The 144,179-nt window shown below is 43.0% G+C and overlaps 1 protein-coding gene and 2 long non-coding RNA genes across 3 annotated transcripts in view; 1 reads left to right on the top strand and 2 right to left on the bottom strand.

Annotated features, from left to right (window-relative positions):
• Window positions 1–29,545: 29,545 nt before the first annotated feature.
• Window positions 29,546–138,079, top strand: LOC130683065 (uncharacterized). The gene is made up of 3 exons (XR_008996698.1): window positions 29,546–29,621; window positions 30,689–30,800; window positions 134,422–138,079. It is a non-coding gene; the product is annotated as an uncharacterized LOC130683065 (long non-coding RNA).
• On the bottom strand, window positions 49,295–69,557 carry LOC130683064 (immunoglobulin superfamily member 10-like). Its single transcript, XM_057499209.1, has 4 exons — window positions 69,508–69,557; window positions 60,476–60,612; window positions 59,102–60,002; window positions 49,295–54,999 (listed from the first exon to the last, which is right to left on the bottom strand). The coding sequence occupies exons 3-4, from the start codon at window positions 59,737–59,739 to the stop codon at window positions 53,091–53,093; spliced, it is 2,547 nt and encodes an 848-aa protein (XP_057355192.1). The 5' UTR covers window positions 59,740–60,002; window positions 60,476–60,612; window positions 69,508–69,557; the 3' UTR covers window positions 49,295–53,090.
• A 5,391-nt stretch (window positions 138,080–143,470) lies between the features above and the next one.
• LOC130683063 (uncharacterized) overlaps window positions 143,471–144,179 on the bottom strand; it is a 17,848-nt gene continuing 17,139 nt past the window's right edge. Inside the window, exon 3 of the long non-coding RNA XR_008996689.1 lies at window positions 143,471–143,993. This is a non-coding gene — a long non-coding RNA (uncharacterized LOC130683063). The remainder of the gene's footprint in view (window positions 143,994–144,179) is intronic.

Below are 144,179 nucleotides of genomic sequence, written 5' to 3'. Positions count from 1 at the left end.
ATGTTGAGATCCCTTTCACGAAGATTGCTCGAGTCCAGTTACCAGGTTCCTTTGACTTTGACGTTTCCTATTTGTAGGTGGCACCCTCTAGCGCCCAGAAGCTTTTCTCTCTGGAGCTGCTCAGCCCTTGGGGTGATGGCAGGCAGGGGTCACAGAGGAGCGGTGCTGGTGCCCGCAGGAGGAAAGAGGTCTTTCCTGCTTCCCGGCCGCAGTGCCTGTCTCCACTGCCGGGGCCAGTTTGCGGAGCACGCAGGGAGAAGCCTCTGTGCTTTGCACCTGTAGCTGCCGTAGGTGGGGCCGTCCCGTCACTGGCCCGGTGCGATGGAGGGGGCAGCCGGTTTGCGAGCCGGTGCTGTTGGGGAGGAAGGTGCAGCTGGCCGTGTTGTGTATCAGTCATATCATGGTGGGGGCGCCTTGGAGCTGCGTAGCCAGCCAGGGGTCTGGAGCGCCCGGAGCTCCTAAAAGTTCCCCCACCTGCTGGGCAGAGTGCACCGGGACAGTTTTGCGCACCTGTGCTTTCTTCTGAGCGGCAAGCAAGCTCTGTGCAACCCTTGCCCCTTTAGCGGCTCTCTCGCTGTTACGAAGCCTCTCAGACTGCCCGCCTTTCTTTTGTCCCACAGCGGCCGGATGTGGATCCCTGTGTTCCGCAAGTGGCAGCAATGTCAAGTCTCTCGAAGTATTCCGCCCGTCTTCGCTTTCCGACCCCACCGATCCTCCAGAGCATCCTGTAAGGTAGGTTCGTGCTCCCAGAGCAGATCTGCAGGGCTGGGTGTTCAGCAGTCCTGGGCCTCCACCCGCCTCCCCGGCTCCGTTTCTCTTCCTCCCTCCGCTGAGCTCGGGTGCAGGAAGAAGTAAGTGCTTGCGGGGTCCCTCTGGATCACGGCCTTGGTACATCACCCTCCACCTTGAGGTGACGGCCTGCCGCGGCAGCCTTCTTTCCTGCTTCTCTTCCAGGATCTGGTGTAGTGGTCATATTCCCATACTGTATGTATGTATGTGGTTTTCGGAGGAGGTTTCTGCCTCCCCTCGCATGCTGCCTGCCGTCTTTAATCCTACCAAGCCATCTTTAAAGTTTTTTTCTTTTTCTTTTTCAGTTTCACTTCTGACTTCTGTAGGGTACGTTTTCCCACCCCTTCAACTTGTAGTTTGTCTGTGTGCTTGGATCTCAAGTGAGCCTCCTGTAAGGGAGCACGTAGGTGGTCTTGAGTATTCATCCATTCATTCAACCCTGTGTCTTTTCGATTGGAGCATTTAAAGTCTTTCCCTTTAGTGTGATAATTGATAGCTGTGTCCTTAGTGCACTTCCTAAACTTGATTTCTTTCTTCTTTGTGTTTGTAGTTCTTCTCTGTGCTTTCACCGTTGCTCTCCTGGTTATGAGCTATAGCTTTGTTTAGTATTATGCTTTCCTATCTGTCTGTCTGTCTGTCTGTCTGTGTATCTATCTATCTATCTATCTATCTAATCTATCTACTGTCATCTATGTGTCTGTCTATCCAAACTACCTAATCTATCACCTATCTGTCTATTATCTATCATCTGTATGTATCTGTATCAATGAGTCTAGCTAATCTATATGAATCTATATCATCTATCTAATCTATCTAATGCATCTATCATCTACCTAGTCTATCATCTTATCAATCTGTCTACCTATCATCTATCTGTATGTGTCTGTAGGTGTCTCTGTCATCTGTCCACCTAATCTATCATCTGTCTAATCTGTCTGTCTAATCTATCATTCTATCTATCAGTCTCATCTAATGTATCCATCTACCTAATGCATCTACTTATTTACTTATTTTGCCCATTTTTATCAACATACCGTCACTAGGCGCACAGTGATTCCTCTGTCTCCTTCTCATTCTTGATTCCTTGTGTTTGTTTCTGTGAGTTAGCTGTGTCTTTGGGTCTTGAGAGGAGTGGCCATGGGTTGGAACATCAGGGTAGGTGGCACAAGTCCGCTGGGGGTAGGTGGCCACCTGGACTCTCTAACCGGTGCGGGCGGGGACCCTCCGGGTGCTCTGCCCCGGGGCTGGCCCTGCTGGGGTGGCTGCGTGAGCTGCGGGGCAGATCCGAGGCCCCACACGGGGCACCCCGGCTGGCCTGCTGGCGCTGAGGCAGGTGCATGCCCAGTAGGTGGTCTTTGTGCCTGCGCGCCGATGTCACCTCGGTGGCCCTGCTTGGCGGCCCGTCTCCCAAGAGAGCACGTGTAGTCACAGGTTAAGTGAGCCACCTTTCGGGGACACGCAGGGCTGCTGTGGGCTAGTGGCCCATGGGCTCGCTGAGGTGGCAGGCCAGCTAGCTCCTGGGGAAACTGCTCCCCTCTGCTATCAAGGTGTAGGTGGAGTGTCAGTGCATTTAGGCATTTAGATGGGAGTGAGGTCTATCTGAAATGGAATAGTATAGCATTTAGAGCTATGTTTCTCTTGGATTGAAAAGGATGCTGAGCGTAAAGTGTTGGGTGGTGGTGGCCGGAATTCTAGGAATGTTTGTGTCCTTGCATTTATTTACTTTCGGTTAAGGGAAGTGATTCTGAGGTAACATTTTGCTCATGGATGAAGGTGGTGCGTAAGGTCATCCCACGTCAGTCATGGTGAGATGAAGTGAGGTGGTAGAAGTAAAGCCTGTACCCCTTGGCCTGATACATAGGAGACACACTGTGGGTGCTCTTTGCTGCTCTCCCGTCCTGGCTTATTACCTTAACTACCGTGATGGTTCAGAGTGGTCCCAGTGACATTTCCAGCAAAATCTTTCTAAAATTGTATAGAAACACTTGCCAAGGAAATCCCCAGAGGCTAGTGGAAAAGTTTACCCTTTCTCGTCACTGTTTGCAACCTGTTCGCTCTATCACATGTCCCTTTGTTACTTTTAGACCGATAGGGACAGTGGTACACGCTCACTTGCGCGCGCGCGCACACACACACACACAACACACACACACACACACACAGAACTAAACATGTTTCGAAACCAGAATGAACAGAGAGGTTCTGTGTGTCACAGCAGGAATTCCCTAGCCTGTGGCGAGCTCAGAGCAGTAGCAGAGAAGAGGGAAGGGGCCTCGTAAGCCAACCCCATCTCCCTCCTCTGGACTTGCCTCCCCCTGGGTTGTCATCCCTTAAACGCTCAGCACGCAGACCTCGCGTTGAGCATGCACAGCTACTTCCACGTCCCAGTCACTGGGGCATGGGACACGTTGCATCTTTAGGTGTGGCACAAAACATCGTCACTCATGTCTGTGAGTCCTTCCTCTGCAGCTGAGTGAAAGAGTAAACAGAGCAGAGGCATATTAGCAAGAACAGGGTTTAGTGGGAATATATAATACACACACACACACCAAATTTGGGAAAGATTTTAATGGATAGTAGAATATGAACATAGGCCTTGTCTGGGGCAGGGGGAGGGGGGCTCTAGATGGCCTCGAGGGGGGTGGTGTGCCCAGCCCTTCACCATGGTCGGGGGTAGGGCTGACTCCGGCAGTGGTGCCACGTGCGGCATCGTTTGGGGCCCGTGAGGATGTTATGGGAGGGGGGCAGGAGGCCGGCGGCGGTGATGAAGCCCACGGCTTGGCGTGGGGCAGGTGGGGACCGGAAGACGATGGCCCGGGCGGGTGGTGTTGTGTCCATAGGTTCGTCCTCCGCGTCAGATTCCGGCCTCAGGCCGGCAGATGTGATGATGTCCACGGCCCTGCGTTTGGCCGGTGGGGACCGGAAGACGACGGCCCGGGCGCGTGGTGTTGTGTCCATAGGTTGGTCCTCCACGTCCGAGTCCGGCTCCAGGCCGGCGGTCGTGATGATACCCAGGGCCCGGTCGGGTGGTGTTGTGTCCATAGGTTCGTCCTCCCCGTCGGAGTCCGGCCCCAGGCCGGAGGATGTGATGATGCGCACGGCCTGGCTTGGGGCCGGTGGGGACCGGAAGACGATGGCCCGGGCAGGTGGTGTTGTGTCCATAGGTTCGTCCTCCGCGTCAGATTCCGGCCCCAGGCCTGCGGGAGTGATGATGCCCACGGCGCGTCGTTTGGCCGGTGGGGACCGGAAGACGATGGCCCGGGCGGGTGGTGGTGTGTCCATAGGATCGTCCTCCGCGTCAGATTCCGGCCCCAGGCCGGCAGATATGATGAAGTCCACGGCCCTGCGTTTGGCCGGTGGGGACCGTAAGACGACGGCCCGGTCGGGTGGTGTTGTGTCCATAGGTTCGTCCTCCCCGTCAGAGTCCAGCCCCAGGCCAGAGGATGTGATGATGCCCACGGCCTGGCGTGGGGCCGGTGGGGACCGGAAGACGATGGCCCGGGCGGGTGGTGGTGTGTCCACAGGTTCGTCCTCCGTGTGAGATTCCGGCCCCAGGCCGGCAGATGTGATGATGTCCACGGCCCTGCGTTTGGCCGGTGGGGACCGGAAGACGATGGCCCGGGCGCGTGGTGTTGTGTCCATAGGTTGGTCCTCCACGTCCGAGTCCGGCTCCAGGCCGGCGGTTGTGATGATACCCAGGGCCTGCTGTGGGGCCGGTGGGGACCGGAAGACGATGGCCCGGGCTGGTGGTGGTGTGTCCATAGGTTCGTCCTCCGCGTCAGAGTCCGGCCCCAGGCCGGAGGATGTGATGATGCCCACGGCCCGGCTTTTGGCCGATGGGGGGGACCGGAACACGATGGCCCGGGATGGTGGTGTAGTGTCCATACGTTCGTTCTCCGCATCACTGTCCGGCCCCAGGCCGGCGGATGTGATGTTGCCCACGGCCCGGCGTTTGGCCGGTGGGGACCGGAAGACGATGGCCCTGGATGGTGGTGTAGTGTCCGTAGGTTCATCCTCCGAATCATTGTCTGGCCCCAGGCCGGCGGACGTGATGATGCCCACGGCCTGACGTGGGGCCTGTGGGTACTGGAAGACGATGGCCCGGGCGGGTGGTGTTGTGTCCATAGGTTCGTCCTCCGCGTCAGATTCCGGCCCCAGGCCTGCGAGAGTGATGATGCCCACGGCGCGTCGTTTGGCCGGTGGGGACCGGAAGACGATGGCCCGGGCGGGTGGTGGTGTGTCCATAGGATCGTCCTCCACGTCAGATTCCAGCCCCAGGCCGGCAGATGTGATGATGTCCACGGCCCTGCGTTTGACCGGTGGGGACCGGAAGACGACGGCCCGGGCGCGTGGTGTTGTGTCCATAGGTTGGTCCTCCACGTCCGAGTCCGGCTCCAGGCCGGCGGTTGTGATGATACCCAGGGCCTGCTGTGGGGCCGGTGGGGACCGGAAGACGATGGCCAGGTCGGGTGGTGTTGTGTCCATAGGTTCGTCCTCCGCGTCAGATTCCGGCCCCAGGCCCGCGGGTGTGTTGATGCCCACGGCCCGGCGTTTGGCCGGTGGGGACCGGAAGACGATGGCCCGGGCGGGTGGTGTTGTGTCCATAGGTTCGTCCTCCGCGTCCGAGTCCGGCTCCGGGCCGGCGGTTGTGATGATACCCAGGGCCTGCTGTGGGGCCGGTGGGGACCGGAAGACGATGGCCCGGGCTGGTGGTGGTGTGTCCATAGGTTCGTCCTCCGCGTCAGAGTCCGGCCCGAGCCCAGCGGTTGTGAAGATCTCCACGGCCGTGCGTCGGGCCGGTGGGGGCCGTACGATAGCGGCCCACGAGGGCGGTTTCGTGTCAGTAAGTCCTTCGTTTGAGGCAGGCATGAGAATAGCGTATGAAGCTAGGGAGAGCTTCTAACTCCTTCTCTGGCCAAGCTCGCACTGATCTGCCCAGCTAGGGTAACCTCTGATTGGTCAGCCAGGGGACGCATCACATAGGAGCCTGGGCAACCGTGATGTCACCCAGGGGGAACGCATCACGGGGCCCCCACCCCCATGAGCACACCAGCCCCGCCCACAGGAGACCCTGGCCAAAGGTCACAGGGCGTGGCCGCAATGCCCACCCCAGTAGAATCCCTTGCCCCCAGGACTGCCAGCCGCGGGCCGTGCAGCTGTTTGGGCCAGCGAGACCGCCATGCAGACCGTTCAGGGCCGCAGTGCCCGCGTCTGTCATAGCTCAGCCCGCCCGGGTGCCGGCTCTGCCCGCGCTCAGCATCCGGGGTGCGGTGGCCAATGCTGTGCCCTCCGCGGTCCCGGAGGCCAGCTCTGCCGTGGCACACGGCCCGCCCTCGCCCCGGGCCTTCCCATCTTCTCTGGGAGGCCTGGAGCCAGACATGCTTTCTCCGCCATGGCCAGCCAGGCAGGTGACAGATTCTGAGGAAGGGTCCGGCCGCATGACTTCCCTTTCTAGGTAGCAGGCAGGTTCATTCTTTGCTTCCCAGAAAGCGTAGGCGAGGGACCACCAGGTTTCAGCATAGGAACATCCCACATTCGGACCGGGCCTAACAGCCCAGATTTTCTCTTTGGTCTCGTTTTGGGTCCTGTGTCTGGTATATAAAGAACACAACACGGTAAACTGGGAAACCATTTTTATTTTCTCACTTTTATTTTTTTATTTTTATTCATTTTGTTATCATTAATCTACAATTACACGAAGAACATTATGTTTACTAGACTCCCCCCTTCACCAAGCCCCCCCCACAAACCCGATGACAGTCACTGTACATCAGCGTAGTGAGATGCTGTAGAATCACTACGTGTCTTCTCTGTGTCGCACAGCTCTCCCTATGCCCCCCCCCCCCCATTATAAAACCTAATCGTAAGGCCCCCGTTCTTTTCCCCACCCTTATCCCTCCCTTTGCACGCATCCTCCCCAGGCCCTTTCCCTTTGTTAACTGTTAGTCCATTCTTGGGTTCTGTGATTCTGCTGCTGTTTTGTTCCTTCAGTTTTTCTTTGATCTTATACTCCACACATGAGTGAAATCATTTGGAGCTTGTCTTTCTCCGCCTGGCTTATTTCACTGAGCACAATACCCTCTAGCTCCATCCATGTTGTGGCAAATGGTAGGATGTGTTTTTTTATTTTGGCTGAGTAATATTCCATTATGTATATGTACCACGTCTTCTTCATGCATTCCTCTACTGACGGACATTGCCATTTCTTGTCTACTGTGGATCGTGCTGCCATTAACATAGGGGTGCATCTGTCTTTTTCCAACCGGGCTGCTGCGTTCTTAGGGTACATTCCCAGAAGTGGAATTCCTGGGTCAAATGGTATTCCCATTTTGAGCTCTTCGAGGAACCTCCACACTGCTTTCCACAACGGACGAACTGACTTCGGTTCCCACCAGCAGCGCAGGAGGGTTCCCCTCTCTCCCTCACCTTGCCAACGTCTGTTGTGGGTCTCCCGGATGGCGGCCATCCTGACCGGTGTGAGGTGATATCCCGTGGTGGTTTTAATTTGCATTTCTCCGACGATGAGCCACGTGGAGCATCTTTTCATGTGCCTGTCGGCCACTTGGCTTTCTTCTTTGGAGAAGTGTCTGCTCAGGTCCTCTGCCCATTTCTGGATTGGAGTATCTGCTTTCTGTCTGCTGAGGTATGTGGGCTCTTTATGTAGTTTTGGATGTCAATCCTTGAGCGGATCTCTCACTGATGGGTATATTCTCCCTTACTGCAGGAGAACTCTTTGTTCTATCGATGGTGTCCTTTGCTGTACAGAGGCTTTTCAGCTTGGTGTAGTCCCCCTCGTTCATTTTTGCTTTTGTTTCCCTTGCCCGGGGAGATATGTCCATGAAGAGGTCGCTTGTGTTTATGTCCAAGAGATTGCTGCCTGTGTTTTTCTCTAAGAGGCTTATGGTTTCATGACTGACAGTCAGGCCTTTGGTCCATTTCAGACTTGCAGTTGTGTGTGGGGTTAGACAGTGATCCAGTTTCATTCTCTTACATGTAGCTGCCCTGTTTTTGCCAGCACCATCTGTTGAAGAGACGGTCTTTTCCCCATTGTATGTCCACGGTCCCTTTATCGTGCATTGATTGACCATATATGTTTGGGTTACTGCCTGGAGTCTCTGTTCAGTTCCACTGGTCTGTGGCTCCCTCTTGTGCCAGTGCCAAACTGTCTTGATGACTGTGGCTTTGTAGTAGAGCTTGAGGTTGGGGACCGAGATCCACCCCCCCCCACCCCCCCACCCCCCACTTGATTCTTCCTTCTCAGGACCGCTTTGGCTATTCATTTGGGGTCTTTGGTGTTTCCATGTGAATTTTTGAACTACTTGTTCCAGTTCGTTGAAGAATGCAGTTGGTTATTTGATCGGGATTGCATCAAATCTGTATATTGCTTTGGGCAGGATGGCCATTTTGATGATATTAATTGTTCCTAGCCCAGAGCACGGGGTGAGTTTCCATTTGTTAGTGTCCCCTTTAACTCCCGTGAAGGGTGTCGTATAGGTGTCAGGGTTTCGGTGTTTCACTGCCTTGGTTCGGTTTATGCCTAGGTGTTTTATTCTTTTTGATGCAGTTGTGAATGGAGTGGTGTTCCTGATTTCCCTTTCTATTCAGTTCACCGTTAGTGTATGGGAAAGCCACAGATTTCTGTGTGTTCACTTTGTGTCCTGCAGCTCTGCTGTGTTCCGGTATCAGTTCTAGCAGTTCTGGAGTGGAGTCTTTCGGGGTTGTTGTTTTTTTGTCTTTTGTTTTTTTTTTTTTACGGTCCAGCATCATGTCATCTGCAAATAGTGACAGTTTGACTTCTTCTTTACCAATCTGGATTCCTTGTATTTCTTTGTTTCGTCTACTCACTGTGGCCAGTGCCTCCAGTACTGTGTTGAAGAAGAGTGGTGAGAGTGGGCATCCCTGCCTTGTTCCTGATCTCAGAGGAAAAGCTTTCAGCTTCTCACTGTTCAGTGTGATGTTGGCTGTGGGTTTATCACATGTGGCCTTTTTACTATGTTGAGGTACTTGCCCTCCTGACCCGTTTTGCTGAGGGTTTTTACCGTGAGTGGATGTTGAGTTTTGTCAGACGCTTTTTCAGCGTCTGTGGAGATGAGCATGTGGTTTCTGTCCTCCTTTTTCTTTATGTACCACGTCTTCTTCATGCATTCCTCTACTGACGGACATTGCCATTTCTTGTCTACTGTGGATCGTGCTGCCATTAACATAGGGGTGCATCTGTCTTTTTCCAACCGGGCTGCTGCGTTCTTAGGGTACATTCCCAGAAGTGGAATTCCTGGGTCAAATGGTATTCCCATTTTGAGCTCTTCGAGGAATCTCCACACTGCTTTCCACAACGGACGAACTGACTTCGGTTCCCACCAGCAGCGCAGGAGGGTTCCCCTCTCTCCCTCACCTTGCCAACGTCTGTTGTGGGTCTCCCGGATGGCGGCCATCCTGACCGGTGTGAGGTGATATCCCGTGGTGGTTTTAATTTGCATTTCTCCGACGATGAGCCACGTGGAGCATCTTTTCATGTGCCTGTCGGCCACTTGGCTTTCTTCTTTGGAGAAGTGTCTGCTCAGGTCCTCTGCCCATTTTGGATTGGTTTTATTTGCTTTTTGCGTGTGGAGGCGCCTGAGCACTTAAGACGTATTTTAGTTGGCAGCCCCTGATCGGATATGTCATCTATGGATATATCCTCCCGTTCTATAGGGTGTCTTTGTTGTTCTTCTGATGTTTTAAACAGAATGGTATGCCCCTCCCATTTCATTCAAATTCTTACTCAAATTTTTCTTTTTTTTTCCCAGGACACCAACCCGTCGAGAAAACTGGAATGCAGAGGAGAAGATGTGATGCAGGAACATCGGGCCTAAGCTGAGAAGTGAGATGGTGGAGACTGATAGTATCTTTCCATGTGCTGCTTTCAAGGTTCATAGGGAGAAAAGGTTGCCACGGAGATAAGGCCCGGGATGTGGACATCACCTGGTATCGGTGGTGCCACCTAGCCACTAGCCATTCATGGGAAGGCTTAGCATGCGGCACTGTTTATCTCCTGTGGATTTACACGTGCGGCGTCCCCCCATTGCAGTTCGGTCAGACCCCGTGTGGGACTGCCCTGACAGCGGCCGGGGTGGATCTGAGCGCTCTGCCCGTTCCTGCTGGGCTGTCCCAGCATCCTTCTCAGAACAAGGCCTCAAAAGTGCTGCTGGTAAAGAGAGAGGTGGGGGGGCGGGAGAGAGAGAGAGAGGGAGAGAGAGAGAGAGGTAATTATGCTCAAGAGACAGGGGCAATTTTTTGCTGTAGCTCCATGAGCATGTTTCTGATTTTTATGTTGAGATCCCTTTCACGAAGATTGCTCGAGTCCAGTTACCAGGTTCCTTTGACTTTGACGTTTCCTATTTGTAGGTGGCACCCTCTAGCGCCCAGAAGCTTTTCTCTCTGGAGCTGCTCAGCCCTTGGGGTGATGGCAGGCAGGGGTCACAGAGGAGCGGTGCTGGTGCCCGCAGGAGGAAAGAGGTCTTTCCTGCTTCCCGGCCGCAGTGCCTGTCTCCACTGCCGGGGCCAGTTTGCGGAGCACGCAGGGAGAAGCCTCTGTGCTTTGCACCTGTAGCTGCCGTAGGTGGGGCCGTCCCGTCACTGGCCCGGTGCGATGGAGGGGGCAGCCGGTTTGCGAGCCGGTGCTGTTGGGGAGGAAGGTGCAGCTGGCCGTGTTGTGTATCAGTCATATCATGGTGGGGGCGCCTTGGAGCTGCGTAGCCAGCCAGGGGTCTGGAGCGCCCGGAGCTCCTAAAAGTTCCCCCACCTGCTGGGCAGAGTGCACCGGGACAGTTTTGCGCACCTGTGCTTTCTTCTGAGCGGCAAGCAAGCTCTGTGCAACCCTTGCCCCTTTAGCGGCTCTCTCGCTGTTACGAAGCCTCTCAGACTGCCCGCCTTTCTTTTGTCCCACAGCGGCCGGATGTGGATCCCTGTGTTCCGCAAGTGGCAGCAATGTCAAGTCTCTCGAAGTATTCCGCCCGTCTTCGCTTTCCGACCCCACCGATCCTCCAGAGCATCCTGTAAGGTAGGTTCGTGCTCCCAGAGCAGATCTGCAGGGCTGGGTGTTCAGCAGTCCTGGGCCTCCACCCGCCTCCCCGGCTCCGTTTCTCTTCCTCCCTCCGCTGAGCTCGGGTGCAGGAAGAAGTAAGTGCTTGCGGGGTCCCTCTGGATCACGGCCTTGGTACATCACCCTCCACCTTGAGGTGACGGCCTGCCGCGGCAGCCTTCTTTCCTGCTTCTCTTCCAGGATCTGGTGTAGTGGTCATATTCCCATACTGTATGTATGTATGTGGTTTTCGGAGGAGGTTTCTGCCTCCCCTCGCATGCTGCCTGCCGTCTTTAATCCTACCAAGCCATCTTTAAAGTTTTTTTCTTTTTCTTTTTCAGTTTCACTTCTGACTTCTGTAGGGTACGTTTTCCCACCCCTTCAACTTGTAGTTTGTCTGTGTGCTTGGATCTCAAGTGAGCCTCCTGTAAGGGAGCACGTAGGTGGTCTTGAGTATTCATCCATTCATTCAACCCTGTGTCTTTTCGATTGGAGCATTTAAAGTCTTTCCCTTTAGTGTGATAATTGATAGCTGTGTCCTTAGTGCACTTCCTAAACTTGATTTCTTTCTTCTTTGTGTTTGTAGTTCTTCTCTGTGCTTTCACCGTTGCTCTCCTGGTTATGAGCTATAGCTTTGTTTAGTATTATGCTTTCCTATCTGTCTGTCTGTCTGTCTGTCTGTGTATCTATCTATCTATCTATCTATCTATCTATCTATCTAATCTATCTACTGTCATCTATGTGTCTGTCTATCCAAACTACCTAATCTATCACCTATCTGTCTATTATCTATCATCTGTATGTATCTGTATCAATGAGTCTAGCTAATCTATATGAATCTATATCATCTATCTAATCTATCTAATGCATCTATCATCTACCTAGTCTATCATCTTATCAATCTGTCTACCTATCATCTATCTGTATGTGTCTGTAGGTGTCTCTGTCATCTGTCCACCTAATCTATCATCTGTCTAATCTGTCTGTCTAATCTATCATTCTATCTATCAGTCTCATCTAATGTATCCATCTACCTAATGCATCTACTTATTTACTTATTTTGCCCATTTTTATCAACATACCGTCACTAGGCGCACAGTGATTCCTCTGTCTCCTTCTCATTCTTGATTCCTTGTGTTTGTTTCTGTGAGTTAGCTGTGTCTTTGGGTCTTGAGAGGAGTGGCCATGGGTTGGAACATCAGGGTAGGTGGCACAAGTCCGCTGGGGGTAGGTGGCCACCTGGACTCTCTAACCGGTGCGGGCGGGGACCCTCCGGGTGCTCTGCCCCGGGGCTGGCCCTGCTGGGGTGGCTGCGTGAGCTGCGGGGCAGATCCGAGGCCCCACACGGGGCACCCCGGCTGGCCTGCTGGCGCTGAGGCAGGTGCATGCCCAGTAGGTGGTCTTTGTGCCTGCGCGCCGATGTCACCTCGGTGGCCCTGCTTGGCGGCCCGTCTCCCAAGAGAGCACGTGTAGTCACAGGTTAAGTGAGCCACCTTTCGGGGACACGCAGGGCTGCTGTGGGCTAGTGGCCCATGGGCTCGCTGAGGTGGCAGGCCAGCTAGCTCCTGGGGAAACTGCTCCCCTCTGCTATCAAGGTGTAGGTGGAGTGTCAGTGCATTTAGGCATTTAGATGGGAGTGAGGTCTATCTGAAATGGAATAGTATAGCATTTAGAGCTATGTTTCTCTTGGATTGAAAAGGATGCTGAGCGTAAAGTGTTGGGTGGTGGTGGCCGGAATTCTAGGAATGTTTGTGTCCTTGCATTTATTTACTTTCGGTTAAGGGAAGTGATTCTGAGGTAACATTTTGCTCATGGATGAAGGTGGTGCGTAAGGTCATCCCACGTCAGTCATGGTGAGATGAAGTGAGGTGGTAGAAGTAAAGCCTGTACCCCTTGGCCTGATACATAGGAGACACACTGTGGGTGCTCTTTGCTGCTCTCCCGTCCTGGCTTATTACCTTAACTACCGTGATGGTTCAGAGTGGTCCCAGTGACATTTCCAGCAAAATCTTTCTAAAATTGTATAGAAACACTTGCCAAGGAAATCCCCAGAGGCTAGTGGAAAAGTTTACCCTTTCTCGTCACTGTTTGCAACCTGTTCGCTCTATCACATGTCCCTTTGTTACTTTTAGACCGATAGGGACAGTGGTACACGCTCACTTGCGCGCGCGCGCACACACACACACACAACACACACACACACACACACAGAACTAAACATGTTTCGAAACCAGAATGAACAGAGAGGTTCTGTGTGTCACAGCAGGAATTCCCTAGCCTGTGGCGAGCTCAGAGCAGTAGCAGAGAAGAGGGAAGGGGCCTCGTAAGCCAACCCCATCTCCCTCCTCTGGACTTGCCTCCCCCTGGGTTGTCATCCCTTAAACGCTCAGCACGCAGACCTCGCGTTGAGCATGCACAGCTACTTCCACGTCCCAGTCACTGGGGCATGGGACACGTTGCATCTTTAGGTGTGGCACAAAACATCGTCACTCATGTCTGTGAGTCCTTCCTCTGCAGCTGAGTGAAAGAGTAAACAGAGCAGAGGCATATTAGCAAGAACAGGGTTTAGTGGGAATATATAATACACACACACACACCAAATTTGGGAAAGATTTTAATGGATAGTAGAATATGAACATAGGCCTTGTCTGGGGCAGGGGGAGGGGGGCTCTAGATGGCCTCGAGGGGGGTGGTGTGCCCAGCCCTTCACCATGGTCGGGGGTAGGGCTGACTCCGGCAGTGGTGCCACGTGCGGCATCGTTTGGGGCCCGTGAGGATGTTATGGGAGGGGGGCAGGAGGCCGGCGGCGGTGATGAAGCCCACGGCTTGGCGTGGGGCAGGTGGGGACCGGAAGACGATGGCCCGGGCGGGTGGTGTTGTGTCCATAGGTTCGTCCTCCGCGTCAGATTCCGGCCTCAGGCCGGCAGATGTGATGATGTCCACGGCCCTGCGTTTGGCCGGTGGGGACCGGAAGACGACGGCCCGGGCGCGTGGTGTTGTGTCCATAGGTTGGTCCTCCACGTCCGAGTCCGGCTCCAGGCCGGCGGTCGTGATGATACCCAGGGCCCGGTCGGGTGGTGTTGTGTCCATAGGTTCGTCCTCCCCGTCGGAGTCCGGCCCCAGGCCGGAGGATGTGATGATGCGCACGGCCTGGCTTGGGGCCGGTGGGGACCGGAAGACGATGGCCCGGGCAGGTGGTGTTGTGTCCATAGGTTCGTCCTCCGCGTCAGATTCCGGCCCCAGGCCTGCGGGAGTGATGATGCCCACGGCGCGTCGTTTGGCCGGTGGGGACCGGAAGACGATGGCCCGGGCGGGTGGTGGTGTGTCCACAGGTTCGTCCTCCGTGTGAGATTCCGGCCCCAGGCCGGCAGATGTGATGATGTCCACGGCCCTGCGTTTGGCCGGTGGGGACCGGAAGACGATGGCCCGGGCGCGTGGTGTTGTGTCCATAGGTTGGTCCTCCACGTCCGAGTCCGGCTCCAGGCCGGCGGTTGTGATGATACCCAGGGCCTGCTGTGGGGCCGGTGGGGACCGGAAGACGATGGCCCGGGCTGGTGGTGGTGTGTCCATAGGTTCGTCCTCCGCGTCAGAGTCCGGCCCCAGGCCGGAGGATGTGATGATGCCCACGGCCCGGCTTTTGGCCGATGGGGGGGACCGGAACACGATGGCCCGGGATGGTGGTGTAGTGTCCATACGTTCGTTCTCCGCATCACTGTCCGGCCCCAGGCCGGCGGATGTGATGTTGCCCACGGCCCGGCGTTTGGCCGGTGGGGACCGGAAGACGATGGCCCTGGATGGTGGTGTAGTGTCCGTAGGTTCATCCTCCGAATCATTGTCTGGCCCCAGGCCGGCGGACGTGATGATGCCCACGGCCTGACGTGGGGCCTGTGGGTACTGGAAGACGATGGCCCGGGCGGGTGGTGTTGTGTCCATAGGTTCGTCCTCCGCGTCAGATTCCGGCCCCAGGCCTGCGAGAGTGATGATGCCCACGGCGCGTCGTTTGGCCGGTGGGGACCGGAAGACGATGGCCCGGGCGGGTGGTGGTGTGTCCATAGGATCGTCCTCCACGTCAGATTCCAGCCCCAGGCCGGCAGATGTGATGATGTCCACGGCCCTGCGTTTGACCGGTGGGGACCGGAAGACGACGGCCCGGGCGCGTGGTGTTGTGTCCATAGGTTGGTCCTCCACGTCCGAGTCCGGCTCCAGGCCGGCGGTTGTGATGATACCCAGGGCCTGCTGTGGGGCCGGTGGGGACCGGAAGACGATGGCCAGGTCGGGTGGTGTTGTGTCCATAGGTTCGTCCTCCGCGTCAGATTCCGGCCCCAGGCCCGCGGGTGTGTTGATGCCCACGGCCCGGCGTTTGGCCGGTGGGGACCGGAAGACGATGGCCCGGGCGGGTGGTGTTGTGTCCATAGGTTCGTCCTCCGCGTCCGAGTCCGGCTCCGGGCCGGCGGTTGTGATGATACCCAGGGCCTGCTGTGGGGCCGGTGGGGACCGGAAGACGATGGCCCGGGCTGGTGGTGGTGTGTCCATAGGTTCGTCCTCCGCGTCAGAGTCCGGCCCGAGCCCAGCGGTTGTGAAGATCTCCACGGCCGTGCGTCGGGCCGGTGGGGGCCGTACGATAGCGGCCCACGAGGGCGGTTTCGTGTCAGTAAGTCCTTCGTTTGAGGCAGGCATGAGAATAGCGTATGAAGCTAGGGAGAGCTTCTAACTCCTTCTCTGGCCAAGCTCGCACTGATCTGCCCAGCTAGGGTAACCTCTGATTGGTCAGCCAGGGGACGCATCACATAGGAGCCTGGGCAACCGTGATGTCACCCAGGGGGAACGCATCACGGGGCCCCCACCCCCATGAGCACACCAGCCCCGCCCACAGGAGACCCTGGCCAAAGGTCACAGGGCGTGGCCGCAATGCCCACCCCAGTAGAATCCCTTGCCCCCAGGACTGCCAGCCGCGGGCCGTGCAGCTGTTTGGGCCAGCGAGACCGCCATGCAGACCGTTCAGGGCCGCAGTGCCCGCGTCTGTCATAGCTCAGCCCGCCCGGGTGCCGGCTCTGCCCGCGCTCAGCATCCGGGGTGCGGTGGCCAATGCTGTGCCCTCCGCGGTCCCGGAGGCCAGCTCTGCCGTGGCACACGGCCCGCCCTCGCCCCGGGCCTTCCCATCTTCTCTGGGAGGCCTGGAGCCAGACATGCTTTCTCCGCCATGGCCAGCCAGGCAGGTGACAGATTCTGAGGAAGGGTCCGGCCGCATGACTTCCCTTTCTAGGTAGCAGGCAGGTTCATTCTTTGCTTCCCAGAAAGCGTAGGCGAGGGACCACCAGGTTTCAGCATAGGAACATCCCACATTCGGACCGGGCCTAACAGCCCAGATTTTCTCTTTGGTCTCGTTTTGGGTCCTGTGTCTGGTATATAAAGAACACAACACGGTAAACTGGGAAACCATTTTTATTTTCTCACTTTTATTTTTTTATTTTTATTCATTTTGTTATCATTAATCTACAATTACACGAAGAACATTATGTTTACTAGACTCCCCCCTTCACCAAGCCCCCCCCACAAACCCGATGACAGTCACTGTACATCAGCGTAGTGAGATGCTGTAGAATCACTACGTGTCTTCTCTGTGTCGCACAGCTCTCCCTATGCCCCCCCCCCCCATTATAAAACCTAATCGTAAGGCCCCCGTTCTTTTCCCCACCCTTATCCCTCCCTTTGCACGCATCCTCCCCAGGCCCTTTCCCTTTGTTAACTGTTAGTCCATTCTTGGGTTCTGTGATTCTGCTGCTGTTTTGTTCCTTCAGTTTTTCTTTGATCTTATACTCCACACATGAGTGAAATCATTTGGAGCTTGTCTTTCTCCGCCTGGCTTATTTCACTGAGCACAATACCCTCTAGCTCCATCCATGTTGTGGCAAATGGTAGGATGTGTTTTTTTATTTTGGCTGAGTAATATTCCATTATGTATATGTACCACGTCTTCTTCATGCATTCCTCTACTGACGGACATTGCCATTTCTTGTCTACTGTGGATCGTGCTGCCATTAACATAGGGGTGCATCTGTCTTTTTCCAACCGGGCTGCTGCGTTCTTAGGGTACATTCCCAGAAGTGGAATTCCTGGGTCAAATGGTATTCCCATTTTGAGCTCTTCGAGGAACCTCCACACTGCTTTCCACAACGGACGAACTGACTTCGGTTCCCACCAGCAGCGCAGGAGGGTTCCCCTCTCTCCCTCACCTTGCCAACGTCTGTTGTGGGTCTCCCGGATGGCGGCCATCCTGACCGGTGTGAGGTGATATCCCGTGGTGGTTTTAATTTGCATTTCTCCGACGATGAGCCACGTGGAGCATCTTTTCATGTGCCTGTCGGCCACTTGGCTTTCTTCTTTGGAGAAGTGTCTGCTCAGGTCCTCTGCCCATTTCTGGATTGGAGTATCTGCTTTCTGTCTGCTGAGGTATGTGGGCTCTTTATGTAGTTTTGGATGTCAATCCTTGAGCGGATCTCTCACTGATGGGTATATTCTCCCTTACTGCAGGAGAACTCTTTGTTCTATCGATGGTGTCCTTTGCTGTACAGAGGCTTTTCAGCTTGGTGTAGTCCCCCTCGTTCATTTTTGCTTTTGTTTCCCTTGCCCGGGGAGATATGTCCATGAAGAGGTCGCTTGTGTTTATGTCCAAGAGATTGCTGCCTGTGTTTTTCTCTAAGAGGCTTATGGTTTCATGACTGACAGTCAGGCCTTTGGTCCATTTCAGACTTGCAGTTGTGTGTGGGGTTAGACAGTGATCCAGTTTCATTCTCTTACATGTAGCTGCCCTGTTTTTGCCAGCACCATCTGTTGAAGAGACGGTCTTTTCCCCATTGTATGTCCACGGTCCCTTTATCGTGCATTGATTGACCATATATGTTTGGGTTACTGCCTGGAGTCTCTGTTCAGTTCCACTGGTCTGTGGCTCCCTCTTGTGCCAGTGCCAAACTGTCTTGATGACTGTGGCTTTGTAGTAGAGCTTGAGGTTGGGGACCGAGATCCACCCCCCCCCACCCCCCCACCCCCCACTTGATTCTTCCTTCTCAGGACCGCTTTGGCTATTCATTTGGGGTCTTTGGTGTTTCCATGTGAATTTTTGAACTACTTGTTCCAGTTCGTTGAAGAATGCAGTTGGTTATTTGATCGGGATTGCATCCAAATCTGTATATTGCTTTGGGCAGGATGGCCATTTTGATGATATTAATTGTTCCTAGCCCAGAGCACGGGGTGAGTTTCCATTTGTTAGTGTCCCCTTTAACTCCCGTGAAGGGTGTCGTATAGGTGTCAGGGTTTCGGTGTTTCACTGCCTTGGTTCGGTTTATGCCTAGGTGTTTTATTCTTTTTGATGCAGTTGTGAATGGAGTGGTGTTCCTGATTTCCCTTTCTATTCAGTTCACCGTTAGTGTATGGGAAAGCCACAGATTTCTGTGTGTTCACTTTGTGTCCTGCAGCTCTGCTGTGTTCCGGTATCAGTTCTAGCAGTTCTGGAGTGGAGTCTTTCGGGGTTGTTGTTTTTTTGTCTTTTGTTTTTTTTTTTTTACGGTCCAGCATCATGTCATCTGCAAATAGTGACAGTTTGACTTCTTCTTTACCAATCTGGATTCCTTGTATTTCTTTGTTTCGTCTACTCACTGTGGCCAGTGCCTCCAGTACTGTGTTGAAGAAGAGTGGTGAGAGTGGGCATCCCTGCCTTGTTCCTGATCTCAGAGGAAAAGCTTTCAGCTTCTCACTGTTCAGTGTGATGTTGGCTGTGGGTTTATCACATGTGGCCTTTTTACTATGTTGAGGTACTTGCCCTCCTGACCCGTTTTGCTGAGGGTTTTTACCGTGAGTGGATGTTGAGTTTTGTCAGACGCTTTTTCAGCGTCTGTGGAGATGAGCATGTGGTTTCTGTCCTCCTTTTTCTTTATGTACCACGTCTTCTTCATGCATTCCTCTACTGACGGACATTGCCATTTCTTGTCTACTGTGGATCGTGCTGCCATTAACATAGGGGTGCATCTGTCTTTTTCCAACCGGGCTGCTGCGTTCTTAGGGTACATTCCCAGAAGTGGAATTCCTGGGTCAAATGGTATTCCCATTTTGAGCTCTTCGAGGAATCTCCACACTGCTTTCCACAACGGACGAACTGACTTCGGTTCCCACCAGCAGCGCAGGAGGGTTCCCCTCTCTCCCTCACCTTGCCAACGTCTGTTGTGGGTCTCCCGGATGGCGGCCATCCTGACCGGTGTGAGGTGATATCCCGTGGTGGTTTTAATTTGCATTTCTCCGACGATGAGCCACGTGGAGCATCTTTTCATGTGCCTGTCGGCCACTTGGCTTTCTTCTTTGGAGAAGTGTCTGCTCAGGTCCTCTGCCCATTTTGGATTGGTTTTATTTGCTTTTTGCGTGTGGAGGCGCCTGAGCACTTAAGACGTATTTTAGTTGGCAGCCCCTGATCGGATATGTCATCTATGGATATATCCTCCCGTTCTATAGGGTGTCTTTGTTGTTCTTCTGATGTTTTAAACAGAATGGTATGCCCCTCCCATTTCATTCAAATTCTTACTCAAATTTTTCTTTTTTTTTCCCAGGACACCAACCCGTCGAGAAAACTGGAATGCAGAGGAGAAGATGTGATGCAGGAACATCGGGCCTAAGCTGAGAAGTGAGATGGTGGAGACTGATAGTATCTTTCCATGTGCTGCTTTCAAGGTTCATAGGGAGAAAAGGTTGCCACGGAGATAAGGCCCGGGATGTGGACATCACCTGGTATCGGTGGTGCCACCTAGCCACTAGCCATTCATGGGAAGGCTTAGCATGCGGCACTGTTTATCTCCTGTGGATTTACACGTGCGGCGTCCCCCCATTGCAGTTCGGTCAGACCCCGTGTGGGACTGCCCTGACAGCGGCCGGGGTGGATCTGAGCGCTCTGCCCGTTCCTGCTGGGCTGTCCCAGCATCCTTCTCAGAACAAGGCCTCAAAAGTGCTGCTGGTAAAGAGAGAGGTGGGGGGGCGGGAGAGAGAGAGAGAGGGAGAGAGAGAGAGAGGTAATTATGCTCAAGAGACAGGGGCAATTTTTTGCTGTAGCTCCATGAGCATGTTTCTGATTTTTATGTTGAGATCCCTTTCACGAAGATTGCTCGAGTCCAGTTACCAGGTTCCTTTGACTTTGACGTTTCCTATTTGTAGGTGGCACCCTCTAGCGCCCAGAAGCTTTTCTCTCTGGAGCTGCTCAGCCCTTGGGGTGATGGCAGGCAGGGGTCACAGAGGAGCGGTGCTGGTGCCCGCAGGAGGAAAGAGGTCTTTCCTGCTTCCCGGCCGCAGTGCCTGTCTCCACTGCCGGGGCCAGTTTGCGGAGCACGCAGGGAGAAGCCTCTGTGCTTTGCACCTGTAGCTGCCGTAGGTGGGGCCGTCCCGTCACTGGCCCGGTGCGATGGAGGGGGCAGCCGGTTTGCGAGCCGGTGCTGTTGGGGAGGAAGGTGCAGCTGGCCGTGTTGTGTATCAGTCATATCATGGTGGGGGCGCCTTGGAGCTGCGTAGCCAGCCAGGGGTCTGGAGCGCCCGGAGCTCCTAAAAGTTCCCCCACCTGCTGGGCAGAGTGCACCGGGACAGTTTTGCGCACCTGTGCTTTCTTCTGAGCGGCAAGCAAGCTCTGTGCAACCCTTGCCCCTTTAGCGGCTCTCTCGCTGTTACGAAGCCTCTCAGACTGCCCGCCTTTCTTTTGTCCCACAGCGGCCGGATGTGGATCCCTGTGTTCCGCAAGTGGCAGCAATGTCAAGTCTCTCGAAGTATTCCGCCCGTCTTCGCTTTCCGACCCCACCGATCCTCCAGAGCATCCTGTAAGGTAGGTTCGTGCTCCCAGAGCAGATCTGCAGGGCTGGGTGTTCAGCAGTCCTGGGCCTCCACCCGCCTCCCCGGCTCCGTTTCTCTTCCTCCCTCCGCTGAGCTCGGGTGCAGGAAGAAGTAAGTGCTTGCGGGGTCCCTCTGGATCACGGCCTTGGTACATCACCCTCCACCTTGAGGTGACGGCCTGCCGCGGCAGCCTTCTTTCCTGCTTCTCTTCCAGGATCTGGTGTAGTGGTCATATTCCCATACTGTATGTATGTATGTGGTTTTCGGAGGAGGTTTCTGCCTCCCCTCGCATGCTGCCTGCCGTCTTTAATCCTACCAAGCCATCTTTAAAGTTTTTTTCTTTTTCTTTTTCAGTTTCACTTCTGACTTCTGTAGGGTACGTTTTCCCACCCCTTCAACTTGTAGTTTGTCTGTGTGCTTGGATCTCAAGTGAGCCTCCTGTAAGGGAGCACGTAGGTGGTCTTGAGTATTCATCCATTCATTCAACCCTGTGTCTTTTCGATTGGAGCATTTAAAGTCTTTCCCTTTAGTGTGATAATTGATAGCTGTGTCCTTAGTGCACTTCCTAAACTTGATTTCTTTCTTCTTTGTGTTTGTAGTTCTTCTCTGTGCTTTCACCGTTGCTCTCCTGGTTATGAGCTATAGCTTTGTTTAGTATTATGCTTTCCTATCTGTCTGTCTGTCTGTCTGTCTGTGTATCTATCTATCTATCTATCTATCTATCTATCTAATCTATCTACTGTCATCTATGTGTCTGTCTATCCAAACTACCTAATCTATCACCTATCTGTCTATTATCTATCATCTGTATGTATCTGTATCAATGAGTCTAGCTAATCTATATGAATCTATATCATCTATCTAATCTATCTAATGCATCTATCATCTACCTAGTCTATCATCTTATCAATCTGTCTACCTATCATCTATCTGTATGTGTCTGTAGGTGTCTCTGTCATCTGTCCACCTAATCTATCATCTGTCTAATCTGTCTGTCTAATCTATCATTCTATCTATCAGTCTCATCTAATGTATCCATCTACCTAATGCATCTACTTATTTACTTATTTTGCCCATTTTTATCAACATACCGTCACTAGGCGCACAGTGATTCCTCTGTCTCCTTCTCATTCTTGATTCCTTGTGTTTGTTTCTGTGAGTTAGCTGTGTCTTTGGGTCTTGAGAGGAGTGGCCATGGGTTGGAACATCAGGGTAGGTGGCACAAGTCCGCTGGGGGTAGGTGGCCACCTGGACTCTCTAACCGGTGCGGGCGGGGACCCTCCGGGTGCTCTGCCCCGGGGCTGGCCCTGCTGGGGTGGCTGCGTGAGCTGCGGGGCAGATCCGAGGCCCCACACGGGGCACCCCGGCTGGCCTGCTGGCGCTGAGGCAGGTGCATGCCCAGTAGGTGGTCTTTGTGCCTGCGCGCCGATGTCACCTCGGTGGCCCTGCTTGGCGGCCCGTCTCCCAAGAGAGCACGTGTAGTCACAGGTTAAGTGAGCCACCTTTCGGGGACACGCAGGGCTGCTGTGGGCTAGTGGCCCATGGGCTCGCTGAGGTGGCAGGCCAGCTAGCTCCTGGGGAAACTGCTCCCCTCTGCTATCAAGGTGTAGGTGGAGTGTCAGTGCATTTAGGCATTTAGATGGGAGTGAGGTCTATCTGAAATGGAATAGTATAGCATTTAGAGCTATGTTTCTCTTGGATTGAAAAGGATGCTGAGCGTAAAGTGTTGGGTGGTGGTGGCCGGAATTCTAGGAATGTTTGTGTCCTTGCATTTATTTACTTTCGGTTAAGGGAAGTGATTCTGAGGTAACATTTTGCTCATGGATGAAGGTGGTGCGTAAGGTCATCCCACGTCAGTCATGGTGAGATGAAGTGAGGTGGTAGAAGTAAAGCCTGTACCCCTTGGCCTGATACATAGGAGACACACTGTGGGTGCTCTTTGCTGCTCTCCCGTCCTGGCTTATTACCTTAACTACCGTGATGGTTCAGAGTGGTCCCAGTGACATTTCCAGCAAAATCTTTCTAAAATTGTATAGAAACACTTGCCAAGGAAATCCCCAGAGGCTAGTGGAAAAGTTTACCCTTTCTCGTCACTGTTTGCAACCTGTTCGCTCTATCACATGTCCCTTTGTTACTTTTAGACCGATAGGGACAGTGGTACACGCTCACTTGCGCGCGCGCGCACACACACACACACAACACACACACACACACACACAGAACTAAACATGTTTCGAAACCAGAATGAACAGAGAGGTTCTGTGTGTCACAGCAGGAATTCCCTAGCCTGTGGCGAGCTCAGAGCAGTAGCAGAGAAGAGGGAAGGGGCCTCGTAAGCCAACCCCATCTCCCTCCTCTGGACTTGCCTCCCCCTGGGTTGTCATCCCTTAAACGCTCAGCACGCAGACCTCGCGTTGAGCATGCACAGCTACTTCCACGTCCCAGTCACTGGGGCATGGGACACGTTGCATCTTTAGGTGTGGCACAAAACATCGTCACTCATGTCTGTGAGTCCTTCCTCTGCAGCTGAGTGAAAGAGTAAACAGAGCAGAGGCATATTAGCAAGAACAGGGTTTAGTGGGAATATATAATACACACACACACACCAAATTTGGGAAAGATTTTAATGGATAGTAGAATATGAACATAGGCCTTGTCTGGGGCAGGGGGAGGGGGGCTCTAGATGGCCTCGAGGGGGGTGGTGTGCCCAGCCCTTCACCATGGTCGGGGGTAGGGCTGACTCCGGCAGTGGTGCCACGTGCGGCATCGTTTGGGGCCCGTGAGGATGTTATGGGAGGGGGGCAGGAGGCCGGCGGCGGTGATGAAGCCCACGGCTTGGCGTGGGGCAGGTGGGGACCGGAAGACGATGGCCCGGGCGGGTGGTGTTGTGTCCATAGGTTCGTCCTCCGCGTCAGATTCCGGCCTCAGGCCGGCAGATGTGATGATGTCCACGGCCCTGCGTTTGGCCGGTGGGGACCGGAAGACGACGGCCCGGGCGCGTGGTGTTGTGTCCATAGGTTGGTCCTCCACGTCCGAGTCCGGCTCCAGGCCGGCGGTCGTGATGATACCCAGGGCCCGGTCGGGTGGTGTTGTGTCCATAGGTTCGTCCTCCCCGTCGGAGTCCGGCCCCAGGCCGGAGGATGTGATGATGCGCACGGCCTGGCTTGGGGCCGGTGGGGACCGGAAGACGATGGCCCGGGCAGGTGGTGTTGTGTCCATAGGTTCGTCCTCCGCGTCAGATTCCGGCCCCAGGCCTGCGGGAGTGATGATGCCCACGGCGCGTCGTTTGGCCGGTGGGGACCGGAAGACGATGGCCCGGGCGGGTGGTGGTGTGTCCATAGGATCGTCCTCCGCGTCAGATTCCAGCCCCAGGCCGGCAGATATGATGAAGTCCACGGCCCTGCGTTTGGCCGGTGGGGACCGTAAGACGACGGCCCGGTCGGGTGGTGTTGTGTCCATAGGTTCGTCCTCCCCGTCAGAGTCCAGCCCCAGGCCAGAGGATGTGATGATGCCCACGGCCTGGCGTGGGGCCGGTGGGGACCGGAAGACGATGGCCCGGGCGGGTGGTGGTGTGTCCACAGGTTCGTCCTCCGTGTGAGATTCCGGCCCCAGGCCGGCAGATGTGATGATGTCCACGGCCCTGCGTTTGGCCGGTGGGGACCGGAAGACGATGGCCCGGGCGCGTGGTGTTGTGTCCATAGGTTGGTCCTCCACGTCCGAGTCCGGCTCCAGGCCGGCGGTTGTGATGATACCCAGGGCCTGCTGTGGGGCCGGTGGGGACCGGAAGACGATGGCCCGGGCTGGTGGTGGTGTGTCCATAGGTTCGTCCTCCGCGTCAGAGTCCGGCCCCAGGCCGGAGGATGTGATGATGCCCACGGCCCGGCTTTTGGCCGATGGGGGGGACCGGAACACGATGGCCCGGGATGGTGGTGTAGTGTCCATACGTTCGTTCTCCGCATCACTGTCCGGCCCCAGGCCGGCGGATGTGATGTTGCCCACGGCCCGGCGTTTGGCCGGTGGGGACCGGAAGACGATGGCCCTGGATGGTGGTGTAGTGTCCGTAGGTTCATCCTCCGAATCATTGTCTGGCCCCAGGCCGGCGGACGTGATGATGCCCACGGCCTGACGTGGGGCCTGTGGGTACTGGAAGACGATGGCCCGGGCGGGTGGTGTTGTGTCCATAGGTTCGTCCTCCGCGTCAGATTCCGGCCCCAGGCCTGCGAGAGTGATGATGCCCACGGCGCGTCGTTTGGCCGGTGGGGACCGGAAGACGATGGCCCGGGCGGGTGGTGGTGTGTCCATAGGATCGTCCTCCACGTCAGATTCCAGCCCCAGGCCGGCAGATGTGATGATGTCCACGGCCCTGCGTTTGACCGGTGGGGACCGGAAGACGACGGCCCGGGCGCGTGGTGTTGTGTCCATAGGTTGGTCCTCCACGTCCGAGTCCGGCTCCAGGCCGGCGGTTGTGATGATACCCAGGGCCTGCTGTGGGGCCGGTGGGGACCGGAAGACGATGGCCAGGTCGGGTGGTGTTGTGTCCATAGGTTCGTCCTCCGCGTCAGATTCCGGCCCCAGGCCCGCGGGTGTGTTGATGCCCACGGCCCGGCGTTTGGCCGGTGGGGACCGGAAGACGATGGCCCGGGCGGGTGGTGTTGTGTCCATAGGTTCGTCCTCCGCGTCCGAGTCCGGCTCCGGGCCGGCGGTTGTGATGATACCCAGGGCCTGCTGTGGGGCCGGTGGGGACCGGAAGACGATGGCCCGGGCTGGTGGTGGTGTGTCCATAGGTTCGTCCTCCGCGTCAGAGTCCGGCCCGAGCCCAGCGGTTGTGAAGATCTCCACGGCCGTGCGTCGGGCCGGTGGGGGCCGTACGATAGCGGCCCACGAGGGCGGTTTCGTGTCAGTAAGTCCTTCGTTTGAGGCAGGCATGAGAATAGCGTATGAAGCTAGGGAGAGCTTCTAACTCCTTCTCTGGCCAAGCTCGCACTGATCTGCCCAGCTAGGGTAACCTCTGATTGGTCAGCCAGGGGACGCATCACATAGGAGCCTGGGCAACCGTGATGTCACCCAGGGGGAACGCATCACGGGGCCCCCACCCCCATGAGCACACCAGCCCCGCCCACAGGAGACCCTGGCCAAAGGTCACAGGGCGTGGCCGCAATGCCCACCCCAGTAGAATCCCTTGCCCCCAGGACTGCCAGCCGCGGGCCGTGCAGCTGTTTGGGCCAGCGAGACCGCCATGCAGACCGTTCAGGGCCGCAGTGCCCGCGTCTGTCATAGCTCAGCCCGCCCGGGTGCCGGCTCTGCCCGCGCTCAGCATCCGGGGTGCGGTGGCCAATGCTGTGCCCTCCGCGGTCCCGGAGGCCAGCTCTGCCGTGGCACACGGCCCGCCCTCGCCCCGGGCCTTCCCATCTTCTCTGGGAGGCCTGGAGCCAGACATGCTTTCTCCGCCATGGCCAGCCAGGCAGGTGACAGATTCTGAGGAAGGGTCCGGCCGCATGACTTCCCTTTCTAGGTAGCAGGCAGGTTCATTCTTTGCTTCCCAGAAAGCGTAGGCGAGGGACCACCAGGTTTCAGCATAGGAACATCCCACATTCGGACCGGGCCTAACAGCCCAGATTTTCTCTTTGGTCTCGTTTTGGGTCCTGTGTCTGGTATATAAAGAACACAACACGGTAAACTGGGAAACCATTTTTATTTTCTCACTTTTATTTTTTTATTTTTATTCATTTTGTTATCATTAATCTACAATTACACGAAGAACATTATGTTTACTAGACTCCCCCCTTCACCAAGCCCCCCCCACAAACCCGATGACAGTCACTGTACATCAGCGTAGTGAGATGCTGTAGAATCACTACGTGTCTTCTCTGTGTCGCACAGCTCTCCCTATGCCCCCCCCCCCCCATTATAAAACCTAATCGTAAGGCCCCCGTTCTTTTCCCCACCCTTATCCCTCCCTTTGCACGCATCCTCCCCAGGCCCTTTCCCTTTGTTAACTGTTAGTCCATTCTTGGGTTCTGTGATTCTGCTGCTGTTTTGTTCCTTCAGTTTTTCTTTGATCTTATACTCCACACATGAGTGAAATCATTTGGAGCTTGTCTTTCTCCGCCTGGCTTATTTCACTGAGCACAATACCCTCTAGCTCCATCCATGTTGTGGCAAATGGTAGGATGTGTTTTTTTATTTTGGCTGAGTAATATTCCATTATGTATATGTACCACGTCTTCTTCATGCATTCCTCTACTGACGGACATTGCCATTTCTTGTCTACTGTGGATCGTGCTGCCATTAACATAGGGGTGCATCTGTCTTTTTCCAACCGGGCTGCTGCGTTCTTAGGGTACATTCCCAGAAGTGGAATTCCTGGGTCAAATGGTATTCCCATTTTGAGCTCTTCGAGGAACCTCCACACTGCTTTCCACAACGGACGAACTGACTTCGGTTCCCACCAGCAGCGCAGGAGGGTTCCCCTCTCTCCCTCACCTTGCCAACGTCTGTTGTGGGTCTCCCGGATGGCGGCCATCCTGACCGGTGTGAGGTGATATCCCGTGGTGGTTTTAATTTGCATTTCTCCGACGATGAGCCACGTGGAGCATCTTTTCATGTGCCTGTCGGCCACTTGGCTTTCTTCTTTGGAGAAGTGTCTGCTCAGGTCCTCTGCCCATTTCTGGATTGGAGTATCTGCTTTCTGTCTGCTGAGGTATGTGGGCTCTTTATGTAGTTTTGGATGTCAATCCTTGAGCGGATCTCTCACTGATGGGTATATTCTCCCTTACTGCAGGAGAACTCTTTGTTCTATCGATGGTGTCCTTTGCTGTACAGAGGCTTTTCAGCTTGGTGTAGTCCCCCTCGTTCATTTTTGCTTTTGTTTCCCTTGCCCGGGGAGATATGTCCATGAAGAGGTCGCTTGTGTTTATGTCCAAGAGATTGCTGCCTGTGTTTTTCTCTAAGAGGCTTATGGTTTCATGACTGACAGTCAGGCCTTTGGTCCATTTCAGACTTGCAGTTGTGTGTGGGGTTAGACAGTGATCCAGTTTCATTCTCTTACATGTAGCTGCCCTGTTTTTGCCAGCACCATCTGTTGAAGAGACGGTCTTTTCCCCATTGTATGTCCACGGTCCCTTTATCGTGCATTGATTGACCATATATGTTTGGGTTACTGCCTGGAGTCTCTGTTCAGTTCCACTGGTCTGTGGCTCCCTCTTGTGCCAGTGCCAAACTGTCTTGATGACTGTGGCTTTGTAGTAGAGCTTGAGGTTGGGGACCGAGATCCACCCCCCCCCACCCCCCCACCCCCCACTTGATTCTTCCTTCTCAGGACCGCTTTGGCTATTCATTTGGGGTCTTTGGTGTTTCCATGTGAATTTTTGAACTACTTGTTCCAGTTCGTTGAAGAATGCAGTTGGTTATTTGATCGGGATTGCATCAAATCTGTATATTGCTTTGGGCAGGATGGCCATTTTGATGATATTAATTGTTCCTAGCCCAGAGCACGGGGTGAGTTTCCATTTGTTAGTGTCCCCTTTAACTCCCGTGAAGGGTGTCGTATAGGTGTCAGGGTTTCGGTGTTTCACTGCCTTGGTTCGGTTTATGCCTAGGTGTTTTATTCTTTTTGATGCAGTTGTGAATGGAGTGGTGTTCCTGATTTCCCTTTCTATTCAGTTCACCGTTAGTGTATGGGAAAGCCACAGATTTCTGTGTGTTCACTTTGTGTCCTGCAGCTCTGCTGTGTTCCGGTATCAGTTCTAGCAGTTCTGGAGTGGAGTCTTTCGGGGTTGTTGTTTTTTTGTCTTTTGTTTTTTTTTTTTTACGGTCCAGCATCATGTCATCTGCAAATAGTGACAGTTTGACTTCTTCTTTACCAATCTGGATTCCTTGTATTTCTTTGTTTCGTCTACTCACTGTGGCCAGTGCCTCCAGTACTGTGTTGAAGAAGAGTGGTGAGAGTGGGCATCCCTGCCTTGTTCCTGATCTCAGAGGAAAAGCTTTCAGCTTCTCACTGTTCAGTGTGATGTTGGCTGTGGGTTTATCACATGTGGCCTTTTTACTATGTTGAGGTACTTGCCCTCCTGACCCGTTTTGCTGAGGGTTTTTACCGTGAGTGGATGTTGAGTTTTGTCAGACGCTTTTTCAGCGTCTGTGGAGATGAGCATGTGGTTTCTGTCCTCCTTTTTCTTTATGTACCACGTCTTCTTCATGCATTCCTCTACTGACGGACATTGCCATTTCTTGTCTACTGTGGATCGTGCTGCCATTAACATAGGGGTGCATCTGTCTTTTTCCAACCGGGCTGCTGCGTTCTTAGGGTACATTCCCAGAAGTGGAATTCCTGGGTCAAATGGTATTCCCATTTTGAGCTCTTCGAGGAATCTCCACACTGCTTTCCACAACGGACGAACTGACTTCGGTTCCCACCAGCAGCGCAGGAGGGTTCCCCTCTCTCCCTCACCTTGCCAACGTCTGTTGTGGGTCTCCCGGATGGCGGCCATCCTGACCGGTGTGAGGTGATATCCCGTGGTGGTTTTAATTTGCATTTCTCCGACGATGAGCCACGTGGAGCATCTTTTCATGTGCCTGTCGGCCACTTGGCTTTCTTCTTTGGAGAAGTGTCTGCTCAGGTCCTCTGCCCATTTTGGATTGGTTTTATTTGCTTTTTGCGTGTGGAGGCGCCTGAGCACTTAAGACGTATTTTAGTTGGCAGCCCCTGATCGGATATGTCATCTATGGATATATCCTCCCGTTCTATAGGGTGTCTTTGTTCTTCTTCTGATGTTTTAAACAGAATGGTATGCCCCTCCCATTTCATTCAAATTCTTACTCAAATTTTTCTTTTTTTTTCCCAGGACACCAACCCGTCGAGAAAACTGGAATGCAGAGGAGAAGATGTGATGCAGGAACATCGGGCCTAAGCTGAGAAGTGAGATGGTGGAGACTGATAGTATCTTTCCATGTGCTGCTTTCAAGGTTCATAGGGAGAAAAGGTTGCCACGGAGATAAGGCCCGGGATGTGGACATCACCTGGTATCGGTGGTGCCACCTAGCCACTAGCCATTCATGGGAAGGCTTAGCATGCGGCACTGTTTATCTCCTGTGGATTTACACGTGCGGCGTCCCCCCATTGCAGTTCGGTCAGACCCCGTGTGGGACTGCCCTGACAGCGGCCGGGGTGGATCTGAGCGCTCTGCCCGTTCCTGCTGGGCTGTCCCAGCATCCTTCTCAGAACAAGGCCTCAAAAGTGCTGCTGGTAAAGAGAGAGGTGGGGGGGCGGGAGAGAGAGAGAGAGGGAGAGAGAGAGAGAGGTAATTATGCTCAAGAGACAGGGGCAATTTTTTGCTGTAGCTCCATGAGCATGTTTCTGATTTTTATGTTGAGATCCCTTTCACGAAGATTGCTCGAGTCCAGTTACCAGGTTCCTTTGACTTTGACGTTTCCTATTTGTAGGTGGCACCCTCTAGCGCCCAGAAGCTTTTCTCTCTGGAGCTGCTCAGCCCTTGGGGTGATGGCAGGCAGGGGTCACAGAGGAGCGGTGCTGGTGCCCGCAGGAGGAAAGAGGTCTTTCCTGCTTCCCGGCCGCAGTGCCTGTCTCCACTGCCGGGGCCAGTTTGCGGAGCACGCAGGGAGAAGCCTCTGTGCTTTGCACCTGTAGCTGCCGTAGGTGGGGCCGTCCCGTCACTGGCCCGGTGCGATGGAGGGGGCAGCCGGTTTGCGAGCCGGTGCTGTTGGGGAGGAAGGTGCAGCTGGCCGTGTTGTGTATCAGTCATATCATGGTGGGGGCGCCTTGGAGCTGCGTAGCCAGCCAGGGGTCTGGAGCGCCCGGAGCTCCTAAAAGTTCCCCCACCTGCTGGGCAGAGTGCACCGGGACAGTTTTGCGCACCTGTGCTTTCTTCTGAGCGGCAAGCAAGCTCTGTGCAACCCTTGCCCCTTTAGCGGCTCTCTCGCTGTTACGAAGCCTCTCAGACTGCCCGCCTTTCTTTTGTCCCACAGCGGCCGGATGTGGATCCCTGTGTTCCGCAAGTGGCAGCAATGTCAAGTCTCTCGAAGTATTCCGCCCGTCTTCGCTTTCCGACCCCACCGATCCTCCAGAGCATCCTGTAAGGTAGGTTCGTGCTCCCAGAGCAGATCTGCAGGGCTGGGTGTTCAGCAGTCCTGGGCCTCCACCCGCCTCCCCGGCTCCGTTTCTCTTCCTCCCTCCGCTGAGCTCGGGTGCAGGAAGAAGTAAGTGCTTGCGGGGTCCCTCTGGATCACGGCCTTGGTACATCACCCTCCACCTTGAGGTGACGGCCTGCCGCGGCAGCCTTCTTTCCTGCTTCTCTTCCAGGATCTGGTGTAGTGGTCATATTCCCATACTGTATGTATGTATGTGGTTTTCGGAGGAGGTTTCTGCCTCCCCTCGCATGCTGCCTGCCGTCTTTAATCCTACCAAGCCATCTTTAAAGTTTTTTTCTTTTTCTTTTTCAGTTTCACTTCTGACTTCTGTAGGGTACGTTTTCCCACCCCTTCAACTTGTAGTTTGTCTGTGTGCTTGGATCTCAAGTGAGCCTCCTGTAAGGGAGCACGTAGGTGGTCTTGAGTATTCATCCATTCATTCAACCCTGTGTCTTTTCGATTGGAGCATTTAAAGTCTTTCCCTTTAGTGTGATAATTGATAGCTGTGTCCTTAGTGCACTTCCTAAACTTGATTTCTTTCTTCTTTGTGTTTGTAGTTCTTCTCTGTGCTTTCACCGTTGCTCTCCTGGTTATGAGCTATAGCTTTGTTTAGTATTATGCTTTCCTATCTGTCTGTCTGTCTGTCTGTCTGTGTATCTATCTATCTATCTATCTATCTATCTATCTAATCTATCTACTGTCATCTATGTGTCTGTCTATCCAAACTACCTAATCTATCACCTATCTGTCTATTATCTATCATCTGTATGTATCTGTATCAATGAGTCTAGCTAATCTATATGAATCTATATCATCTATCTAATCTATCTAATGCATCTATCATCTACCTAGTCTATCATCTTATCAATCTGTCTACCTATCATCTATCTGTATGTGTCTGTAGGTGTCTCTGTCATCTGTCCACCTAATCTATCATCTGTCTAATCTGTCTGTCTAATCTATCATTCTATCTATCAGTCTCATCTAATGTATCCATCTACCTAATGCATCTACTTATTTACTTATTTTGCCCATTTTTATCAACATACCGTCACTAGGCGCACAGTGATTCCTCTGTCTCCTTCTCATTCTTGATTCCTTGTGTTTGTTTCTGTGAGTTAGCTGTGTCTTTGGGTCTTGAGAGGAGTGGCCATGGGTTGGAACATCAGGGTAGGTGGCACAAGTCCGCTGGGGGTAGGTGGCCACCTGGACTCTCTAACCGGTGCGGGCGGGGACCCTCCGGGTGCTCTGCCCCGGGGCTGGCCCTGCTGGGGTGGCTGCGTGAGCTGCGGGGCAGATCCGAGGCCCCACACGGGGCACCCCGGCTGGCCTGCTGGCGCTGAGGCAGGTGCATGCCCAGTAGGTGGTCTTTGTGCCTGCGCGCCGATGTCACCTCGGTGGCCCTGCTTGGCGGCCCGTCTCCCAAGAGAGCACGTGTAGTCACAGGTTAAGTGAGCCACCTTTCGGGGACACGCAGGGCTGCTGTGGGCTAGTGGCCCATGGGCTCGCTGAGGTGGCAGGCCAGCTAGCTCCTGGGGAAACTGCTCCCCTCTGCTATCAAGGTGTAGGTGGAGTGTCAGTGCATTTAGGCATTTAGATGGGAGTGAGGTCTATCTGAAATGGAATAGTATAGCATTTAGAGCTATGTTTCTCTTGGATTGAAAAGGATGCTGAGCGTAAAGTGTTGGGTGGTGGTGGCCGGAATTCTAGGAATGTTTGTGTCCTTGCATTTATTTACTTTCGGTTAAGGGAAGTGATTCTGAGGTAACATTTTGCTCATGGATGAAGGTGGTGCGTAAGGTCATCCCACGTCAGTCATGGTGAGATGAAGTGAGGTGGTAGAAGTAAAGCCTGTACCCCTTGGCCTGATACATAGGAGACACACTGTGGGTGCTCTTTGCTGCTCTCCCGTCCTGGCTTATTACCTTAACTACCGTGATGGTTCAGAGTGGTCCCAGTGACATTTCCAGCAAAATCTTTCTAAAATTGTATAGAAACACTTGCCAAGGAAATCCCCAGAGGCTAGTGGAAAAGTTTACCCTTTCTCGTCACTGTTTGCAACCTGTTCGCTCTATCACATGTCCCTTTGTTACTTTTAGACCGATAGGGACAGTGGTACACGCTCACTTGCGCGCGCGCGCACACACACACACACAACACACACACACACACACACACAGAACTAAACATGTTTCGAAACCAGAATGAACAGAGAGGTTCTGTGTGTCACAGCAGGAATTCCCTAGCCTGTGGCGAGCTCAGAGCAGTAGCAGAGAAGAGGGAAGGGGCCTCGTAAGCCAACCCCATCTCCCTCCTCTGGACTTGCCTCCCCCTGGGTTGTCATCCCTTAAACGCTCAGCACGCAGACCTCGCGTTGAGCATGCACAGCTACTTCCACGTCCCAGTCACTGGGGCATGGGACACGTTGCATCTTTAGGTGTGGCACAAAACATCGTCACTCATGTCTGTGAGTCCTTCCTCTGCAGCTGAGTGAAAGAGTAAACAGAGCAGAGGCATATTAGCAAGAACAGGGTTTAGTGGGAATATATAATACACACACACACACTAAATTTGGGAAAGATTTTAATGGATAGTAGAATATGAACATAGGCCTTGTCTGGGGCAGGGGGAGGGGGGCTCTAGATGGCCTCGAGGGGGGTGGTGTGCCCAGCCCTTCACCATGGTCGGGGGTAGGGCTGACTCCGGCAGTGGTGCCACGTGCGGCATCGTTTGGGGCCCGTGAGGATGTTATGGGAGGGGGGCAGGAGGCCGGCGGCGGTGATGAAGCCCACGGCTTGGCGTGGGGCAGGTGGGGACCGGAAGACGATGGCCCGGGCGGGTGGTGTTGTGTCCATAGGTTCGTCCTCCGCGTCAGATTCCGGCCTCAGGCCGGCAGATGTGATGATGTCCACGGCCCTGCGTTTGGCCGGTGGGGACCGGAAGACGACGGCCCGGGCGCGTGGTGTTGTGTCCATAGGTTGGTCCTCCACGTCCGAGTCCGGCTCCAGGCCGGCGGTCGTGATGATACCCAGGGCCCGGTCGGGTGGTGTTGTGTCCATAGGTTCGTCCTCCCCGTCGGAGTCCGGCCCCAGGCCGGAGGATGTGATGATGCGCACGGCCTGGCTTGGGGCCGGTGGGGACCGGAAGACGATGGCCCGGGCAGGTGGTGTTGTGTCCATAGGTTCGTCCTCCGCGTCAGATTCCGGCCCCAGGCCTGCGGGAGTGATGATGCCCACGGCGCGTCGTTTGGCCGGTGGGGACCGGAAGACGATGGCCCGGGCGGGTGGTGGTGTGTCCATAGGATCGTCCTCCGCGTCAGATTCCAGCCCCAGGCCGGCAGATATGATGAAGTCCACGGCCCTGCGTTTGGCCGGTGGGGACCGTAAGACGACGGCCCGGTCGGGTGGTGTTGTGTCCATAGGTTCGTCCTCCCCGTCAGAGTCCAGCCCCAGGCCAGAGGATGTGATGATGCCCACGGCCTGGCGTGGGGCCGGTGGGGACCGGAAGACGATGGCCCGGGCGGGTGGTGGTGTGTCCACAGGTTCGTCCTCCGTGTGAGATTCCGGCCCCAGGCCGGCAGATGTGATGATGTCCACGGCCCTGCGTTTGGCCGGTGGGGACCGGAAGACGATGGCCCGGGCGCGTGGTGTTGTGTCCATAGGTTGGTCCTCCACGTCCGAGTCCGGCTCCAGGCCGGCGGTTGTGATGATACCCAGGGCCTGCTGTGGGGCCGGTGGGGACCGGAAGACGATGGCCCGGGCTGGTGGTGGTGTGTCCATAGGTTCGTCCTCCGCGTCAGAGTCCGGCCCCAGGCCGGAGGATGTGATGATGCCCACGGCCCGGCTTTTGGCCGATGGGGGGGACCGGAACACGATGGCCCGGGATGGTGGTGTAGTGTCCATACGTTCGTTCTCCGCATCACTGTCCGGCCCCAGGCCGGCGGATGTGATGTTGCCCACGGCCCGGCGTTTGGCCGGTGGGGACCGGAAGACGATGGCCCTGGATGGTGGTGTAGTGTCCGTAGGTTCATCCTCCGAATCATTGTCTGGCCCCAGGCCGGCGGACGTGATGATGCCCACGGCCTGACGTGGGGCCTGTGGGTACTGGAAGACGATGGCCCGGGCGGGTGGTGTTGTGTCCATAGGTTCGTCCTCCGCGTCAGATTCCGGCCCCAGGCCTGCGAGAGTGATGATGCCCACGGCGTGTCGTTTGGCCGGTGGGGACCGGAAGACGATGGCCCGGGCGGGTGGTGGTGTGTCCATAGGATCGTCCTCCACGTCAGATTCCAGCCCCAGGCCGGCAGATGTGATGATGTCCACGGCCCTGCGTTTGACCGGTGGGGACCGGAAGACGACGGCCCGGGCGCGTGGTGTTGTGTCCATAGGTTGGTCCTCCACGTCCGAGTCCGGCTCCAGGCCGGCGGTTGTGATGATACCCAGGGCCTGCTGTGGGGCCGGTGGGGACCGGAAGACGATGGCCAGGTCGGGTGGTGTTGTGTCCATAGGTTCGTCCTCCGCGTCAGATTCCGGCCCCAGGCCCGCGGGTGTGTTGATGCCCACGGCCCGGCGTTTGGCCGGTGGGGACCGGAAGACGATGGCCCGGGCGGGTGGTGTTGTGTCCATAGGTTCGTCCTCCGCGTCCGAGTCCGGCTCCGGGCCGGCGGTTGTGATGATACCCAGGGCCTGCTGTGGGGCCGGTGGGGACCGGAAGACGATGGCCCGGGCTGGTGGTGGTGTGTCCATAGGTTCGTCCTCCGCGTCAGAGTCCGGCCCGAGCCCAGCGGTTGTGAAGATCTCCACGGCCGTGCGTCGGGCCGGTGGGGGCCGTACGATAGCGGCCCACGAGGGCGGTTTCGTGTCAGTAAGTCCTTCGTTTGAGGCAGGCATGAGAATAGCGTATGAAGCTAGGGAGAGCTTCTAACTCCTTCTCTGGCCAAGCTCGCACTGATCTGCCCAGCTAGGGTAACCTCTGATTGGTCAGCCAGGGGACGCATCACATAGGAGCCTGGGCAACCGTGATGTCACCCAGGGGGAACGCATCACGGGGCCCCCACCCCCATGAGCACACCAGCCCCGCCCACAGGAGACCCTGGCCAAAGGTCACAGGGCGTGGCCGCAATGCCCACCCCAGTAGAATCCCTTGCCCCCAGGACTGCCAGCCGCGGGCCGTGCAGCTGTTTGGGCCAGCGAGACTGCCATGCAGACCGTTCAGGGCCGCAGTGCCCGCGTCTGTCATAGCTCAGCCCGCCCGGGTGCCGGCTCTGCCCGCGCTCAGCATCCGGGGTGCGGTGGCCAATGCTGTGCCCTCCGCGGTCCCGGAGGCCAGCTCTGCCGTGGCACACGGCCCGCCCTCGCCCCGGGCCTTCCCATCTTCTCTGGGAGGCCTGGAGCCAGACATGCTTTCTCCGCCATGGCCAGCCAGGCAGGTGACAGATTCTGAGGAAGGGTCCGGCCGCATGACTTCCCTTTCTAGGTAGCAGGCAGGTTCATTCTTTGCTTCCCAGAAAGCGTAGGCGAGGGACCACCAGGTTTCAGCATAGGAACATCCCACATTCGGACCGGGCCTAACAGCCCAGATTTTCTCTTTGGTCTCGTTTTGGGTCCTGTGTCTGGTATATAAAGAACACAACACGGTAAACTGGGAAACCATTTTTATTTTCTCACTTTTATTTTTTTATTTTTATTCATTTTGTTATCATTAATCTACAATTACACGAAGAACATTATGTTTACTAGACTCCCCCCTTCACCAAGCCCCCCCCACAAACCCGATGACAGTCACTGTACATCAGCGTAGTGAGATGCTGTAGAATCACTACGTGTCTTCTCTGTGTCGCACAGCTCTCCCTATGCCCCCCCCCCCCATTATAAAACCTAATCGTAAGGCCCCCGTTCTTTTCCCCACCCTTATCCCTCCCTTTGCACGCATCCTCCCCAGGCCCTTTCCCTTTGTTAACTGTTAGTCCATTCTTGGGTTCTGTGATTCTGCTGCTGTTTTGTTCCTTCAGTTTTTCTTTGATCTTATACTCCACACATGAGTGAAATCATTTGGAGCTTGTCTTTCTCCGCCTGGCTTATTTCACTGAGCACAATACCCTCTAGCTCCATCCATGTTGTGGCAAATGGTAGGATGTGTTTTTTTATTTTGGCTGAGTAATATTCCATTATGTATATGTACCACGTCTTCTTCATGCATTCCTCTACTGACGGACATTGCCATTTCTTGTCTACTGTGGATCGTGCTGCCATTAACATAGGGGTGCATCTGTCTTTTTCCAACCGGGCTGCTGCGTTCTTAGGGTACATTCCCAGAAGTGGAATTCCTGGGTCAAATGGTATTCCCATTTTGAGCTCTTCGAGGAACCTCCACACTGCTTTCCACAACGGACGAACTGACTTCGGTTCCCACCAGCAGCGCAGGAGGGTTCCCCTCTCTCCCTCACCTTGCCAACGTCTGTTGTGGGTCTCCCGGATGGCGGCCATCCTGACCGGTGTGAGGTGATATCCCGTGGTGGTTTTAATTTGCATTTCTCCGACGATGAGCCACGTGGAGCATCTTTTCATGTGCCTGTCGGCCACTTGGCTTTCTTCTTTGGAGAAGTGTCTGCTCAGGTCCTCTGCCCATTTCTGGATTGGAGTATCTGCTTTCTGTCTGCTGAGGTATGTGGGCTCTTTATGTAGTTTTGGATGTCAATCCTTGAGCGGATCTCTCACTGATGGGTATATTCTCCCTTACTGCAGGAGAACTCTTTGTTCTATCGATGGTGTCCTTTGCTGTACAGAGGCTTTTCAGCTTGGTGTAGTCCCCCTCGTTCATTTTTGCTTTTGTTTCCCTTGCCCGGGGAGATATGTCCATGAAGAGGTCGCTTGTGTTTATGTCCAAGAGATTGCTGCCTGTGTTTTTCTCTAAGAGGCTTATGGTTTCATGACTGACAGTCAGGCCTTTGGTCCATTTCAGACTTGCAGTTGTGTGTGGGGTTAGACAGTGATCCAGTTTCATTCTCTTACATGTAGCTGCCCTGTTTTTGCCAGCACCATCTGTTGAAGAGACGGTCTTTTCCCCATTGTATGTCCACGGTCCCTTTATCGTGCATTGATTGACCATATATGTTTGGGTTACTGCCTGGAGTCTCTGTTCAGTTCCACTGGTCTGTGGCTCCCTCTTGTGCCAGTGCCAAACTGTCTTGATGACTGTGGCTTTGTAGTAGAGCTTGAGGTTGGGGACCGAGATCCACCCCCCCCCACCCCCCCACCCCCCACTTGATTCTTCCTTCTCAGGACCGCTTTGGCTATTCATTTGGGGTCTTTGGTGTTTCCATGTGAATTTTTGAACTACTTGTTCCAGTTCGTTGAAGAATGCAGTTGGTTATTTGATCGGGATTGCATCAAATCTGTATATTGCTTTGGGCAGGATGGCCATTTTGATGATATTAATTGTTCCTAGCCCAGAGCACGGGGTGAGTTTCCATTTGTTAGTGTCCCCTTTAACTCCCGTGAAGGGTGTCGTATAGGTGTCAGGGTTTCGGTGTTTCACTGCCTTGGTTCGGTTTATGCCTAGGTGTTTTATTCTTTTTGATGCAGTTGTGAATGGAGTGGTGTTCCTGATTTCCCTTTCTATTCAGTTCACCGTTAGTGTATGGGAAAGCCACAGATTTCTGTGTGTTCACTTTGTGTCCTGCAGCTCTGCTGTGTTCCGGTATCAGTTCTAGCAGTTCTGGAGTGGAGTCTTTCGTGTTTGTTTTAAGTCCAATATCATGTCATCTGTAAATAGTAACAGTTTGGCTTCTTCTTTACCAATCTGGATTCCCTGTATTTCTTTGTTTCCTCTACTCACCATGGCCAGTGCCTCCTGTACTGTGTTGAAGAAGAGTGGTGAGAGTGGGCATCCCTGCCTTGTTCCCGATCTCAGAGTAAAAGCTTTCAGCTTCTCACTGTTCAGTGTGATTTTGATAGTGTGTTTATCATATATGTCCTTTGTTATTTTGTGGTTCTTGCCCTTCTGACCCATTTTGTTGAGAGTTTTTACCATGAGTAGATGTTGAGTTTTGTCAGATGCTTTTTCAGCATCTATGGTGATGATCATGTGATTTTTGTCCTTTTCTTTTATGTGGGGGTTGGTGTCAATGGATTTTCAAATGTTGTACCGTCCTTTCATCCCTGGGATGAATCACTCTAGTTCATGGTGTATGATCCCTTGAATGCATGTTTCAAGTCGGTTTACTAATATTTTTTTGAGTATTTTTGCATCTGTGTTCATCAGAGTTATCGGTCTGTGGTTTTCTTTTTTGGTGCATCTTTGCCTGGTTTTGGTATTAGCGTGATGTTGTCTTCATAGAATGAGTTTGGAAGTATTCCGTCCTTTTCTGTTGTTTTGGAAAACTTTAAGGAGAAAGTGGGTATTAAATCTTCTCTGTCTGATAAAATTCTGAGGTAAATCCATGTGGCCCAGGGGTTTTGTTCTTGGGTAGTTTTTTGATTACCCCTTCAATTTCTTTGCTGACAATTGGTTTGTTTAGATTTTGTGTTTCTTCCTTGGTCATTCTTGGAAGGTTGTATTTTTCATGGAAGTTGTCCATTTATTCTAGGTTTCCAGCTTGGTAGCATATAGGTTTTCAAAGTATTCTCTAATAATTCTTTGTATTTCTGTGGCGTCCATTGTGATGTTTCCTTTCTCATTTCTGATTCAGTTGATGTGTGTTGATTCTCTTTTTTCTCTTAAGTCTGGCTGGAGGCTTATCTATTTTGTTCATTTTCTCAAAGAAGCAGCTTTTGGTTTCATTGATTTTTTTTTCTATTTTTTTATTCTTCTCCATTTATTTATTTCTTCTGTGATCTTTATTATGTCCCTCCTTCTGCTGACTTTAGGCCCCATTTATTCTTCTTTTTTCAAATTTGGTAACTATGACATTAGACTATTCATTTGGGTTTGTTCTTCCTTCTTTAAATATGCCTGGATTGTTATATACTTTCCTCTTAAGACTGCTTTTGCTGCGTCCCACAGAAGTTGGAGCTTTGTGTTGTTGTTGTCATTTGTTTCCATATATTGCTCGATCTCCATTTTAATGTGGTCATCGATCCATCGATTATTTAGGAGCATGTTGTTTAGCCTCCATATGTTTGTGGGCCTTCTTGCTTGCTTTGTATGATTTATTTCTAGTTTTATACCTTTGGGTCCTGAAAAGTTCGTTGGTAGGATTTCATTCCATTTGAATTTGCTGAGGCTCTTTTTGTGGCCTAGTATGTGGTCTATTGAGGAGAATGTTCCATGTGCACTTGAGAAGAATGTGTATCCTGTCGCTTTTGGATGTAGAGTCTGTAGGTGTCTATTAGGTCCATCTGATCTAGTGTGTTGTTCAGTGTCTTTGTGTCCTTACTTATTTTCTGTCCGGTGGATCCATCCTTTGGAGTGAGTGGTGTGTTGTAGTCTCCTTAAATGAATGCATTGCATTCTATTTCCTCTTTAGTTCTGTTAGTATTTGTTTCACATATGCTACTTCTCCTGTGTCAGGTGCATATATATTTATAATGGTTATGTCCTCTTGTTGAACTGAGTCCTTTATCATTATGTAATGTCTTTCTTTATCTCTTGTTTCTTTATTTTGAAGTCTATTTTGTCTGATACGAGTACTGCAACACCTGCTCTTTTCTTCCTGTTGTTTGCATGGAATATCTTTTTCTATCCCATGAATTTTAGTCTGTACATGTCTTTGGGTGAGAGGTGAGTCTCTTGTAAGCAGCCTATAGATGGGTCTTGCTTTTTATCCATTCTGTTACTCTGTGTCTTATGTTCGGTGCATTCAGTCCATTTGCATTTAGGTTAATTATTGAAAGATATGTACTTATTCCCATTGCAGGCTTTACATTTGTGGTTACGATAGGTTCAAATTTAGCTTCTTAACTATCTTACTCTCTAACTTAACTCTCTTATTGAGCTATTATAAGCACTGTTTGATGATTCTTTATTTCTCTCCCTCTTATTCGTCCTCCTCTGTTCCTCATATGTTGGGTTTTGTTCTGTGCTCTTTTTAGGAGTGCTCCCATGTTGAGCAGTCCCTCTAAAATACCCTGTAGAGGTGGTTTGTGGAAGGCAAATTCCCTCAAGGTTCATTTGTCTAGGAATTGTTTAATTCCTCCTTCACATTTAAATGCTAATCGTGCTGGCTACCGTATCCTTGGTTCAAGGCCCTTCTGTTTCATTGCATTAAATATATCATGCCATTCTCTTCTGGCCTGTAAGGTTTCTGTTGAGATGTCTGATCATAGCCATATGGGTTTTCCTTTGTAGGTGACCTTTTTTTTCCTCTCTTGCTGCCTTTAATACTCTGTCCTTGTCCTTGATCTTTGCCATTTTGATTATTATGTTTCTTGGTGTTGTCCTCTTTGTTTCTCTTCTGTTTTGAGTTCTGTGTGCTTCTGTGGTCTGAGCAACTGTTTCCTCCCCCAGTTCAGGGCAGTTTTCAACAATTATTTCTTCAAAGACACTTTCTATCCTTTTTCTCTCTCTTCTTCTTGTACCCCTATAATTCGGATATTGTTTCTTTTGGATTGGTCACACAGATCTCTTAATACTGTTTCATTTCTGGAGATCCTTTTATCTCTCTCTGCATCAGCTTCTATGCGTTACTGTTCTATGGTTTCTATTCCATTAATGGCCTCTTGCATCCCGTCCATTCTGCTTTTAAGTCCTTCCAGAGATTGTTTTGTTTCTGTAGTTGCCCTATGTTCTTACTCCTTTAGCTGTTGCTTATTTCTCTGTAGATCCATCATCATGTTTATGATTTTTATTTTGAATTATTTTTCTGGGAGACTGGTTAGGTCTATCTCTTCAGGTCCTCTCTCATGATATTTTGGTATATATTCTATTCCTCTTTTGTGGTCCTCACAATAGAAGAAAATAAAAGTATAAAAGGTTGTCTCTAATTACATATCCTCAGGACAGCAATAGCACAACGCCTCAACAATATTTAGAAAAATTTTACGTTTCTTTTTTATCTTTTGACATTATTCCTTTTATTATTAGTCCCCCTAAGAATTACGATGTGCATTATAAATATATTTGTTTATATTTATTGTAAACATCTCCAGCAGATCCAGTATCTTTACTGGCCAATGTTTCCTTCCTTCCTTCCTTCCTCCCTTCTTTCCCTTCCTTCCTTCCCTTTCTTTCTTTCTTTTTCTTTCATCTTTCTTCTTTCCTTCCTTTCTCTCTCTGTCTCTTCTCTGTCTCTCTCTCTTTCTCTCTGTCTCTGTCTTTCTCTATCTCTCTCTTCCTTCCTTTCTTTCCTCCTTTCCTCCTTCCTTCCTTTTTCTTTCTTTCTTTCTTTCCTTCTTTCTCTCTTTCTTTCCTCCCTTCCTCCCTTCCTCCCTTCCTCCCTTCCTTCCTTCCTTCTCTGTTGAGTGTGGCGCAGTAAGCTGGCTGCTGAAGAATAGCCAGCTCTGACTCATTCTGAGTTCTGATTCATGCAGTTTTGGAGGAGAAGTGGTAGTGGTAACAGAGCCACCACCCTTCCCATAACTTGCCCTGCCACTCTCTGGTGATAATTGCAAGTCAGTTTGACAAGTGCTTTTTCACTATGTACAGTAGCGGCCAGCATTCTGCTAGGTTCTGGGGCACACCCCTGGAGTGTCACGCATGCTCTCTGGCACCACACGGCCAGACTCAGAAGGGACTGTGGAGTGGCTGCACTGCGTGTGGAAAGCAGTAGAAGCCCTAGAGAGGCTGTATTGGCTGCTAGGGCTGCGTAACAAAGGATCACAACTGGGCAGCTGAAAGGACAGAACTGTATTGCCTCATGGTTCTGGATGCTGGAACTCCCAAGATCAAGGTGTAGGCAGGGTGGTTCCTTCTGAGGGCTGTGAGGCGAAAACCTGCAGATCTCTCCCCTCACTTGTGGTGGTTTTGCTGGCAGTCATTGGCATTCCTTGTCTAGTAGAAATGTCACCCTAATCTCTGTCTTCATCCTTTCATGCTCTCATGACACTTTCACTGTGCGAGTGTATGTGTGCTCGTTTCCCTTTTTTATAAGGGCTCAGTCATACTGGATAACGTCCTACCTGAATGACGTCTTTTTAACTTGATCCCCTCTGCAAAGACCTTATTTCCAAATGAGGCTGCATTCTGAGGCACTGAGGATTAGGACGCCAGCATACATTTTTGGGGGAAGGAACATAATTCAAGAAGAGTATGAGATGTTTGGGAAGCTTTGAGAGCAGAAAGTTGGATGCTGTGGACCTTGAAAGGCTGTAGGATTTGATTGGCTGCTGCTTTTATTATTCCCTTGTGGGTCTGTTCCGTTACTGACAGTAGCTGGTACATGACGGACAGTGATTGCCAACGCTCACATAAATAAGTTGGTCAGTGCTATAAAAAAGTGTACGTAAGAGTCAAAACTAACTTAGAAGAGAAATTGGTTCTTTCTCAAAAAGTGTCATCAAAAAACAGCTGTTATGTCAAAAGAGCAAGAACAGTAAAGAAAAGCCCATGCTTACAAAGTAAACCTGGTGTCAGCTTAATTAACATCAGTGCCTGTGTTCTCATTTGCTTACGTAAGTCATTTGCTTCTGTGAAAAGAAGAGCATCTGGAAAGGAAGACGGGATGTCCTTGCTGGAAACTTATATTTGGCTTCTCTAGATTTGGCCTAAATTACTGTTCTTGACTTGAAAAGTAGTTTTGACGTGTATGACTTGCAATGATTAAATTAACTCTTAACTAAATTATGACCATGATCTTTTCTTTAAAGCCACTTGCAGCTTTTAAGAAAATCATGTTTACACTGTCCTGCTGTGTCATTTCTTTTCATCTTAAACTCAGGGTGTCCTAGGTGGTTGACCTTAAAATATGCTAATAGAGAGTTTTAAAATGCTGGCTGTTTAATTTGACTGATCACTGTGTCAGTATCATATTGAATGCCTTATAAAAATATGCATAATGACAGTGATTTTTACCTAAACAATTGAATTAACTTTTAGTCAAAGATCACATGTGAAATTGGTGTCTAGTCGTCCTCCAAAAATTTGAGTGTTCTATTCAGAGGAATTGAGAAATTTTTCCAAATGTCTCTGGAATTCAGAATGAGCCAGATACTATTATTTTCCCTTACAGATGAAAGAAATTATGTCCAGTGAACCTTACTGGACACTGTCACCTTCCTTTGCATGAATTTAGAATTTTTGTTTCCTTTTTGAAGAGAAAGGAGAAGTAATTTATACAACGAGGAGAATGGGGAAGGCATTCTCCACAGATTTCTGGTAATAGGACAGATACATTTGAATTTTTTTTTTACTGATAGACTACAGATTTTGTTTCAAATGGCTGCATACAAGTTAGTAATTATCTTGCATAATAAATATATATCCAACGCCCTGAAGTCCATTGGTTTCTGGTCCTCTGAGCGGGCTGCCCCGCAGGTGGGGGTGGCTGGGCATGGCTGTCCCAGCACTCAGTGAGGGCCCAGCAGTGCCACGGTCCATTCTGCGGGAGCTGGTACCCGTTCCTCCCAGGAACCCAGAACTCTCCGTGGACTCTGTCAGATGTTAGCAGTGCAGGCTTAAGGTTAATGTTGCCTTGGTGCTCTGTCTTTTGCTCACTGACTGTGTGGTCCTAGGTTTCAGGACCCAGCTGTCAGGAGGCAGGGCCTGTATTTTATTCATTCTGATGTCCCTAGAACCCCAGAAAGCACCCGGTTTGGAGTAAGTGTAGTTAAATGGCTCATTTGCTGAATGTCATCACAGTGAAGGAGAACAATGTGCACATTATCCATTAAGTGAAGGAAAATGGTTCAGCAGGTAAGCCAGCTGTAAAGGCCCTCTGGTGACTGAATCCGCCTCCTGCTTATGTTGGTGAGTTGGCCCCTGCTGCTGGGATGGGAGTCCAATGGAGTCAGCTTTTCTGAGATGACAAAGATTCCATAACATTTATTTAAATAGAAGTTACAAGTTAGTGATGCATTTTTGCCTTAGTAATGATTGAGCAGATTTATTATTCTTGAATAAACGTGTGTTGTCAAAATAGGGATATAGGGAATAGTGTGAATACACAATAATACATGTTTAAGTAGTTTTTTTAATTCAGCAGAGAACCTGTTTACAGAGAGCAGCTGTATCAAGTTGGCTAGTTACACTTGACTGACGTTGTTGAGCTCTGTGTTCTGCTGTACGGTTGCAACTGGAGCACGGCACAGCTCCTACCAAGCCACTCAGAATACAGAATATTAGAGAAGCAGTTGTCATGTTATACTGTGTGTGATAAAAAGGCATCTACATAGTACCAAGGATACTAGAGCAGTGATTCACTTTTCAAATGTCTTAAGATGATTGAAAGATGAGTAGATTTTTCGGCGCATATAGGGTGGAATGAAGGGGGAAGGAAGGGTATTCCAGGAGGAAGGGTTGACATCTGCAAAGTCACAGAGCTGAGAGAAGCCATGACCATCTGCTGTATGGACAATTCAGAGAAACTTTTCCCTCTTCATTTATCACATTTAAGCAGGGAAGGTGAAACATATACAGATCGTGATTTTTAGAACATCCTGTAAACCTCAGTTGACCCTTTTATTGACTGACCTCTTTTGGTAAATTAGAAATTCCAAATCCAATACAGGGTTGACTCCAAAATCTGGCCAAGTATCAGATCACCTAGAGGAACCATTTAAATATGCAGTTTCTAGCATTTTGCCTCAGAAATTCTAATTCAGGAAGTCTGGAGAGGAACCTAAGAGGGTGACTCTGAATTTCCCCCATGGTATTATGCTTCTGCAACCACACACAGGGTCTAGTGTTTTGCAAGAGTTCGGTGACTTGATGTGAAATGTTCTTCAGGAAGATTTCTGCAGGGACTTGGTGACATCCTCTCTTTCCATGATGGTAAATGCTCCAGGGTCCAGGGAACTTGCAAGTGGGGTCTCCTGTCTGCTCATATTCATGTACAGGTGAAAGCAAGTTAAGATTAGTATCAGAGTGACCTTGAGAAAAACCAATGTGGGAAAACACTCCAGTTGAGAACTCTGCAGTCTGTAGGTCTATTGCACCACTTCCTCCTGGTCAGCATAAGGAAGCTGGTCTCAAATATTTTGGCCTCAGAAGCCCTTCAAATTCAAAAATTACTGCAGACCCAAAGAGCTTTTGTGAGTCTAACAATATTTACTGTACTAGAAATTAAAACAGAAATAATAGTACTTAGTACTGTATTTGTCTTGCCAATGGGTTTCAGCCCCAGGCATGTTCAGTATGGACTCAGTGTGACCTAAGAAATGACAGTAGAATGTTCTTGGGGTGAAAGGGTTATACCCAACTTTATTCCCATGGTGGCAGGTCAATCACTAGAATCCCATCCACTCAGAGCGAGTCTGCATGCAGCAAGCCAGTCTCTGCCTCTGGGCCTCTCTGTCTGCACAGCCAGACATCTCCATCTCCTTCTCTGTCCTCGGTGCTACCACCGCTCCAGTCTCTGCTCTCCTGCAGCCTTGCAGCCCAGAGCACTGGGCAGAGCTCTTTATAGAGAGTCAGTAATGACATATTGCCCTCACGTGTGTAGTGAGCTAGCCAAGCAGGGCCAGGTAAGAATCCTGGCCACAGGAACCTTCATTTTATCCACAGTACTCTAAACTCATTGTACATTAACCAGAAATAACATTTTTATAACTAATATATATATTTTTTAAATAAAAAATTGAGGGTGACATTGTTTTACATATTTGAAAATTTCTGTAATGTCTGAGATAATAGAAGATATTCTGTTTGTTGCAATATAACCTATTATAATAGCCTCTGGAAAACTGCATTGTACATTCATGAAAACAGAGTAAACAAAGCAAATGATGTCTTAGTATTATTAATGAAATGGTGTTTGTTAGGCTGGAGAAAGGAAAAACAAGGACATGCAAACAGAACAGAGAGATGCCATAGGGGGAGAACAGACCAGACCCCAAAGTCCATGCCGTGTATGGAAAGGGGACAGCTCTCCCTGAATTCCATCCTGATGTGCCAACTAAGACTCAGATGTCAGCCTCCTCCCTCTTGGAAAGAAAAAAGTTTCTAATTGACTATTATGTCACATTTAGCCAATCATACCTCTCAACACCCCCTAGGATAGCTTGTCCACTCCTCCCCCTCCTAACCCCTCATAAGCTCCCCACCTTCCTAACCGTGTGTGATTTCTCTGGCCTCTGACAAGAAGGCCACAAAACCTCACCCGGGGGTATTTAAATAAATTACCTGGCCCTTTGTTGCCTCTCTTTGCCTGCTTATTCCGGCTAGAATTTATCTTACAGTGTTGACCTTGCAGATACCTTCTGTGGAGTCTTGGAGCCCCCCAAGGATATCTTTTAAGGCCACCCATCAGACCACCCACCATTTCCCAACATGTGCACACCCACACCCACAGATGGAAGCTATCCAGCACCTAGTTACTGCTGGGCTCCTCCAAATACAGAATCTGAGGTCCCTGCAACATTTCATTCCCCAAATTACTCTATTTTGAGCAGAGTTTAAGTGAACATGAAAGAAGTCATCTAAATATTTGTTGAATGAGTGTTAAATATGCACAGTGGGCCTCAATTTGTTAATCCAATGATAAGATCACACTATTTTGAACAGTTTAAGTGAAAATGAAAGAAGGCATCTAAACATTTGTTGAATGAGTGTTAAATATGCACAGTGTGCCTCAATTTATTAATCCAATGGTAAGATCACACATCTTTGCATCTGACAGTTTAGAATCTGTTATTTACAAATATTCAAAATATTTGGAAGCCATTCTTTCCAGTTAAGGATAGTACTGGATTGTGATAAAGATGGAAGGAGGGCTCCTAGGCCCTCCTGTTGTGCCCTAGTCCTGGTGTTTCCTACCAATCCTGCACTTGCACGGCCCGGAAGGGAGCGCCCCCTGGAAGTTTCAGCGCCCTTGGTGCCTCCCCAGGCTCGCCCCAGCTACGCCCTGGAGACATCACGCTGTGAGAGGGCTTTATTGATCTCCCCCCTCCAGTGAGAGCTCAGCCCCAACTGACCTGGGTCCTAGACCTAGGGCCACACGCTTCCCCCGCAGATCCTCGTTCTCCACTCATGCAAGGCAAGCCTGTGGTGCCTGAACAAATCCTCCAGCCAGGGAGTTTTTCATTTTTGTCAGTGAAAATGGTTTATAATATGTTACTAACTAGCCAACTGGGGACGGGTAAGGTGGTGAGGATATCTGCACCAGGAGGCCATTGCTGGGGTGTGGACTCCTACGACAAGCCTCCTCAAGTAAATGCTAAGTGACCCCTGGGAGAGTCGGGTTTGAATGGATGAGGCTCTTTTGCTGGGGCCCAGGTTCATGCCAGGGTGTGGACGTGGGCTGGCGGGCACAGAAGCGATGCCCCTGTCTGCAAGTGTCAGAGCGTGGTACCGACCCACGGGACGCGCGGCATCTGCTCGCAGGGGACGCCGTGGGCTGACGCGCCCCCACCTCCTGCCCCTGTGTCTCCCGCAGGTCCCCCGACCAAGCCAGCAGCAGCAGCAGACGGCCGCACTGGTGCGGGAGCTCCAGAAGCAGCTGTCCAGTGAGTACGGTGGCGCCACGCGCGTTTTACGGCTGGTGTCTCTGTTCTGTTTTGGTTCGGTGTTGGGTTGAATAGTTACTTTTGCTGGAAAGGCCCCAGACTTTGTGAGTTCGGTGATATGTCTTCCGCTGCTTCCATCTGGGTTTGGGGGTGTCCGTCCCCTCCGGGAAGCCCCGTGGCCAGAGTCAGCCTTCGCGACGAGTAGCCGAGGCCCGCGGGTGTACCGATGTGGGGACGGACTGCTCTGTCCAGTGCACTACCCTACCCTTGCTGATAACAGCTCAGAGATCTAGTGTCAAGCTACTTCTCTCTCAACTATTAGAATAGCACTGCTGAAGTAGAATCTCTGATGTGCTTTCATAAAACTTTCGGGGACTTTCAGTGTTTTATGAAGCTTAGAATCCTTTCATGTGTATGTTGGTACTGAGTTGTTTCTTGGTTCAGATGGGCCAATTACTGTTACCCAAGGCCTTGTGCTGGCAGGTGTGGAACTCTGATGTAGGCTGGCCCTGCTGCAGAATAAATTCAGCTGTGGTAGTTAGACCTGCCACTTCTGGTCTCCCGTCTAGCATTGTATACTCCCTGGCCAGTGTGTTCCCCCATTCCTGAGGCTGATACTGAGCAGTGACAAGAGGGTATCATCTATCTGTGTATCATTTTGCATCTGCGATTTTATTTGAATTTACTTTTCTCATTAGGTAACCAGCCACAGCAAGGAGTGACTCCCTATGGGCATCCATCACACTTCTGAACCTGGAAGAGGACAAGACATGCAGTTTTGTGTTTGCACTGAGAAATAGGAACTCAAACTCAATGCATTAGTCAACTTTAGAAATGTCCCTTTATTCTTTAATTTCTTTGAAGTTTCTCTATGTTTTATGCTAGATTTCCTAAAAATGTGTCTTTAAAAAAAAAGCAAAGGAGGAGGTGTGGTTTGGTGTTTTGGTTGTTGCATTCAACTTCGAAATAGGTTTAAAAGTGTGGTTCAGGCAGGCCTACTCCAGGAAGAGTTTAGTAGCAGACCTTTTGAAAATTGGTGCTTTTTTTTTTGGAATCTCATTGTTACAGAAAGAATGAATTATGATAGATTTAAAATATTTATGTATTCATTCATGATGAAGTGTGTGGGTGTTTTTCTTTTTCTTTTTTTTTTGGCAAACTGTGCCGGACCAAACTACTGATTCAAAAGGCATGTCAGATCTTGACAGGAAAGTGACCCCTTTATTCCGCATTCACCTTTGATGGTAACATGGACATTTATTTGCATTGCTCTAATTTGAAATATCTGTAATTTCATAAGCACTTTATAAACTTTGTTCTTATTTATGTAGGATTTTTCTTTGCTTTCGTTGTGGTCAAAAGGTGCTGAAACAGATTGTTGCTAATAAGGACTTTAACTTCTTAGACCAAGAACTTCCACCAAGGCTTCTAGGGGAACCACGCTAAGATACATGGAAGCCTTCTAGGAGTTGCTGTACTGATCAATGTACTTGCCAGTAGTGGCAAGATCATTCACCAGAGTCTTTGTGAAGGTACAACATGTAAATTCTAAAGGCCCAAATGAACCACAGTGGAATTGTTACAATTATTCATTGCCAGATTTGGCAAAAATGCCTGTCCAGTTTTGTTCTCCTGAACCCTGTGCTAACTTGAGAAAAAAAAAAAAATCTCACAGCTGGCCTGAGATTCCACAGTGCTCAAATTTAACATGGTTTCCAGAGAATCTGGCCCCTTAAGTCCAGAAGGTTCTGGTTTTCATAAAAGATGTATTTGCTGTTTATTTTCTATGGTAAGTATTTGCTATTTTGAATTTAATTATTAACAGTGTCAGTCTCAGTTGTGTATTGCATATACTGTATTTATAAATTGGTGCAAAAAGCACAAGTAAAGTAAATTATACATCAAATTTATTATAAAGAAATAGTAACTATTTTAACTTTGTTCAGTATGTGGTAATTTGCTCCTATTAGAGTAAAAAACAGTAAATTATTATCAGTTTGTGTAACTTAAGAGTATTCCATATAATATTTTTTTAGATTTAGATGCATAAAATTTTGAATGTGAAATTTGCAGGGCATTTTAAAACATGTGGGGGATATTTTCCCATGTTCTGTGTTAATTCATTTTTTCTTCTGCCATATGATTTTACATGTAATGTAGTCAAGCATACTGTGAATAGATTTGTTTGTAATGAGCAAACCACGTAGAACTACTTTTTAAAAAAATGTAGCTGGTATGACTTTAGATTTCTTTTTCAAGTCATTATATAAATAATTTATATCTTCCTAGGTGAGTTACTCATTGCAAAGTTTGACTCAATGCAAATGACCTGAAATCCATGTCTGCTTACTTTCCTGTGGCAGCATCCATGTGAACTGCTTTGTACACTGTGAAACTCTTTCATTCCAGCCTGCTCATTTCGTGTTTACTCGGGGCTGGGAAAGACTTTGCCAAAACATTAAAGACCATTTCTTTTCACTAAATTAACAAATTCTATCTGCTTTCAGAAGACAAATCTTTACATTTCAGCTGATTTTGTATATCAGGGTTTTTTGTATTTTTTTCCTTTCAAGAACCATACCTAGAGTTCATGAAGTTATTTTTCTTCAAAATAATATATCCATGTAATGACTGCCTTGGCAAAATGACCGAAATGTGAATGTTGTGCCTAGTGAGTAAGTCATGTTCTGTCCTGATTGTTTTCTTTCCTTTCAAGAATTAATGGTATTTAAAATGCCAGTTTTTAGTTTGAACCATATATTTTTATAGTTCAATATTGCAAACAGCAGTAATACTGTTTCAAGAATGAGTGTTATAATTGCATAGCATTTGTATGCACTTTATATTTTGCAGAAGTTAGTGGAATTAATTTATTAATCACTTTGCACATGAAAGCTGTGGGTATACCTTTTTTGTTGTTGTTTCCTCTTTTTTCTTAGGTGAGGAAGCTAAGTCATGGTAAGGCCCTATAATATAAAGAGTCTATGGAAAGTTGAGGGAAAACCTGGGACTGGTTTTCCCCTGCGCGTTATAGAGCAATTGGAAATTTTAATCTAGTCTTAACCATGTTTCCTCCCACTCAGTCCTTTATCCTGAGAGGTCTCATTTTTCTTTTCTAGCTGATGCATTAATTTGCATTAAAATGATCACAAGGGAAAGCCCTAGCCTTTGGCAGAACCTGGCAGTTTACTTGGCCAGGTACAGAGGAAATTAAGATCAGATGGAGACCCCCTTTCCCCTTAAGACTCTGGACTCCAATGCAGTTGGACTAAGAAGCCCTTAGGGATACCTCTTTACCCTGCAGGCTCCTTTCTAGTAGGGCTGCATTTGTCATTTGATTTACTCCTCTTGGCCCGGAAGTAGGGCATCACTGTGAGGATGAGTGTCCTTTGGCCTCTTGTGGCCCCAGGGCACCAACATCAGAGACCGCAGCAGTTGGGTCATCTCTTAAAGTGGTGCCTGCTGAAAGTTGGTGCACTGAAAACACGATGTAGTGAGCTCCCTCGGTCTCAAGTGATCGGCAGGGGCTAATATGGCTCTCAGTTTTATGTGCTGATATCTGAGCAAGACCCAAGGGCCTTTTCTTTTTCTTTCTCACTTACTAAGGCTCCTATATAATCCTTATATAACAGGTAAATAATTGAAAAGATGTTGGAGAAATTTCGCTGGGAAATCCCAGCCTCTAGAATTAGAAAGAATGAATCTTAGTGTCCCCCAAATTGATGCAGGTTGAATTAAGCATGCAATATAAATAAATAGAGTGAATTACAAAAAGCATTTTGTGTAGGGTTGATCAAATTTTAAGTACAATGAAACTTCATTATGTGCATTATCTGGATTTTCCCAAACATTTTCCAGTCCCATAAAGGATTACCACTTAATGAAATAAAATGTTCATAAAGCAATGGTTCCTCCTTGGAAAATTTTTCTTACAAAACAGCTCCAAACCAGGCTTAACTGAGCTAGATTTTGAAGTTTTAAAGAAGTTTCATTGTCTTTTTAAACCTTTTTAATTGGTTTATTTGGACAAAGGTATAATCAACCCCTTTTCACATTTTAGTATGTGCAGTTGTTCATTTTTTTTTTACATATGGAAAAGTTAGCCTGCATTTATTTTTAAATGCAGTTACTAAGACATTTTTGTATTCCCCATCAATGACAATGCTCAGTATGCACAAAATGTGACTCATGATCAAAACAGTTCAGCTCTTACTTTCTCTAGGGTTTAATAAAATACTTAAAAACCAACCACACAAATATTTATACATCAAAATGATAAATTTACATCGAGACTGCAAATTTAATACTTTCCATTGTCTCTGTTCTTAGTGCCATGCTTGTAACTTTGATAGAAGGTGGACACTAGGCAACTGGTAGTGAAAGAAAAAAGTCCATTCTTTAATGAAGAATTCAGGTACATTGACCATTTCTTACTTTATGGTGGAAAGTTCTTTTGATGTACATTGTTATCTCTTGGCAAAATAAAAGTGCCTTAAGTTAAAAGTTTGTTTTGAGATCCATTAAAGAAATCAGTATCAGTTCATAATGCATTATTTACAAATCTTTTTTTTTTGCATGTCCATTATAAATTTAATATTGTAAATGTACTCATTCATTTACATGCCTATGGCTGCCTTTGATTAAACTTCTTCCAAAAAATAAACTCTGTCCAGATGTTGGCTTTGTTCAACTAATTTTATTTCATGTCAGATTACTTGAATATGAGTTGTTGCATAATCACTACCCAGCGGATTCTTTGCTGTGCATTTGTACACTCCAGAATCTGAGGTTTGTGGATTCTGAATGACTAGGGTACCTTGTGGGTGCGGAGGCTCAATTCCATGGGCCCTCCCTTTATATGCCCTTGACAGCAGGGAGTGGTCAGGCATCTCCCATGTGATTTCTGGCTTGGGGACTCCCAGGGCCACACACTGGAGCTGAACGACTGCTCCTGTTCTTGTGAGGATGCTCCTGGGTGGGCGATTTGTAATACGGGGAGGGTAGGCTACAACCATTACTGGCACAGTAATCAGTGCATGGCCAACACTATTTTGAGCCTTACAAATGTAGTTTCCCCTGTCATAAGCTGTTGCTTCTTTGATGACTAAGGTGCCATTTTCATGCAATGTATATTTTCCATTACTTTGGGGCCTATCTATTACATAACCACTAGGTACAGTCCATTTGATATTTGGCTTAGGGCTTCCATCAGACACACAGTGCAGTGAAAGAGAGTCTCCACTGATACAGTAAACTATTCCTACTGCATAAGTAAGAATAACTGGCTTCTGGCCAATTCCTAGTACAATTAGTTTCTCAATATAGCCAACTTTATTTCTGGCAGCACACCGATACTTTCCTGCGTCACCCCGAGTTGTTTTGTAAATGATAAAAGAACCATTGCTTGCTATCAAGTACTGAGAATTTTGTGGTTCATTGGGAAATTGTGTGCCATTTGGCAAAATCCAGATCATTTCAGGTGGCGGATTTCCATCCACAGAGCAATTCAGTACTGTGGGCTTTCCAATCTGGGCAACTACTTTTTCATTGAATGGATATCTGAATGTTGGTCTTCTCAGCATTTCCAGCACTTCTAACTGTACCACCAGCATGCTCTCTCCTCCTTCATTCCGAGCCACACAGATAAAATCGGCTGAATCTGAAAGCCTCACATTCCTAATTTCCAAGGTTCCATTCCCATAGACCGTGATTCTGCTTCCGTAGTATGGGGCTGTGAGGAAAATATTGTCTGGCATGATCCACATGATTTGGGGAGACGGCGATCCCTCAGCTCGGCAGTCAAAGAGTCTTTTGGAATGCCTCACAGCGGTGGCTTTAATGACCGTTTTGTTTGTATATAGACCATTGATTAATGGAGGTTGGGAGACAATGTCCAGTTTGTACATTTTTGTGTCATCCCCACTGGGATTCCGGGCCACGCACACGTACTCTCCGGAATCGAGCAGTTTCACTTTGCTGATGGACAAAGACCCATTGGCATGAAAAGTGTACCTATCCTTAGAGAATGAAATCATGTCCCTGGAAGGCAGCAGCCAAAATATTTTTGGTCTGGGTTCGCCAATGACCTCACAGTCAAGGACTGCTGTGTCTCCAGCCTTGATTCTTGAGTTGGTCTTGTAACCCTGCCTGATCCGTGGGGCAGCTGTTACTACCGTTAGGTGGACCTTCATTTCATCCTTCCCTAGAGTGTTCTGGGCATAGCAAGTATAATCTCCTTCCTCTGCTATCCCGACTTTGTTGAAGTATAGGGTTCCGTTGTCAAAAAGGGTATACCTCCTGGTCCTGTGGCCACTGTCATCTGCTTGCATTGCATTGTTTATCATTGTTCCATCAGGCAAACTCCAGGATATCTCAGGTATTGGTGAGCCAGAAGCCTTGCAATCAACTTGGAAATCTTTTCCATGAAACACTTGCTTTTTAAAATGTTGCTTATGGTCAATTTTGGCAGGTTTCAGTCTTAGACTGACATGCATCAGTATCAGATCATCTCCCAGCTTGTTTCTTGCCACACACAAGTAGTCACCACCATCTTTTTCTGTTATTGATCCAATAAACAGGGATCCGTTTGGGTAGACATGGATCCGGCTGCCCATTCTAAGGAGAGAAGAGAAGAAGTTGAGTGTGCAGCTCTCAGCAAGGGGCGGGGAGCAGTCCTTAATTTATATAGCATTAGCTTTTTGGACACTTTCTTAAACTATTTAATGAATAGTTTAAGAAATTACACTGGGCACTAGCTTGTTTACTGTTATCTAAGCCATTTGCTGAAAAAGATGAAATTACCTAACTGAATAGGTATCATGGGTAAAATTTAATGTAAATAGTTATTTCTCAGGTGGATTTCAAGTGAATCTCTTTTACATGGTGGTTTTTTTAAAAAAAATCATAATGGTTCGGAGAATGGTAGAAATAGTAGGTTCCTAGGCATGTGACCTTGACCATTTTATATGTCAAGTGATCATTTTGTGATGTCAGTCAAGAACAACTTACATACTTGATCAGAAAAGATGGCATTATACTTATTAGAGATATTAGTAACAACAGTTACTTGTTTAGAAGATAAGTTCCACTTTGTTATGAAGAGAGAAAATGCCAGTGCATGACTCAGAAGCTTGCTGTAGCACGTGCCCTTTCAGGACAGCTGTAATTATGCTGACCTGTGGGAAACACTGGTGTTCTTCTGAAGCCACTACCCAGTGTGCTATTCCCACAATTGACCAGTAGATGGCAGACCTTGCCTGGTAAAACCAAATGGAGCCTCTCAAAGACCAGTGGAAATTGAATTGGGGCTAATACCATGATCCAGAACACCCATAGTGACAATCTATGTAATGTTTCTCTTCTAATTTTTTGGAACATGAGCTAAGCAGGTAGGTTAAACTAGAAAGAAGTGTGTGAACATTTCATAGCTGCTAACCAAGTCAAACAGCCTCAAGTTCTCTAGCAAACCTAGTGTAAGAAGTGCAGGGGTAAGAGGGCATTGTGATACCACATTACAGAAGGTGCTGGTGTTCTTTTTATGTGTTTTTCTCAAGGGTGGAAGGAACTCCTCTGGCATTTAAACCAAGGTAAAATCATAATGGATACACTTAGTAAAGACAATGGAAATTGCCAGGGGCTTTGCATTTATTTTTAAATCTTTAGCCAGTTGGGCACTGTCCTGCTGAGTAAACTGATACTTAAGAGACTTAATGACTTGTCTCAAGTCACAGGGCTGGTTCTCAAACCTTGTATTTTTCCTAATGTTTTTTCCTTCCTCATTCTCTCCTAATGCTTTCTAAAAGCACTTATTCTCAAACTTGTGTGCACCACTTCAAATCACTTACGCGGTATGAAATACCGATGACTACCTGAGTCCCACCTCCAGAATTTGACTTAATTGGTGTGGACTGTGGCCTCGGTGTCAGGATTCCTAGGTTTTGCTGTGTAGGTAAGTCTGAGAACCACTGCTCTAAACCTAGGGTCTCAACTCGGTTCCCTTATCACCTGCACCAGAATCACACTGGCCCTGATTTCCTGTTCACGTTTCAGTGACCGGATTCAATACATGGCTGGGGACTGGGAACCCACTGTTTAATACCCCGGGTGACTTGTGAACAAATAAGTTTGAGAACTAGTCTCCAATTTTAGCATGCACTAAGATCACCTGGAGGGCTTCAAAGAACACAGATTGCTTTTGAAAATACAGACTCAGAGTTTCTGATTCAACAAGTTCTTAGGCAATACTTACACTGGCAGGGAACTACACTTTGAAAACCAGTGATTCATAGTGACATCCCCCAAAGCTGAAGAATCTGGAGGTTATAAAAATAAACAGAACCATAGCTGTTTCTTATTACAAATTTGTATTTTTAAGAGAATTTATTTTTGAAAATAAAAGTTTTATCCAAAAAAAGAAAAAGAATTATTTGTGCAGGCATCTGCAGTCTTCCTAACGCAGCACTTCTCAGACTTTATTGTGCATATGATTCACTGGGGATTTTTTTAAGTGAAAGTTCTGATTCAGCAATCAGGGGAACCTGAGGTCTGCTCTTAGAATAAGCTCCCAGGTCAGGTCATGAGGAGCAAGGTTCCAAAGGAGAGGAAGTACAGTTCTGTGCCGTGGTGTAGGACACATATGTTGAAAGTAGTCGAGGTAGACTGATAGTGCTTGGAGTCTGGGACCATGGAAAAAATGCAGAGAAGGCTTTTTGGTTCAGCTGATGAGTGGTTTTCAGAAAGTGAAAGGGTTTTGCTTATTTGGGTCATGGTGGAGTATGGAGTAGACTTGGATAAGCACAGCTTTGATAAAAGATTTCTAATTTTCAGAATCTAAAATTCACATTTCTAAAGCTAAGAAGTAGGAAGAGTAAGGATTTTTCAATAGAAGTGCTCTTTTTCTGTTGACCTATCTAAAGCATCTAAGTCATGAATATTCTGGCCTTTTTTAGGAGTGAGTTGCAAAATAATCATTGGCTTGTTCAGTTAGCAAACAAGTTGAATTTCACTGTCAAAAACACCAGTACCTGTGGTGGCCCATGATAGCATCTGTGATCTTTACATACTCTGCTGCCTCTTCAATAGTATGAACTATCTTTCCATGTTTTGTAAGTACTTTCCCAAAACAAAATGTGAAAAGACTACCGTTCTTCTGCTCGATATCTCAGAGATTTGTTGGAACATTTGGTTAAGGTTTATTCTGAGATATCGCGGTAATGTGCTTTAGAATAGTCGCCAGACTTCCTCTGGATTAACTCTTTAACACATTCCCTTACATTTTTTCATACCTCTTGACAAAAGATTTCCATTTTCCATAATTGACTTAATGAAGATAAATGTTGTAGGCCTCATCTTTACAAGCTAGGTTTTGAACTTTATTTCTTACTCCCATCACAAATGTAATGCCTTTTATACTTTTTGCATAGGTAATGAAATGGTGATGGATGGGTAATGAAAATGGTGTTGGAAATTACACAGAATAATGAGCTTTCTCTGGGTAAATGAATCATCCCCATGCTCCATGGAATTTATTTTAAATGCATTCATTTCTGAAAAGAGAATTTCCATTCAACGTTAATAAAATAAGTACTTAAAGGCAAACAAATGAGACCTGCTAATATAATAGTAAATGCAGAAATTGATGAAACATCAAAAATATTTGATGTCATAAATGGTTATATGTATAGTAAACATGTCATTCCTAAAGTTTACATCTTAGAACTCAGCATTTAAAAACATTTAAAATCTAAACTAATTTCAATTTGACACCGGCCAGATAATCTTGATGTCTTATTGAAAAACCTGAAAATTAACACTTACTTTTGAATAAAAGATCACAAGCCAAATTCACTTACTACATTCAAAACCAGCTTTTAGTGTGACACTAGAAAAAGAAGTCTATTCTTCAACATCTAAGCATGAGTACAGATTCAACTCTATTATGTCTATTCTCTTCTGCATGGATATTTTCTATTAATGAATAAGAAAATATAAAAAATGTAAATGCTCACTCCCATCTTTTTCTGTCATACAGAAAGCCACTGCACAAAGTCATGCAAATGGCCTAACTTAGTAACTCTTATAAGCTATAATTATTTTCAAAGACAGGGTTTAATTTATACAGAAAATCAGATAAAAATGAATATGCCTGTAACAAAGCATATTAGAGGAAATTTGTATGTGTATTTATGTGTCTGACAGCATTGGAGTGATGCAGATCCGGAATATATTTCACTTTGTGAAGGTCTTAATGTTGTGACTTTCATAAAGTGCTTTGCAATCTTAGGCTAGAAGAAATGACAGATTATACTGAAATTTAAAATGTTGGATAGGAGGCCCTTCAAGAGTGAAGTAAGAGTATGTCTTTCCAGAGCCTTGGTTGCATTACAAAATTCCCTCCTCTTTCCTGGATAGAGGAATTATGAGTGTGCTTACACAGTTACCATTTTAAAACTGTTGCAAGTATGAAAGCAAATGAAAATTTTCTTCCTCTTTAACTATATAAACTCAATAACAAGTTGGCCTCAGAGTTAAGCATAAAAGAATCTTGGTTTTTATATTATTTATTATATTAATCTCAAAAGGAATAGGTCTCTTCAGAGTTACTTGCAGAGTCTAAGGGCTCTCTAAAACTGCTAGCCTCACTGTATGACTTTTCATTTCAGAAGTTGTACATCTAAATAGATAAAGAAGGTAATCTCAACACAAAGGTATGGTTTACCTGTGCCACTGGTCGACGACAGCCTTGGATGGTAACCTCCAGATTATTTTGGGCTTGGGTTCCCCAATGGCTGAGCAGTTCAGTAGTAATTTGTCCCCAAAATTCACCTCAGTCCACTTCTGGGATGCAGATTCTATCCTGGGGATGGTCTCTTGCTCTTCTACTGTAAGAATTACCACCCTTCTCTCTGAGCCAGTGGAGCTGGTAGCAATACATTCATAAGTGCCTCTGTCTGAAGAAGCTACATTTCTTACATGCAGTGTCCCATTTGAAAATAAGAACAACTTGGAATTGATCAACTGTAATGGTGTCACTTTGGTGCCATCAGTGAGGACCCAGTGGACACTAGGCTGAGGAGTTCCTTTTGCAGTACAAGGCAGTTTCAAACTTTCACCCCACATCCCTGCAATGACTTGCCTCTTTTGCTCTAGAATGACAGGTGGGGCTGCAATGACTTGAAGTCTAACCAGCAGTGAGTCCTGGCCAGCTGAGTTGTTGGCCATGCATTTGTAAAAGCCCCTGTCATAGATGCTGAGACTGTGGATGACCAGCGTTCCGTCAGATTTCACTAGGGCCTGCCTTTTCCCCTCAGAGGATTCTGAGACCACTGTTTGGTTTGCGAGAATCCAGTAAATCATAGGGCTTGGACTACCTTCAGCACTGCACTTCAATTCTACAGTGCCTCCAGAATGGACTGTGATCTCTTTGTTACGTCTCTCCAGGATCCTGGGAGGATAGGAAACCACAGACAAGGTGACGTGAAGGTGGTCTGTGCCCAGGGGATTGGAAGCAGAGCACAGGTACTGTCCACGGTCCTGAATGTCCACCTCCTGTATGGCCAGGGTGCCATTGGGGAGCACCTGGAACCTGCTGTTCTCTTTCCTTTTAGACAAATCAAGTCCTGGTAAGAAAGGAATTTATAGGAATAGGTCATCAAAGTTTAGATAGGAGACATAAATTGTTCAAGTGGAAGTCTCAAGAGGAAAGCCATCTTTTTGTTAGGCTCCTGAGAACAAATATATTTAAAGTTATGATGCCTATTCTTCAGATTGCTAAAATTATTCCTGGAATTTCTTATCACCATAATTTTAATTTAAAATCCAGATGGCCCAATGCAATACCCATTCTCTCTTTTTCATATCACATTTCTTTGGATCCACTTTCAAATCATTTTTTTTAAACATTCCTAATTAACATGTTTTAAAACCTTTTAATGAGCAAAAAAGCCACGCGGCAAAAATGTCAAATGAGGACATTAATAGTTTCTGTATCTTAGAGAAATTTGAAACTGGGGTTGATTCCAGAAACATAGCACAATCTTTTCCTTGTTTTATAACCAAAGAAGACTAAGTTTAAAGAAACAGTTTCAAATACCTGATGAGACTCTGGTCCAGTGGATGGTGGGGAGGGGAGTCCCAACAGCCTCACAAGGAAGAAAGGCATCTGAGTTAGCTGGAACAGTAAAACTTGCTGCTTTTCCTCCAACTATTCTGGGCCTTTCGAATATATTCCTGGACAAAGAGTCAAAGGGAAGGAGTTCAGAAGTTGTTATTTGAACTGGTATCTTATCAAAGCGACTTTTCTTTGCAGTCTCCTGTATATCCCAGTTTGAAACACGATTGGTGTCCTCTGGCAAGCCTGGGGTGGGCAACATGCTCACTATTGACTTTTTGCCTTTTTCAGCAATTTCTCGGTATGACTTGTTCCAGAAGTGGTTTTCTGACAAGGGAGAGGGAGTCAATTTAGAACTCTGTGGTTTGACTATTGTTAGTGCTGGCACAGGAGCAGACTGTAAGAGACTGGAATAGAGAAAGTGGGTGGTTCCTGTTGTGTATTTGGCATTTGGGCGAGCTTTGGGAGGTGTAGCAATCTCTGCCGCTAATTCCTCTGGATTAGCGTTGTGCCCTGAGGACTCAGGGGGCCTGGCCATTATATTTGTCATTATCCTGGAAGAGGGACTTGCCACGTTACCCGTAACTGCACTTTGATCGTTCACAGGCAGGGAGGTGTGGATGGGTGCTGGAGTAGCACAGCTGCTCAGGAGGGGTGGCACGGTTGAGTGCCTAGGGATTGTATTTCTAGGTGTAGTCTGGTGTGGTCTGCTGGACAAAGTGGTTTCAGAAGCAGTTGTGCTAGAAGTTTGAGTACTCTCTTGGGGTAGCCTTTCACCTGTATCTGTCAGATTAAGGGTTCTTGGATGAAGACCAATTATGCTTGAGATTCCTTTTGGGCTTTCTATGGGAGAATGAGTGAAAACAGAGACACTGGGCTGGGCTGAAGTTTCATGGGCAGTGAGATCAGGAGGTGTCCTAGCCCTGGCTGTGCTGAAGCCAGAACTCTGGTTTGGAGAGGTGTTTGGGTGATTCCTGTTCTCCTGAGGCTCCTTTTTCCTTTGGACTTCTCGTGTCCTGGGTCTGATTATTTGGGTTTTACTGATGATAGACACAGGGGCAGTAGAGGGAGTCGTCAGTATGGCTGTCTGCATTGATATGAAATGTGTACTTGATTCTTTGATTGAGATACTAGGAAGTATAGTGTGAACAGGAGGGAAGAGCAGCTGCTTCACCGGTGGGACACTGACAGGACTGTGTGTTGCGGTGAGATTGTGGTGAGTCGCAGCTGATGTTACTGATAGAATCTGCATCACACCTGCTGAGAGTGTTGTGCTAGGGAAGGTGGGGGAAACTTTATTCCTGGGTAAAGCAGGGGGTATTTTAGCAAGCACTGTGTTTCTGCTCTTTTGTGAACCAAATTTATGGTGACTCTTTATCCTCCCTTTTTGCATATAGTTGTTTACAAAAATCTGATGCCAGGGAATTTTCCTTCTTGAAAATCTTGTAATGACTATAGAAGTAGGCATAGGTGGCTTCGTGCTGGGACCTGGCAGAGGTAATGTAATCACTGAATCTCTTTTAATTTCACCGGTGTTAGATGCACTTGGGTAAACAATATTTTTTATGTGAGCTTTTTCCATAAATACCCGGGCCGTTGAGGCAAGAGTCATGACTGCACCAGCTGGAGTCACTTGTGTACCTTCAGCACTGAAATATTTTATCGTGGGTGTTGTTTTCTCAGTGTCTACATTTGGTCTGTTCTCAAATGGTAACAAAGGACTGTGGACTAGAGTTGTAGATGCTGCTGCGGTGACTGTGGCAATTTCAGCTTTAGTGGAGGAAATGGGCAAAGAACTTGGAAAAGGCCTTGCTGCTGTGGAAGTGGCGAGCCTCTCTCTGGGAGAACAGGATGGGCAGCCCATGTTGTGCCCTGTGGCTGGAAATGCACTGGCACTTTCTTCAGAAGAGCCTCTGAAAGTTGGTCTCACAAAGCTGTATCTGTGCTGTCGGAGAAGTGGAGTTCTGTATGAGCTGATAAATCGCCCCCTGCCCCAGATTTTCCTCCGTCTTCCAAAGCGTCCAGACAGAGGGATGTTAGTTGTACTATTTCTGGAAATCTGTAACTGAGAACGTGCAGGAGTGTGTGTGCTCGAGAGGCACTTAGAGGTGCTAAGCTTTTGAGTCACGGGAGAAGAGATGCGATTACTCCTGGGTTCACTGGTTCCTGTTACGGATGTCTGATGACTCTCCATAGCACTTACCACCCCTGAGAACACATCAGCTTTGCTGTTAGCACTACGAAGCATTTTGATATTGACATCTTCAGCTGAAGTCCCCACTGTTACTGGATGGGCAGTTTCCAGATGCTCTCTCCTCTTCCCCATGTCATCACTGCCATGAAACTGAGTTGCTTCAGGTAGCGGAGGAGAGATGGTGGGTACCTTTTGGTTGGCTGTGCCTTGCCTTTTGCTTGATGTGGCTGGGTTTACGTCCGTTGACACAGCTGTCGTTTCAGCAGCAGCAGACCGTTTGGAATCTACTGGTTTCCCTGGTGGTAGTGTTTGTGGACTTGCAATGGGGTAGATGCTGGTGCCAGCTGTTGTATTTGTCACAGGGCTGTTAGATACTGTCCTGGGGTGGGCAGCCCTGGTCCTTACCAGAACACTGGGAACTTCAGTTGCCAGGACCATAAATTCCTCATCTGGAGGGAGCAGGCCTGAAGAGTCCACTTCCTCACCGTGTATGTCCAGGAGCTGGGTGACCAGGACAGGTGGCCTTGTTGTGCTTTTCTCCTTCCTCTCTGACACAGCATTCTTTTTAGCTTTCTCCAAAAGTGCTGCCCAGCGTAGTGGGTCAATTCTCCGAGCAGAGGGAGGGAACTGCTTCCTGCGCTCCCTAAAGAGGCGGTTTGTTGAATCTCCACGCCCCAGGTGCACTGGTTCCTGGTAGTTGTGCTTCTTGCTCGTGCTGGAGGCTTGGTTTCCCACTGCAGCTCCCACTGGAGAAGATGTAGAGGGTTGGGCGACTGGGGGCTCTTGAGAGTGAGCAGCGGGATTAGGCTCATCCAGTCCAGAGCCATCTGTTTCTACATCTTTGTCCACTGGCTTTTGCCCTTTTGTTTTGATTGAAACTTTGTTAATCAGAAAATCTATACCTGATGGGTTGGCTGCTATACAACGATAATGACCCTGGTCTTTTGGGGTGATCTGTAATATCCTTAGTGTGCCATTGTTGAGAATTTGTCTGTCTCTTGAGGACTGATAGAGCACAGTTCTTCCTGGAAGAACCCAGCTAACAGAGGCATCTGGGATACCAGTAGAATAGCATGGGAGGTCAAGTGTTTCACCAATGAATGCTGTGTGATGAATACCATTTTCGTGGTAGGCTTTGATGTAGGGCTCTACCACAGTAATCCTGTAGGTGAGAATATCTGTATCATCGTAATTGGTGCTTATGCAGTGGTATGTGCCTGTGTCAAAGCTGTCAGCCATCTGGAGCTCCAGTTTTCCACTTCTGTCTATTAGGATTCGTCCATCCTCACTAACATAAGGGGCTGTCACTTTACTTCCATCAGCTAGAACCCACTCCAGATGTGGGGTGGGATCTCCCAGGCCTGGGCAGTCTAGGTCAATGGTCCCACCGACCAAAACAGTGTGTTCCAGCTTAGTGTTGTTATCCCTGGAAATCATGGTCCATTTGTGGTTCACTGGCCTCATCTCTGCCCTTGGTAAAGAGACCTGAGCATCACTAGAGTACTGGATCTGCAGCACACTGAGTGTGGTGGCAGTTCTGTTTAGTTGCAAGGAAATTCGGTCTTGCATTAGCCAAGGGGGATCTGCTTTGAGAACAGCCTCTATGTTGGTAAAAATGTCGTTGGGCTCAGGAGCCACTTGATTATATTTGTAGCCATGGTGTGATGTTTCAGGGAGCAAGTGGCTCCTTTCTAGTATCAGAGGAAAGTCACTGTACAAAGCCAGAACTTGCCAAACTGACTGAATGTGACTGTAATCTATGTCACACACCAGAAATGTTGAAAATGATGTATTGAGCATGATGTAGTCATTTTCCTCAGTGAGTATAATGGAAGATGTCTGGGAGGGCTTCTGGATACTGCAGACCATGTTAGCTTCATTTCCAGACTGGTCTGTCAGATTCAATGTGAGGGAGCCCAAGGGTGACATGAAATCTTGGGGAGACATGGACACAGAACCACTGTCTTCCAAAATCAGCAGGCTCTTCAGTTTCAGGGATGGGTCAATGCTTGGCTTGGCACACCGGAAAGCCACAGCTGGGACCATAGCTAAGGGCTTGCCTTTAGAGGTCCTGGGGTTCATGCAAAGTGGACATTGCTGAGGACTGGAGGGACTTCTGTCCTTTTTGCATTTTATTATATCTAGGAAAAATGACAATTGAATTATTGTCATTTGTACCCTTCTTATTAATTAATATTTGAACACTTTGAATATTTTTGTTAGAATTTAAAAACATTTGCAAATTCTGTTGTTGATTTCTTAAAAAAAATAACACTTTCCCTTGCCACAATATTATATCCATAGACACAAGGATTTGTCTGTCTTGTTCACTGATGTGTTTCCCATACCTAGAAAGTATCTGATACTCAGTAAATATTATTTGAGTGAATAGTTTCCTTATCTAGGGAAACATAATGATATGCTTATGATTGTCACTTTTTATTAACAGTAGTTTAGTTCTAATTCCTCATTTCAATGTTTTAAGAGTCCTAGAATTTCATTGCCCTTTAAGACATAAACTGTTTTCATAAGTAATCATTAAACACACAAACTTTCTTTTCCCATTTTCCAAAAGAACAACACCTGAATTATAAGATGCGCTGGCCTGGTCTCACTTAGTCTCAGTAGAAATGGAGACAGAGACACAGGTGGGAGCGATCAGTAAGGGGTGAGGATTCAGGTGAACATGGGCGGGGCGACTGAGGGCACAAGTGCAGACACGTGCACCTGACTTTGGTGATGCATTGGTTGAGGCAGAGTCATTGGAGGAGGATACAGTTTAATGGGGAGGGAGAACTTTGTGTCCCCGTAAAGGGGCGGCCCATTCAGGGTGACAGTTCCGTGATGTCAGAAGCCTGAAAGTCTTAGAACACGAGGGCTACCCTCAGCCTTTCTGAATCACAGAAGCCTTTTCTTTCAGGTATTCAAATATCACTTATATTCAATCATTTAAAAAGCACCACTCTGGTGGGCCTATTTAAAGTAATTGATCACTGAAATACTTGATAAGAGGTACGGAGTTTTATCTTACATAAAATGCAACCCGGGACTTCCATGCCATTTCCGGTAGTAGCTCCCATATCATGCATTGGACATGGCACTTAAGGGAACATTATCCCATTGGCAGAGGCTGGGCAGGGTCAGATCACCTTCCCCCATGTGCACAAATCCTCTCAAAGGCTTAAGTCCGTCTGACCAAGGACTCCCAACCCTTTAGTGTGTACCTCAGTATGACAGGTAATGCCATATATATCTGGCTACTCAGCATTCTTCAGCACACTTTAAAGTTTACTATGCCCTCGAAGTAGCTGAAAAGCCTGAAAGCCTTTGAACATTCATAAGAGGCTCTTTTCAGTCACCCACTTACCAAGCAGCTATGCCCCTTTACCTACTTATCAGTATCCTGGGCTCAGACCCTGCTATCGCAAAGATCATGGCAGACTTCTGGTTTAATTAAGCCTCATCACAGAATTATTTTTGCTCACATCTTGGTATGCCTATTATTGGACTTCAGGTATTTTACCTGAGATGCAAATCAGATCATTCACTTCCACTGCCTCCCTCACACTAGGTTCCAGTCACACACAAATGCTTTCCATGCCTCAACCTTGCCATGCCTGAACTCCTCTGGTATATGCTGTTCCTTCCACTTCCCATACACTTGGTATCTGACACACATTCTTCCACCTTTACTGATGCCCTCAAGACCCAGGCAGGACAGCACTTCTTCTGGGTAGGCTCCCTGCTTTACTTTCTCCTAGTGCCTTTCACTTCTCCTCTCCTACCCTTGTCACCCACTCTTCAAATTACTTGTCAGGTTGTGTGTGCTCCACAAGACTGCCAGCTCCATGCTGTTCACCTGTATGTCCCTAGTGCTGTCTAGGATGCCCAGGAAAGATCGGAAGGAGATAGGCTTAATTCTACAACCACATTTCTTCCACATTTTAACTGATAAATTGAGGTGTGTCTTAACAGTTGGAGGTGTTTTAGAGTGGCAGCTGGTGCCTGCTCACACACAGACTGTCATACCTATTTTACTGTTTTCTCTTCACCTGAGTTACATGCCCTGTTGGTAATACATATATTGTTTGGCACTTAAAATGTTTTTGTTATTATACTTTGACATGAAAACAAGAAGTTCTTTGTAGTAAGGCCTGGAAGCGGAACATCAGGACATAAATTTATCATCTGTGAAAGAAATATTTATTAGAGAAATGGCCACAAACCCTTATTATATAGAGAAGAAATGGCAAGAGCTTTGTGGAATCTAAGAATGGAAGATGCCCACAAATAGATGAAGCTGGTTTTCATCTGACTACATATCACATGGCACGTGAGGCAACTGAAGGCATGAGAAACTGTCACAGCTCTTAGAAAAGATGAAAACTATTTCAGAGAAGTTGACATGACTGATTTATGAGTCTTGTAGGATTATCATTAGCATCTCAGTCAAAGAAGAACACATCATATTTTAGACACAACTGAAAGTTGTTAGTGCTAATGGGCTTGCCTAATTATTTTACAGACACACACGTACAATTTGGGGGCATAGTAAGACCACAGGCAGGCAGTGAACTCATTTGTACTCACCATCGAAATCGATAATGATAAAAGCTTAGTTGGTACTGAATAATTTTTGGTAAACTATTTTTCTAGGCACATTCTAGGGGCCAAGGATCAATAAATTAGACATTGAAAAGGCAACAGACATTTAATATTAATAAATGTAATAAAGTGTTATCCATTCAAGACCAGAAGTGTGTAAAGTTGCAAGTGGTAAAATGATCATTCTGGTACAGATGAGGTGGTTGGAGGAACGTCCAGGCTTCCTAGAACTGGTGAATGCTGGGCAGTTTGGCTGCCTGGGAGCCCATCAGGCAGAAAAGAAAGGGAAGCCCCGTAGTCAGGGAAGCAGTAGCTGCAGGTGGTACAGCTCATGGGGAGTCTGGGATGAGGGCAGGCAGAGGGTGGGAAATGAGGCTGAGGCTGGTCAAGGAGGACCTGGCACGCTCAGGCTTTGCTCTCGAGGCCGGGGTCAGCAACCTGTTCTATAAAGAGGCAGGTAGTAAAGATTTCAGAGTATTTGGACTATAGATCTCTGACACAGCCTGCCGATTCCTGAACTGTTTTTGCTCATTAAAATTATTCCTTTAGTATGTAGAATAAGTGAATATCTTATGATCAGTGGCATAATCCATTTGGTGAAATGTTAGCCGCTAACAATATATATTAGCCTGATTTTATTACTGAGCAGAATGGCAAGTAGGTTTCACACCCTGCAGAAACTGACCAGACTCATTTTCGCCCTCTTACAGTTCTCTCCCTCTTATTTCTCCTTTCACTGCAACATTCCTCAAATAAGTTTTCTGTTTGCACACCATCCTTCCCCTATAATTCAGCTAATGACCACATGAAAATCCAGTATTTTCTCATTCTCCTGTCTGTCTCCATGACACTGAGGATATTGAGAAAGCCCCACTCAATAGCTCCCCTTATAGATGTCTTGTGAAGCTACATTTATGGGAATAAAGTGTCCAAATGACTCGTCCAAAATACTAACTTTTCTAAGCCTCAATTTCTTCATCTTTAAATTGTGGATTTTTGTGAAAACTAAATAGAAAACAGCACAATGTCAAGCACAAACTGAGTACGTTACCTCCCTGCTCGCTCTTATTCCTTCTTTTTCCTTCAAAGTAACCTTTGTGCCAAATTTCCCTCTTTTTTAGTCAAGGCAGAAGTAATTTTTAGTGACTCATTTCCTATAGAACTAAATCATCAACTAAAGTATTTTGATGTTTTCATGCATAGCCTTATTGTCTTTTTATGTATTTAGCGTATTTACCTAAAAGACTCTACAGTACCTCACAATGTTCAATTAATGTTTTTTTGATTAGCTTTTTAGCTAGTTATATTAACTGACTACGTATCTATATATAGACCTACATGCATATGATTGGACATATCTATACACATAGATACAGTATATATATTTCATAGCAGCAACTTCAAACCTTTCCCACTTTTCTCAAGCTTCTAAGCTTGACCCCTCCTCAGTCGCCTCTCCTACAAGGACACAGAGGAGAAGCCATCCTCTACAAGCTCCCTTCACCTCCTCCGCCAGGCGCAGGAGCTCCCCTACCTCTGTGTCCAGTTAGGTCTCCTTCTCTCCTAAGGAAAAGCTCTCCACCTCTGGCTGGAGTGCTTACCTTCCAGTTTTCTCAGAGGACTTGCTCAGCTGATGACCTGCCCCTCTGCAGTGGACTCACCTTTGCCCTCAACAGTCTCAAGTCCTGTGTGACTGCACACTTCCATCCTCGATGCATGGCAGTCCAGTTCCCACTGCTCTTTCCAAAGTAACCAAGCACCCTTCAGATGCCAAAACCAGTGGGCCCTTGCCCCCTGCACAGCAAATTCTACGTTCCCCCTCAAAGCACATTTCATACCCTGATTGCATGCTTATCTGTAACCCTCTAGACGTGTGGTTAGAGCAGAGACAGTGCTCTTGGTATTCCTGTTGCCAAGCACAAGCCCTTGAATAGAGCTCCAAAAAATAGGCACTGGCTGAAAAGAGATAGGCAAGAGCAACACACACATACATTTCTTATTTCCAAGTTTTTCCAAAAGCCGGGAGTAGTGGATAGTTGACTGAAACAATGAATCATTAATGCACAGATGAATTAAGAGAATTCATTAATCACTGAATTAATAGATTTCATTTACTCTTCAGCTAAATTATCTTTGCCTCCCCACTGACTGATATAACACCTTCAGGCAGGTTTCCTCTACTTATTTAGGACAAAGAAGTAAACGGCGTAGATACCTGGCTTCTCCTGTATCCAGTCAGACAACCATTTTAAGTGGCAATCACAGGTCCAGGGGTTTCCATGGAGATAAAGACTGTCCAGATAAGGCATATAGGAGAGCATCTCTTGAGGAAGGGAGCTCAGGAAGTTATCAGACCAGTATAGATACTTAACGAAGGATGTTTTAAATATCTGGAGGTATCGCAAAGATACAAATGTGTCTGGATGGAGTTTAGTGAGCTGATTTCCTTCCAAGTGCACCAATCAGAGAAAGGTAAGTCCACTGAAAACCTCTGGGTTTATAAACTCAATACTGTTGTGGTCCAGATGCAACTGTGTCAAGCTCCTGAGGCCATAAAAAGTATCTTTCTGAAATTTTCGGACTTTATTATAGCTCATTTTTAAGACCTAAGAATAAAAAGAACATAGTTTGTCAAAAGGGTTGTCACAAAAAGGAAAACCATATCAATAATAGAAAATATGCTGGGATTGATCAAATACAGTGTGTGTACCTTGTTTGGATCCTAATTCAAGCATGTTAGCTACAAATTACATATGAGAATGTCATGGAAAATTACAATAATTTTGAATATTTGATAAGAAATTATTGCTAAAATATAAGATACAAAATAATATTGTTTTTTTTAAAAAGATTCCTTGACCTTAATATATCTCTCTGTATAGATAGCGAGATAGAGATATACTGAGGTACTTAAAATGAAACATTATGATATCATGAATTCATTTCAAAACAATGCAATGAAGTAGAAAAGTAGTTTGTAGGGTGCAGGTGAAACAAGATCTGTTAACTACTGAAGATACATTGGGTTTCATTATGCTTTTCTATATGGTTGAAAATTTCCATAATAAAAAGTATCTTGATAGTTCAAGAAAAGTTATGTTTTCTTGAACCTAAATCTTTAATAAAAAATAATGATTTTAATTTACCTCTCACATTTTAATAGCTTTATTGAGATACAATTAACATGCCATAAAGATCACTTGTTTAACGTATACAATTAAGTAGTATTTAACAAAGTTGTGCAACCACCTGTATTAATTTTAGAAAATTTTCATTACTATAAAATCAAAACTGATATCTTCTGGCAATCATTTCCCTATTCCTCCTGCCCCTAGAAAACCACTAAATTACTTTGTTTGTATGGATTTTCCTATTCTGGACATTTAATACAAATGGAGTCATATAGTATGTGGTCTTTTGTGTCTGACTTTTTACAATTTGCCTAATATTTTCCAGACCCATCCCTGTTGTAGCATGTGTCAGCCCTTTATTGCCAAAGAGTATTCCATGTAACATATTTTCTTTATCCACTTATCAGCTGATAGACATTTGGGATGTTTCTACTTTTTGGCTATTATGAGTCACATGATTTTGAATTCAATTGAAATTAAAATAATTTTTTCAGTGTTTCCACAGTACGTGGGTATTCTCCAATACCTTCCTTACTTAAATTCTTTCTCCCAAAAGAAAAAGAAATGGTAGTGAAAACAATGAAATCTCCTATGTTTCCTGATTAGGCTTAAATATGCAACATAGAAAATATTCCCTGAGAGTACACTCTTAAACTCAGAGCTCAGAGCTCCTCAATATCTATTGAAAAGTGGTCAGCAGAATAAATGTGTTAACGGACAATTGCATTCTCTGAAGACATATATTCCAAAGAAAGCCTGATGAAGCCAAAGCAACAGAAAAGCATAACTAGACTGAATTCCATTGCTTAACACAGCCCTGGTATGATGTCAAAAGGCTTTGTGAACACTGGCATTTTATCTTTTATAAAGATATTACTGACCCATTTTATTATAATGTATCTATTTCATGAGAATTTTGGGAGAGAAGTTGTGGCTTGTGGATCAAGATGGTAGAGTAGGGACATCCTGAGCTCATCTCCTTCCGTGGACAAACCAGAATTTCAAGTGCATATAGAGCAACTATCTTTGAGAGCAAAGTGTAAACAAGCAGAAAAGATTTTTATGTGACTAAGGATATGAAGAAACAACCACATTAAGAAGGACAGGAAGCATGGAATTGCAGTCTAGTCAAGGCCCCCCAAAATGGTGACCCACAAACAAGAGGGATATCAAAACAATTGAGGACCCCACTGAGGAGCAAGTGGTCTGAAATCCATACTGGGCTCCCCAGTAAGAGCTGGAAAGCAGTAAGAAGTTAGGACTCTACTTCTAAGAGCACACACACAACCTCACTTGCCCTGAGTCCCAGGGCAGTGACAGCAGTTTGAAAGTGCCTGCATTACACATGAAGGGGATTCACTGACAACTTTGAGTACGTGTTCCAGAGGAGCAAGGATCTGTTAGAATGTTCTCCAGGGACAAAAGCACTGATGGGCATCATTTTTTCCCACTTCCCTTCTCCTTTGCTGGCCCAGTGCTGGCAGGAGACTATCAACTTACTTTCAGCAGAAATTTTATAGGCCAGCAGGGAGTGGCAGGATATATTCAAAGTGCTGAAAGGAAAAACCTGAAAACCAAGAATACTCTACCCAGCAAGGTTATTACTCAGAATTGAAGAACAGATAAGGAGTTTCCAAGACAATGAAAAGCTAAAAGAGTTCATCAACACCAAACTAGCCTTACAAGAAATGTTAAAGGAACTTTTTTAAGCAGAAAAGAAGAGGATATAACTAGAAATAAAGTTGTGAAAAAGAAAACCTTACTGGTAAAGGTAAACATACATTAAAGGCAGTGGATCAACCACCTACATAGGCAGTGTGAAAGTTAAAAGACAAAATAGTAAAATTATCTAGACCTACATTACTTAGTCAAAGGATAAACAAAATAGTAAGACATAAAATATGGCATTAAGAACATAAAGCATGGGCAAGGAAGAGTAAAAATAAGTGCTTTTAGAATGTGCTTGGGCTTAAGTGACCATCAACTTAAAACTGACGTCCATATACAGAGGATATTATATATGAACCTCATGGTAACTACAAACCAAATACCTAAAATAGATACAACAAAGGAGGAAAGACTATATAATGGGGAAAACATAGTCTCTTCAATAAATGGTGGGGGGGGAACTGGAAAACTACATACAAAATAATTAAACTGGACTGCTTTCTCACACCATATACAAAAACAAACTCAAAATGCATTAAAGACTTAAATGTTACAACCAGAAACCATACAACTCCTTGAAGAAAACATAGTAAGCTCTTTGAAATTGGTCTTGATTTTTTATTGAACTGTCTCTTCAGGCAAGAGCAACAAAAGCAAAAATAAATAAATGGGACTACATCAAGCTAAAAAGCTTTTGCACATTAAAGAAAACCATCAAGGAAATGAAAAGGCAAGCTACTGAACAGGAGAAGATATTTGCAAATGATATAACTGATGGGTTAATATCCAAAGCTGTAAAAAGTTCATACAGCTCAATCAAAAAAACAAATAATCCAATTAAAAAGTGGGCAGAGGGGGAGGAGCCAAGAGGGCGGCATGAGTAGAGCAGTGGAAATCTCCCAAAACCACATATATTTTTGAAAATACAACAAAGACAACACTTCCTAAAAGAGAGACCAGAAGACACAGGACAACATCTAGACCACATCCACACCTGTGGAAACCCAGTGCCTCATGAAGGGGGTAAGATACAAGCCCAGGCCTGGCGAGACCAGTGCGCCCCACACCCCAGCTCTGGGCAGGAGGAGAGAAGTCAGAGCGGGGAGGGAGAGGGAGACCAGGACTGCTAAATAGCCAGCCCTAGCCATCCGCACCAGAGCGCAGACACAGTGCATGCGTAGGGTCCTGAATATAGGGAAACAGGACAGTAAGACCTGTTAGCAGGTCCCCGCAGCTGGTGCCCTGGGGACAAAGAAATGCAAGTGCTTTTTGGAAGTCTTAAAGGGACAGGGACCCCAAAGTTGGACAGAAGCATCCTGGGACACTTAGTCCAGCAGCAGGGAATCTGGGGAATTCTGGGTACTAACCCCCTGGGCAGCAGGGAGCACAGAGGCCCCTCATGGAGATAAATAGCCTCCTGGCCATTCCCCCTGCAATGCGGCTCCACCATATCAGAGGAGCAGCCCAAGGCAGGCCACACCCACAGCAACAGCGGAGATAAACTCCATAGCGGCTGGGCAAGAATCAGAAGCCCCGTCTGCGCACAGCTGCCCAGCACAAGCCACTAGAGGTCGCTGTTCTCCCAGGAGTGGAAGACCACAAACCAACAAGAAGGGAAGTTCTTCCAGCTGTCACTTGTGCCAGCTCTGCAAACTATCTCTATCACCATGAAAAGGCAAAATTTCAGGCAGAGAAAGATAACAGAGACAACACCTGAGAAGGAGACAGACCTAACCAGTCTTCCTGAAAAAAGTATTCAAAATAAAAATCATAAACATGCTGACAGAGCTTCAGAGAAATATACAAGAGCTAAGGGATAAAGTCCGGAGGGAGATAACAGATGTCTGGAGGGAGATTACAGATGTCCAGAAGGAGATTACAGAAGTGAAACAAACTCTGTGAGGATTTATAAGCAGAATGGATAAGATGCAAGAGGCCATTGATGGAATAGAAACCAGAGAACAGGAATGGATAGAAGCTGACACAGAGAGAGATAAAAGGATCTCCAGGAATGAAACAATATTAAGAGAACTGTGTGACCAATCCAAAAGGAACAATATCTGTATTATAGGGGTACCAGAAGAAGAAGAGAGAGAAAAAGGGATAGAAAGTGTCTTTGAAGAAATAATTGCTGAAAACTTCCCCAAACTGGGGGATGAAATAATCGAACAGATCACAGAAATACACAGAACTCCCAACAGAAAGGACTCAAGGAGGACAACACCAAGACACATAATAATTAAAATGGCAAAGATCAAGGACAAGGAAAGAGTTTTAAAGGCAGCTAGAGAGAAAAAGGTCACCTATAAAGGAAAACCCATCAGGCTAACATCAGTCTTCTCAACAGAAACCTTACAGGCCAGAAGAGAATGGCATGATATATTTAATGCAATGAAACAGAAGGGCCTTGAACCAAGGATACTGTATCCAGCATGATTATCATTTAAATATGAAGGAGGGATTAAACAATTACCAGACAAGCAAAAGTTGAGGGAATTTGCCTCCCACAAACCACCTCTACAGGGTATTTTAGAGGGACTGTTCTAGACGGGAGCACTCCTAATACTAAACAGATGTCACCAGAGAAAATAAAATCACAGCAAAGAAAGTAGACCAACCAAATGCTAACTAAAGGCAAAAAATAAAATCAACTAGAGGTGGAGCCAAAATGGCGGCATGAGTAGGACAGTGGGAATCTCCTTCCAAAAACATATATATTTTTGAAAATACAACAAATACAACTAATCCTAAAAGAGAGACCAGAAGACACAGGACAACAGCCAGACTACATCCACAAGTGCGAGAGCCCAGCGCCTTGTGAAAGGGGTAAGATACAAGCCCCAGCCCAGTGGGACCCGAGTGCCCCTCACCCCAGCTCCTGGCAGGAGGAGAGGAGTCAGAGCGGGGAGGGAGAGGGAGCCCAGGACTGCTAAACACCCAGCCCTAGCCATCCGCACCAGAGTGCAGAAACAGTGCATGCGTGGAGGGCTGGAAACTAGGGAAACAGGGCAGCAAGACCTCTGAGTGGGTCCCGAGGCGGATGCCCCTGTGACAAAGAAAAGTGAGTGCTTTTTGAAAGTCTTAAAGGGACAGGGACGCAACAGCAGGATGGAAACAACCCAGGTCACAGTCCAGAAGCTGGAAATTCCAGGGAAACATGGGGGCACTAACCCCCTGAGCAACAGCTGTGAGACCCTCACAGAGGTAAAAAGCCAAACAGCCCTCCGGCCATTACCCCTCCAGGGCAGAGACATAGCAGAGAAGCAGCCCGTTGCTGGCCACGCCCTCAGCAAGGGAGTTTTCTCCATACCAGCCGGGCAAGACACAAAGACCCAGTCTACACACAATTGCCCAACACAAGCCACTAGGGGTCGCAGTTGTCCCAGTAAAGAAAGGCCAGTAGCAAGTGGAAAGTGTGGATCTCCCAGCTGACAGTCAATAGCACCTATCATCATGAAAAGGCAAAAAAATTTGATCCAGACGAGGCTAAACCAGACAGCTTTGGCATCTGCTACATCTTCCCCTGAGAAGGAACCTGGGGAGATAGATTTAGCCAGTCTTCCTGAAAAAGAATTCAAAAGAAAAGTCATAACCATACTGATGGACTTGCAGAGAAATATGCAAGAACTAAGGAAGGAGAATACAGAAATAAAACAAGCTCTGGAAGGATTTCAAAACAGAATGGACGAGATGCAAGAGACCATTAATGGGCTAGAAAACAGAGAACAGAAACGCAGAGAAGCTGATGCAGAGAGAGATAAAAGGATCTCCGGGAATGAAAGAATTCTAAGAGAGCAGAGTGACCAATCAAAATGGAACAATATCCGCATTATAGGGGTAGCAGAAGAAGAAGAGAGAGAAAAAGGGATAGAATGTCTTTGAAGAAATAATTTCCGAAAACTTCCCCAAACTAGGGGAGGAAATAGCCTCCCAGACCACAAAGGTACAAAGAACTCTCATGACAAGGGATCCAAGGAGGGAAACACCAAGACACATAATAATTAAAATGGCAAAGATCAAAGACAAGGACAAAGTATTAAAGGCAGCCAGAGAGGAAAAAAAGGTCACCTACAAAGGAAAACCCATCAGGCTACAATCAGACTTCTCAACACAAACACTACAGGCCAGAAGAGAATGGCACGATATACTTAATGCAATGAAACAGAAGGGCCTTGAACCAAGAATACTGTATCCAGCATGATTATCATATAAACATGAAGGAGGGATTAAACAATTCCCAGACAAGCAAACGTTGAGGGAATTTGCCTCCCACAAACCACCTCTACAGGGCATCTTACAGGGACTGCTCTAGATGGGAGCACTCCTAAAAAGAGCACAGAACAAAACACCCAACATATGAAGAAGGGAGGAGGAAGAATAAGAAGGGATAGAGAGAGAAAGAATTATCAGACCATGTTTAAAATAGCTCAATAAGTGAGTTAATTTACACAGTAAGATAGTAAAGAAGCTAACCTTGAACCTTTGGTAACCACAAACTTAAAGTCTGCAGTGGCAATAAGTACATACCTTTCAATAATCACCCTCAATGTACATGGACTGAATGCACCAATCAAAAGACACAGAGTAATAGAATGGATAAAAAAGCAAGACCCATCCATATGCTGCTTACAAGAAACTCACCTCAAACCCAAAGACATGCACAGACTTAAAGTCAAGGGATGGAAAAAGATATTTCATGCAAACAACAGAGAGAAAAAAGCAGGTGTTGCAATACTACTATCAGACAAAATAGACTTCAAAATAAAGAAGGTAACAAAAGATAAAGAAGGACATTACATAATGATAAAGGGCTCAGTCCAACTAGAGAATATAACCATTATAAATGTATATGCACCCAATACAGGAGCACCAACATATGTGAAACAAATACTACCAGAACTAAAGGAGGAAATAGAATGCAATGCATTCATTTTGGGAGACTTCAACACACCACTCACTCCAAAGGACAGATCCACCAGACAGAAAATAAGTAAGGACATAGAGGCACTGAACAACACACTAGAACAGATGGACCTAATACACATCTACAGAACTCTACATCCAAAAGCAACAGGATACACATTCTTCTCAAGTGCACATGGAACATTCTCCAGAATAGACCATATACTAGGCCACAAAAAGAGATTCAGTAAATTCCAAAAGATTGAAATCCTACCAACCAACTTTTCAGACCACAAAGCATAAAACTAGAAGTAAACTGTACCAAGAAAGCAAAAAGGCTCACAAACACATGGAGGCTTAACAACATGCTCCTCCTAAATAAACAATGGATCAATGACCAAATTAAAATGGAGATCCAGCAATATATGGAAACAAACAACAACAACAACACAAAGCCCCAACTACTGTGGGATACAGCAAAAGCAGTCTTAAGAGGAAAGTTTATAGCAATCCAGGCATATTTAAAGAAGGAAGAACAATCCCAAATGAATGGTTTAATGTCACAATTATCGAAATAGGAAAAAGAAGAACAAATGAGGCCTAAGGTCAGCAGAAGGAGGGACATAATAAAGATCAGAGAAGAAATAAATAAAATTGAGAAGAATAAAACAATAGCAAAAATCAATGAAACCAAGAGCTGCTTCTTCGAGAAAATAAACAAAATAGATAAGCCTCTAGCCAGACTTATTAAGAGGAAAAGAGAGTCAAAACAAATCAACAGTATCAGAAACGAGAAAGGAAAAATCACGATGGACCCCACAGAAATACAAAGAATTATTAGAGACTACTATGAAAACCTACATGCTAACAAGCTGGGAAACCTAGGAGAAATGGACAACTTGCTAGAAAAATACAACCTACCAAGTCTGACCCAGAAAGAAACAGAAAATCTAAACAGACCAATTACCAGCACTGAAATTGAAGCGGTAATCAAAAAACTAAGAAAGAACAAAACCCCCAGGCCAGATGGATTTACCTTGGAATTTTATCAGACATATAGGGAAGATATAATGAATATTCTCCTTAAAGTATTCCAAAAAATAGAAGAGGAGGCAATACTCCCAAACTCATTCTATGAAGCCAACATCACCCTAATACCAAAACCAGGCAAAGACCCCACCAAAAAAGAAAACTACAGACCAATATCCCTGATGAACGTAGATGCAAAAATACTCCACAAAATATTAGCAAATCTAATTCAAAAATACAACAAAAGGATCATACACCATAACCAAGTGGGATTCATCCCAGGGATGCAAGGATGGTACAACATTCGAAAATCCATTGATATTATTCACCACATTAACAAAAAGAAGGACAAAAACCACATGATCATCTCCATAGATGCTGTAAAAGCATTCGACAAAATTCAACATCCATTCATGATAAAAACTCTCAGAAAAATTGGAATACAGGGCAAGTACCTGAACATAATAAAGGCCATATATCATAAATCCACAGCCAACATTATACTGAACAGCAAGAAGCTGAAAGATTTTCCTCTGAGATTGGGAACTAGACAGGGATGCCCATTCTCCCCACTGTTATTTAACATAGTACTGGAGGTCCTAGCCATGGCAATCAGACAAAACAAAGAAACACAAGGAATCCAGATTGGTAAAGAAGAAGTTAAACTGTCACTGTTTGCAGATGACATGAAATTGTACGTAAAAAACCTAAAGACTCCACCCCAAAACTACTAGAACTGATATCAGAATACAGCAAAGTTGCAGGATACAAAATTAACACACAGAAATCGGTAGCTTTCCTATACACTAACAATGAACCAATAGAAAGAGAAATCAGGAAAACAATTCCATTCACAACTGCATCAAAAAGAATAAAATACCTAGGAATAAACCTAACCAAAGAAGTGAAAGACCTATACTCTGAAAACTACAAGTCACTCTTAAGAGAAATTAAAGGGGACACTAACAAATGGAATCTCATCCCATTCTCGTGGATAGGAAGAATTAATATAATCAAAATGGCCATCCTGCCCAAAGTAATATACAGATTTGATGCAATCCCTATCAAATTACCAGTGACATTCTTCAATGAACTGGAACAAATAATTCAAAAATACATATGGAAACACCAAAGACCCCGAATAGCCAAAGCATTCCTGAGAAAGAAGAATAAAGTAGGGGGAATCTCACTCCCCAACTTTAAGCTCTACTACAAAGCCACAGAAATCAACACAGTTTGGCACTGGCACAGGAACAGAGCTACAGACCAGTGGAACAGACTAGAGACTCCAGACATTAACCCAAACATACATGGTCAATTAATATTTGATAAAGGAGCCATGGACATACAATGGCGAAATGACAGTCTCTTCAACAGATGGTGCTGGCAAAACTGGACAGCTACATGTAGGAGAATGAAACTGGACCATTGTCTAACCCCATATACAAAAGTAAACTCAAAATGGATCAAAGACCTGAATGTAAGTCATGAAACCATTAAACTCTTGGAAGCAAACATAGGCAAAAACCTCTTAGACATAAACATGAGTGGCTTCTTCTTGAACATATCTCCCCAGGCAAGGAAAACAACAGCAAAAATGAATAAGTGGGACTATATTAAGCTGAAAAGCTTCTGTACAGCAAAAGACACCATCAATAGAACAAAAAGGAACCCTACAGTATGGGAGAATATATTTGAAAATGACAGATCCGATAAAGGCTTGATGTCCAAAATATATAAAGAGCTAACCCACCTCAACAAACAAAAAACAAAGAATCCAATTAAAAAATGGGCAGAGGAACTGAACAGACAGTTCTCCAAAAAAGAGATACAAATGACCAACAGACACATGAAAAGATGCTCCACATTGTTAATTATCAGAGAAATGCAAATTAAAACTACAATGAGGTATCACCTCACACCAGTAAGGATGGCTACCATCCAAAAGACAAACAACAACAAATGTTGGCGAGGCTGTGGAGAAAGGGGAACCCTCCTACACTGCTGGTGGGAATGTAAATTAGTTCAACCATTGTGGAAAGCAGTATGGAGGTTCATCAAAATGCTCAAAACAGACTTACCATTTGACCCAGGAATTCCACTCCTAGGAATTTACCCTAAGAACACAGCAATCAAGTTTGAGAAAGACCAGTGCACCCCTATGTTTATCACAGCACTATTTACAGTAGCCAAGAATTGGAAACAACCTAAATGTCCATCGATAGATGAATGGATAAAGAAGATGTGGTACATATACACAATGGAATATTACTCAGCCATAAGAAGAGGGCAAATCCTACCATTTGCAGCAATATGGATGGAGCTGGAGGGTATTATGCTCAGTGAAATAAGCCAAGTGGAGAAAGAGAAATACCAAATGATTTCACTCATCTGTGGAGTATAAGAACAAAGGAAAAACTGAAGGAACAAAACAGCAGCGGAATCACAGAACCCAAGAATGGACTAACAGGTACCAAAGGGTAAGGGACTGGGGAGGATGGGTGGGTAGGGAGGGATAAGGGGGTGGGGGAGGAAGAAGGGGAGTATTAAGAGCAGCATGCATTGGGGGTTGGGAGAAAGGGGAGGGCTGTACAACACAAAGAAGACAAGTAGTGAGTCTACAACATTTAGCTATGCTGATGGACAGTGACTGTAAAGGGGTTTATAGTGGGGACCTGGTATAGGGGAGAGCCTATTAACATAATATTCTTCATGTAAGTGTAGATTAAAGATAACAAAAAAAAAAGAAAGAAAGAAAAGGGGGATTACTCCATGATAGGATAAAACTAACTGTAAATCATCGATTAATGCATGCTTTAAATATCCTTAATTTTCATCACTTAAAGGGTGTTCAGACGATTGGCTATGGAGGTACATTTTTCTGATAATATTCCTTTCTCTTAAAAAAGAAAAAAGCAGTTCCTGTGTGGTGACCTCCAATGAGTTGCACACAATGGTATAAAGGGCATATCAAAGTGTGAGCAAAGGGTCTGTTTGTGTTTATACAAAGGATCAAAGCCTAATGGGTTACCCAGAAAATGAACTACGATACGATATGAAGAAGAACTTCTAACATCAGCACTCTCTGGAAGAGTCATACCAGAAGATGATCATCAAAAAACCCCAACAAAGATCCAGGCGCTGCTACAGTTGTAGCAGCATTCATCCCACCAGTTCCTGGACTTGCTATGGGAATGAAGAAGGAGATATCTAAGCTGGCCTGTGCACACAGTAAAACAACAAATTTGACTGGATCTATACTGTCAGAACTCAACCAAGAATTAGGGGAAGTGCAAGTTGTAGTGCTCCAAAATCTTACAACTACAGACTATCTACTGTTAAAAGAACATACGGGATGTGAACAGTTCCCAGGAATGGGTTGTTTTAATTTGTCTGATTTCTCTCAGACTGTTCAAGTACAGTTGGGCAATATCCATCATATCATAGATAAATTTTCACAAATGCCTAGGATGCCTAACTGGTTTTCTTGGTTTCACTGGACATGGCTGGTAATTATAGGTGTGCTTTGGTTATGTAACTGTATTCCTATTATGTTAATGTGTGTGCGCAATTTAATTAGTAGTTTAAAACCTATACATGCTAAAGTTACTCTACAAGAAGATATGTCAAAGAAATAATCAATCTTCCCATGTTTTCTTCCGTCTGCTACTTCTATAGCTTTTCTTCTTCCTTCCTAATTACAACCCTTAAATAGAATTCATGCCTCATATCGAATTTACCAAGTATCATAATTCTTCCAAGTGGTAAAGATACCTCAGGACAAATGCTGGGCATAGAAGCCACAGGGCATAAATCTGCAAAGTAAAAAGCTAACCTTTTCAAACAATAAGTCTTCTCTCTCACTTACCAACTTTACATTTCCCTGTATGGCCCTGGAAGATGACTGGTTAGCCAGAGACGGGTAAGATTCCTCAAGGGAGGAACAACCTAAGACAGGCACAGTTGCAGGGAGGCCATCAGGTGAGAAATTGGGGATCAACAGAGGTGAACCTTAGAACCTCTCCCCCCCTGTTTTGAGAGAAATCTTCTGCATTCGTGGATGTTTTGTTGCCCTTGTCTAGCTTGGATTAACACTTAGTCTACAGGCACACACCTGATCATCTACATTTGCTCTCTTACAGCACTAAACTATGTTTTCTACCTTTATCTTGCATCTACCTACCACTTCAGCATTTTATTAAAAAAAATAATAATAATAATAAGGGAGAAATGTGGGATTCACATATAAATCAAGTATAAAAATCAAACGAATATTCATATTTGACCTGATGGTTTATAGTTCATAATGCGTGATCAAAACCGAAAGTTTCTGTGATGACTGCTCTTATACTGTTCACATTGTAAGAACTTATTCACTATGTAAGAATTTGTTAACCATGTAAGAACTTGTTCGTTATGCTTCAGAAGATTGGAGACTGAGGAGAATTAGGCTTGGGGTGGATTAATGATTGTGCATTGAGTCCCTTATACAGAATTTTATTGTTGTTTACAACCATTTGATCAATAAATATGAGAGATGCCCTCTCAAAAAATAAAATAAAATTAAATTAAATTAAATTAAATCAACTATCCACTAAAAGCAGTTAAAGGAAACACAAAAGAGCACAGAATAAAACAACCAACATGTAAAGAATGGAGGAGGAGGAATGAGAAGGGAGTTAAGAAAAGAATCTCCAGACAGTGTATATAACAGCTCAGTAAGTGAGCTAAGGACAGAGCCAAGATGGCAGCATGAGTAGGACAGTGGGAATCTCCTCCCAAAAACATATATATTTTTGAAAATACAACAAATACAACTATCCCTAAAAGAGAGACCAGAAGACACAGGACAACAGCCAGACTACATCCACACCTGTGAGAACCCAGTGCCTGGTGAAAGGGGTAAGATACAAGCCACAGCCTGGCGGAACCCGAGGCCCCTCACCCAGCTCCTGGCAGGAGGAGAGGAGTCGGAGCAGGGAGGGAGAGGGATCCCAGGACTCCTAAACCTCTAGCCCTAGCCATCCGCACCAGAGCACAGACACACAGTGCATGCGTGGGGTGCCGGAAACTAGGAATGCAGGACAGAAAGACCTGTGAGCAGGTCCTGCAGCTGGCGCTCCTGGGACAAAGAAAAGTGAGTGCTTTTTGAAAGTTTTAAAGGGACGGTGACCCCACAGCTGGGTGGAAGCTTCCCGGGTTAAAGTCCAGCAGCTGGAAATTCCAGGGAACTTTGGGCGCACTAACCCCCTGGGCAACAGCTCTGAGACCCCTCACAGAGGTAAAGAACCAAGCAGCTCCCAGTCCATTACCCCTCCGGGGCCCCGCCATAGCAAAGTAACAGCCAGAGGCTGGCCACACCCACAGCAAGGGAGCTTCCTCAATACAGGCTGGGCAAAATATAGAGACCCAGTCGACACTCAATTGCCCAACACAAGCCACTTGGGGTCGCAGTTGTCCCAGTGAAGAAAGGCCAGGAGCAATTGGAAAAAATCTCGGCTCTCCCAGCAGACAGACACGTCAATAGCATACCACTGCACCTATCAACATGAAAAGACAAAAAAATTTGATCCAGACAAGACTAACCCAGACAGCTTTGGCATCTGCTACATCTTCCCCTGAGAAGGAACCTGGGGAGATAGATTTAACCAGTCTTCCTGAAAAAGAATTCAAAACAAAAGTCATAACCATGCTGATGGACTTGTAGAGATATATGCAAGAACTAAGGAGGGAGAAGACAGAAATAAAACAATCTCTGGAAGGACTTCAAAGCAGAATGGACGAGATGCAAGAGACCGTTAATGGGCTAGAAAACAGAGAAAAGGAACGCAGAGAAGATGATGCAGAGAGAGATAAAAGGATCTCCGGAATTAAAGAATTTTAAGAGAAGTGTGTGACCAATCAAAACGGAACAATATCCGCATTATAGGGGTACCAGAAGAAGAAGAAGAGAAAAAAAGGGATAGAGAGTGTATTTGAAGAAATAAATGCTTAAAACTTCCCCAAACTAGGGGAGGAAATGGCCTCTCCGACCACAGAGGTACACAGAACTCCCATGATAAGGGATCCAAGGAGGGCAACACCAAGACACATAATAATTAAAATGGCAAAGATCAAAGACAAGGACAAAGTATTAAAGGCAGCCAGAGAGGAAAAAAAGGTCACCTACAAAGGAAAACCCATCAGGCTACAATCAGACTTCTCAACACAAACACTACAGGCCAGAAGAGAATGGCACGATATACTTAATGCAATGAAACAGAAGGGCCTCGAACCAAGACTACTGTATCCAGCATGATTATCATTTAAATATGAAGCAGGGATGAAACAATTCCCAGACAAGCAAACGTTGAGGGAATTTGCCTCCCACAAACCACCTCTACAGGGCATCTTACAGGGACTGCTCTAGATGGGAGCACTCCTAAAAAGAGCACAGAACAAAACACCCAACATATGAAGAAGGGAGGAGGAAGAATAAGAAGGGATAGAGAGAGAAAGAATTATCAGACCATGTTTAAAATAGCTCAATAAGTGAGTTAATTTACACAGTAAGATAGTAAAGAAGCTAACCTTGAACCTTTGGTAACCACAAACTTAAAGTCTGCAGTGGCAATAAGTACATACCTTTCAATAATCACCCTCAATGTACATGGACTGAATGCACCAATCAAAAGACACAGAGTAATAGAATGGATAAAAAAGCAAGACCCATCCATATGCTGCTTACAAGAAACTCACCTCAAACCCAAAGACATGCACAGACTTAAAGTCAAGGGATGGAAAAAGATATTTCATGCAAACAACAGAGAGAAAAAAGCAGGTGTTGCAATACTACTATCAGACAAAATAGACTTCAAAATAAAGAAGGTAACAAAAGATAAAGAAGGACATTACATAATGATAAAGGGCTCAGTCCAACAAGAGGATATAACCATTATAAATATATATGCACCCAATACAGGAGCACCAACATATGTGAAACAAATACTAACAGAACTAAAGGAGGAAATAGAATGCAATGCATTCATTTTGGGAGACTTCAACACACCACTCACTCCAAAGGACAGATCCACCAGACAGAAAATAAGTAAGGACACAGAGGCACTGAATAACACACTAGAACTGATGGACCTAATAGACATCTACAGAACTCTACATCCAAAAGCAACAGGATACACATTCTTCTCAGTGCACATGGAACATTCTCCAGAATAGAACACATACTAGGCCACAAAAAGAGCGTCAGTAAATTCCAAAAGATTGAAATCCTACCAACCAACTTTTCAGACCACAAAGGTATAAAGCTAGAAATAAATTGTACAAAGAAAGCAAAAAGGCTCACAAGCACATGGAGGCTTAACAACATGCTCCTAAATGATCAATGGATGAATGACCAAATTAAAATGGAGATCCAGCAATATATGGAAACAAATGACAACAACAACACAAAGCCCCAACTTCTGTGGGACGCAGCAAAAGCAGTCTTAAGAGGAAAGTATATAGCAATCCAGGCATATTTAAAGAAGGAAAAACAATCCCAAATGAATAGTCTAATGTCAAAATTATCTTTGCATTTTAATTATTATATGTCTTGGTGTTGTCCTCCTTGGGTCCCTTGTGTTGGGAGATTTGTGGACTTCCATGGTCTGAGAGACTATTTCCTTCACCAGATATGGGAAGTTCTCAGCAATTATTTCTTCAAAGACACTTTCTATCCATTCCATTTTTCTCTCCCTTCTTCCTCTGGTATCCCTCTAATGTGGATATTGTTCCTTTTCGATTGGTCACACAGTTTTCTTAATTTTGTTTCATTCCTGGAGATTCTTTTTTCTCTCTCTGCATCAGCTTCTATGCATTCCTGTTCTCTGGTTTCTATTCTATCAATGGCCTTTTGCATCTTATCCATTCTACTTATAAATCCTTCCAGTGTTTGTTTCACTTCTGTAATCTCCCTCCGGACTTCATCCCTTAGCTCTTGCATATTTCCCTGCAGCTCTGTCAGCATGTTTATGATTTTTTTTTGAATTCTTTTTCAGGGAGACTGGTTAGGTCTGCCTCCGCAGATCCTCTCTCAGGTGTTGTTTGAAGTATCTTGGACTGGACCAGATATTTTTGCCTTTTCATGGTGATAGCAATGGCTGTAGGCAGGTTGCGGGTGTGTCAGCTGGGAGAAGAAAGTCCTTTCCTGCTTGCTGGATGCCTTGCCCTTCTCTGCTGCCTGTGACGGTTGCCTGCACTCCTGGAGCAGCCACCGGGTTAGTCCCCTAAGCTGCTGTGGGTGGGGCATCCGTCAGAGCAGCACGGAGCCCTGCGGGGAGTGGCAGGCACGCCAGGTGCGCTCCTCTGTGCTAGCGGCGACCCTGCTGGGCAGCTCTGTGCCAACAGCAGCCTTTGAGTCTGGTCTGGGTGGCTGTGCCTTGGGCTGGGATTCCGGTCGGCTGCTGGGAACGCGCCTGCTCCCTCTGGCTCCACTGCAGGTGCGCACGAGCCTCTACCGGGCTCCTCTGGCTTCCCTGCCACCGGTGCATGCAAGCCACTCCCGGGCTGTTTGGTCGTGCTGCTGTGGGCTCGCACAAGCCTCTCCTGGTCTCCTCTGGTGCCATTGGTGCACGGATCTGCTCTCGGTCCCTTCTGGCGCCACCATCCCTGGCACGCGCTGCCACTCTCCCACTACTGGGCATGTGTCGGGGTCTGCGCCAGTTGGAGGAACAACTGGCAGGCTGCTTAGTACCGTGAGGGGCTTCAGAGCTGCACTGCCTGCCTGGGGTTTAGGGTGCCTAAGTTTCCCCGAGGTTCCCAGCTGCTGGCTATGTGTGCCTCGACAACTTCGTCCAGCTATGGGGTCCCTGTGTCTCTTTAAGACTTGCAGAAAACACTCACTTTTCTTTTGTCTTGGGGCACCGGTTGCAGGGACCTACCCACAGGTTTTGCTTTTCTGTTTCTCTAATATCCAGCACCCCGTGCACCTTGTGTCTGTGTTCCGGATGCGGATTTCTTGAGCTGGTTGTTTAGAAGTCCTGGGCTTTCACTCCCTCCCCGTTCCGACTCCTTTGTTCCCACCGGTTTTTGGGGTGGGGGAGCATTCGGGTCCGCCTGGCCACGGCTTGTATCTTACCCCCTTCGTGTGATGCTGAGTTCTCGCAGATGTAGATGTATCCTGGCTGTTGTACTGCATCCACTGGTGTCTCTTTTAGGAATAGTTGTATTTATTGTATTTTCATAAATATATATGTTTTGGGGAGGAGATTTCCTCTGGACTACTCACGCCACCATCTTCTCATGATCCCCTACTTAGCAATTCTTTAAGGAGAGAAAATGAAGACTGTAATGAAGATATTATGACAACTGAAAAACATATAGCTCAGTTTTCTGTTTATACATTAGTTATTTTAGACTAACTTAAAAAAACTGATTATAAAACTAAAAATGTCCATCACAGATAATTTGGCAGCTGTAAAAAAGTGGAAAATTACTCATATTCCTACCACCCACATAATCAGCATTTTGCTGTATTCCTCCAGTCTTTTAGATAGTATGTATATTACTGAACATACGTATATAATCAAACTAAATTGTATAACACATTTTATTGTTAAGTGTATATATATACTTTTCACTTTATTAAGCCTTGGTCAAAAACATTTAAGAGCTGTAATAATACACTAGAAAGGTGAATAAATCTCTAACATGTCAAACTCTTGCAAAAAAAGGACACATCACACACTTCCCTGCCCAATAATGACCATAAGCAACAGTAACTTGCTGAGAGGGCTTGAGCCTTGTACCTGCACTGTAGTGGGCCACACTGACCCTTGCTGACATGTGGCTCTCTGCTTTTGCTCTGCTTAGCCTCTTTCCTTGCTTCTTTCTCCCCACATCTGCCACGGGGGTCGAGGAGCGTTAGTTAACAGGAAAGAAATATGCTTTGTTTGTTGGCAAACTGATGTTACCCACATGTGGAGCAAGCCCAGGGAAACCTAATTTTTTCCTGAAATTCAGAGCATAACAAAGGTTGCAATAAAATCTTCATTATGCTTTCTAAGAAGAGTGACCTTCATAATTTATATATCCAAATGTTCTTTGGAATAGAATAGTTTCTTTTGGATTCTACCAGCAACCGTCCTCTAGCCATAAATTGCAAAAAATAACATAGATACGGAATTGCTTGAATCTCCATATAAATATAAAGATAATGGAATTATTGTTAGCATTTAGAACAGATTAAAATTAATATAGGACTAATCCCATGACCACGTTTTTCATTGTAACATCTAGTTTCAAAAATTTTAAACAAACATTGTATTATTGGAAACAGCATTTCCACCTTCTTACTACTATGTAAGCAAAGAAAGGAACAGTAGGATGAAGGTAATTCTCTTGTTCAGCTATAAAGTTCTGGGTATGCCCACATAAGTCATTTAAGAAAAAATCTGAAGTCTAAAAGAACATGTGGATAATGGATTCCCACAAACTTAACCCCTAAAATGTACATAATGAAATAACTAGGAACTGACAATACCTAAGCTCTTCTTCCCTGGTCCTGAATCCTCTCCTGATATAAAGACACAGAATATTCCCAGGAAATGAAAAATTATATTCAAGCCTGAAATGAAAAAAAAAATTCTCTGCTCCCAAAGTAAGCAAATGGCTTAGTCTTTTTGGCTTGCAGTTGAGCATTACTACTCTAGACAGAGACCCGGAGGCGTTTCCACAGCTTCAGGGTATTATAACCGTGCCCACATTAATCCATAAGAAGTGTTCCTTTATTATAATTTCTTATTACAGAAACAAAGGCAAAGTGGGGTTTTTAAAAGTTCCTTTTCCTCCCTCAACAGTGTGCTTTAATTCCTCTTAAAAGTGTCATTTAAATATAACTATTAATATCACCCCATTTTGCCCCCAGGTCCCAGGAGTTAAATTTCAATTTGCCTTTTTGGAAAAATCTGTCATAGGTGCCCCACAGTTAGGGTCTCCGGCGTCAGTCACTGAAGAGGGGGCGCTCCTGCTTGCTGCCCTCCGCGCTCTCCTGGGCGTCCTTCCGCACTCAGCCCTCCGCCCCTACCCTGCCTGCTGCCCGCTCCTGCGGCGGGACGGCTGCCTTCCCACGCCCGGCCCCCGGCTGCTCCCCTCCGCGCGGCCGCTCACCTCTTTGCTCAGGTGACCGATGGTCTCGGGCCCCCGTCGGTGTCCAGAGCTCGGCGGTCCGCGTCTGGGGACCGTCCGGAGCCGAGGGAGGGGAGGCGGGGCGGGGCGGGGTGACGATGACTTGTGTCGGGACTCCGCAGGGGCTCCACGCAGCACGGAAAATAAACGACCACCAAGTTCTTTCTCTGCGGTCTCATTTCCTGCTTGATTTCTAATTCCCCAGATGTCTCCAGGCTTGTCCGAGCTGGTGGGCAGGGCAGTTTCAGCGCCGGTAAGTTCATGCCACCGTGACCTGTTGGCAGATGTGCCTTTTTGGTTTACAGGTTTGCTGTATTCAAAGCCGGCTTCCTTGGTTCTGGGGCTTCCCAAATTTGTGTTTGAAGGTTGAGAATTAGTGATGAGCACCTGTGACACCTTCAGTTTGAATTTTCTGTTTGGCCCAACTGGAGAACGCGATTCTCAGAAAACTGCATTTAAATGTTATGATTTGTTTGGGTTGTGGTTCCCCACTCACCTCCACCCCCACCATCCATGAAAATAGCCTCTAGAATCGCCCCTAGCAGCTCAAACTTTGTTTACCAGCTCCTGCAATTGTAGATAGGCCTCCCAATATTTTGACTCATAAATAATTAATATAACTAAAATGACCTTGTTTCACTCTTTCTAGTTACACTGCATTTGAGCTTTCATTTAGAATTTTTAGGGCAGTGGTCCTTAGAGTCCAGAAACATAGACCTTGTTAAAAATACAAATTCTCAGACTTTACTCCAGATTTACTGAATCAGAAACTGAAGGAATAAGGCAAAGGGGTCTGCGTATTTACAAGCCTTGCAAATGTTTCCCATGCAGCTTCATGTTGAGAATTGCTGGTTTAGGGAAATAACTTCTTGTAATGACTGTAGTTCATATTTATTGAGGGCTTACTCCATGACAAATACAATTACAAACATTTTTACGATACTGACTCACTGAAACCTCACACCACCACCAAAAAACCTAAAAGAAAATTATTTATGTCATTTGCACTTTTAAGGCACATAACGGTGACTAACCCCTGGTCACTGCAGCTTTTAAGTTGGTCAAACCAAAGTTGATTCAAACCCAGGCAGTCTGGCACCATAGCCTGAATGTTTAACCACAGAGCCCAGGCTATCTCATTTAGCTACACACTGGGACTGTTCCCATATTCAGTGTCTAAGCAGTGAAGTGATTTATAGTTAATAATCAGAAAGCCAGTTACCAAGGCAGAATTATAGAATCAGGGACTCTAGAAGTAACTCTAGAAGCATGTATGATATGAACTTGGTCTTTAGCCCTTCAGAGCTGACATGGTTCTTTAAGTTAAAAATTTACACATGATGTCCAAACTTGGATGTTTGCTCTGGAAACACGGTATATTGGTGGGTTATTGGCATCCACAGTTTTTCTTTCAAAGCTCCTTGGCAACCAACCTCATGGCTTCATATTCTTTAGCCAGTTTCTAACCAAGGTCTAGACTCTCAGAGCCCTGCTATGCTAGGATGAACCACAGAAAGATGACGGTGACACATTACTCATTTTCCCAGGAGGGCTGTCAGCGGCCATTTTTGTTGTTGCTTTAAAAACTTTCATTAGGAGTGTTTCTTGTTTTCAGGCTTTTAATGAGAAGCCTTTCTACAACTGTTTTGTGTCAGAGGTCTCCATGCATTTTCTGCTTTTTATTTATTCTGCTAGAATTACTAGAAAATTGAAAGGCATGTTGGGACTAATTGTATTAACTTGCCCTATGTAATAATATTTAAAATAATAAAGTCAATAATTGCTTTTATATTTAGAGCATGTGTGCCAAAGGCTTTATACATGTTGCTCAATTCTCAGAAATATTCTTCTGCAGTAGATACTCAAAAGTATACCTATTTTTAGGTGGAACACTGAGCATAAAGGGTGCTAAATGATTCAGAGCCATAATACAACACTGAATTAATTTTTGACCACAAGGGCCCTGCATTTAGCCCTAACTTTCCCAGCCACCTCTGCTTCTGTTTACATGTTCACTATTGTAAAACAGCAAACCGAGGATTGACATATGACCATTTTCCTTTCCGACCATACTTTCTGTTCCTAGGCCTCACAGCTGAGAATGGGAATTTAGACTTTATCTGAACTCCTCACCCTATTTCCCAGACTATGGGCATTTACCTATACTTTCAGGATGGTTTGCCATCTTACTTACATCTTACTATAACTTACCTAATATTTTTCTTTAAATCACTTCTCTCTCTTTTTTACTAAGTCTTTCCATAAATATTAATATTGGTAAAGCCACAGGTTTGATATTTTTTCCAGTCAACATGACAACAAACATACATCATCTTCACCCTTTACATCACCCCTCATCTTTGTCATTGACATTGCTTGTTTTCCTGCCTGATACTTACACACTTCTTATTCCTCATCCCTAACATAACAACCATGCCATTTTCATCTTATGCCCCCAAATCAGTGCACTGAATATGAATAAACTAAATTACTTACATATCATATATCCCAGGACAATCATAACAACCCTTGGATTTTAAAACTTACTCATATGCATGTCAACAGTTAAAACTGTTATATTATCTTTTAATCAGGCCCAATCATTAGTGGTTCCCAGTCTTGCAGTTTTCAATTTAATTAATTAACCATCAATCACATCATCCACTTAGTGATTCCAACAACACTGAAGTAAGCCTAAACCTCTGACCACTGCTAGTGGAGAAAGTGGAAAAGCCATGAAGAGACATGCCACAGAGAAAGGAGATAGAAAGAAATTAATCATTACAGCTGCATCTCAGCCAACCAAAGTCAAACTGAGGCATTTATATGTCAGTGAACAATTAATATTTTTGAACCCTAGCCCTTCTGTCATTCTGAATGTCACATGTGGGTTTGGAAGAGTTTCAATTTGAAGCCAATGTGTAATCCTCTTATGAGCCCATGGGTGCCAGATGATAGGAACTATAAAACTGTGTAGAGGTAATTGTACAGTCCAGCCTCAGTATGAGGCTGAAGATGTTAGATACAAAGAAGCACTTAGGAACCAGAATTGTTAAGAATGTATATAGAGAATAAAAGAGGAAGGATGGGAGAGTCTTACATTTTTGGTTGACCACTTCCAGGGATTCTGGGAAAATCAGAGCTGGAGCAGGTAAAAGCGAGCAACCCATGCAGATGCAGACCTGATAGCAGACCACAGCAGAGCGGCATGGTAACGGCCAATAGCCACAGCTGTCAAGAGTGAGAAGTCAGTGTTGGAGGGTGGCCGGGCTAACTTTAATATGGCACTCTGGTCACTGTACATGTAATACGTTTGCTTTTGTGACAGGTACTGTGCCAAAGGCCGTCATTGTGAACATTTTCAGACTCATTATGATTTCTTAGGCACGGGCAGGAGATACATCAAAGAGGTCTTTAAGATGAAGTCTCAGAGTTCTGAAAGTGAATGTCCTATCTATGAAAGAAAAGGTGGTGGTACATGGTGGTATGGTGCAGGTAGAATTTCACAAGACAAGCATATTCTAAGAGCAAGCAGAACATGGGCTGGAACTATAAGCACGAGGAGGACCCAAGTGCGCTATAGTCAACTTCACTAACTACCTGGACGTGAATTTTCAAGGAGGAACAGGTCAGCTACTGGGAAAAGGACTGCAGGATTGAAAGCTGTACTTACGGGTGGAACATACACCGTGTCTGTTTAGGCCACTGGCCACGGTGTGATGCTGTCCACATCACTGACATATTCTGAGGCATGGAGTTTTGGAGTTGGATACTTTTGTTCTCCTGACACATGACAGAAATTTTGGATGGGGTGAGGTCTCAAGAATCATGACCTTGTCAGATGATGCCTTAAAACATTATTTTTTAAAGCCAACAACTGCACTGCTTACATTCTTATTTCTCCCTTCTACCCTTCTCTCTTTATCTCAGTTTGTGTCTTTATCTTAATTCTATATTTTATTAGACTTTGCCCATTTTTCACTGACACCAACTTGCAATGATTTTCCAAATCCAGTCTCTCTGATGGTGGGAAAAATAATAAAGCTTTGTTATTTTGTGAAATACATGCTTCACATTTTTATTTATAAATCTATATAGCTGCATTTTCAGTACATTACAGAATTAAGTATGGATGTGGTGAGTGATGGAGGTGGGGTGTCTTGGATTTTTAGAACTTGTTTTATACACATTATTAACAAAATACTATACAAGTTTTCCTTTTATTCCTCATTATTATTTCAAGTCACTGAACATAGTTGTAAAATATGGTAGACATTCTCTTGGAATAAGCCACAGATGATTTAGGAAATTATGAAAGAGCAAAGATTCAATAAAAGAGATTTCAAAGACAACAAATCATCACAGAGAAGGTACTTTATTTTTTCATTTCTCCCAATAGAGATTTTAATTAGTGTACTCTGAGAACAGTCATGGAACAATGCAGAAGAAAGTCTATGGTCTTATAGTAGGTTCAGCAAACTTTGCAAAGGGCCAGATAGTGAACGTTAGACTTTGTAAGCCAAAGGGTCTATCACAGGTAGTGAAGGAAACCATAGACAACATGTAAATGAATGAGCATGGGCTGGGTTCCAATAAGAATTTACTTGTAACTCCTAAAATGTGAATTTCATATAGTTTTTTTTTTTTTTTTTTTTTTTTTTTTTTTTTTTTTTTTTTTAGATAATTATTTTTTATTGAAGGGTAGTTGACACACAGTATTACATTACATTAGTTTCAGGTGTACAACACAGTGATTCAACATTTATATACATGATAATTCTAAGTACCAGCTATCACCATACCAAGTTGTTACAATATTTTGACTATATTCCTTATGCTATACATTACATCCCGGTTGCTTATTTATTTTACAATTGGAAGTGTGTACTTTTTCTTGGTTGTTGTTGTTAGGGCATCTCTCATTTTTATTGATCAAATGGTTGTTAACAACAATAAAATTCTGTATAGGGGAGTCAATGCTCAATGCACAATCATTAATCCACCCCAAGCCTAGTTTTCGTCAGTCTCCAATCTTCTGAAGCATAACGAACAAGTTCTTACATGGAGAACAAATTCTTACATAGTGAATAAGTTACATGGTGAACAGTACAAGGGCAGTCATCACAGAAACTTTTGGTTTTGCTCATGCATTATGAACTATAAACAGTCAGTTCAAATATGAATACACATTTGATTTTTATACTTGATTTATATGTGGATACCACATTTCTCTCTTTATTATTTTTAATAAGATGCTGAGGTGGTAGGTAGATACAACATAAAGGTAGAAAACATAGTTTAGTGTTGTAAGAGAGCAAATGTAGATGATCAGGTGTGTGCCTGTAGACTATGTGTTAATCCAAGCTAGACAAGGGCAATAAAACATCCACATATGCAGAAGATTTCTCTCAGAACAGGGGGGGTGAGGTTCTAAGCCTCACCTCTGTTGATCCCCAATTTCTCACCTGATGACCCCCCAGCGACTGTGCCTGTCTTAGGTTGTTCCTCCCTTGAGGAATCTTACCCGTCTCTGGCTAACCAGTCATCTTCCGGGGCCACACAGGGAAATGTTAAGTTGGTAAGTGAGAGAGAAGCCTTATTGTTTGAAATGGTTAGCTTTTTATTTCTTTGCATATTTATGCCCTGTGGCTTCTATGCCCAGCATTTGTCTTGAGGTATCTTTACCACTTGGAGGAGTTATGATACTCGGTAAATTTGATATGAGGCACGAATTCTATTTAAGAATTCGTTGTAATTAGGAAGGAAGAAGAAAAGCTATAGAAGTAGCAGGCGGGAGAAAACATGGGAAGATTGATTATTTCTTTGACATATCTTCTTGTAGAGTAACTTCAGCATGTATATATTTTAAGCTACTACTTAAATTGCGCACACACATTAACATAATAGGAGTATAGTTACATAACCAAAGCATACCTGTAATTACCAGCCATCTCCAGTGAAACCAAGAAAACCAGTTAGGCACCCTAGGCATTTGTGAAAACTTATCAATGATATGATGGTTATTATCTAACTGAATTTGAATAGTTTGAGAAAAATCAGACAAATTAAAACAACCCATTCCTGGGCACTGTTCACATCCCATATGTTCTTTTAACAGTAAATAGTCTGTAGTTGTAAGATTTTGGAGCGCTACAATTTGCACTTCTCCTAATTCTTGGTTGAGTTCCAACAGTATAGATCCAGTCAAATTTGTTGTTTTACTGTATGCACAGGCCAGCTTAGATATCTCCTTCATTCCCATGGCAAGTCCAGGAGCTGGTGGGATGAGTGCATCTACAGCTGTAGCAGTGCGTGGATCTTTGTTGGGGTTTTTTGATGATCATCTTCTGGCATGAGTCTTCCCGAGAGTGCTGATGTTGGAAGTTCTCTTTCATATCGTTTCTTAGTTCATTTTCGGGGTAGCCAAATTAGGCTTTGATCCTCTGTATAAACACAAACAGACCCTTTGCCTACACTTTTATATGTTCTTTATATTATTGTGTAGAACTCATTAGAGGTCACCACATAGGAACTGCATTTTTTTTTTTTAATCATTAATCTACACTTACATGACGAATACTTACGAATACTTTGTTTACTAGGCTCTCCCCTATACCAGGTCCCCCCTATATACTCCTTTACAGTCACTGTCCATCAGCGTAGCAACCTGTTGTAGAATCACTACTTGTCTTCTCTGTGTTGTACAGCCCTCCCCTTTCTCCCACCCCGCTATGGATGCTAATCTTAATACCCCCCTACTTCTCCCCCCCTTATCCCTCCCTACCCACCCATCCTCCCCAGTCCCTTTCCCTTTGGTACCTGTTAGTCCATTCTTGAGTTCTGTGATTCTGCTGCTGTTTTGTTCCTTCAGTTTTTCCTTTGTTCTTATATTCCACAGATGAGTGAAATCATTTGGTATTTCTCTTTCTCTGCTTGGCTTGTTTCACTGAGCAAAATACCCTCCAGCTCCATCCATGTTGCTGCAAATGGTTGGATTTGCCCTTTTCTTATGGCTGAGTAGTATTCCATTGTGTATATGTACCACATCTTCTTTATCCATTCATCTATCGATGGACATTTAGGTTGCTTCCAATTCTTGGCTATTGTAAATAGTGCTGCGATAAACATAGGGGTGCACTGATCTTTCTCATACTTGATTGCTGCATTCTTAGGGTAAATTCCTAGGAGTGCAATTCCTGGGTCAAATGGTAAGTCTGTTTTGAGCATTTTGATGTACCTCCATACTGCTTTCCACAATGGTTGAACAAGTTTACATTCCCACCAGCAGTGTAGGAGGGTTCCCCTTTCTCCACAGCCTCGCCAACATTTGTTGTTGTTTGTCTTTTGGATGGCAGCCATCCTTACTGGTGTGAGGTGATACCTCATTGTAGTTTTAATTTGCATTTCTCTGATAATTAGCGATGTGGAGCATCTTTTCATGTGTCTGTTGGCCATCTGTATTTCTTTTTTGGAGAACCGTCTGTTCAGTTCCTTTGCCCATTTTTTAATTGGGTTATTTGTTTTTTGTTTGTTGAGGCGTGTGAGCTCTTTATATATTCTGGACGTCAAGCCTTTATCGGATGTGTCATTTTCAAAGATATTCTCCCATACTGTAGGGTTTCTTTTTGTTCTATTGATGGTGTCTTTTGCTGTACAGAAGCTTTTCAGCTTAATATAGTCCCACTTGTTCATTTTTGCTGTTGTTTTCCTTGCCCGGGGAGATATGTTCAAGAAGAGGTCACTCATGTTTATGTCTAAGAGGTTTGTGCCTATGTTTTCTTCCAAGAGTTTAATGGTTTCATGACTTACATTCAGGTCTTTGATCCATTTTGAGTTTACTTTTGTATATGGGGTTAGACGATGGTCCAGTTTCATTCTCCTACATGTAGCTGTCCAGTTTTGCCAGCACCATCTGTTGAAGAGACTGTCATTTCGCCATTGTATGTCCATGGCTCCTTTATCAAATATTAATTGACCATATATGTCTGAGTTAATGTCTGGATTCTCTAGTCTGTTCCATTGGTCTGTGGCTCTGTTCTTGTGCCAGTACCAAATTGTCTTGATTACTATGGCTTTATAATAGAGCTTGAAGTTGGGGAGTGAGATCCCCCCTACTTTATTCTTCTTTCTCAGGATTGCTTTGGCTATTCGGGGTCTTTGGTGGTTCCATATGAATTTTTGAATTATTTGATCCAGTTCATTGAAGAATGTTGCTGGTAGTTTCATAGGGATTGCATCAAATCTGTATATTGCTTTGGGCAGGATGGCCATTTTGACGATATTAATTCTTCCTAGCCATGAGCATGGGATGCGTTTCCATCTGTTAGTGTCCCCTTTAATTTCTTTTAAGAGTGACTTGTAGTTTTCAGAATATAAGTCTTTCACTTCTTTGGTTAGGTTTATTCCTAGGTATTTTATTTTTTTTGATGCAATTGTGAATGGAGTTGTTTTCCTGATTTCTCTTTCTGTTGGTTCATTGTTGGTATATAGGAAAGCCACAGATTTCTGTGTGTTGATTTTGTATCCTGCAACTTTGCTGTATTCCGATATCAGTTCTAGTAGTTCTGGGGTGGAGTCTTTAGGGTTTTTTATGTACAGTATCATGTCATCTGCAAATAGTGACAGTTTGACTTCTTCTTTGCCAATCTGGATTCCTTGTATTTTTTTGTTTTGTCTGATTGCCGTGGCTAGGACCTCTAGTACAATGTTAAATAACAGTGGGGAGAGTGGGCATCCCTGTCTAGTTCCCGATCTCAGCGGAAATGCTTTCAGCTTCTCGCTATTCAATATAATGTTGGCTGTGGGTTTTTCATAGATGGCCTTTATTATGTTGAGGTACTTGCCCTCTATTCCCATTTTGCTGAGAGTTTTTATCATGAATGGATGTTGAACTTTGTCAAATGCTTTTTCAGCATCTATGGAGATGATCATGTGGTTTTTGTCTTTCTTTTTGTTGATGTGGTGGATGATATTGATGGACTTTCGAATGTTGTGCCATCCTTGCATCCCTGGGATGAATCCCACTTGGTCATGGTGTACGATGGTTTTGATGTATTTTTGAATTCGGTTTGCTAAAATTTTGTTGAGTATTTTTGCGTCTACGTTCATCAGGGATATTGGTCTATAGTTTTCTTTTTTGGTGGTGTCTTTGCCTGGTTTTGGTATTAGGGTGATGTTAGCTTCATAGAATGAGTTTGGGAGTATCCCCTCCTCTTCTATTTCTTGGAAAACTTTAAGGAGAATGGGTATTATGTCTTCCCTGTATGTCTGATAAAATTCCGAGGTAAATCCATCTGGCCCGGGGGTTTTGTTCTTTGGTAGTTTTTTGATTACCGCTTCAATTTCGTTGCTGGTAATTGGTCTGTTTAGATTTTCTGTTTCTTTTTGGGTCAGTCTTGGAAGGTTGTATTTTTCTAGGAAGTTGTCCATTTCTCCTAGGTTTCCCAGCTTGTTAGCATATAGGTTTTCATAGTAGTCTCTAATAATTCTTTGTATTTCTGCGGGATCTGTTGTGATTTTTCCTTTCTCATTTCTGATACTGTTGATTTGTGTTGACTCTCTTTTCCTCTTAATAAGTCTGGCTAGAGGCTTATCTATTTTGTTTATTTTCTCGAAGAACCAGCTCTTGGTTTCATTGATTTTTGCTATTGTTTTATTCTTCTCAATTTTATTTATTTCTTCTCTGATCTTTATTATGTCCCTCCTTCTGCTGACCTTAGGCCTCATTTGTTCTTCTTTTTCCAATTTCGATAGTTGTGACATTAGACCGTTCATTTGGGATTGCTCTTCCTTTTTTAAATATGCTTGGAGTGCTATATACTTTCCTCTTAAGACTGCTTTTGCTGCGTCCCACAGAAGTTGGGGCTTAGTGTTGTTGTTGTCATTTGTTTCCATATATTGCTGGATCTCCATTTTGATTTGGTCATTGATCCATTGATTATTTAGGAGCGTGTTGTTTAGCCTCCATGTGTTTGTGAGCCTTTTTGCTTTCTTTGAACAGTTTATTTCTAGTTTAATGCCTTTGTGGTCTGAAAAGTTGGTTGGTAGGATTTCAATCTTTTGGAATTTACTGAGGCTCTTTTTGTGTCCTAGTATGTGGTCTATTCTGGAGAATGTTCCATGTGCACTTGAGAAGAACGTGTATCCTGTTGCTTTTGGATGTAGAGTTCTGTAGATGTCTATTAGGTCCATCTGTTCTAGTGTGTTGTTCAGTGCCTCTGTGTCCTTACTTATTTTCTGTCTGGTGGATCTGTCCTTTGGAGTGAGTGGTGTGTTGAAGTCTCCTAGAATGAATGCATTGCATTCTATTTCCTCCTTTAGTTCTGTTAATATTTGTTTCAGGTATGTTGGTGCTCCTGTATTGGGTGCATATATATTTATAATGGTTATATCCTCTTGATGGACTGAGCCCTTTATCATTATGTAATGTCCTTCTTTGTCTTTTGTTACTTTCTTTATTTTGAAGTCTGTTTTGTCTGATACCAGAATTGCAACACCTGCTTTCTTCTCTCTGTTGTTTGCTTGAAATATCTTTTTCCATCCCTTGACTTTAAGTCTGTGCGCGTCTTTGGGTTTGAGGTGAGTCTCTTGTAAGCAGCATATGGATGGATCTTGCTTTTTTATCCATTCTATTACTCTGTGTCTTTTGATTGGTGCATTCAGTCCATTTACATTTAGGGTGATTATTGAAAGGTATGAATTTATTGACATTGCAGGCTTTAAGTTTGTGGTTACCAAAGGTTTAGGGTTAGCTTCTTTACTGTCTTACTGTCTAACTTAACTCGCTTGTTGAGCTATTATAAACACAATCTGATGATTCTTTATTTCTCTCCCTTCTTATTCCTCCTCCTCCCTTCTTCATATGTTGGGTGTTTTGTTGTGTGCTCTTTTTAGGAGTGCTCCCATCTAGAGCAGTCCCTGTAGGATGCCCTGTAGAGGTGGTTTGTGGGAGGCAAATTCCCTCAACTTTTGCTTGTCTGGGAATTGTTTAATCCCTCCTTCATATTTAAATGATATTCGTGCTGGATACAGTAGTCTTGGTTCGAGGCCCTTCTGTTTCATTGCATTAAGTATATCATGCCATTCTCTTCTGGCCTGTAGGGTTTCTGTTGAGAAGTCTGATGATAGCCTGATGGGTTTTCCTTTGTAGGTAACCTTTTTTTTCTCTCTGGCTGCTTGTAATACTTTGTCCTTGTCTTTGATCTTTGCCATTTTAATTATTATGTGTCTTGGTGTTGCCCTCCTTGGATCCCTTGTCATGGGAGTTCTGTGTACCTCTGTGGTCTGAGAGGACATTTCTTCCCCTAGTTTGGGGAAATTTTCAGCAATTATTTCTTCAAAGACATTTTCTATCCCCTTTTCTCTCTCTACTTCTTCTGGAATGCCTATGATTCTTAAATTATTTCTTTTATATTGATCACTCAGCTCTCTTAAAATTCTTTCATTCCTGGAGATCCTTTTATCTCTCTCTGCATCAGCTTCTCTGCGTTCCTGTTCTCTGTTTTCTAGTCCATTAATGGTCTCTTGCATCTCGTCCATTCTGTTTTGAAGTCCTTCCAGAGCTTGTTTTATTTCTGAATTCTCCTTCCTTAGTTCTTGCATATTTCTCTGCAAGTCCATCAGCATGGTTATGACTTTTGTTTTGAATTCTTTTTCAGGTAGACTGGCTAAATCTATCTCCCCAGATTCCTTCTCAGGGGAAGATGTAGCAGATGCCGAAGCTGTCTGGGTTAGTCTTGTCTGAATCATATTTTTTTGCCTTTTCATGTTGACAGGTGCTATTGACTGTCAGCTGGGAGGGCCAAAATTTTCACTTACTACTGGCCTTTCTTTACTGGGGCAACTGCGACCCCTAGTGGCTTGTGTTGGGTAATTGCGTGTAGAGTGGGTCTTTGTGTCTTGCCTGGCCGGAAGGGAGAAATTTCCCTTTCTGTGGGCGGAATTTGTCTCAGGCTGCTTCTCTGCTTTCGCAGCGCCCGGTGGGGTGATGGATGGGGGGGCTGCTTGACTGTTTGCCTCCGTGAGGGGTCTCAGAGCTGTTGCCCAGGGGGTTAGTGCACCCGGTTTTCCCTGTAATTTCCAGCTGCTGTACTGTGACCTGGGTTGTTTCCGTCAAGCTGTTAAGTCCCTGTCCCTTTAAGACTTTCAAAAAAGCCCCCGCTTTTCTTTGTCACAGGGGCATCAGCTTCAGCACCCGCTCTGAGGTCTACCCCCTGTTCTCCCAGTATCCAGGGCCCCCTGGGCATATACTGTGTCTGCGCTCTGGCCCGGATGGCTGGGGCTGGGTGTTCGGCAGTCCTGGGCTCCGTCTCCCTCCCGCTCTGCCTATTGTTCTCCCGCCGGGAGCTGGGGGGAGGGGCGCTCGCGTCCCGCAGGGCCGGGGCTTGTATCTTACCCCTTTCACCAGTCGCTGGGTTCTCGCTGGTGTAGCTGCAGTCTGGCCACTGTCCTGCGTCTTCTGGTCTCTCTTTTAGGGCTAGTTGTGTTTGTTGTATTTTCAAAAGTATATATGTTTTTGGGAGGAGATTCCCACTGTCCTACTCACGCCGCCATGTTGGCTCCCCATATAGTTTTAATATATCACAAACAATATTATTCTTTTGATTTTGTTTTGGACCATTAAAAAATACAAACAAAATTTCCTAACTCACAGGCCATACAAAAACAGGCAGTGGGCTGCTGGATTGGCCACAGTTTGCCTACTCCTGCATTAGCTATGCATTCCCCCTGTGTCCTTCATCTTGGAGACATGATCTAGCATTCTGTGTCACACTGAAGTGTGATCTCACATATCAAATACAAAGGGGGAAAGTCTGAGGGTTTTCTTCCTAGGATTAAATAGCCAAACATGCTTGAAGAGATTTATCTTCAATAGTCAAAAGTCACTTTCTGGATGGATTAGAGCAGCTTTGTAATTGGGAGTTTCTTTGTGCTGTATTCTGTGAGAATCTTGCCAGAATGTGATGGTGACACAGTCCAGCATTGTCAGGATCCTGACATAGGGCTGAAAGGATGCCTAACAGAGAGATGATTTAAAACTCTACAGTCCACAAGTAAATGTCCTTTTTCTTCTTGGAAATCTGTATTTAGGAAAGAGAGAATTTACTTCTTACCATCTTGAGGAGACAATCAAATTCCAATGAGCTACAAAAATAAATAATTTTGCATTCGGAAAGAATGACAAATTCTAAAAGATAAAGGTATAGCCAAGGCCCATCCTTAGGGGTTTAAAAAGAGTGTAATCTGGGAGGAAGAGTTCAATGCAATAGGATGAAGTCATGGACCAAGCTCTGGATGAGGTAAAATAAAGTTCTTTCATATTAAATTAAATTGATATATACTAAGAGAACATTAGACTAAAGCAAAAACGTCAAGAGTAAGACTAATCAAATATTCATAAAGAGATATTATAATTTGTTATAATATCCCATCCTGAGCTATCAGGCAAATACTCTTCCAAATTTCATTTGCCTTATTTTTCTGCTAACTCTGGTTTAAATTAGGAAAGTCATGTCTGCAAATGTAACGCAGTGAGAATGCCCACATCAAATAGGCCAGATCAAAGACCTCCTAGTTATAGCAGTTGAGTTAAAAGAGTTCACACAGATCAACTCTTCTTTACTGTATTGGAACTGAATATAATATTAGAATGAAAGTAGGCTATTGGTCATTCACAAATTGGGATAGATTCACCCCAAGTCTTAATGAGAAAAATGGCTGGAAACTGAGTGACTCCCACCTAAGTTTAAAAAACAGTTTCTCTTTCTGATTAATGGGAAAACAGTTTTAAATGTCTTTGATTAAGGTTTCTTTTCTATTTGGTGTCACTAATCTACAATTACATGAGCAACATTATGATTACTAGACTCCTCCATTATCAAGTCCCCACCATTATAGTCACTGTCCATCAGCGTATAAGATTCTATAGAAACACTATTTGTCTTCTCTGTGTTATACTGCCTTCCCCATGCACCCCCACTACATTATGTGTGTGAACCATAATGCCCCCTTTTCCCCTTGTCCCTTCCTTCCCACCCAGCCTCCCCAGTCCCTTTCCCTTTGGTAACTGTTAGTCCATTCTTGGGTTCTGTGATTCTGCTGCTGTTTTGTTCCTTCAGTTTTTCTCTTTGTTATTATATTCCACATATTTATTGTCCATGAAAAGAATATAACTCTGAGTCAAAATTGAACTGATTACTATTTAGAGGCAAACTCTCCCTTTAACAGATACAATATAGTTTTTAAAATTCCCAACTAATCTCATGGACAAGGACACAGAAAAATTCACCAGCTTGCACAGCAGCTAAATATGTCCTCCACTAAAGTAGAAACCGAGAATAGAGCTTGCTTGTTAGGATGAAGAGCTTTTACTGCGATCTGAGAACTCCAAAGCTATAAGTCATAAACATATCACTTTATAATAATGTCAGGGTTTCATCCTGCTCTTCAATGCCATTGTCACTTGCAGTGGTGATATTTCTAGTCTATACCATGTACTCTGCAGAAAGAGTTACATCATGAAAAGACAGAGTCTTTGCTTTGAGGAGCTAATAACTGAATGAAAAGAACAAGATAAATGACCACTCATTACCTTTGTCACACTTATCTATATAGGAGTGAACATAAATGGTCACGTGCAATGGTAGGCATGCATTTATCATTGCTTTGGTTTTCAAAAATAACACCGGCTCCTTGTTGAAGTGCTAAAAATATAAGTGTATGAGAAGAAAATAAGAATCACTCATGTTCTCAGTAAATAAATATGGTTACTATTTTGGTGAATTTTCTTTCTCTTTTTTTATTATAATATTAGTTTTTATAACAGTGATATCATGCATATTATTTTGTTTTATGCCTTTTTAATTCACCATATATTATGAATATTTTCACATGTTTTATATTCTTCACATGTAATGTTTCAAATAGGCACCTTTACTCAACAACTACTTGTTGGACTCCTACAACATGAGGGGCGCCTAGCAAGGCACTAACAGAGTGAATAAAAGTGATGTCGTTTTTCCTTTGAGTTGCTTGTAGTCAAGTGTGGGCTGGCAATAAATGAAAAAAGAAAATGGGACTGTCATAAATGCCACGAAAAATATCATATACTATCACCTATAGTTATAGATAGGAAAATTGCTTTGGTTAAATGGTCTGGGAAAGTCCTCTGAGGCAGACCTTAAACTGAGACAGCAAAGATGAGAAAGCCCTAGCCACGTGAGAACCCAAGGAGGAGAGTTATTTCGGAAGAAAGCTCAAGAAATTCATAAGAATGAGCTTGAGGTGTCCTGGAGCTGACATGAGGGAATTAAGGAAGAAGTTACAGTGGCCAAGGGATGGCAACTCACATGCCATGACATTGCCCAGCTGCACAGGGCAGGTTATGAAGGCTTTACAGGTCATGGTGAGAAGTCGGTCTTCAGTCTAAGAAATCACTGAGAGATTTAAACAGAGGAAAAACAAAACTGGTATGTGTTTTCAGCAGAGTGCTCCAGCTGCTTCACAGTGAGGACTGAAGGGAAATGAGCATGGGGAGGCCACTTAGGAGGAGTTGTACAGTTTAGGTAAGAAAGACCAGTGGTAAAAATATTTAGAGAAGTGGAAGGTTTCAAGGTACATGTATTATAGGTAATATAGACAGGACTTCCTGATGGATTTGGTATGGGAATTAAGGGAAAGAAAACACAAGTGTAATCCCAGAGTTCTGTTTTAAACACCTATGTAGACAGCAGGTTGCCATTTACTGAGGATCAGGAGGAACAGGATTTGAGAAGTAAGACTGAGGGAATGAAAAATACACTTTGGGTATTTGAAAGGAATTTTTAGGTATGTAAGTAGTGATATCAAGTCTGTCCCTCAGAAGAGAGATGGATGAGATTTAGATTTGCCAATTGTCAGCATAATATTGGGGGCACATCTCTGAGGGAAAGTACAGGTAGAGAAGAGAAGAGCGCTCAAAGCTGTGTGTAACCCAAACAATTAGGGGTTGAGGAGATACTGTGATACTGGTGTGTTATATGACACATTAGTGAATTTTGCCCCTAGGTCTAAAATTTTGCTACACTGCCTCTCATATTCTAATATTTTTTGGAGTGCTGTGTTTCCTCACAGTCAATCAGATTGTCAGAAAAAAACAACCTTGCCTCTTTTCTAATCATTTTATGATTTCCTTCTATCTTATTTACTTGTCTTATTGAAGAGACAAAGACCCGTAGTACATACTGAACAGGAGCTAGGAGAATGAGCATCTGTTTTGCTCCTGAAAATGGAAGGCTGTGCAGTTTCACCATTAAATATAATTGCTACAGCTATTTGAAAGATACACTTTTTTATGTTAAAAAGTTCTCTTCTATTTCCAATTTGCTAAGTATCTTTCATTATTTTATCTATAAAAATGTTTAAACCAAAATAAAACAAACAGAAAAGTACACTGTGGTAATCTGCTAATGGTCCTTAAGATATGTCCATGTCCAGAACCCAGAACCTATGACTATTGCCTTGCTTTGGAAAAAGTATCTCTGCATAGGTGATTAAGTTAAGCATTTTGATATAAGATTTTCCTGGATTACCCAGGTGGGCCCTAAATGTCATCACAAGTGTCTTTATAAAAGAGAGGCAGAGGGAGATAAGACAAATACAATCCCATCACATCAAAAAGAATATAAAATCTAGGAATAAATTAAGTGGAGGTAAAACATCTGTATTTTTAAGATAGCAAGGTATTGATGAAAGAAATTGAAGACATAAATAAATAGATATTCTGTGCTCTTGGATTAGAATAATTAATGCCAAAATGCCCATGCTACCTAAAGCAATCTATAGATTCAGTGCTATCACTACCAGAATTCCAATGGCATTTTTCACATAAGGAAAAACAATTCTAAACTTTGTATGAAACCACAGAAGACCTCAAATAGCTAAAGCAATCTTGAGAAAGAAAAAGATGGAGATATCACACACCCTGATTTCAAACTATACTACAAATCTCTAGCAATCAAAACAGTATGGCACTGGCACAAAAATAGGCACATAGATCAATGGAAAAGAATATGGAGCCCAGAAACAAACCATACTTATATGGTCAAGTAACATATGATAAAAGAGGCAAGAATACACACTGGCTAAAAAGCAGTCTCTTCAGTAAATGGTGCTCAGAAACCTGGACAGCTACATGCAAAAGAATGAATCTGATTCACTGTCTTACATCATACACAAGAATGAACTCAAAATGGATTAAAGACCTAAAGAGAAGATCTGAAACCATACAACTCCTAGAAGAAAAAAGACAGTAAACTCTTGAACATCAGCATTAGCAATTTATTTATAGATATGTCTCCCCAGACAAGGGAAACAAAAGCAGAAATAAACAAGTGGAACTATGTCAAACTAAAAAGCTCTGCACAGTAAAAAAAAAAGGCAACCTACTGAGTGGGAGAAGATTTTTGCAAATGACAACTGATAAAGGTTAATATCCAAAAATAGAATTTATACAAATCAACACCAAAGAAAATAAACAACAAAACAAATATAATCTCATTAAAAATGGGCAGATAACCTGAAGAGAGATTTTTCCAAAGAAGATACACAGATGACCAACAGACATGTGAAGAGATATTCAACATCAATAGTCAGGGAAATGCAAATCAAAGCTACAATGATATATCACCTCATACTGGTCAGAATGCCTAGTATAAAAAAGACAAGAAATAACAAGTGTTGGTGAGAATGTGGAGAAAAGAGAACCCTCATATGCTGTTGATTAGAATGTAAATTCCATAGCCACTATGGAAAATAGTGTGGAGATTCCTCAAAAATTAAAAGCAGAAAAACCATTTGACCCATAATTCCACTTCTTAGTATTTATCCAAAGAAAACAAAATCATGAATTTGAAAAGACATATCCACTCATTTGTTTACTGCAGCATTATTCACAATAACCAAAATATGGAACAACCTATATGTCCTTTAATAGATGCATGGATGAAGTAGATGTACATACATACAGTGGAATATTATTCATCTGTATAAAGAAATAAGATCTTGCTCTTTGCAACAACATGCATAGACCCAGAGGGCATTATGCTAACTGAAATAAGTCATACAGAGAAAGAAAAATGCCATATGATTTCACTGACATGTGGAATATGAAAAATAAAATGAACAACCAAACAGGAATAGGCTCATAAATACAGAGGATTGGTGGTTGCCAAAGAAGACTGGAGTAAAATAGATAAGGAGGTAAAGAGGTACAGACTCCATTTATAAAATAAATATGTCATTGGGGTAAAAACTACAGCAAAGAGAATATAGTCAACAATATTGTAATAACATATGGTGACAGATGGTAAATACACTTATCATTGTGAGAATTTTGTAATGTATATACTTTTTGAATCACTGTGTTGGTTGCCTGAAGACAATGTTGCATATTAACTATACCTCAATGAAATGAATTATGAAACTTAGTTGAAATATATTATAAAATGTATAAATAAATAGGAAGATACAAAACAATACTAAATCAGAGTGCAATATTGGCTTAGGGAGAAACAATCAATCAGTAGAAGTTAATAGAGTCTGTTTAACAGACTCAAGAAATAGGGAAACTTGATTTATGACATATGTGGCATTAATAGACTTCAGTGAATTGGCTGGAACATTACTTAGCTATGTAAAAAAAAATGAAATTTTACCTCTACCTAACACTGCACAAAAAAACCAGCAAGAGGACTACTTTCTTCAGTAAGAAACCAGTTACTTCTTTAAGGGTTTATCCCTCTCTAAATCAGACCCTCAAAGGGAAATGTTCCTTTTGATTAACAAAGTCAAAACTGACTTGGAAACCTTTATTACACCTGCAAAATCCCTTCATCTTTTCTAGCTAATGTAACCTAATTCCAGGAGTCATACCGCAATACAGTTGTAGGTCCTGCTCACACTTCCAGGGAAGGGATTATATAGGGTGTACACACCAGCTGCGCAGGGGCAGGTCATCCTAGAATTCTGGTGACTACAACTTTGTTTTGAACTACATGCATATTTTAGGATTGTTATGACTTCTTCATAAATTGACTCTTTTAATGTTATATACAGTTCCATTCTACCTCCTAGTAAATTTTTCTGCCCTGAAATCTTTGGCTGATATTAATATAGGCACCACTGATTTCTTCTGATTAGTGGTTTCACAGTATATCATTTCTATCCTTTTACTTTTAAGTTATCTGTATCATTAAATTTGGAATAAATATGTCATTAATTGTATCCAATCTGACAATCTTGGTTTGGTGTGTTTAAATCATTTACACTTAGTGCAATAGGGTTTTATTGGTCTAATTTAAGACACCATTTTGTAATATGTTTTCTGTTTTTTTCCCTTTTTTCTCTCAACTTTCATGCCTTCTGTTGGATTATTTTAACTTTTTTATTCTAAGTTATCTATTGGCTTTTTGTCTACATACTTTCTATTATGTTTTTAGTAGCACTTTCTACAGCCTTATTTAAGTTACAGATTTTCAACTTCAAATAAAATGCAGAAGCATCACAATCATATAGGTCTCTTTCTCTCTACCCTTTATGCTATAGTTGTTATATGCATTTCATCTACATACACTGAAAAACCCACCAGCAAATGTTATAATATTTGCTTTCAATTGTCTTTCATATTATAAAAAAACATAAGAAGATAAAAAGTAGTTTATTTACTCTGATATTTATCATTTTTATTCTTTCATTCCAGAAGTTCTAAATTTGCTTCTCATAGCACTTTACTTCATCTTAAATTACTTCCTACAGTATTCCTCTTAGAGAAAATCTGCTGGAAAATTGTTTTAGTTTTCCTCCTGAGAATGTTTTTGAATGATATTCTCTTTTATGATACAGAATTTGATATAAAATGTTGACAGTTATTTTCCACTAAAATGCTATAAGTGTAGTGATGTTGTCATCGCCTAGCTTCCATGGTCTTTGATGACAAATATGCAGTTATTTAAACAATTGTTTCCCTACAAGTACTATGTCATTTTCCTTTGGCTGCTCTCCTCCTTTTTCTCTCCTTTTTCACCAGTTTTATTACAATATGTCTGAGCATGGTTTTAAATATATAATGTTTAGAGTTCAGTAAGCTTCTTGGAGCTGTAAATTTATGTCTTTTTTCAAATTTGTGAAGTTTTCAGCCATTTTTTCAAATAACCTTACCAATTCATGTTTTCTCTATTCCCAGACTCCATTGACACAAATTTTAGACATTTGTTATTTTCCCACAAGTTCCTAAAGCTCTGTTCATTTTTTTCCAATCTTTTTTCACTCTGTTGTTCAGAATGGGTAATTTTTATTTTACTTTTTTCAAGTCCACTGACGCTTTCCTCTGTCCTTTCTATTTTGCTGTTCATTACATCCATGGAAGTTTTTAATTCAGATATCACATTTTCAGTCAGAAATTTTAATATTTATTTCATTTCTATTTCTATGCTGAAAACTTTTATATATCACTTTATTGTAAGAACATTAAAGATTTCCACTTATTTCAAGATTTTTGTTCAGATTTATCTTGTAGTGAATAATAATAATAGCTATCTTAAATATCAAATAACTCCAACATTTGAGGAACCTCAGAGGTTGCACCTGTTGACTAGTTTTTTCCATTGAGAATTGGTACTGTAACTTGGGGGAAAATATGTTCCCAGCCCAGGACAAATTACCTTTGAAGCCAAAATCAGCCAAAGGGAGAAATAAAGTGGGAGAAACCCATTTATTGCTTACAAGCTGTCATCAACTTCTGCTTGCCTTTGTCTCTTGCAACCCAGCTGCAAAAGGACCCCACCACATCTCTAAAGTCTAAATATGCCCTCACTCCCCCATGTAATCACCGATTGATATGATCAACTATGTCTCTTTACCCCTTGGAAAAACCTATTGATATGGAGATACATTAAGGCCAGGTGAGAGATTCTGGAAATAATGCAATTTTACCCACAGGTCTATATACTGTTTGTATAATTTTTATGTCAAATAATTTTGCATGTTATTGTGAACACTTTCAATATGTCATGGGATTCTGGGTCCCACTAAAATTCTCAGGAGAATATTGATTGTTTTGATTAACAGGAAGTCCGCCCATGTGGTTCAGACTGCAAGTTCTGTCTTGTTTTGTGTAGGTGTTGGTTCCAATGTGGATTCAGTTTTTAAACCCTTAGTTATAATGATTGTGTCTTTCACTTAGGGAAGTGGGACACAGTGGAATTTATGTGCTAATAGAGTTCTCAAAACCTTTGATATACTTCTGTGTCTATTCCACTCATGTAAACATCTTCTGGGGTTAAGCCTAGGACTATGTCAGTTTATACAAAGAATTAGGGGATCTGCCTCTCTCCTTTTTGCTTGGTGGACTTCCTCTCAATTTCCACCTCCCAAAGGCCCCTTTTCTCTGAAAAGAAAATAGTTTTTGCTCAGAGTCCTCACTCCTCTGATTGTCACATAATTCCATTAGACTAGGGCTGCCCTCAGGGCAAAGAGTGAGTTAGAATAAAGAAAACTAACAAGATTTCCCCCAAATAAATCACCTGACCACAGGGGTCCCTTTTGTGGATCCTCTGGCCAGAGTGACAGATTATTTCTCAAGGTTTTAGGTGTGTGTGCCACCACTTTTGTTACAGCAGTGCACCTTTATGTCTGGGGCTTCCCTTTAGCTTGGACTGGGAGAGGAAGAGAAGAAAAAAGATCCCTTGATTTTCCCTCTGGGACACCATCTGCCATGCCATAAAGACATTCAAATAAGACTTTGGAAAGACCCACATAATATGGAACTGAGTTCTCTGGAAATTGAAACAGAAATCTCTTGCTGACAGCCACAGAGTACATTTGGAAGATTCTCCATCTTCAGTCAAGCCTTAAGATGATGCAGTTCTATCTAACATCTTGATTGCAACCTAATGGGAGACCCTGAGTCAGAACCCTCGAGTCACATGGCTTTCAAATTGCTGACTCATAGAAACTTTGAGATGATAAATGTTTGCTGTTTTAAGTCACTATGTTTTGGGAGGTCAGTTTTTATAAGGCAATAGAAGTCTAAAACAGAGCACAACTAAGGGAGCACTATAAAGAAACAAAAACCTGAATTTCTATTGTAATTTTTTTCCTAAGTTATTACTAATGTCTAATAAGTACTTCATGAAAAAGAGAAACTAAAAGACACAGAATATTCTAATTTAGTAGGTTTAAGGTACCATATCTACAACTCAGTTTCTCCAGAGTAACTTAAAAAGTTTTATTTTTTGGAAAGTGACCCAAAACTACAGGTTCTCAAAAGTATTCTTTTGATTGATGTAGATACATACTACTTTGACTTTAATCCTAAGATACCGTATTCTATGAAATAAAGAAAAAAGAGGAAGAAAAAATAATGACTTAGTTAACATTTTCTAGAATTAGCTAGCATATCCTATCAGTTTAGGGAGAAAGACAGGGTTAAAGGGGAGAAGGTATGTGCAAAAAGTCCAGGCATATCTTGAATGGGAATGTCTTCACATACCTATTAAAACATTAACTGCATTAAAAAATAGTCATAAAGGCAGCCTTACTACTTCAAGTAACCAAAACCTTGGAACTTTTCTCCTCTCCCCATTGTTTAGTGATGACTTTTCTATCTGTTTATGGAAAAAACAATTGTATAAGAAAAGGAATCCAGTAAGACATATCCAAAGTAGCTACCAATCCTAAATTTTATTGAGACCTGTTGATATACACATTTTACGTTCACAATAGAGATTGTAGATTGAGTACATACATTTGCTTCCTCTGAATCTTCACTGTATTAAAATCATATCAAGGAACTGTCTTAAAGCATATCACCCAAGAACAAGAGCAAAAGGAAGAACATGATAGTCACAAAATTTTGGAAGTGATAAGAGAGATGGGAAATGACAACTGACTTAGCAGAAGCAAAACTAAATTCTAAAAGCTAAAATTTCACCCAGGTAGGAAAGATAAGGAAATAATAAAATTCATACTTCAAAGGCTTGATGGCCCAGGAGGGAAGGACATTAGGTACCTCTGGAAAGAAAATGTAAGGCAAAAAGTGAAGGATTGGTTGAAAGTCTGTTTAAGTTAAATGCCGGGTCACCCCTCACTGTGCATGTAGCTGAACAACTGTCCTCTCCTCTCTAGCCTAGAGGTTTATTCTCAGAAGAGGCAGCAGGCATACATATGGCACCAAGTAGGAATGTCACTCAGCCCTCTTCCTACTTGCCCCCAACAATGCTAAAAGCTCAACCTTTCCACTCAGCAAAGCTGGGTAATCAGACTCTTGACACTGAGCAGCCTCCTCCCTACAAGAAGGATAAAAATAATGACACTGAGATTTCCTCTATGAACCCATCCACCCAGGATATCCAGCAGTAAGCCACTCCTCCCCATTTTTAGTGCCCTTTTCTGAACTATGAGAAAATAACCAAGGATCAAAGTAAACATCAAAGAAAGACACCAAAGGAAACAAAGAGACAAAGGCAACAGATTATTCAGTAGGAAAAAAACACCAAGTAAACAAGCATCCAAAAATGGTTACTAACTTCCTGGTATACATAAGAAGAGACATTTACACACATCTTTAAAAAGAAAAAAAAATGTCTTGTATATAAAAAAGTATGAGAAGTTTTGGGAAAACAGTGTCTAGGAAATAGCCCAGGAATTGGAACAGAAAGATTAAAAGCTGAGAAAGAAAAGAATAATTAAGAGATGAGAAAATAAGAGGATTAGCCGAGAAGATCTGCCATCTAAATAATAGGAGCTGCAGAAAAAGAAACCTAGAGGGAAGAGAATGACTGCTGAAGCAGTTCAAGCAAATTCCCAAGAACCGAAAGATATGAATTTCTTCAGATGGAAAGTATACACTTAGTGCCCAATATAGTGAGTAAAATGACCATCATAAACTTTCAGTATGCAGAAAACAAATGTAAAACCCTAACAGCTTCCAGAAAATTTTTTAAAAGTCACATACTCTTCCAGTTACTGGTGTCATGTAACAAATTCTCCCAAAACTTAGTGGCTTAAAACAAAAATGTTATTATTCTCTAATTTTGTGGGTCAGAAAATTGGACAGGGAATAGTCGAAATGGCTTGTTTCTTCTCTACAACATCTGCTATTTCAGCTGGGAAGACTCAACAGCTAGAGATAACCCCAGTGATGGGTGGAATCCCCTAAACTCCTTCACTCACATATTTAACATTTGATGCCGACTGTCATCTGGAACCTCAGCTGGGGCTGTTGACAGAAGCACCCCCTTGTGGCCTATTTTCCTTGGGTTTCCTTAGAGAATGGGGTTTAAGATAGTAAGACTCTTACAGTGCAACTCAGGGTTCCACAAACAGGGATCCCCACAAACGAGGTGGAAGCTGCGTTGCCTTTACTAACTTTGCCTCAAAGTTCCCACAACATCTCTTTGAGATAGGGAAGGGCAGAGGGGCAGTCCCTGTCCAGTTAGAGCAAGACAAGGGCCCTGGGAAGGACAAGCGAGATGCTTACTCAGGACCCTGGAATGTGAAAAACAGGAGACTTGCAGCTGAAACAATGCAACAATGTAGAAGAAGGATCCCAGAACCTCCATAAGGAACCATTTTACTGACCATAAGTCATGTAGCTCACAGTAGCTTGACCAAGTCATACTAGTTAAAAATAGAAATGACCTTTAGTATGACTGGCTAAAATATAGCTGGCATTCTGATGGGAACCTATAGAAAACAAACAGCTTCTCTCCTTCGCCAATGCAACAGACCTAAAACCCGTAGATCTGAGCTCAGCGGCTTTACTCCTACCAGTATAATGCCTGAGAGCCTGTATCTTTGCTTCTATCAATAAAAAGCTTCTTTCTTGCTTGCCTACCTTGAGCATTTGTTGAGTTCATCCTTTGAATCCATAAACAAGAACCCCAGTATCACCTTTTGGGGGCTCACCCAGGATCTCTCCCTGTTCTCAGCTACCTAGAGAGCAGCTACCATTCCCTACTGCTCTTGCTTTAATCAATTCCTTCCTTACCTATACTCCCCCGACCTGTTAGAGAATTCTTCCTCATACAGAGGCAAGAACACTCCCCTGTTCAGGCTAAGGTTTCTCCTAGGGCTTCACCTAGTGCTCGGGGAGAGATCCCCCCAGATGCAGCTGCTTGGCAACAACTTCTACTACAAGTACTAAGTATTAGCAAATCGCTAGCCACCCCAATTCAAGGGAAAGGCACACAGATCTCAATGGGAGGGTGAAAAGGTTACATTATCAAAGCACATGTGGGATGAAATATATTTTGCAGCCATTTTTTTGAAAATACAAGCTGCTGCACCACAAAATGAAAAATTGGAATGGCTGTTTCAGTAACAAGATTGGAAGCCAGATGACAATGGAATGATGCAATCAAATATAAAGGAACATAAATTTCAACCTGGAATTCTATTTGCAAGCAAACTATCACTAATGCTAGAGTAGAATAATGATGTTTACAAATGTATAACGTTTCACATCTGACAACGTCAACGTAAAGTACTTGACATCTCCCATGCACTTTCTCAAAAAGTTACTGAAGGATGTGTTCCAAAATGAAGTCTTAAACTAAGAAGGGGAAAGTTGTGAGCTTTAGAAACCAGAGGATTCCACCCAACGCAGAAGGAAAGGAAATCGCAGAGGAAGTTAGAGTCCAGGATGACAACTATGTCCTTTGTCTCATAAAGATGAGATTGATGGAGCACATTACGTCTGTACTGTGAGATGAGCTACACAACTGTAGCACTAGGTTTCAGCTCCAGGCAAGTTCTCTCTGGATTTGGTGAGACCAGAAAAATGACAAAGAGTTGGGAAAATGGTTCATACCCAGCTTTATTCTCTGGTGGCAAGTGGAGAACTTAGATGACAACCGCTGCATCCCCACACAGAGAGCCTGCCATCCACAGTCTGCATAGAGGACTGGGCAGAGGGCTTTATATAACAACACAGACAATAATGGCTCATTACCAACATGTGTGAGCACGTGCCTGCACAGTAGGCCAAATATTACATAAGCATGAGATCGCATTGCACGTGCGCAGTGGGTCATGCGAGAATCCTGGCCATGGGAACTTCCATTTTCCCTACAATAATTGTCAGCAGTTTGGTATTAAAATAGCCATATGTTTCTGGAAACTTTATTTATTCCAATAAAATATGGAATAAAGAAAGAGGTAAAGAAGTAAGATTACTGACTTCAGGAAGCATTTGAAGTTGCACTGAACATAATCACTGGAGGTAACATCACTCTGCTGTGAATAGTGTTTACATATTGATGAACACGTTTAACAAAGTGAATATTGTTCTGACAAAACTCATTAAATTAAAAAAAAATATGGAGTAGGGGATAAACTTGCATGTGTGTAGCAGGGTGAGGGTGTGAAAGGGAGCTGCACCCTCTTTTTCCAAGGTGGGAAGTTCATAGAAAATGTCTGAAATTGAAAAATCTTGAAGAAACAATGTAAATACATCATTTAGAAATCTGAGATAAGAACCAGCTAAAAACAAAACCCCCCGAGATTGTTCCTGTGGAATGGGGAAGAGGAGCACAGAGGACGTCTGCTTTTCTAGTAAGACTTGTGGAAACCATTTATGACCACACATAATATTGCCCAAAATAAGCAGAAAAGAATAGGCAAAGAACTTCATCAAATAATTAAATGTGCCTCTGGAAGTTTCCAGTGTCTCAGGCTGCTTTTGCTGGTGCTTGTGGGGGTGTTTTGATGTGGTGAATGATGCTTTTTGTTGGTGGGAGAGCTTCTCATACTAGCCAGGCTACACATTAGGATCACCCATTCCTGAGCCTCACCCCCAGAGATTTTGACTAATGGTCCAGAGTGAGACAGAGCCCTAGGTATGATTTTTAAAGTGCCCAGGTTGAAAACCACTGCACTAAAGGAGAATCAGCAAGATTTTTCTGCAGAGCCAGATCATTACTTTAGAGTTGTTAGCCACACATGGTATCTATCAGATATTCTTCTTTGCTCTGTTTTGTTTTACAGCTCTTTAAAAAGGTAAAAACCAGTCTTAGCTCATGGGCCATACAACAGGCCATGGGCCAGATTTGTCCAGCAAGCAGTAATTTGCTAAGCCCTATGCTAGAGATTCCTACTCAGTTATCCTTAAAGGATTACAGGCAGAGGATTATAGGATTCTTCACTGTGAAACTGAACAGCTCAAGGGAGAAAGGCAAATAGTTCCTATAATAAGAAGGTCACTTTGCCACCTTATTATCCTACAGTGAAGTCATCCAACTGTGCTTACACACAGTGATTCCCTTTGCTTCTTAGAGCCTCCTTCTAAATCCGAGTGGGGAGCCAAGTATTGCCAGGTATTTGAGAAAAGTCTCCAATGTAAAAACAGGTGAAAAATAACAGAAAGTAAAGTCCGTAGAAAACAGAGCATATGCAAGAAGGACAAGAAAACTTCCAAAAACATATCACAAATCTTCTCAAAAAGTTAGAGAATTCATTACAATCCTGAAGTAATAATAAATGGCTATTTAAAAGGAACCAAATGAGAACTTTAAAAATAATTAAATATAGAAAAAGTAAAATAAAAATTCAACAGGAGATTTGAAAGAAAAAGTTATGGAAATCTGAAAAACTGGAACAAAAAGACAGATGAAAGACATTTTCTAAAAAGGTGAAAAAGTTAGAGGACCCATATAGAGGGCCCCACATCTCGAGTAGTAGGAGTTCCAGAATGAGAGAGAAAACAAAGGAGAGAAAAATGAAAACAAAGGAGAGAAAAATTACTATAGAAATAACATAAGGCAGTTTCCAGAACCAAAAGGTGAAAATCTCCAGATTGAAAGGGTTTATTTTGTGCACAGCGTAATGGATGAAATATATCACAGCATATCACTATAAAATTTTAGAACCCCAGCATGTAAAAAATGAGATCTCCAAAATTTCTATAAAGAGAAAACAGCTCACTGAACAGAGGAATGGAGAATCAAATAGCATTAGACTTTTCATAAGCAAAGCTCAAATGTAGGGAGAGGGGAGGGGGAATTACAGAGCAATGCCTTTTAAATTCTCAGAGAAAATAGTCTTTGATTTAGAATTTTTACTCCATCAAATTGTCATTCCAACACGGGAGTTGAATATACATTTGCAAACACTCTCTTTAAAAGTTTTACAAGTTGCTATTCCGAAAGAAGGAAGGTGTGAGATCTGGGAGCCAGGAAATCCTGTGAAGGAAAGGGATAGGGGAAATCCGAGAAGAACAACGAGGAACAATCAGACAGGTCAGAGGTCCCTTCAGAACAGAAGGCACCCTAAGGTAAACAGAGCCCTGTGGGTTTGAGTACACAGAAAATATTAATAGAAATTGATGGGCTTGTTTGAGCATCTGATGGAAAAATATTGATAGACACTTAAGAAACAAAGAAAATGAGGAAACGCATACTTACATGCTACAGGAAAAAAGCTAAATGATAATCACAGACCATCACTTGGCACAGAAGGGAATTCTAACAAAGTAACAATAATGTAAAATGTAGTCTCAACCAGAATTCTGATATATGGGACGATTGGAGTAGGTGACGGACTGTGGGTGAGAGCAAAACCATTTTGTTTAAACAAAAACAATAAATGGTTTCTAGAATGGATGAAGATAAAACAATTTAAAGTTAAATGTATTAATGAAAATATAGTACATACAAAAAAAGGTAAAAATATAAAAAATGTATAGCCTCTAGATAGCAGGTGAAGAAAGTGCAGGAATAGCACTTGTTATTTTAATAAGAAGACAGTATAGAAAGCAAATTTCAAATCACCAATAAGTTTAGGTACTTTCTTCTTGATAGGATGCATTTGAACAGGATTAAAATAGCATTAGTTTTAAGAACTCAAAGCAGAAAACTATAAGAAGTTTCCCTTGTATAAGTTCTAACTCTTATATTTATGGGTTTATTTTATTTTTTTAGTAAATATTCAAGTGATACTGTTAGTGAAAAAAAGCAAGGAAAGAACAATATACACAAATGATCCCCAAACTTTTGGAATAATATAAATCAGGATATAAATTTTAGAAAAAATACATATGCATATACATTTATATGAAATATACTTCTGCAAGGATGCAGCTGATATTGGGAAAAGTGGATCCTTATGAAGAAGAGAATGGAGTATAGAGATCAGAAATGAGAGGAAGGCTTGCTTTTCTCTATATACTTCTTGGTATTTCTTATTTTTAAATATCCTTTTGAACTAATTGGCTTTATGTTCAAGTAAGGGAGATTTGATCATGTGAGAAAATATAGTAAGTTCATTACTATATGTGTGTTTTATATCATGTGCAATATTACATATAAAGAAAACAAGTATTTACATGCATTTCATAGTTCTGACATAAGATGTACAGGGAGAGGAGCAGTTTATAGCAGGAGGATGTAAAATATGTGCTTCTTGTGGCATATTTTTAGTTACATGTGATATCCAGAATCTGGAGTTCATCTGAGTCACTGGGGGGGAAAAATAAAACAAGTGCTTTTAAAGTCATGAAGTCACCCAGGGAAAATTTAAAGAGTGAAAGGGGGTGAAAGCAACAGTAACTTAGGACAGCACAGGAAATGGGACTGAAATGAAAGCAAAGAATGCATTAAGAATATCAGTCAGAGGAGTTTCTACATATACTGCCCTTTCTAAGGAAAGATGCTTTGCTTAAGGGACAGTCATAAGTGTCAGTGCTTAACTCCCATTGGCCTCCAGTTCCAAGCACCGGACATCCATCCATCTATTCATCCACCCATACACACACACATACCTGGATTCTCCTTTCTGCATATCTTTGAGAGGTAGGGAAGAGGCCAAACAGCCAAGAATTTCAGAAGAGGGCATGAGGAGGTATTATAACATGAAGTAATAAGGAAATAAAAACACTTTGAAGAAAAAAAACAGGATACATGCACAGAGAGAAAAGTCTATTGGTAAAAAAGGAAAATAAACAAAAATAAAAAATACCAGCCTTCTTATAGAAGCGTGTCAACTTTGATGATAGCACATCTATGAGAAAAATCTCTAATAGGAGTTTGTTAATTCACATAATGTGTTTAAGTCCCTTTTGTATTGTTATAGGAAACCATAATTTTCTCTTGGAGTTTATTTTGAATTTACAAATCCTGAATTGATGACCTAGTAAATTAAATAAGGAACTTTGACAAGCCAACTATTCTCACTGACATGAAATTCTAAAGTATGATTATATATGACTTGACTGGTTCTGTATCATGACAGATTTCACTATTTTGTTGGCCTCCCATTCAATGTAAAGATGAGCTGATAGCTTTTGAATGTCACTTACTGCTGATTACATCAGATGTAATGGACTTTAAACCTCTGGTGTTTTGAAGTTTTGGTTTTTTCAACCTTAAATAGAATCATTTTTTCTATACACACTATAAAAACTCAGCATGAGTCCCACTGTGTGCAACCAAAGTCCCTCTGATGTCTCCCTTCTGCAGTGGTTCAAATAATTTTTTCTGATAACCTTCACACTTAAAATGTGTAGAGTTGCTCAGGGTTCAACAGTGGAGCACTAAGATCTGAAGAACTGAAATCATAGTGGATCTCCAGTAAGGAAGGATCTGGAAAGCTTTTTGCCATGGAAGGTAACATAGTCACAGTTCCAGGAAGTGAGATGTGGACATCTTTGGGTGGTAGGCCTACCACAGCTCCTGAGGATGTGAAGCAACTGGAAGTCATATACTGTGGTGGGAGACTACATCAGCTAACACTTTGGAAAATGGCCAGCATCTACAAAAGCTAAACAGTTGCACAACCAGCAATACCACTTTTAAACATAGGCACAGCTGAAGTACATGCACATGTGCACCAAAAGTTATCATACAAGAATGTTCACATCACTACTATTCATAACAGCTCCAAATTGTAAACTACCCAGGTGATATCAAAGGTAGCATGGATACCTAAACTGTGTTGTATTTGCACAATGTAGTATATATAATACACTGATGAGATTAAATGGCCTACAAATACAATAAGATGGATACATCTCACAAAATAATGTTATGCAAAAGAAGCCAGACACAAGAGTACAGACTGTACAATCCAATTCATAAAAAAATAAAGGACAAGCAAAATGTGCATGTTCTGTTCAAAGTTCAGATAAAAGTTACCATTGGGTGTGGGTGATCAGAAGAGAACAAGAGATTGGGAGAGTTGGTGATGTTCTGTTTTTGATCTGGTGTTGGTTACACACATGATCAACTTGTGAAAATTCATTGAGTTGCACATTTACAAAATGTATACATTTTTCTTTATTTTATACTTCTATTAAAGATGTAAAATTATGCACTTTGTTGTTACAGGTGGGATTTCTTTATAAAAGCTCACTGAGTGCTATGGTCATGATTTTTGCATTTATTTTTAGTCTTTCTCACTTACCCCCATAAATGACACCACTGACACCTGGCTGAGGGAACAAGAGGCTTACTTAGGTCACTCGGGCGGGGCTGAAGCGGGTTCTGCCAGAGGCTCCACGCCACATTGCCTTGCTGCTCCTCTTCTCCCATAGGGAGGTGGGCGGATGGATAGACAGCTGCTGATGATAGTTCATAGATGATAGGCTCATTGATAGATAAAAAGGCTGTTGAAGTAACCTTAGGTGAAAGGATTACAGACTGAGAATCATCCAGGATTACTCCTTGACTACTGAGGGGGAAAAAATAGGTGTTGAGGGAGGGATTAGATTACAGATTGATTTTGATGTAATGAGTTTGCAGTGACTATGAGACATTACTGCATCTCAATTTCTTCACTGTATAAAATAGGGATAATATGTGCCCTGCTTACCACCTCTAATTTGGGGAGGAGTTAAATGTAATCCATTCTAAGCCAAAAAGTGTTAGAAACTTGATGGAAAGAATTCTCCGCTTGTCAGGTTTTAATAAAGAGGGATTTCCATAAGCACCAATTTCAGGCTCTGCCCTTAATGCACAAAACCCCAGATGGAATGAATTTACGTACCTGATGAACTTAAAATAAAGAACGGGGTGGCTTAGGTAGCCCCTTCCTTCCCCTCTTTGAGAGCAGGTGCAACAAAGCTCACTTTCTGAGTCTCCTTCCAAGTTACAAGAGCAACCTGCCCTGCAGGAGGCCAGCAGCTTCGAGGGTGGACTGTGACTTGTCACTCTTCTGCAGTGTCATCTGGACCCAGCTGGAAATGGTAAGAATTTAGTTAAGTCCCTAATTCTAGAGATCTACACCCCAAGGCCTATTCTTACAGCATCTAAGTCCCTTTCCAATAGCAATAAAGATATTTTCATCTGCTACCTGCCTGAAAATTTGGTTTCTCTCCCATTTTTTTAAGAACACTGGCAGAAAAAATGGTTCTCATTCTCTTGCCCCTTCAAGTACCAATAAAAGCTAAAGGATCGTTGCTATTGCTGGAGTTACATTCCCACAATATGTTTAGCTTTAAGCCTTTCCTTTTCCTCTGAACACTTGCTGCCTCTGAAACAATTATAATGGTTTTAAAGGTCCAAGGTTTAACTGACATTCTTTATGTGGCACATAAATTCAACAAATATTTTTACATGATTACTATGTACAAGACACCATGCTAGATTTGGGGTGCAGGAAGAGTTGTGTTCTTAGGGTAGTGCTGATATCCTGGATAATTTTTAGGAGTCTTTCTTTATGGAAATGAATTTCAGGTCTGATATTAGCAATGTTAATGGAAAAACATTGTTAAAGGCTTTCTGGTTGTGTTTATTTAAATTTAGAAACTAGATACTCCTTTCTCACTTTTGTATTCTAATGTATCATTCAAAGATTTAAATTTCTCATTCCAAGTAAGCTGTTGTCTTGCCAATGGGTTTCAGCCCTGGGCAAGTTCACTATGGATTCAATGAGACCAAAAAATTGAGGCAGGGACCGTGGGCTTAGAGTAGGGTGAGAGCCTCTGGAAAAAGCAAGGCAAGATATTTACAGTCAAAGCAATGTAACAATGTAAAGTCCCTATCAAAACTCTGTGTTCAACATTATGCAAAGTCAAGGTCACACTGATTCTCTAGGGTAAAGATACTAGACTAGGAAATATAGACATCTTCAGTGAGATCAGTTAAAGGTCAAAAGGCCAATAGCAACTGTGAACAGCCCTAGCAAACAGACAACAGCCCAGCCCACCTTGAGGGCAGGGCAGGTGGTAGAAGTCCACACCCTAAGCCCTCAGTTCCCCCAAATTCTCAACTGCTTATAAATCCCCTAGACAATGTACCACCCCGGGCTCTCTTGACCACTCCTGGTGTGAGCCAGGAGCTCTTTCCTCTCACTTTATTTCTCAATAAAAGCCTCTCCCTGACTCTCCTTCCTTGGGTGTTTTCTAAGTTCATTCCTCAACTCTGCAAACAAGAACCCTATCAAAATGACAATAGAACGTTCTTTGGTGAATGGGTTTATACCCAATTTTTCTACCCACAGTGGCATGTCAATCACTAAATCCTGTCCACTCAGAGTGAGTCTGCATGCGGCAAGCCAGTCTCTGCCTCTGGGCCTGTCTGCTCCCACAGCCGTCTCAGTCTCTGTCCTAGGCACTGCCATCACTCCAGTCTTTGGTCTCCTGTAGCCGTGCAGCTGTGACACTGTATCACCCGGAGCACTGGGCAGAGTTCTTTATATACAAAAGCAACGTACTGCCCACATGTGTGTAGTGAGCTAGCCAGGTGAAAATCTTGGCCATAGGAACCTTCACTTTTCCACGGCTGTAATTTTCTATTTCATTTATATTACTTGATCATTGTGGGGAAAACAGTATTTCCAGAATCTCTTGCCTGGCCTTAGTGTATCTCCATATCAATAGGTGTTTCTAAGGGGTGGAGAGAGGTAGTCTATCTACATATCAGTGGGTAAATATCAATAGCATATCTGGACGAGAGAGGTTGGGTCAGGCCCCTTTCTGCAGTCTGGTCCTGAGAGACAAGAGCAAGGGCAAACAGAAGTGGACGGCTGCTTGTAAGCAATGAAAGGGTTTCTTGCACTTAAATTTTTTTCTGAAGGTGGTGGAAGGTAGGTATGATAGATTCTGTGTGGTCATGTTAAGCTTGACTTATCTGCGTTTCATTCAGATGTATTGGTGTACTCAGCAGCTGTATATATTTTGATCTGCAATTCAGGACTATTGTTATAGTTGGAGGTACAGCTCTGGAAGTTAGCAACATCAGTGTGGGGGAAAAGGTTGAGAGGTATTAGAATATTAAATAAAAGATCATATAGTGTCCAAAACTAAAGAAAGGAATACTGAGGAACATGAACATTTAAAATTACAAAGACAGAGAACCTGTTTTTGTGTTTGCTTGTATTTGTTTTGTTTTAAGGAGGAAGATGCAAATGAAAGGAAGGGGCAGGAGGAAAGGAAGTCCCAAAACACACATTTCATGGAAACCAAGGAAGCAGAGAGGTTCAGTGAGGCAGAGAGAGTGGTTATTCACAAATTACACAGTTTAAAGAGCTATTCGAAAGGGGGAAGCAAGAGTCCACAGTGTACAAAAATAAGTCTGAGAAAGCAAAGAGTGAGGGGGGACTACCTGGAGAGAGGGATCTGGGGGGAAGTCAAGGCAGAAGTGGTTGTATCAAGTTTAGGAGTTAACAGAGAGGACATGTTTGTAGGGAGAAGAATGAAAGAGAAACACTGATACAATGAAATAATGGGAAGAAATACATTCCCAAGCAGAGTAAAGAAATTAAACTTTGCTGAAAGATAAAAATGCCTTTTCCTAGGACATAAGTAGAAAGAAGAAAAGTTAAGGATTAATGTCATTAATGCTGATCATTTTTTAAGTGTGAGGCAGAGGAGCGAGAGTGGAGGTGCTGAGTTATGGACGTACATCTTAGATTGCTGACAGAGCACAGACATGAGAAGATGAACTAACTAGACAAGGGACAGCATCTTAGAGCCACATTGAGGGCATGATGGACCGGTGCTGCGAGGGGCAGGCCTGGGTCCTGCTGGTGGTCTGGGTTTGGCCCTGACAGTACCACTTACTGATAGTAAGACTTTGAACAAGTTACTTAAGCATTCTGTGTCGACTTTTTAACTCCAAAATTGTGATAATAATACCCATCCTAAGAATGTGCTTACCTAGCAAAGAAAAGTTGACCCCCCACCTGATTATGGTAGCATTTGTAGTTGTTATGAAATGTTAACTGATCATGGAGTCTAAATCATGGGTATAATGACTTACGTTGAAAGTTCATTGAGGAAAGGAAACTTACCTTTTGCTTCGTAGCCTTCTGAGTGCCTAGTCCAAGGCCCTCTGTGCTCTGAGCTGTGCTGTGACTCCATACACCAACAGTCTAAAAGCAACTGAGTGTATGTGTCCATGTGTATGTGAGGGTATGTGAATGTTTGAATGTGTTTGAGTCTGTGTCTGTGTGTTTATGAATGTGTGAGTGTCTTAGCTACTCCACTCTACCCCTCAGAATCATCTCCAAACATTAGGTGGGAACAAACCTTAAGGGAGTTGCTGATTACTCAAGCTGTTTTACTCTTCCATTTTAAGTTCAGAATTATGCATTGAATTCTAAACACCCATATGATAAGTACTATTGCACCACAGTCTGCAATATGAATATGTATTTGCTACTTGGAAGCTGCAAATATTTTCACTTCTTGTTCTTGTTCACTGAAGTCAGGTCATTTAGTAATCTCACACAAATGTTAAAGTTACTATTTGAGCTTCCCATTTTACACTTCCAAAGTAACTTTATTTGATAATAAACAATTTTTTAAACAAAAAGCTCATCTAATATTTTTTATTTTATTTGCAAAAAAGAATATGAGGACATATGTATGAACTATGATTTAAATTGCTTATCTCTGCTAAGATATGTATATATACTCAAAAACATAAAAAAATCAACAAAAGTTCTGCCAATTACATATATATATATATATACACACTGTGTATTTGTATATATACACACTGTATATTGTGCCAATTCACACATGTGTGCACACACACACATTGCTTATATAAAATGTACTTACTACAACTTCCAAAAACAAATGAGTAAAAATTTTACCACCATGAATAAAAATTATAGCTCGTCTCTGGCTTTCTGACTTCCTCTTTGGCAAATATAAACATACTGGAATATCACTAAAGGTTGTATGCATCACAGTAATGTTTTCATCTGAAAATGGTTGTACATAATCCAGCTTTACTATTGTGGAAAGCACCTTGTCATAGCTCATAAGACCCATATTTTCCAGTAATGCAGCCTGTTAGAACAAAACAACATTTAAAACATTAAATGTTTTGATTTTTAGTAACATTCAAATACATATAAAGATCAAAAAGGAAGAATAAATAATATAATAATACTGCAGAGGTCTTATCCTATATCCTAACATATTATTGTTTCTAGTTAAAACTCCAGTATGTAGTGTTTTAGCATAAGAATATCTTCATCTAAATGTTATCAATTTAATTGCAGATTATTTTATATCAGTCTACTTATTTCTTATTGTGAACTTTTATCTGAAAAATTACAGATTTTACCCATCTTTATATGCATATTTTCAATTCTTCCATTTTATTTCTTTGGTCATTCAATTTAATTTAAAACTTCAGAAAGCATCTGGTTATCACATTACTAATAGGGCTATTTCCATTTTTTCCACTACAAACAGGTTCCTTTTCATTTGATTAAAGACAGTTGGAGAAAAAACACTTTTTTTTTACTTTGTTCTACTGAAATAAAGCTCTATTTAGTATTTTTGGTAAGTTTTCTAAAATCTTTGAAATACTTCACTGAATAGTTCACAGAAAAGGAATCCTGAAATACTGTGGGGACAAAAGAACATTACAGAGGATTTATTATTAAAACTATTTGAGGTTGCTAAAATTTTACTGAATGTGAAAGATAATCTATCCCATCCGCTTTAATGATGAGGATACTAAAAACTAGAAAGTTGAAGTTACTGATCAAAGTTAGACAGCTAATAATTGACAAAACAAAATGTAAACCCATTTTTTTCTGGCCAGTGTTAAATACACTGTTTATACTTATAATTATTTGTTAGTTTATGTTTTTTAAAATGGCCTATAAGAAATGGAAGGAAAGAAAGAAAGATTAAGTGCTAAAGCAATCAAAAATTTCTGTAAAAGGAGGAACTTGACTTTGAACTTAAAAACTGACAGTTGCATGAGGAATAATGAATGAAAAGTGACATGCTGAGTCCTCCAAGTAGCCATTTTGACACATTAACACTTTTAAGTAGCTTTAAAGTACCAATAAAGCTTTCAGTTTAAACATACATGCCTGTGCACACACACACACACACACACACACACACACACACACACACACACACACACACACATAGGTATATCAAACATTTGTAAAGCAGACAGCCATGTCCAATCCCTAAAATATACCACTTATATTTGGGGCTTGAAAATAGTCTAGAAGGCTAGGTCAGAGAGAGAATAAAAATTCCATGTTTTAGATACCTTTAAAAGCTAAGCAGACAAAAACATCCCTTATGGTAACAGTGTCCTAGTTCACTTCAGGGAACTAGCATCTCTCAATAGTTGAAGCCTGTGATGGGACAGTTGATCAAGGGGACAATGACTCATTAGTCAAGAGGTGAGGAAGTAAGCCCCAGCAATACTTGGTGCCCTCTCTCTAGAAATCATATTTTAAGTAGAGACGAGATGAATGATAATAGAGATGAATTATCCCCACCTGCAGGAATGACACCCTGCAGGAATTCATTCTTGGCTACTTGTGCTGCTGACTTCTCTGGGGACTAGAATTTCAACTGTCCTCCAGGTCCATGAGCTTCCAAACTTTAACAAAAATTTCTCAGTTTCTTCTTATTATTAATTATTTTATCCAAACTATTACTAGCATTAGCCGTAGGCATGTCACTTTCTTTTGCTTGCTTACTACTGAAAAGACAAAACAACACGCAAAAAAACAGCTCTACTTGTAGTCAGATCTGGGGAAAGATTGAAACTTGGAGAGTGGCTCAGTGGTAGACCCAGGGGATCCACTGCACACATTACTGGGTAATTTTTAAAAAATTGTCATCTCAAAAAAAAAAGTGCTGTTGTGATGTTATGTGTTATCTGGGATATTGTTACCAATAGGTTAAAATGTCATTGAAAAGAACTGTCGTTCAAAATGCCCTCCTTTATAAATAATGCAGCTGACTCAAGAGTTTCTCCCATCTAGTATATCTTTCATAAAATAGCAGGCAAATTTTCCTCAAACACCTCTTCCATGTGTGAAACCTAGAACATTAGAGCTGAAAAGGACCTCGGAGACTATCTAGTCCAATTTCTTAAACATAGTCGAAAACATACCAGGACCTAAATGATGAAGTCTAAAGTCAACAACTAACTACAGGCAGTGCCTGAGCAGACGCTGGGCTCTTCATTCCTGCACTTTCTTGGAGACCAGGCTGTCACTCCTCTACTCACACACCTTCAAGAGCTTTGCTTTGCCAAACTGTCAATCCTTTTCATTTTGTTGTTTCTTTTGCTAAGCAGAAACTTCTTAGCTTGATGCAGTACTACTCGTCTCTGTTTTTGCTGCTTATGCTTTTGGTGTCAGCTCCAAAAAATGATTGCCAAGTTCAATGTCAAAGAGCTTTTCTTTTATGTTTTCTTCTAAGAGTTTGTATGGCTTCAGGTTTTAATCAGTTTCAGGTTTAAGTCTTTAATCCATTTTTACTTGATTTTTGTATCAAGCTGTTAAAACAAAACAAACTTTAAAACATTAAATGTTTTGATTTTTAGTAACATTCAAATGCATATATGGTATATGGTAAAGATCCAGTATCATTCTTTTGCATACAGATATCCAGTTTCCCCAGCACCATTTATTGAAGAGACTACTCTTTTCCCATTATGTGTTCTTGGGGCTCTTATAAAAAATTAGTAGAACATATATGTTTAGATTTATTTCTGAGCTCTCCATTCTATTCCATTGTTCTATGTGTCTGCTTTTGTGGCAATACCATGTTGTTTGATTACAATAGCTTTGTAATATAGTTTGAAATCAGCAAGTGTGATGCCTCAAACTCTCTTCTTTCTTGAGATTGGCTGTTTAGGATCTTTTGTGATACCATATAAATTTTAGACTTGTTTGTTTTCTGTGAAAAATGGGGAATTTTGACAGGGACTGCATTGAATCTATATATCACTTTGGGTAGCATGGACATTTTTACAATGATACTCTTTTCCAATTGATTAGCATGGGTTATCTTTTCATTTGTGTCTTCTTCAATTTATTTCATCAGTGTTTTAGTGTAAAACAAAACCTCTAACTTGTGTGCCACAAATTTGCTGGAGACATTAGAAAATATTTTGACCTGAACAAAATAAAAATATAACATATCTAAATTTGTGGTGTTTAGCTAAGTAACTGCTTAGAGAGAAATTTATAAAATTAAATTACCATGTTAGAAATTAAGGAAAGTCTCAAATTAATATTCAAAGCCTCCATCTTAATATGCTAGTAAAAGAAGATCAAAGGAATTCCAAAGAAAGCAAAAGAAAGAAAATAGTAAAGATAGAAGCAGAATTGAGTGAAATTAAAACAAAACAAAAAATAGAGAAAAAAAATTACACAAAAGCCAGTTCTTTTCAAGGAATGAAACTGATGAATCTATATGAATACTGACCAGGAAAAAAGAGTGATTACCATATGAAGATTGAAGGAAGGGATATCATTATAGACCTTACAGACATTAAAAACATAATAAAAGAATACTAAAAATAAAATTTTTGCCATAAATCTCACAATTTTTAGATGAAATCTACAAATTTCTTAAAGGATACAATCTTCCAAAACTTACTCAAAAAGAAATAGATAACTTGAATAGTATATATCCATTTTAAAATTTGAATTTGCAACCAAAAAGCTTCCAAATAGAAAACTCGAAGTCCAGTTTGTTTCAATAGCAAATTAAACTAAACATTAAGGGGAAAAAATACCAATTTTCCACAATAGCTACCAGAAAATAAAACACAAGAGAATACTTCCCAACTCATTTCACTGGGCTGATATTTTCCTGTCACCAAAATCCGAAAGATACTTCAAGAAAACTACAGACAAACAAAGAAGCAAAAATTATCAACAAAGTATTAAATCAAATCCAATGATATATAAAAGAATAGTCCATCACAATAAATGGTTTTATCCCAAGAATGCACGATTAGCACAATATTTGAAAATCAATGTAATTCATGATACCAACCTAGAAAGGAGAAAAATTATACATTCATCTTAACCATGCAAAAAAAGAATTTGGCTTAACTCACTACTCTTCATGATAAAAATTCTCTGCAAACTTACAATAAAAAAGAACTTTATCTGAGAAAGGATACCTACAAAAAACTTAAACATCATGTTGAATTATGAAAGCTGAATTCTTTCTCCTAAGAACTGGAAAAAGGCAAGAATGTCTGCTCTCTATTCAACCTAATTCTCAAAGTCTTTAGTCAGTGATATAATGCAGGAGAAGAAAAAGATACAGGTTCAAAGGAAAGAAGTAACAGTCTGTCTCTATTTTTCAGTCAATATGATCACCTAAGTGGAAAATATGAGATCTGCAAAAAAGGTCCTGAAATGAATAAGCAAGTTTAGCCAGAACAAAAGGTACAAAGTCAATACAAAAAAAGAGTTATATCAAACTTAAAAATGAACGAATGGAAATCAAAATTTAAAAAGAGTACTAACTGCAACAGAACCAAATACTGAAATATTAAGTTATATAACAAAATATATCCAGTATTCATGTGCTAAAAAGTACAAAACACTGGTGCAAGAAATTAAAAACCTTATTGAGAAATATATGTTAATTGATCAGAAGACTTAGTATAACTAAAAGGTCAGTTCTCTCTATATTGATTTTTAGAGTCAATCTTATCCTAATAAAAATTTCATCATGATTTTAGACATCAATAAGCTAAATTTAATTTTTTTAACAGAAAGAAAGTTTAATTAAAGTAGCCAAAGCAATTTTGAAAGTGAAAATCAAAGTTGGAAGGCTTGTAGAAACTGGTTTCAAGATTTACCAAAAAAGCTATCGTAGTCAATACAGTGAAGCTGGTGAAATGCTGGACTCATAGACCAAGGGAAGAGAATAGAGTCAGCCCAGAAATAAAGCAACACAAATACGCCCAACTGACTTTTGACATAGCTACAAGGCAATCCAATGGAGAAAAGAACACATTCAACAAATGGTGCTGGAACAACTGGACAGCTATATGCAAAAAAAGGACCTTAACCTATTCCTCATGCCTAATATAGAAACTAACTCACAATGTGTTCAATATCTAAATGTAAAATTTTAAACCACAAGCCTTTCAGAAGACAACATAGGGAAAGAAAAGTCTTTGTGATCTTAGGTTAGGTAAAAAATTCTTAGAGACCCTCACAAAAAATAATCCATAGAAGTGTTTAAAAAAAAAAAGTACACACTTCCAATTGTAAAATAAATAAGTAACTGGGATGTAATGTATAGCATAAGGAATATAGTCAAAATATTGTAACAACTTTGTATGGTGATAGCTGGTAGCTAGAATTATCATGTATATAAATGTTGAATCACTGTGTTGTACACCTGAAACTAATGTAATACTGTGTGTCAACTACCCTTCAATAAAAAATAATTATCTACAATAAAAAAAAAGTGTTTTTTTTAAGTTAAATTGGACTTCACCAAAATTAAAAGCTTTTGCTACAAAACTAAGACAACGAAAAGAGAAACAACATACTAGGAGAAAATATTTGCAAATCAAATATCTGCCAAATGCTTTGCATCCAGAACAGGAAGAACTCTCAGTATTCAACAATAATAGAATAACAGCTGATTCTTTTCAAAATGGGGAAAAGATTTGAACATATACATCATCACAAAAATATGGAATAACAAAATAGAACACAAAAGGATGTTCAACTTCTATAATCATTAAGGAAATGCAAATATATACCACAATGAGATATTTCTGTACACTTATTAGAGTGGTTTTTAAAGAAAAATTGGTAATATGAAGTGCTGGTCAGGATGCAGAACAACTAGAACTTTCATATATTGCTCGTATAAATGCAAAATAACACAGCCTCTTTGGAAAACAATCTGGTAGTTTCCTACACCCAGCACAAGACCTAGGTATTTACCCAACATAAATTAGAATTTTTGTTCACACAAAAGCCTGTATATGAATGATTTATCAGCCTTATTCATATCTACTCCAAAGTGGAAATAACCCAAATATCCTTCAGCTGTTTATTGTGCACAAACTGTGATACATCCACATTATGGACTGCTACACAACTTTGAAAGGGATTACTCTCAAATGCATTATGTTAAGTGAAATGCATTAAAACCAGGCTCAAAAGGCCACAGGCAGTATGAATCCACGTTCGTGATATTATGGAAAGGGCAAAGTATAAGAACATACAGAGGTCAGTGACACCAGGAGATAAGGGCAGGAAAATTTCCCTAAAAAGGGCAGCACAGAGATTATTTTGAGGGGTTATGTTCTATATCTTATTGTGGTGGTGGTTACATGAATCTGTATGTATGTCAAACCTGATAGAACTGTATAACCAAGAGAATGAATTTTACTATATGCAAAGTTAAATTAAAAATTTGGCACAGTGATTAAAAAAATTAGTCTGAATTGAGACTGTCTGTGTTTGATTAACAAACCCACAAATTAACTGTATGTATTTTGTTAATTCATTCCCCGTGTCTCACTTTCCTCATCTATAAGGATAACAGTGACTTCTTCAAAGGGCAGTTGTAAATGTTGCATAATACTTTTAGGACAATTACAGTAGGGCAGGGTACATTGTAAGTGTTTAATACTTTTAGTGTTTTTCATTATTAATATATACTGAGACTATTCTTAAATATTTTCACTGCTAGTTGAAGATAATCATGGTGAAGGTCCTTCAGTTTAGTGAATATGTCAATTTAAAACAAAATTTTACAGAATTTTGGCTCCTCATCTCTCACTGCTCATATCATGAAGTAGAGGCTGCCTAACTTTCTATTGATAAATATAACTCACATGCAAAAGCTCTTTGGGGTCCTCAATAACTTAAACAGCATAAACAGTTCCTGAGACCAAAAAGTTTAAAAACCACTGAGAAAGAGAAAACAGTAAAGGGATTATATAAATATCAAAATAGAAAAATATAATCAATATATACACGTAAATTTTAAGAGAATGTACAAGACTGGGTTTCCTCAGAAATGTCAAATGCAATATAACATGTTATTTAACAATCTCCCAAATTTTCCATGTAGACAATATCATTTCTTTTATTCTTATCACAATAAATAGTGTATTTCTCTTTAGATATAGACTTATCAGCAAGAATGTTATTTCCCTCTCCTTTTCACAATTCAAATAGGTTTGTAATGGTAAATGATTTAACAGATTAATATTATTTGGCTGATTTGTCCTAAACAAAACCAAAATCTCTTTTGAAATACTAATTGAAAGAAAGTTTACATGTACTAGTAAAAAGGCATCCCAATTCCCTGGGGAACAACCAAAATCAAATTACCGTAAGTGAAGCAGGTTTTATCGAAGAATCCATGACCCTTACTTTCCAGGGTTACTCAATGTTTTCTGGCATCGGTGTATAAATATAGTAAACAAAGAGAATACATATGAGCCCAAAGTACAGAATTTTGCACCCCATGATATTCTTTTTACCACCTCTTTATAGCAATGATTTTGTCACCCATATATACTGAATACTTAGTAGTAGGACAAAGGTAGATGACAAACTTTCCCAATTAATAACAGCCTAGCATCCAGTTCCAAGATTAACAAGGACAGTAGTGACAGATTCAACAATTGCACACCGTTCCTGAAAGACAATTCATAATATATCCTGTCAGATATGATGATAGAAGAACAAACAATTTAAAGTGCCTGCAGAAATTCTTTTACACTGTAGCACCATTATCATCCCAGCACAGTACATTTTTTAAAGAATCTTACTAGGGTACAAAATAAACCATGATGTCTGTTTCTCCCATTAGTATTTAGTAAAGATTAGTGAGAAGATATTTTTAAAAATCAACCTGTCCCATAATAATTTAGTCAATCTCAAGGCTAATGCTTTGGGCATATATCATCAACAAAGTTAAAATCCATTGTGATCACCTGAACTTTAGAAAGAAGAGAGGAAACTGATATTCTTGTCCAAGTTCTCTAATGACCTCATCCAGTTTAGAAATACTTAGGAAGTGTTTATGTTAAACATCAGAATTAATTCATCTAGTACAGAAATACTCAATAAAGTGTTTACCTTCTGCTCAGTGTGAAAATTTCCAATCTGTATAGTTGTATAATCATGGAAAAAAGTTTGTACTCATTAAGCAAATATTTATCGCATGCCTTATACATACTAAACTTGGCATTGGGCAAAATGGTTACAAAAGTGAATAAAACCTGGCATTTGTCCATTCTCTTCCTTCCTTCCTGCCTTCCTTCCTTTTCTTTCTCTCTCTCTCTCTCTCTCTCTCTCTCTTCTTTCTTTCTTTCTCTCTCTCTCTCTTCTTTCTTTCTTTCTCTCTCTCTCTCTTCTCTTTCTTTCTCTCTCTCTCTCTTCTTTCTTTCTTCTCTCTCTTTCTTTCTTTCTTTCTTTCTTTCTTTCTTTCTTTCTTTCTTTCTTTCTTTCTTTCTTTCTTTCTTTCTTTCTTTCTTTCTTTCTTTCTTTCTTTCTTTCTTTCTTTCTTTCTTTCTTTCTTTCTTTCTTTCTTTCTTTCTTTCTTCTTTCTTTTCTTTTCTTTCTTTTCTTTCTTTTCTTCCTGCTTCCCTCAGACCTCCTTGGAATCCTCCACATTTGTCCATTCTTTTGTGGAACTTTCTATTTCATTTTCCTAAGCCACATTTTTGGAAATTTTGTCACAGGAAATTTTACTTGTTGGCTTCCTGTGTCTCCACTCTTGTAGCAACAGAAGTTGTTACTGATACTGAGCTTTCTTACTTCAACTCTGCTTTATTTTCTATCTAAGCAGCAGACAGACAGGAAAAAGTGTCATTCTTCTAAAACAGACAGATAAGAACCACATGGGTGGAAGAGGATAAGAAGGCTGAAAATAAGCTAAATATGATCAGTCCAACACGAACCTAATGGAAAAGCCAACATTTTGAAATACCAGTCTGATCTTACCCATTTTCCCTGTCCTGTTTCCAATGCAACAGGTGATCAAGAACCACATTCTCAAACTCTTCCGGAACAAGTTGGAAGATATACTCAGAAAGTTTATCATTTTATCAAGATGGAATTTTTTTAAATTATAGAATGAACTCCAACATGTAAGGAACTTGAAAGTCATCACACCATCCTCACAAAAAAAGACTAAATCAAAAAATCATTAACTTTTTTCATAGATCCATCAGAGAACTGAGGTCACAGGGCAAAGGACCCATCAAAATTTGGAGAGACAGGCAAATACAAAGAAAGAGCCAAGATGAGAGTCGTTAAAACAGAAGCCACTAGAGCCAGGAACTGGTAGGGAAGCTTAAAGAATAGTTTTGACAAATGGTTGGATAATGATTGTGGACAAATTGAAGAATTAAAACCTCCTGGGGAATCAGATATAAGAGGTTCCTCACACTATATGGGAGTTATATCCAGGAACACCACTACATGAGTGATGAGTGGAGAAAATTCCTTCCTGTCTTGAGTAGGGGAGAGAAAATAAAACATTTTGAAAAGAACATTTTGAAGTGTTCCCATATTATTCTTGATTACAGTCTTCTCTCTGTTGAACCTCTGCCCTGCATAGCCAACAGCAAAGTACAAACTGGTTTTAAAGTTTTATCTCTAAGATAGGTGAACAAGGTCATTATTTCACACTCTCAGAAAGAAGACAGGTTTCTGCCAATCTTTGTTCTGAACTGAATCCAAGACAGCACCTCAAGGATGATTTGTGGTTCCAGGCCACTCAGCAACATGTTGTGGATCATAAAGAAAAATCTGTACCTGTTTTGCCCAGTTCTGTAGTTCTTCTTCAAGCTCTTAGTACAAAAATATACTATGTCTTGGTAGCACAAACTGACTAATTCATTCCTTGTGAAGGTCTGAAGATGTGCATATGGCAGAAGACCTCCACCTTCTATACACTGTAAATTAATAGTTAGCAAACTTGATTAACTGTCATTCTCCACATGGTGTCATGCAATGATTGTTGGTCTTTTCTTTAAAAGTGACTCTTACTCTAATTCCTAAAATATGTCAATGTGAACATCACCTAGGGCCAGAAATTCTATGTGATTAATTAATTGGTCTCATGATAACAGACCATAGATGTTCTGTCAACCACAACTGAGCCTAACATAAACTAATACATGTACATAAACACGATTTTTAACTTCTATCTGGAAAAAGTAAAAATGAGAGAAGCTACTTATATCACAAAAAAATGCTGTTTTATGTAATACATGTCAAGCTATCAGAAATCACTGAGGAAAGGACAAAAAAAAACACTTTAAAAAATTGGGAAATGTTGTGGGCAGACCATAGAATAAGAAATACAACTGGTTTTAAAACATATAAAAGGATGCCCACACTCAATTAAAAGGTAAATTTATATTACTCTTATACTTAAAAAACAGATAATTTCACATTGCAAAATGGAAATGAGGCACAGTCACAGACTGTTTTCGGGGATTTAGACTGACTTAGATCACTTAACCTAGAGCACTTTTGAGAGTGAAACAGACACTATTTAAATCAATATTCATAATCTACAGTTCTGGGTAACTGCAGTCATGCAATTTATGGAACTGTAACATTTTCACCATGCTATAGTTGTGTGTCTGTCTTTCTAAATGGACAGGAAACACATTGGTGGAAAGTATCATAAAATTTTTTCCATGAAAGTATCAGGTAATTTTTTCCTAAATGTTTAGTACTTTGCATAGAATATGTGCTTAAATATTTTTAAATGAATTAAAATGGCTTAATTAATTCACTAGTGCCTAAAGGGACTGAGGCATGGAGCATATCAAACTCACCAACTATACTAGGAGAAGCCAATGATGAGAAGTGCCTAGACAAGAGGTGGAGTAGAGATTACGATACACAAAATTTTCTGTCTTTGAGGCACCTCACAAATTGAGGGAGAGAAAAGAAAGTAATTTTCTAAGGCTGAACTTCAGCTGTAGATGTATAGAAAAGAAAGGGCCAATCTACATAGTTCAATAAGTTAAGTGTAGGTGTCTGGAAATGTTCAAAACCTGAACATCAAGTAGTTGAGACTCATTCTCTCAAATTTGGAATAAATTTGCAATTTGGAATAAACCAGCATGGTAGGCAGAATAATGGCTTCCCCGACCATGTCCATATTCCTAATCCTTGGAAGTTTGAATATTTATATTACTTGGGAAAAGAGAATTAAAGTTGAGGGTGGAATTAAGGTTCCTAATCAGTTTACCTAAAATAGGGAGATTATCCTGGAATACCTGGATGGTTTCAATATAATCACAAGGGTCCCTAAAAGATGAAAGAGAAAGCCAGAAGACTCACTGTCCGAGTGGTTAATATGAGAAAGACTAGAGCAGCCACTGTTGGCTTTGATGATGGAAAGGAGTCACAAGCCAATGAAGGCCCTTTCTAGGAACTGGAAAAGGCAAGAAAACATTCTCCCTTAGAGCCTCCAATGAGGAATGCAGCCACGCCAACACTTTGATTTTAGCCCAGTGAGACCCATTTCAGACTTCTGACCTACAGAAATCTAAAATAAAAAAAGAAACATGGTGCCTTTCCTCAGTCAAAGGTCTTAATGCAAAATGAGTACGAGCCTCTAGATCTCCAGAGAGCAGTCTAAGGGCCCAGGTGGGTAGGGAGCTGGGTGCCAGCCACGAGAAACACAGAGATTCTGTCCCACTTTGCAGCTGGACCTTGGTGTGTGTCTGGGAAGACCTGCTCTTACTCTGGTAATGACACATGTCCCTCGGGTCATTGACATGAAGTGTAAGGGAAGAACAGATCAGCTGTATGGAACAAATAATCAGGAAACTTGACCCCATGCTCTCCTACACCATTTCTGCTGCAGCTTTCATCACATCTCTGTCTGGAATGAACCCTCTCCTGCTCTCTCTCCACTCCATGTAGAACAGCTTTTAATTTCTCAGCTGAGACCTTACCTATCTCTTCCATGTTGCTTTTTGGAAACCTCACAGGAAGGATGGACAACCTGTTCTTTTTGGGTCCCCTCTAAAAGTGGTAGACTTCTCACATAGCATCAATAACAAGCTGCTGCTCTTACATGGTAAACACAAATCTCATTTTCTCAGTGATGTGTGCAAGAGATGTCAAGCTCTTTATCTCCTGTCAAAATTTCTCATTTGAAATAAATCCATTTCTGTTTTGTTATGCACAGTTCCAGAATTTCTACTTTTTAAACAATTCTGTTATGTGTATGTCTTTGTATTGCTAAAACTGTATGTCTAAAACTGATTCTGATATAATCTGGATTCCTATGGATCTATTTTCATTGTCTGTATTTCCTTTGGATTTTTATCATGTGGTGTTTATCATGTGGTGTTAGCTCCTTGTGTGTCTGGGAATACTTTTAATTTCTCTTTGAGTGTCTGACATAGTACTTGAAAAGTTAGAAAAAAAATGAGACTTCCTCTTCACTTTCATTCTGATAAATTACTGAATAGCCTTAATCCTATTATAAGGATTGAGAGTAAACTGAATGTGATTCTCAGTACTTTCAACAGTCAATTTCATTATAGGTCAAATTTATTCATACAGTTTAACCCCTCGGAGTTCCAAACCAAACACTGAGGGTGTCTAGCAGGACTGCACCTTCTTTACAAAATACGGACTTTAAGTTTTGTCTTTCTACACCCATGAGTAATGCAGAAAGATCTGCTCAGCTTCCCAATCTCTCAAAATGAGCTCAAACAGAATGAGCAGACACCTTTGGAGAAAAAATAGCAAATTCTAGAGTTTACTACTGGTTTTCTTCTTTGCCTGGACATTGGCTCTACAATTTGTCAACAATATGTTGACTCTGTGATGCCTTCAGGTGGATTTTACAACTATTATGGGGTGGGTGTGTGGGGCGAGTGAAGGGGCTAAAGAGACACAAAAATCTCGTAATATAAGCTGGCCACAGAAATGGAAGTGCAGCATGGAGGATATAGTCGATGGTTCTGTAACATCTTTCTATGTTGACAGATAGTAACTATACTAGTTGGAGGTTTAATAATATGTATAAGTGGCAAATAACTGTATTGTTTAGTTAAAACCAGCATAGAATTGTGTATCAACTACACTTCAATTAGAAAATACAATTAAAAATAAATAAATAAAAATAACAAATAAATGAAAAAAAGTGTATTGCTTTTCTAATTGCCACACAAAGGTTGGTTTTATTACTTGGTTTGCTATTCGTGGAAGTAGAAGGCCCACTTTAATTCATTAACGCATCAAAATTATAGGCTCAGAAAAATTATATTCAGCAGGGAGCAATGTTGAACCCCTCTATTTGAGTAAAAATACCTTCCATTTAGAGGTATAGTATGTGTGGTGTTAAATTGGGAATTTTATAAAGCCTACTTGAAACATATACAGATAATCCATTAGAAACAAATTATCATTTTATAAACAAATAACAAACTAACATGAGAATTTCTAATTTTGTTCAAATAATAGCATTAAACTACAGATATTTACTGCAGCCTTTAACATGAAATACTGATTTCTTCAACAGAGGGAGCAAATAACTGCAAATACAAGTCTTCACTGTACGTTACACTTAAACATCTGTTTACTTTATTCATAATATAACCTCTTTACATAAGAAACTTCTTCAAATATTTGGGTGTATTTGAGTCTACTATATAGCTGAGATTCTTGATTCTATTTCATATATTGAAAATGCAAATAATTTTTTGGTTATATAAATTACCATTATAGGGTCCCACATTGCAGTGACTCACCTTTTTTATTTTATCTATCTTTTAAAAAACAAGTTTCAATATTTTCTTTATTGCTTTGTGTATTTTATGTCTTGTCTAAGAAATCCACCTAGATGACCTAAAAATATTCTGCTATAATTATTTCTAGAAGTTATGACTTTCACTTATATGAGTTAATTCATCTGAAATTGGGTTTCATGTATAGCATGAGTCAGGGACCAATTTTTTTCAATATAAATATATTAGCTCTGTATCATTCATTAAATTTTTTGTCACTTATCTCTTATGTACACATTGTCTTAAATTTCATATATGAACAGCAATGCTGCTGTACTCTTAATTCTTTTCCATGAGTCTGTATGTATAACCTTGAAACAATACCACACTATTTTATTTTAATACAGCTTTATTTTATTTTACTATCTCAGGGACATTTCCCAACATTGTTCTTGACTACTTAACATTATCTTGTTCTTGCTTAATTCTTGTCTTCCATTTAAATTTGGAGCCACACTGTTAAATTTCATTATGGTTACTGAAATAATTCAGGCAACTTCATTGAAATTATAATATTTTGAGTTATACTGACAAAGTAATATACTGAGCTTTATTAGGTCTTCCTATCCATGAGCATGGCATATCTCTTCATTTAGGATTTTTTAATGTCTTTCAGTAATATTTAATTACTTTTCCCATAGAGTTCTGTGCTAGATTTCTTAGTTGTTAGATTTATTTCTGGATACCTTATATTTCTTGCAGCTATCAAAATGGTAGCTCTTTTTTCCTTGTAGGAAAAATGCAGCTGATTTTTATTACTGGCTTTAAATTATTACATTACATCATCACTATATTATTTTGAATTTTTGTGTAAATAATATCATGAAAACAGTGTTATTTTTTTTTTAATTTTTATTTCTTTTATTTTGTATTCTTGACTTACTACACTTCCTAGCTAGCACCCCCAGTGAAATGTTGAATACAAATGGTGATAGTAGGCAATCTTGCCTCATTTCTGATTTCAGAGGAAAAACTGCTATACTGTATCTTCTAGGAAATAGAGAAATCTATTTACTTGCCAGGGCTGCCATGAAAGTAACATAACCTGGGTGGCTTAACCAACAGAAATTCATTGTTGCATAGTACTGAGGACAGAAATTTGAAACCATCACACGGTAGGATTGGTTCCTGGCGAGAGCTCTGAGGGAAGAATCTGTTCCAGGCCTCTCACTCTTTGGGTAACAGATGGCTATCTTCACAGTCACACAGTGTGGATCTTCACGTTCTCTTACCTCTGTGTGTATATCCCATATCCAAATATCCCCTTTTTATAAGGATACCTGTCATGTCAGCCTAGGTCCCCACCAACCCACTTGGCCTCACTTTAACTTGAGTACCTCTGTAAAAATCTTATCTCCAAATAAGACCACATTCTGAAGTGCTGTGAATTAGACCTTCAATGTATGAATTTGGGGAAGACACAATTCAACCCATAACAAGAGGGAACACTTCCAAACTCAGCTTATGCAGTCAACATTATCCTAATACAAAAACCAAAGATAATACCAAAAACTAGTAAACTAGAGACCAACAGCTCTCAGAAGCATACATAAAATTTCTACATAAAATATTATTATGTAGAATTCAACAAAATATAAAAGATAATATATCTTGACAAAGCAGGTTCACTCCAAAACTATAAGCCTGGCTCAACACTAAAGATCAATATAATTCATTATATTAATAAATGATAAAGAAAAAAACAGGTGATTAAATCGGTACAGAAAATTTACTTGACACATTCAACATCAGTTAATGATAAAAACATTCATTAAATAAGAAATTAAAGGGAACATCCTTATTCTGATAAAGGACATCTATAAATCTATGCAGCTAACTTAGTGGTGAAAGATCAAATGCTCTCCCTTGAAGACTGGGTACTTGGCGAAGATGTCCTCCCACACAATTCCTATCCATCATTCTACTTGAAGTTTTAGCCATTGCTAAAGAAGTAAGACAAAACAAAAAGAAATAAAGGATGTCAGATTTTAAGGGAAAAAGTGAAACTGTCCCCATTCACAGACAATATCATTGTCTATGTAGAAAACTGAAAAAAAATATTAAAAATTTTCTCAGAATAATAAGTGAGTTTAGTAAGAACAGAGACTACAAAGTCTACATACAAAAGTCAGCTTGCCATATTCAAGCATTAAGCAGAGTTTGGAATTTGAAAAAGTATCATTACAATAGCAGTTACATACTTCAGTATAAATTTAACAATGGGTTCAGTATCTATATATTGAAACTCTATGGAAGATTTTTAAACACTGATGAAAATAATCTGAAAGTACCTAAATAAATGAAGAGATATACCATGTTTATTTACTAGAATACTTAATATTGTTAAGATGCCATTGTAGCCCCTGTAAAATCAGCAGCTAGTCCCCATTTTTAAGTGATGTCACAGTCCAGAAATTCTAAGTAATACAATAAAAACAGTAACAGTCATGTAAGTTGGCTAAGGAACATTCTTAAACTAATTTTGTATGCATGGCAAGTCCTGCAGAACACTCATATATTTTCATAGTTGATATTGTAAGAAGGAATCACACTCTATTAAGCATTTCCTCCTACAAAAAGCCAGTGAATACACTTAAAGTCAAATCTTATTTACATTCAAGCTGATAAAAAATACACTATCATAAGCTAACCTAAGTGTGTCTGACTATGAGCCCAAATTGACATAAAAGTTCACAAAAAATATAGTCTCCTCTCACTACATATAGATGTCCTTACAATTTTCACTTATTAACTGACACCCTTCTTGCACTCATTACCAGCTTTGTCATTTCATGGAAAATAAAATTGCTTTACTTATTCTCTTAATAGTTGGCTTATATTAATAGCCATTAGGATGATGGCTCCACCAGAATGAATTATAATTAGGAGAACTAGACACAATTATCTTCATTTTACAGATGCAGGATATTAGATCATAAAAATAATTTTCTTTTGTCTTTAGATTCCACATATAAGTGAAATTAATTGATATTTGTCTTTCATCACCTGACTTATTTCACTTAACATAATACCCTTGAGGTCCATCTGTGTTGTCACACATGGCAGGATTTCTTTCTTTTTTATAGCTGAAAAATGTTCTATTGTGTATATGTACCACATCTTCTTTAACCATTCATCTATTGAGGGACACTTTGGTTGAGGAATTAATAAAGCATATAACTATTGAATCACTATATTGTATACTTGAAACTAATATATTTTCTATCAGCTATAGTTCAATCAAATAATAATAAAAATAAATACTTTTCCCAAATAATATAAGAACTGTTACAGCTTTGAGTTAAACCTAGTTTGGCCAAGATTAATTCCATAATTCTTTCCATGATACTCTAAGAAATTACAATTTAATTTTTGGGTTACAATCTACTAAATGATAAGCTATATGTATACATCAAATATTTATAAATTCTTACCTAGACTAATAATGTACTTATCTCTTATTCTGGGCTTAGGTATAAATGAAAAAGTGGTATGAATGTTAAACGTTCATGGAGTCTACTTTCTATCTGGTCTTGTGTTACCTGAACTCCCACATTTTGAAATATTTTGACAAACATAAGGTTATTTTGAAATCATATTGACAAGAGAGAATCTCAAGTTCTACAACTGTGACTCATTGGTCAACAAAGAGGATATCCTATGATGAGTAAGTCCTGGAGATGAATACCTATATCTTCCAAATGTTGGCTCACTGTAGCTATAACCCTTCTATACTTCTCAGGAAGTAAGGTATCCCAGGAAACAAACAGATATTTTGATTCCATAGGCATACACTGAAATTTCCTGTTGTATGGGACTATGTCTCCCTTGGCTGATTAGTTTTAATGCCATATCATAAGTCAGAAATGGAACATCTCTCCTGATTTTCTCAGTGAGATGGCACATAAGTACAAATTGTGCATTAACCAAATGAAAGCTTATTTCTCAATTTTACTTTTGTATTTCATGATCACCCTGCACCTATAAAAGCTACAATAGTGGGCCAAAGGTTACCAAAATACAAAACTGAAAATTCCATGCCAAACATAGATATGCTGTGACATAAAGTTACAAAAATCAGCATGCTTATTAATATTTTCATAATTTTGATATCCTTCATGTACGTAAAAAATAACTTTAATGCTAAACTAATTTTGTAGATTTTTAAACTAAAACTATGAATATATGTGTATATAATGATGAATATTTCAAAGTATACACATTTATAATATAGTAAAATAATATGATCATGGAAGCTAAATAATACTTTCTAATATATTATCCACATGTCAATTGAATTTCACTCAGAAAGGCTTACCTTTAGCTACCGGGAAAGGGGAGTCCCCACACATTTCCCTTTCATTCCCCCACTGGTCCTGCAGACTGCGGGAAGGACTCTGACATTAATCTCCAGTTTCAGGTACAGATCAGCATCTCAACAACAGATTCTGAGCAAACATATACCTGCTGCCACTCCAAGTAAAATGCTCAGCATCTGGAGAATGTGTGTTTGGGTCAAAGTCTCAGCACAACTGCTGTCTAATTCCAAAGGAAGGGACAAAGTGAAATCCAAGAGGCACCTCAGAAGACGAAATGAAAGCTTACCACCTCCACAATGTTCTCCCAAAGAGGCAGGTGTGCCACAAGTTTAACTGGAAATGAGCAAAGACCAAGTTTTCTGACGGAAGATTTCTCCAGGCTCCACATCTCTCCCCAGCATCCTCAGGTAGGTGATTTACTGAACCAAGAGGGTCCACCATCAATTTCAATTTCAGAATCTATTGAGAAGAAACTCACAGTGAATACATAAATAAGCTGGGAGAGCCCAAAGAGACTCCACCCACACTCTGCTAGTTCAGAAGCGTACAAGCCCATGTGCTCAATTTCCCCCCTTGCCAAATCATACTGAATTAAAGATGGATTAGGTATTTGATCTAATCCTTGTTAGTGTTGGGGAAAAATAT

Source organism: Manis pentadactyla, chromosome 1 (genome assembly GCF_030020395.1).
Source record: "Manis pentadactyla isolate mManPen7 chromosome 1, mManPen7.hap1, whole genome shotgun sequence".
In the NCBI taxonomy this organism is placed as follows: Eukaryota; Metazoa; Chordata; class Mammalia; order Pholidota; family Manidae; genus Manis; species Manis pentadactyla.
This window is presented reverse-complemented; position numbering and strand designations above follow the sequence as displayed.

Coding starts and splice junctions, on each gene's coding strand:
- LOC130683064 (XM_057499209.1), bottom strand. CDS start 59,739: ATGATTTACTGGATTCTCGCAAACCAAACAGTGGTCTCAGAATCCTCT. Junction 55,000..59,101: donor GTCGTCGACCAGTGGCACAG/GTAAACCATACC, acceptor TTCTCTCCTTAG/AATGGGCAGCCGGATCCATG.